The 137,503-nt window shown below is 52.7% G+C and overlaps 5 protein-coding genes across 39 annotated transcripts in view; 3 read left to right on the top strand and 2 right to left on the bottom strand.

The window, feature by feature from the left end:
- Positions 1–15,500: 15,500 nt before the first annotated feature.
- Positions 15,501–23,529, bottom strand: LOC113450919 (very long-chain acyl-CoA dehydrogenase, mitochondrial). The gene is made up of 17 exons (XM_087933801.1): positions 23,423–23,529; positions 23,015–23,117; positions 22,771–22,905; positions 21,491–21,635; positions 21,024–21,153; positions 20,788–20,913; positions 20,383–20,581; positions 20,184–20,288; positions 19,900–19,986; positions 19,542–19,604; positions 19,255–19,428; positions 18,772–18,869; positions 18,487–18,591; positions 17,963–18,384; positions 17,575–17,647; positions 17,426–17,501; positions 15,501–16,356 (listed from the first exon to the last, which is right to left on the bottom strand). The coding sequence occupies exons 1-17, from the start codon at positions 23,527–23,529 to the stop codon at positions 16,219–16,221; spliced, it is 2,286 nt and encodes a 761-aa protein (XP_087789927.1). The 3' UTR covers positions 15,501–16,218.
- Positions 23,530–28,783: 5,254 nt separating this feature from the next.
- LOC113450921 (D-beta-hydroxybutyrate dehydrogenase, mitochondrial-like) lies at positions 28,784–34,097 on the bottom strand. Of its 10 annotated transcripts, none has more exons than XM_087933773.1 (6): positions 34,009–34,097; positions 31,103–31,213; positions 30,786–30,927; positions 30,602–30,647; positions 30,320–30,472; positions 28,784–29,705 (listed from the first exon to the last, which is right to left on the bottom strand). In XM_087933773.1, the coding sequence occupies exons 2-6, from the start codon at positions 31,162–31,164 to the stop codon at positions 29,236–29,238; spliced, it is 873 nt and encodes a 290-aa protein (XP_087789899.1). In that variant the 5' UTR covers positions 31,165–31,213; positions 34,009–34,097; the 3' UTR covers positions 28,784–29,235. The 10 variants fall into 10 exon arrangements, with proteins under 10 accessions (XP_087789899.1, XP_087789898.1, XP_087789897.1 ...); XM_087933772.1 differs by lacking the exon at positions 34,009–34,097 and adding an exon at positions 32,983–33,100; XM_087933771.1 differs by lacking the exon at positions 34,009–34,097 and adding an exon at positions 32,987–33,094.
- On the top strand, positions 31,626–42,156 carry BDH1 (3-hydroxybutyrate dehydrogenase 1). 6 transcript variants are annotated; one of them, XM_087933759.1, is made up of 8 exons: positions 31,626–32,326; positions 34,039–34,100; positions 34,221–34,366; positions 35,966–36,038; positions 36,505–36,615; positions 37,617–37,761; positions 40,216–40,368; positions 40,592–42,156. In XM_087933759.1, exons 1-8 carry the CDS (start codon positions 32,227–32,229, stop codon positions 41,059–41,061), a joined length of 1,260 nt encoding a protein of 419 aa, XP_087789885.1. In that variant the 5' UTR covers positions 31,626–32,226; the 3' UTR covers positions 41,062–42,156. The 6 variants fall into 6 exon arrangements, with proteins under 6 accessions (XP_087789885.1, XP_087789884.1, XP_087789888.1 ...); XM_087933758.1 differs by having other exon boundaries at positions 32,145–32,326; positions 34,230–34,366; XM_087933762.1 differs by lacking the exon at positions 31,626–32,326 and adding an exon at positions 33,108–33,151.
- A 9,118-nt stretch (positions 42,157–51,274) lies between these two features.
- On the top strand, positions 51,275–115,265 carry DLG1 (discs large MAGUK scaffold protein 1). Of its 20 annotated transcripts, none has more exons than XM_026722250.2 (25): positions 51,275–51,445; positions 51,569–51,700; positions 52,048–52,214; positions 61,086–61,256; positions 74,384–74,497; positions 78,547–78,600; positions 83,292–83,342; positions 84,040–84,164; positions 86,821–86,990; positions 87,222–87,361; positions 90,949–91,093; positions 93,890–94,016; positions 94,740–94,896; positions 95,145–95,247; positions 97,235–97,349; positions 98,735–98,911; positions 102,161–102,230; positions 107,327–107,426; positions 110,139–110,180; positions 111,144–111,194; positions 112,241–112,342; positions 112,831–113,003; positions 113,111–113,220; positions 113,613–113,704; positions 114,288–115,265. In XM_026722250.2, exons 1-25 carry the CDS (start codon positions 51,427–51,429, stop codon positions 114,392–114,394), a joined length of 2,814 nt encoding a protein of 937 aa, XP_026578035.1. In that variant the 5' UTR covers positions 51,275–51,426; the 3' UTR covers positions 114,395–115,265. The 20 variants fall into 20 exon arrangements, with proteins under 20 accessions (XP_026578035.1, XP_026578037.1, XP_026578041.1 ...); XM_026722252.2 differs by having other exon boundaries at positions 107,330–107,426; XM_026722256.2 differs by lacking the exon at positions 107,327–107,426 and adding an exon at positions 107,762–107,795.
- Positions 115,266–121,120: 5,855 nt separating this feature from the next.
- The window catches only part of MELTF (melanotransferrin), a 17,162-nt gene continuing 779 nt past the window's right edge, over positions 121,121–137,503 (top strand). Inside the window, exons 1-15 of one of the 2 annotated variants that reach the window (XM_026722261.2) lie at positions 121,121–121,417; positions 123,250–123,404; positions 124,354–124,453; positions 125,237–125,419; positions 125,534–125,690; positions 125,866–125,933; positions 126,214–126,389; positions 128,084–128,264; positions 129,032–129,183; positions 130,470–130,566; positions 133,026–133,220; positions 135,120–135,276; positions 135,715–135,782; positions 135,860–136,047; positions 136,853–137,051. In XM_026722261.2, the coding sequence (XP_026578046.1) occupies positions 121,375–121,417; positions 123,250–123,404; positions 124,354–124,453; positions 125,237–125,419; positions 125,534–125,690; positions 125,866–125,933; positions 126,214–126,389; positions 128,084–128,264; positions 129,032–129,183; positions 130,470–130,566; positions 133,026–133,220; positions 135,120–135,276; positions 135,715–135,782; positions 135,860–136,047; positions 136,853–137,051 (2,119 nt within the window). In that variant the 5' untranslated portion in view covers positions 121,121–121,374. The remainder of the gene's footprint in view (positions 121,418–123,249; positions 123,405–124,353; positions 124,454–125,236; positions 125,420–125,533; positions 125,691–125,865; positions 125,934–126,213; positions 126,390–128,083; positions 128,265–129,031; positions 129,184–130,469; positions 130,567–133,025; positions 133,221–135,119; positions 135,277–135,714; positions 135,783–135,859; positions 136,048–136,852; positions 137,052–137,503) is intronic. The other variant, XM_087933789.1, reaches the window with a different exon arrangement.

Genomic DNA, 137,503 nt, shown 5'->3' on the forward strand with positions numbered 1-137,503 from the left:
CCTCCCCCCCCCCCCGCCCCGGAGCTGCGTGACTGGGGCACCCAGGAGCCAATTCTCGGCCTGGGACAGGAGCTGCAGGCGCTGCCACCCCACGGCTAAAGGGATGCCAGGCCCGACTGGATAATCTCCCTGTCTCCTGGGGGGAGGGGAGGGCAGGAGGCAGCCCATCAACGCAGCTTCCCCCTCCCCCTATCCCATGGCTGATTCTAGCAAAGCCCCTTCCTAATGTGTGTGAGGGCGGAGGGGTGAGGAGGGGTGAGATTTGCACCATCCCACCAAAAAGAAGCAAGGTGTCCCGTCCCCCGCCCCGCCCGCCCCTAGATTTGGCTTCACTTAAAAGGGGGCAACCATTTCAGCCAAGCTTCAACAGCATGTTCTGCTTGCTTTTGCAATCCACCACATGCGTGGGCCCAGTATGTACCGGCTTCTCTGTGTTTCTAAATCCGGGAACTGAAAAGGCCACAGGTCACAGTGCCAAAGTTTTATTTCTCTCAGCAGCTGAATTAGTCCTCCATCCCAAAGAAGCAGAGACGGGGGTGGGGTGGGGGGAGAGGCCTTCCTGGCTGGACCTCTTCATGATTAGCAGGTGGGGGCCATGCTCAGGGAGGCAACTCATCTGTCCTGTTGCCCAGGTCGTTGGCAAAGGTGTTGAGTAATGCTGATCGCAAGGCAAAGCCCTCGGCTGCCAGGCTCCAACCTGAGACAGAGCCACCAACGCTGGCTGAGTGGGTTCTGCGCCTTCCTGAGCACACTTTAATGCTGAAATCTGTCCATTTCTGTGGCACCTCAACCGAAATTTGTTCCGTAAAGCAGTCACTTTGTTAAAGGAGATTTAAATCTCCCTTGCATGACCAATTTTTGGCAAAAAAAAAAAATAGCAATCACGGTATCTTTAACATGCTTATTACCTTTTAACTCAGCTCTCCTTTAATGCAGGTCTGTGGGCAGAAATACATGTTACACCAACATAAAAGAGTGGCTGCAAACACAACCTGGGAGCGTGTGTGTGTCTTGGTACTTGCAAGGCCTCCTTCGAAGGTTCTCACCAGACAGGCCTCTCCCCTTGTGGGAGGGCTACACTACACTCAACAGACCTGCAGGAGATGAAAAGTCCAAGGTGCCAAAACCTGTGACGTGCACTGAACCCAACCGGCTGGACTGGGCTGAATTCAACCTGCAGGCAGTTAAGGGCCCCTGCCTCTAGCCCTCTTTCAGCTTGGCCAAAGGTCTTCAAACTTGGCAAGTTTAAGTCTTGTGGACTTCAACTCCCAGAATTCCTCTTCCAGTCATGTTAACTCAGGAGTTGAAGTCCACAAGTCTTAAAGCTGTCAAGTTTGAAGACCCTGGTTTTTTTCCTGATCCTGCCTTTCTATCACCAAACAGGCAGTTAGGCTGCTTCCCCCACCCCCCCATTCCTGATCCTGCCTTTCTGCCACCAAGATGGCGGCACGTTCACATGCAACTGCTCCGAGCTCCCGGTGCTAGTGTGTGGTATGGATGTGTGTGCACAGTGTAGAGCAAGGAGCAAAATTTGCCTACACACGCATAGAGCGAGCTGCTAAACATCGGGCTCGCAAGTCAGTCCGGGGTTACCAGCGATTTTCAGCTGTCCAACAACATACCGAAATGCATAGCGAGGTTTCCAGGATTTCCATGGATTGTCGTTGGGTCGGGAGCTGCTGGCGAAAGCAAAAGCGAAAGAAACAAAGCACCGCTGTAGAGCTGGTCTGTTGGCTCAGCTCCAAAAGCAGGCCCGTAGACTAGCGCTGCCAAGTGTCTTTTTGAGCAACACCAGATTCCCTCCTCTACAAAATTGATGAATTAGAGCTGCAGATGACAGCAAGCAGGCTTCTGTGCGAAAGCTGCGTGATGATTGTAACAGGCCTGGTTACACCCAGCTGTACCGATGTGACAGTGGAGTTGACAAGCCGAGTCATTTATCGCTCTGATAGAAATAGTGACTGGTAAGAGCAAGCCTGTTTAAAGACAGTTCTCCCTAAGTTTGTGCAGTACATGCAATTTTCCACCAGAGGGAAGAACTGGAGTGTCTGAAATGACCGTGTGTAATCTGAAACAGGCATATAGAGTAATTCCCCCTCCCCCACCTGGGTACATCTGACCAGCTTTCACTTCTATCGTGCCCTAAGTATGTCCCTCTCGGGAAAAGAGCTCAAGCCAGTCATGAAAATGGTTAAAATCTGGCCAGAGGGCGCTCTCAGTCAGCTGCAGGACTGTTTTAAAACCACTGAATGGAGAGTATGTGAACATCAAGTCCTGGAGGCGGGGCTGGCGTCATGGCGGTACGACATGTGATCTTGAACTCCAAGATCACCGTCGATATCTTCGTTGCTGGACGGTCGTTTTGGACCTAAACCGTCCTGAAGAGATGGTGACGGTAAAGAGTGCATCCTGTCGATCCCAGGGACACCGCCAAGTCCCTGGTAGATCCAGCAGAAGCTCTTTTTGCCGGCAGCAAAAAGGCAGCCATTAAAGCTGCTGAAGCTGGCAGCAAAAAGGCAGCCATTAAAGCTGCTGAAGCTGGGACAGCTCCAAACAGAAGAGAACAGAAAGAGAAAGTGCGTCAGTTTGGTGAGATGATTTTTTTTTAACTTTATGATTTGAGAGAACACCCTAAGAAAAAGAAATAAATTGTAAAATTGAAGACAGAAGAGGCTAAGCAGCGATTTTAAACAGGAAGTCAAAATTAGTGGGTTTTTTTTTCTATTGCTGGATTGTTTATGCTTTTTTACTCTGACGACTGGTTTTTTTATCTTTGTTTTCTTTTCCTCTTTCTTTTTTGCTCTCATATTACTTTATGTTAGAGATTCCTTTTTAATTTTTCTCTTAAGAAAAATTTAAATTAATTTTTAAATTAATTTTTCGCTCTTTAAAATACTTTTAATTCTGTTGTTTTGGTAAAGGAGGGGGGAAGTGAAAGCAGAGGAAAATATGTAACACTGCCACCCAGAGGCTTGGAAACATTGTTTTTCTTTCACTTTCTGAGACCAGACAAAGCTGAGAAAGAACTGAGGCCTTTCTTCAAGGACTTTGAGCCTGTTTGACAGGGGGAAGAGTATGGAAGAGTGTTATTACAGGTGCTCTTCTGGGTTTCTCTCTAGAGAAGAGAGTTATAAAAATGGTTTGGAACTTAGCAAAAAGCCTTAGAGGTGCAGTGTGTTTTTCTCTTTTCTCTTATTGATAGAAAGTTTTTTTTTTTACTTTGAGCTTATCCTCTACTTACCCCCCTCCTTATTAGCTATTTATTCTTGGTGGACATTTGGGATTTGGGCCTTTTGAAATTTACTTTTGTCTCCTTTTTTAAAGTTTATTTTTATAAAAATATTTTTTGTTCTACCTTATTGTTATTAGTATTATTTTTCTTTTTCTTTCCAAGTTAATAGTTCTATTTTTCCTTTTCTCTTCCATTTTTTATTTTATTTTTTATATTGGATGTATTTGTGGCTCCATTTCTGGGTTGTTGTTGTTTTTTGTATCTAGACTCTTTATGGAATTTTTGGGCCTATTTTATTTTGACTAATTGGATTAAGGTATTGAAGAACCTGAAGAAATTTATTTTTTCTTCCACTTTTTATATTGATTGACCTGACAATTTTCCTTTTCCTTTTTTGTTTTTTTTTTTGGTGTTTTTTTTTCAACAATTAATCAATTGATTGGATTAAGGTGCACAAGAACCTGAAGAAATGTTTCGTTTACTTTGTTTTCCTTTTTCCTTTGCTATTTTTACTTGGAATTATAATTGTTCAATATACGAGTGGATTAAGGTCTAGAAGAACCTGAAGATTTTGAATTGTTTGTAACCTTTTGATTTTTTGTGAAATGAGCAGGAAACTAACAGCGGCTGGATCTTCAATCCCTACTTCTTCCTCTTCACCATCTGGAGGACAACAATCAATGCAGACGACGTTACAAGAAAAAGAACAGGAAAAGGTGACACTGCAGATGATTATGCAAGGAATTCAAAACATACAAGCAAGAACAGAGAATATTGAAAAGAGAACAGAGAACATTGAACAAAGAACAGAGAACATTGAACAAAGAACAGGAAAAATAGGTGAAAAGGTGGAGAACATTCAACAAATGATGATGAAGTATGAGGATAGACTCCAAAAATTGAAGAAGATAAACAAAGAGATAAGAAGATTGGAGATATTGATGGCAGATTAAGCATGGTCGAGCAAGACGAGTGGGATGCTGGCCAGGACATCTGGTTTGCAGTGCTTTGGGGCAGGCAGGAATCCGCGATCGTGCGCAGTTTCTGCCTGCGCTCGCCGGTGGAGTGCCCTGAGCCATCCGGCTTCAGGGCTAGCCACCTCCGTAGAAGGTGGTGAAGACGGGGGATCTGGCAGGGTCGAGAGGTATCGCACCTCTCTTCCCTAGCTGGCTAAACTCCCTTTTCCGAAGGCAGTAGAGCGGTGGTCAGAAATGGCCGCCACAAAGAAGCGCTCAGACGGAAAAGGAAGTGTAGGAGGAGTTAAGAAGAAGTGAAAGGTTTTTTGCTGACCGGGACAAGCAACAACGAAGGTAGCCTGGAACTTAAAACTTGCAAAAGATACATCGTTCCCAGAGATTTACAAGCGGCGAATGGAAGTTAAAAGGGAAAGTTCTATTTTTTTCACTCTCCTTCCTAACGTTGACAGCGAACAGAAAAAAAAAAATCTCTTTTGTTGTAAGTGGGAAGGGAGAGGAAAAGAACTGGAGCAGGATTTGGAAGCAAGGAGGAGATTGCCTAGCATTTTAAAGAATCATTAAATACTAACAAGACTTCTAAAAGATACATTTTAACTGGAATATTGCAACTAAACAGTAACCCCAGAAAGAGAAAGTGAAGAAAGAAGAAAGTGCTAAAAGAAACAGCTTATTTGGACTGTTTGGTGACTTTGGGACTTTTGGAAATTATTTTTGAAGGACTAAAAACACTTGGGTGGTTGTTTTGAAAAAAAAATTTCTCTCTACAATGGCATCACTTGTGGATGAATTGAAAATTGAATTCAAAAAATACAAAGAAGAGGAACAAGAAGGGAAGGACTCTCTTGGCTCTTTCAATCCTTAGAAATGGCGATTTGCACCTATGAGAAACTGCGCAGCAAGATGATTTGGACAAAGAAGAAGCCATCTTTGATGAACAAGTAACTTTATTTGGGGAAGAAAGAGAGAAAGAGGAAAAGAAAAAGGAGACTTTAAGGCTTAAAAAAACAACCAAAAAAGAGAAAAATAAGGTGAAAAGTGGATATAATGTTAGAAAACAACAGAAAGGGGGAATACAGAAGAGGAAAAGGGAGGTGGAGAGATAAGGGGGTAAAAAGGGCAGGGAGAAGAAGAAGCAAGGGAGGGAGGGAGGGATGAGAAGCTTCAATGGTGTGGAGCAAGATGTAAAGAAACAAGATTCATTTAGAGATAATGGGTAAAAATTTAATTCAAAAAGGGATTCTGCAAAGGTACATAAGATTGTATTGTTATATTTGTACTTAGAAATAATGTTAGAAAATTGGAAACAACATGTGATCAAAAATGGGATAAAATATTCAGTGTGATTTAGTGAAATTTTTGTGAATAAAAGGAAGGCAATGAAATAAATGAGAGAATTGAACTAGGAAGAAATGGGAACATTTTAATGATACAATGATTTAAAATACAAGTGATGTGAAGTGGGGGGGAAATAACTATGGAAAGCTTATAAGTGTTCCCATAAAAGTATGATATTCAATCGAAAAGTAATGTGTAAAATGTTTAAGATTCAAATGAATATTAATATTAATGATAGATTTGAATTGGTATGGATTGTTGTTTTAATTATATTACATATTTACAATTTTTTCTTTATTTAAAATATAATGTGTAACTTTAGAATGTAGGGGAAAGAGATAAAGGCATCATATTCCAATTAGTGTACAGGAGAAATTTTGTTTAAAGAGAAAAGATAAATAGATAGCTGGAAACAGAACAGACAAAGAATAATAAGCATAATGATCTGAACTGAGATGAGATAAATAAAACAAAACTAAGAAAGTTCAAAAGAGGGGAGAAGCTACATAGAAAATGTAAAATGGTAATAAGATATGGAATGGTATATAAAATGAACATGAATTTAAATTTGTGTCTGTATGAAGAGATGTAACCCGGGATCAAGCAGCTTTCAGAAAAGATGTTTTATGTTTTTATGTGTGTGTGTGTGTGTGTGTGTATTGTCTTTGAAAATTAATAAAATTTGTTTTTAAAAAAAGAGTGGGATGCTGGGATGGGAGATCGACAGATCAGAATTCTATCTTAGATTCCAAAATATAGAGGAAGAAAAGGGACAAAATTTGGCAGAAATAATGATAGAAATTCTGGCTGAGGCATTGGAAATAACCAAAGGGAAGATGATGGATGGAATAGAAGAGGTCTTTCGAGTTTTTACAAGATATGCAATGAGAAATAAATTGCCAAGAGTTCACATTAGATTTATGAAGAAAGCTATTAAAAGGCAAATATTACAGGTGGCAAGAAAGAAAACATTGAAATATAAAGATAAGGAGATTGTAGTCCTGAAACAAGTAGCCAGAAGAGTGAGAGAGATGAGTATCGATTCTTGACTAAAACATTACGTAAAAAAGAGGTGAATTACAGATGGCTGATGCCAGAAGGCTTAATGTTTATATGGCAGGAACAAAGACACAGAATTGATTCAATTGAGAAAGCAGAATTATTTTATGCAGAATACTTCAGAGGGAGAGAGGGAGAGACAGAAAGACAAGTGTCACTAATTGAATTCCAAGAGGACTGTCAAGCAGTGAATGAAAAAGAAGAAGGCGCAGTAGGCAGAAAGGTGGAAGTTAGAGAACAACAAGAACCAAGATCTACTAGGCTGCAAAACCTACTTATAAAGTATAACGATGGAAGAGAAAAAAACTGATTACAATTAATATAAATGGACTTAATTCAGCTATTAAAAGAAGGAAAACTTTCCATAAATTAGATAAATTAAAATTTGATATAATCTGTCAACAAGAAGTACATGTTAAAAAGCAACATGAACAAATATTGACACAGCCAAAGCTAGGGAAAATATTTATTGCGTTGACACGATGTAAGAAAAGAGGAGTGATCTTATATATTAAAGATACTATTCCAGTGGAATTGATTTGTACAGATGATGGAAGAATTTTAATGGTGGAAATAATGGACAATAACATGAAAACACTCCTGAAAGCAATTTACGGTCCAAATGATAATCAAGAAGAATTCTTTAGAAAACTACATATGAAAATAATTGATTTGGACTCTGTTAATATTTGCATGATGGGAGATTTCAATGAAATAGTAAATGATAAACTGGACTATACAACACAGAAAACAACAAAACAAAATAGAAAGACTCTCCCTAAATCCTTTTTGAAAATGACAGATGAAATAAATCTAAAAGATGCATGAAGAGAAAGAAATGCTAAAACTAAACAATACACTTTCTATTCAAACAGACACTCATCATGGTCTAGAACAGATACGATATGGATGTCAACGGAATTGATTTCTAATATACAAGAAATTGACATAGAAACAAGTACCTGGGCAGATCATAATCCAGTGACAATTAAATGGAAAGGACAAAGAAGATCCAGATGGACTTTAAATAATACCATACTAAAAGAGAACATCAAGTCCTGCATGAATACACTGATGCCATACTCTCTTACATCAAAGTATGCACTGACAATGTAACAATGAACAAGTGCATCAGAGTCTATCGGAATTGTAAACCCTGGATGACTGCTGAGGTACAGACACTTCTGAGACCCCGGGATTCTGCCTTTAAGGCAAACCTTAGAAAAGGCATTAAGATGGCAAAACAACAATACAAATATAAGGTGGAGAACCACCTAGCAGATAACAACCTGAAGCAAGTGTGGCAGACTCTAGCACCTAACCATAAGGGCAACACAAGGAACACCGTCAACGCTGATGCCTCATTGGTGGAGGAGTTGAACATTTTTGCCCGCTATGAGGTGAAAAGGCCAGACTCCATAGTCTTTGCCTGCCAGCCTTCTGATTCCCAGCCACTGCAGCGGAACAGGCATCAGGCAGAGGTGCTGACTCAGCAGGGCTCAGCTCAGAGGAGGATGTGGCACAGGCCATCGCCTTGCCTCCCTGTCCATGGATGGGTGGGCGCTATCACTGCCTTGGGCAGCCTCTTCCGATGGCCCCTTTGGGTTTGCGCTGGAGGGACTTGGGAAGGAATCCAAGCTCAGGTCGGCCGAGCTCTTTTGCTTGGCAGGTGGGCGCGCACCCGCAGCTTGCTTTCCCAGCTCTGCCCATCCCGCACAGCTCTGGCACAGCCCTGGCGGGATGAGTGGAGGGTCCAGCAGGGATGTGCTCATTGCCTTGGCGAGAGCTCTGCCACTGGGCGGGAGGGCCCGCCTGTCAGCTGCGCTGGGCACCCCAGGCAAAGCTCTTCATGCTCTGCCCGGCGCCAGGCAGGGATGGCGGCTGGGTGCTTCTCCCGGGGTGGGCCGATCCTGCGCTGCGGCCCCAGGAGATTCGCCTCCCCACATGGGGTTGGGCTGCCCTCTTGGGCAGGGGAGGCTTTGTCGTACCAGTAGTAGGGTGTCATTTTTAAAAGAATTGGCTTTGCCTTTGAAGGCAAAGGGAAGGTGGTGATAAGAGCGTCGGAAGCTGAGTGTCTCCGCTGGGCTCCGGTTGCAGGGAAGAGCCCTGTCTGGCTGTGTGTGGCTGCGCCAAATGCCACGGCGTTGCTCTAAATGCCGCGGCAGCAAGGGAGAAGGGAAAGCAATGGTGGAGGAAGGTCTCCTGATACGAAGTGCCCCACCAATGCCAAAGTCAACCCAGGCAGCACCATATCTGGGTATGCAACAAAACTCCTTCCTAATGGCAAGCCCCCATGCCATTCCCTCCCATTACGCATGTTTAATATAGGCCTTAATTTGGGGGAGGGGCTTAATTTGATTTTATGCCAATAAAACATGCTGGGCCTTCCTATTGGTGGAGGCCGTATTGTTGGAGAAACATGGTTTTTTTTTACCAAGGAGTTATTTAAGAGAGGAATTAATTACAGAAGGTCTCATGTTTACCTCATGTTTACCTGGCAGGAACAAAGACACAGAATTGATACAGTTGAAAAAGCAGAGTTATTCTATCTGGAATATTTTAGAGGAAGGGAAGAAAATACAAGAAAAGAAGAGTTGTTAATTGAATTTCAAGAGGAATGTACAGCAGTAATTGAAAAAGAGAAAGGAGACGTAGGTGGTGTACCCAGAGAATTAGAACCATGATCTACTAGAGCAACAAATCCTTCTTGCAAAGTCTAAAATGGATGAGAAAAAATATATTATAATTAATATAAATGGGCTTAATTCGGCTATTAAAAGAAGAAAAGTATTTCATAAGTTAGAGAAATTAAAATTTGATATAGTCTGCCTACAAGAAGTACATATTAAAAAACAACATGGTTATATATTGAAACAACAAAAATTAGGAAAATTATTTACAGTGTTAACACATTGTAAAAAGAGAGGAGTGGTGTTATACATTAGAGATACAATTCCTGTGGAACAAATATATACAGATGATGATGGAAAGATTTTGATGGTGGAGATAATGGACAATAATCTAAAGGCACTTTTAATAGCAATTTATGCTCCAAATGATTTTACAGGAAATTACATAAGAAAATAATTGAACTGGACTATGCTAATATCTGTCTGATGGGAGATTTTAATGGAATAATAAATAACAAATTGGATTATAAAACACAAAAAACAGCAAAGAAAACTAGAAAGACATTGCCAAAATCCTTTCGAATGGTAGATGAGATAAACTTAAAAGATGCATGAAGAGAGAGAAATGCGGAAAATAAACAATATACCTTTTATTCAAATAGACATGCATCATGGTCTAGAATAGATATGATATGGATGTCAACAGAATTGCTTTCTAACATACAACACATTGAAATAGAAGCAAATACTTGGGCAGATCACAATCCAATAACACTTGTATGGAAAGGACAAAAAAGGAGATCTAGATGGACTAAATAATATGATATTAAAGGAAAAAGACTTTAAACAGAAAATTGAGAGAGAATTGATTTTTTTCTTTAAAGAAAATACAAAAGAGGATAGATCATTACAGAACCACTGGGACACGATGAAGGCTTATACAAGAGGTTTGATAATGGACTATACAAGGAAAAGAAATATAAAACAGAAAAAAATCTTTAAAATATTGGAAGATGACTACAAGAAGTTGGAAAAAGAACTACAGAAATTTCCACAAAAAAAGGACATTAAAATTAAAATGGACATAACTAAGTGTTGTGGCTCAGAGGTTTGAGCCTGCTTTGTTAGAGAACAAAGACTTGGACAATGAGGAAGAGGAGGATTTGGAGTTGCCTTCCTCCCCAGGACTTTACTCTTCGGCAAGGCCTTCCTTCCTGATTGTGCCTCAGGTGTCGGCAGATAACCAGGAGGGCGTATCAGAGTCTCTGACTGAGGATCAAGCTGAGGAATGCTGGCTTGATGTGAGGCAATGGCGCAGGCAAAAGTGTGAGTTGCAACACAGAAAGAAAGGATGAATCAGAGACTGAGATGAGGGACTGACACGCCCCACAAGGAATAAAAGGGTGTGTTCGCTCTGGGAACTTGTGATGTTACTTAGTGTGAATTATTCAGAGAAGCTTTGGTGTGTATTCTGTGGCAGCTTGTGATTGATATTCCTCTTATCTGGTCGGACTTGGCAAACAGCGTGTGTGAGACTGCCAAGAACATTATTGGCTCAAAAGAGTTAACTCCATAATTGCTGGATTTGTTTGCCTGTTTGTATTCAGTTGGAAATTTGGACTTCTCACCTCGTTGGTACGGGTGAGAAATAACAACTAAGCATAAAATGGGGCTAATGGAAAAAGAAGAAATAGCACAAAAAATTAGAAATGCTAAGCAGAACTATTTTGAAGATGCAAATAAACCAGGCACATGGCTAGCATATAAATTGAGAAAGGAAAGAGACTCGTGAATAATAAATCAATTGATAAACGAAGAAAGACATGTATGCTATGGAAATACAGAGAAGAAAAAAAATATTCAAGATTACTATGGAAAACTGTACCATCAAGAGAATGTTCAGGAAGAAAGAATTCAACAATACTTACAGGAAGCAAATTTGCCCCAGATACCCAAAGATATTGAAACAATGTTAGAAAGTAACATAACAATGATGGAATTAACAGAAGCTTTAAAAAAGCAAAACATTGGGAAAGCACCAGGTCCAGACGGTTTGCAGGTGGAATTTTATAAGACATTCCAGGAAACATTGAAACTTCACTTATTAGAAATTATGAATGAAGTTACGACAAAGAAGAGAATACCTAAAACATGGTCAGAAGCATATATAACACTTGTACCGAAGGAGGACACAGACCCACAGCAAGTTAAAAATTACAAACCTATATCCCTATTAAATTCAGATTATAAAATGTTTGCTTCAATTCTGACAGAAAGACTGAAAAGATATTTAAACAATTGTATTCATCCTGATCAAAATGGATTTCTGCCAAAGAGACAGATTAAAGATAATATGAGAATAATTTTAGATACACTGGAATACTGTGAGGCACATCCTGAAAAACAAATGGCTCTGATGTTTATAGATGCACAAAAAGCCTTTGATAATGTGACTTGGTGTTTTATGCTGTTACAATTAGACCAAATGGGCTTTAGTAAAAAATTTACTCAAGCCATCAAAACAATATATCATAAACAAACTGCAAAGGTTACGATAAATGGAGAGTTAACAGACTTTATAGATATAAGGGACCAGACAAGGCTGTCCACTGTTGCCTCTGTTGTTTGTGTTCTGGAAGTGCTGAATAGGAACATCAGAGAAGTAAAAGAAATAAAAGGAATGAAAATTTAAAAAGAAGAGTATAAATTACAAGCTTTTGCAGATGACCTGGTATTTATATTAGAGGATCCATTGGAGTCTGCACCTAAACTGATAGAAAAGATAGAAGAGTATGGGAAAGTAGCAGGCTTGAAAATAAATAAAGATAAAACAAAGATTTTAGCAAAGAACATGTTAGTAAGACAAAAGAATGAATTGGAGGAAGTTTTGGGGATCCAGGTCACAAACAAGGTTAAGTATTTAGAGATACATATAACACCAAGATGTAGCACACTTAAGGAGGACAATTATCTCAAACTTAAACAACAGGTTGCGACAGATTTGATAAAATGGGAAAATTTACAATTATCACTGATTGGGAGAATATCTACAATTAAGATGAATGTATTGCCCAGAATCTTATACTTATTCCAGACAATTCCAATCAGATTAGGGAAAGAATTTTTTTTGAAGATTTAAACAAAATAGCGCTAAAATACACTTGGCAGGGGAAGAAAGCAAGAATAAAACTTAAATTGTTACAAGATGCAAGAATAAGAGGAGGATTTGCTTTGCCCAATTGGGAATTATACTACCAAGTGACAAGTCTGATGTGGGTAAAGGAGTGGATAACATTAAGGAATACTAGACTTTTGAATTTAGAAGGACATGACTTGCTGTTAGGGTGGCATGCCTTCCTCTGGTATAAGGGAACTAAAACGCAGGGGTATTTTAGAAGACATTATATTCGAGAAGCATTGTTTCTAAACTGGGAGAAGATAAAAAAGCAATATTATTTAAAAATTGCACTATGGTTATCTACTATTGAAGCTTTTTCCTATCCAATAATATATAAAAAGGAACAAACAGTTAGATATGGGGAGATATTGAATGAAAAGGGTGAACTTAAATCTATGCAAGCGTTGGAAGAACAAGGTGTAAAAATGAATTGGTTTTCATATTTGCAAATACAATCTAGATTTGATAAAGATATTAAAACAAAGTATCTGACAAGTTGACTGATTTAGATAAAATTTTGACAGGTACTGATGAAAAAGTAATAAAAAAACTTTATGGACACTTGCTAGAGTTTAAATTAGAGGAAGAACAAGTAAAAGAAACAATTATTGCATGGGGGAAAAATTTCAGATATGGGATTAACTTAGATAAATGGCAAAAATTGTGGTCTCAAAAATATAAAATGACAGGGTCAACTGCATATAAAGAAAATTTGTATAAGATATTTTGCAGGTGGCACTTACCCTCACAAGAATTGCCAGGATGTTCAAGGATAAATTGGATAAATGTTGGAAATGTCATCAGATACCTGGTTTATATTACCACATGTGGTGGACACGCTCGGATGCAAGAAGATATTGGACTATAATCCACACATGGTTGATAAAAATGACAAAACAACACATAGACTTTAAACCTGAGATATTTTTATTGGGAATTATACCGGAAATATATTGTAAAGAATTGAAATATTTGATTGTAAATGTTTTAACAGTGGCTAGAATTGTATTTGCTAAGAACTGGAAAAATGAAAAAAAGCCTATGCAGGAGGAAATTATTAAGAAAATCATAGACTGTGCCGAAATGAGTAAATTGACATTTGAAATTGGAGAACAAGAGGATAAACAATTTTATATGATAGGGGATTTATTTTATCAATGGTTAGATAAAAAGACATGGTAAAGAAATAGACTAGTAAGCCTTACAATAAAAGTTAATAGATAGATATAGAATACAATATAAAATATATAACCATTGGATGAATGTATAAGATTAAATCATAATGAAAATTAGAATATCTCATATAAAATGATGGAAAAATAGTCAAATGAATGTTTAATAATTGATATTATATAAGCACAAGCTAGATCGATAAGGTGAGAATTTATATGGTTTTATGTTTTTATGTTTATATGTTTGTTGTAAAAAATAAAAACTTTGTTTTAGAAAAAAGAAAGCGTCCTCACATATTGCATGACGGAGGGGTATGCTGGCTTGACAGCCACAGATAGAAAGACATTACAGAGGTGGTGAGCACAGCACAAAACCTCGTGGGCTGTTCTATGATACCACTAGATGACATCGCTAGGGCCCATAAGCCTTAGGAGACTGAGGAAAATCCTCAGGGACGACCCACACCCTGGTCAGCCCTTCTTCACTCTCCTGTTATCGGGTAGGAGATAGAGAAGCAGAGCCAGCCGCACCAACAGGCTGAAGAACAGTTTCTACCCGTGGGCTGTCCGATTCCTGAATGGAAAATAATTTTATGTCAACATAGTAGGATAGGGCCAGCGCGTTGTGCAACAAGGTCACTTGGTGTAATGAGATTGGGACTGGGTTAGGGACTTCTGTCCTCACTGTGAGTTGTGTTGGGGGTGCACCAAGGGAGTCTCAGCCAACCTCATTGTACACATTTTGTACTCTGACAATAAAGGTAATAATAACAAAGACCCCTGAGCTTGGCAGTCAGCCTCTTCTTGTTTCAGGGAATGGCCAGCGGCTGTTAAACTGGAGGAACCACTCCTCTTCTACCCTGATTCCAGTACACTCAGTTAATTCCTGGAATTAGAGGGTTGGAAGAGACCATAGAGATCATAGCTCTGGCTAAGGAGAACTCGCTCCAAACAGAAAACGTATTTATTTGTATCACACTTTATTATGTTTACAAAGAACTCAAGGTGGTGAACATAACCTCCTTCCTCTTTTCTCCACAACAGCCAACTGTGAGGGTGACTGTCCCAAAGTCACCCAACTGTCTGTCATGGCTAAAGTGGGAATGTATAGTGTAAATATTAAAAACTACTTTTTAATACAGCCCACTACAGCTCTTGTTATTTTATCCCCGCTGACAGAACAGCATGGGACCCTGGGTGGGCTCAAAGGGCTGGTCCCAAGAAGTTCCTGGAGCCAGAGGGAGGCCGTGGGCGAGTGGGAGAGAGAAGAGGCACCATGCGGCCTCTTGCCACAGGCCAAGAGGCGCTGGAGGACCTTTGCGAGGGGACGTGGCCATGCCTGGTCAGAGCCCCGGGGGACTCTCGGGAAGCCAAGCTGGAAGGAGGAGGGGGAGCAGGGGCACTCGAGGGTCTTGGAGAAGACTCCCGAGAATGCTGTGGAATAACCACAGGAAACATTTCCAAATGTTTGGGAAACCTTTATGCAAAGGCCCAGGTGTAACGCTGGGATGGTTGGAAGGAAAGAGAACAGCCAGCCTCAAGATGGGGGACTCTTAGGCTGGGGCTGGATGCGCTATTGGAAAACCGGGAGGACCAGATTAAGGACTGATTTTGGTGGTGGACAGAGTTTGCTCTCTGGCTTCCGCGTTTCATCACCACGCTAGGTAACATCATCAGCAGAAGGTCTGTGGAGATTCTCAGTCTTCCAGGTCATGGATGTACCAAAGGTGCTTTTTCGGGAGGCAACTGGACTCTATTTTTTTCTTTTGAAGAAGTTTTGCTTCTCACCAAAAGAAGCTTCCTCAGTTCTGACTGGACGGTGGGGAAGGGAAGGATTTATACTCCTTGAGGGCAGCTGGTCACTTGCATCCTTTTAGGGGGTCGTTGAGGCCACTTGGAGGTCTTGCCTGTGTCTCTGGGTCACCTGAGTGGTGCAAGTGCCTGTAGAGCCTTCTTGGCTGCAGGATGTTTTCTGCCCTGTTTCTACCACTCGGCTGGTCCTGAGGACAGCAGAGCTTCTGTTAAAGCATCTTCATTCAGTTCCTCTCTGCTTTTATGTGTGGTTACAGGATCAATGGGTCAGGAGGCGCAGAGATTGCCTAGGGAAGGTCACATGAGGCCGTGTGATTGAAGTCATGGCATGCAGAGGTCACCTGGGGGAGAGGTGACCCTAGTTGGGGGGGCGGGTGTCATGTGAGGCGGCTGTCTGTCTTTGGTGACGTGGTCGGTGCGGTCGCTGGTGGTTGCTCAATTGATCTGAGTCCTTACGGGCTCCTAGGCTGGTTCTGATTTGATACGTTTGTAGATTGATACCCGTTCATTGAATGGACTGATAGTCCTGGAGAAGATCTACCCATGTGGTCGCCCACTTGATAGCACATAATCCAAAAAAATGTCCAGCAGGAGCCATGGGCCTTCTGTGCTACTTGGCTAATTGAGGCAGGACTGGGGCTTCTTTGGGGGTCAAGCAAGGGAATCGGTTTCATGCACCTTGAATGCCAGTCAGTCAGTTCTCCAGATGTGAAGAGCTGCCCATACACAACGGCAACAGACACCAGCAAATCATGGGAAGACCGCTGGAGTAGAAGGATAATATAACGTTTATTTGGTTCCATGCTAAACGAAATCCCTAGTTTTAAAAGCCCAGGGGATGGGAAGCCACGGTGCTTCTGTGCTGCACCAAGGCGTCTGAGATCAGCTTCATGCGGGTGAAGACCTCTTCCCAGCTGGCGGATTTGACTTCCTGCAGAGATTCCCGCACTCGTGGAAAGGCCTACACAAAGAGAGACGCCTGGATCAGTCCACCTAGGCAGGGGAGAAAGCCTCCCCCAAAGTGAAGGCAAGTCGTAGCGTTTTTGTAGGATCTCACCGTGTTCCTTTCTGGAAACAGGGTGGAAGGCGTGCTTTTATCTCCGTGAATAAGTTGGAAGGAGCCTCGTCCAACCCTCTACTCAAGCAAGAGGCCTTGTGCCATTGCAAATCGCCATCCAGGTTTTCCTTAAAAACCTCCATTATTGGAGCAGACACATTATTCTGGCGTCAAGGTGCTGCACTGACTCACTATTCTGACTACCAGGAAATTTCTCCAGAGCTCTAGATTGCGTCTCTCCTTGATTAGTTTCCACCCTCAGGGAGATCCTTATTCATCCAGGTCATGGTTGTCCTAGAGGTGCTTTTTCCAAGAGACAACTGGATTGTCTGGTTTTTCTTTGAAGACGTTTGAAGAGTTGAAGAAGCTTCTTGGATGAGAAGCGAAACATCTTCAAAGAAAAACCAGAAAGTTCAGTTGTCCCTTGAAAAAATGCATTTCTGGGGCTTCAGCTGCTTTGGAGAATAGCTGCCCCCCCTCTTCTTCTTTGGGGCAGCCCCTCCAATATTGGAGGACCGCTATCATGTCACCCTCAGTCCTCCTTTTGCAGATGCACTGCTCAGTGGTGCTGAATCAGGCGGGACGGTGCGGATACCCTGGCAGAGAAGCCGTGCTCTGAGGGGAGGGGGCTGCTCCTTCACAGCTAGCCCAAGGCAAAGGCCCCTGATGTGGCTTCTGCACTGGTCTGGCTGGGGTCAGAGCCACACACCTTGCGGGAGGCTGTGGCTACTGCCAAGCGTCTTGCTGAAGCCTAATTCCCACCCCCCACCCTCCCATTCCCACTGACGGGGTAGGAAGCTCCATCTGGCCTCATGCCCCATAGCTGTGGAGGAGGGAGCCAGCAGGCTGCGGGTGCGGGGGAGGCAGAGGGTGAAAGCCAGCAGGGCTCTGGCAGGGGGTCTCCAAACTAGGACCCTACCAGGCAAGATCCCAAGAGCCAGCAGAGCCCGGGAGCTGCACCTGTCTGTCTTACCTGCTGGCACCAAGCCTGGCACAAAAGCTTCTCATGCTGAGCAGTGGGCTGGCCCAGGGAGAGGGCGCGGCTGGCCCTGGAAGGGGGCACGGGTAAGGCTGGCTTTGCAGACACCTGCTTCCCATCCCACCCCACCTCCTTCCTCCTACCTGGATAAAGCCACGGCCATGGCATAGGTGTCTATGGCAGCGTCTGCCACGCGCCTCAGGTGGAACTGCTTGTCTGGGGAGAATCCGGGAAGGGCAGGTCAGGCTCCCGGGTAGCCCTCACCCACCACCTCCTACAGCTTCCTCTGCAGCAACTCTTGGGGCTGCTGCGGGTCCCGCAGAACGTCCGTCCCCCATTTCCACTGTGGAAACACCTGTCTCTTTGGCTCGGCTGGGGCAATTCCATGTCCCCCGAGAGAATCGGGCTGGCCCAGGTCTCCCTGCAGCTCTGGCCCTGAGCTCCCTTAGAGGCCCCTGGGTGCCATAAAGGAGTGGGTGCCACAATGGGTACCCAGGATGCCTGGCAGACCGCTCGCCTCAGAGCCTGTACCCGTCACTGCTGCGCCATACTTCAAGAGCAGGCTCTCGATGGTCTCTCCAAACAGCTCCACAGCTCTGGTGACCTTGCGGGGGAGGAGACAAATGGGGGGGGGATGGGGGGACTTCAGCTGAATGTGGCCCCATGGATCATAAAGGGAGGGACCCCTCCCCCCTTTCTTGCTCAGCTCTACTTCTTGCGTCAGCTGCTGAGCCTCAGGCCCAGGGGGGCGGCTGTGGGGAGGGGACGGGCATCGCCGGCTTCCCCCAGGGGAAGAGGAGGGGCGTAGGAAGGCCATCTTGGCTGCTTTCCTGGGGACAGCCAGGAGCCACCCCAGGAGGAGGACAGCTTCTCTTCTAACTGGGGTTCTTGGGAAGGGGGTCCACTGGGAACAGGGTTGGAGGAGACTCCGTCCAGAAGGGCCCGGGGTATCCCTGGACGAGGCCCCTCAGCCTCTGGCCAGAAGGCTTCTTGGGCGCCTGGAGCAGGGAAGTCTACTTGGCTGCCAACGGGCAAGTATGCCCCGAGGAAGCTGCCCGCCCTGTTGGGCCTCGGCCGGGTCTCTCACCAGAGCAGCACAGTCTTCCAGTTCCGGGTGGACGAGGCCCTGCAGCGTCTGCCCAGTGGGGACCCCGACTTTGCTGCAGGAGAGGAAGACAGTGGGGCACCTGCTGAATAGGGGCGTGGCACCAGCGGGGAGGGGGTCAGCAGCAGGCCTTGGAAGTCCTGGGGGGAAGGGGAGGATCTTGAGGGTGGCTGTTGGGGAATGGAGGCGCCTCCTCAGACCCCACTTTCCTCCAGAGGGTGGGGGGCAGCCTCACCGTTTCGCTCGCATCACCACTTCCTTGTAGATGGATCCCAGGTGCAGCAGGGGGTCGGAGAGGTCCTTGCGCAGGCCGCTCAGGGTGCGCCCGGCATACTGAGAGCAGACAGCAGGTTCTGTCCTGGGGCAGTTTCCCCAATCTCCCCACCCCCCACCCCACATGCACACACACTTCAGGGCATGGGGTGGCCGTGTTCCAAGGAGATGGATGCCGTAGCCCAGCAAGCGGGCAGGGACGAGAGCGTGCTTTCCCAGGCACCCAGGCAACGGGGGAGGGGGCCTCTCTGCCAGGGCTGGTAAAGGGGAGGCTGCTGCTCGAGGGCCTCTGATGGGGGAGTAGTTGGCTGTGCAAACAGCAAAGGAGCAGAAAGGCTTTTGCTAGCTCAGCCTTGGGGAGGGCAAAGAGACAGGATGGCTCTGAAGGGGCTCTCTCTCCGTTACAGCCCCTCCCCCCTCCAGAGCCACACAGAAGCGCTTCTCATGGAGGGCGCTGCTTGTCCTGGGTGGGCTGCCCACGAGGACCACGCTGGCCTCCAAAGATGGCCTGACTTGCCTCCATGCCCGACAGAGCCACGAACAAGCGGAGAATCTCGTTGGTGCCCTCGAAAATGCGGAAGATCCTCAGGTCGCGCAGGACTTTCTCCAGGCCGCTCTCCTGCCCAGGGAAAGCAGCAGCCTGCAGGGGGTCCTGCTGGGCCCCAAGCCGGCCTGGGCGGAGCCAGTCGTGTCCTGACCCAGGAGACCCCACCCAGCCCAGAGGGGACTTACCTTCATGTACCCCATCCCACCCAGGATCTGGATGCCTTCGTCGGCCACAGTCCAGGCTGCCTCCTGGGGACACCAACAGCAAGGCTGACTGCCCCCCCAAGGCTCCCCCGCAGGGTCCCCAACCATGGCTGCAAGAGGCTCTGCGGCTGCAGCTGAAGTCCGGCAGACCAGCCACGGAGATCTGGCCGGAGCCAGCTGGGGCCTCTTGGCCCAGAGGGTGCTCCACTTAGGCAGCGGGGTGCCAATGGCCAGCCGCCTTGCCCCACTTCCCTCCACCCGCTGGGACCAGGGCAAGGTCTGCACAGGCACTACTCAACCCCCCCCGGAAAGTAGGGCTGCCCCCACCGGACCCACTTACGGAGGCAAAGATCTTGCTGATGGCCGCCTCCAGCTTGTAGTCGGGCAACTTCATGTCCATGTTAGCACTCAGCATGTAGGCCATGGCCTGCAAGGGGCAGGGCAGGGCTGGGTAGCTTCACACCTGGGCCCTGCCCTCTGAGGGGGATGCGCCACCCCTGGGGATGCCTGTGACGGCCACCTGAAGCCCACCTTGCAGGCGGCTTTATATCGACCGAGGAGCATGGGGATGGAGCTCAGGATTGATGGGGAGCTCTCTAGAGGAGGCTGGCCAGCCGCACTCACTTCGGTCACGTAGAGCAACATGGCCATGTGTGCCAGTTTCTCCTGAATGGCCCCAAAGCGGCCGATGGATTTGCCAAACTGCTGCCGGTCTGCCGCGTGATCCACCTGTGCAGACCCAGAGTAAGGAGTAGGGATGGAGCCCCCTCGGCCCAGGGGAGGGCCCCCCACCGCAGGCACCACGGCCTCCATGCCCGCATACCGCCTTGAGGAGGACTCCGCGCATGGTGCCAGCCATTGCCGCAGCCATGCCGAAGCGGCCGTTGTTCAGGATGTGCATGGCCACCTGGAAGCCTTTGCCGAGCCCCCCCAGCAGGTTCTCTGCGGGCACCTTCACGTCCTCAAAGTGCACCTCGGCCGTGTTGGAGCACTGGATGCCCATCTTCTGCTCCGGAGGGCCACTGCAGGGCATGGGCACAGAGGGAACAGGGCAGATCGCAGCTGCCCGTCAGAGCCGGATCCGCTGGGCGGCCCTCCCTCTCCTTCAGTTGGAGCCCCCTCCCACGCCGGAGGGGACGGTGATGAGCTTCAGAAGGGATGAGGGAGGGGAAGGATGGCCGCTGGTGGCATTGACGGCCCTCGCTCTCACAAGGCCCCCTTGATTCACCTGCTCACCCCCCCAAAGGCTCGCTCCACGATGAAGGCCGACATCTTGTCTGTTTCTTCCCCTGTGGTGATGTTCTTGATGCGAGTCTTTGCGAACACCGTGAACACCTCGGCCGTGCCCCCATTGCTGGAAGGGAAGTGAGGTGGACCAGGCTAGTGGCCGGCCACCAGCCGTGGAGCCCAGCACTACAGCTTGGGAACCACCCGTGCCATGGAGGCCCCTGCCCAACTTCTCACCTGATCCAGATCTTGCTCCCGTTGAGCGTGTAGAAGCCCCCGCAGGGGCTGAGCTCAGCCACTGTCTGGATGGAGGCTGCGTCTGAGCCGCTGGAGGGTTCGGTCAGGCAAAAGGCTGCATAGGCCTCACCTGGGATGAGAGAGGGGAGCCCAGACTTCCTTGGAGACAGCGGCAGCCTTGCCAGGGGCCGTCACTTCCTACACCCCAAAAGCAGCCCTCCCCACCCTCCTTCCACCTGGACCTCTCCAGCCTTCAGGAGGCTAGTTCTCGCGTCCATCCAGGGGAACAAGAGCCCAGACCCGGAAGATGTTCCAGGCACGTACAGGCATCTCGTGTGTTGAGATCTGGGGCCACTCCTGCCCCTCCCTGCTCAGCTCATGCCAGGCCCAGCTGTCCCTCCGCCTGGCCCCTTTGCTAGGGGAGCCCCTCGCTCAGCCACTGGGTTCGAGGGCGGCACTCGGCCTACCAGATGCTAGCCTGGGGAGGTATTTTTCCTTTTGGCTCTTGTTTCCAAAGAGGAGGATGCCCTTGAAGCCAATGGACTGGTGGGCACCAAGGGCGATGGCCACGCCGAGATCATGCATCCCAACCACTTCCACCATGCGAGCGTACTAGAGGAGGAAAGGCGCCGCCATCAGGAGGAGGCTGCAGGTGGCCACATCAGGGCCCCCCCACCCTCCCTTCCCCTCCCTCCACCAGTGACCTTGCGGGCTCTCTGAGCTTGGCTGCCTCTGACTAAGGAAGGCCTTGGGTGCTGAAACAGGGAGAGGCCTTTGCTCTCTGCCCGGGTGGGTGGGGTGCGGCTGTTTCCTCCTGGGGGGCGTTCCTTGAACCGCCTGGAAAAAAGCCCCTTCCACAGAGGCAGTCAGGGCCCCCACCCCCGGCTGAACCCCCTGCCACAGGCCCCGCGGATGGAGCTCCAGGCGGATGGACAGGCCGTGAGAGGTGCCTCAGCCTAGGTGGGAACTGCCCAGGCTGACCTGACAAGCCCTCAGGTAGGCCTCGACTGATGGCCGTTCTTCTTAGTGACCGTTCAGAGTTACAGCAGCACTGAAAAACACTGACTTACGACCACTCTTCGCTCTTACAACTGTGGCAGCATCCCCATGGGGTCACGGGATCAGGATCCAGAGGCTTGGCCTGTATTTATGATGGTCGCGGTGACCCCCCCCTTTTTTTTGCCTCCTCACAAGCAAGGTCAACTGGGAAGCCAGATCCACTTAATGACATTTACTTACCACTGCAGCTATTCACTTAAAATTCGTGGCAAGAAAGGTCATCCTTAACCACCATCTTGCTTAGCAACGATTGAGCTGAATTGTGGTCTTAAGTCAAGGCCCACCTGTATTCTTGACTGTGAGCAGAGAGCCAAGCTGGCTCCCTCCCAGCGCAAGGAAGCGGCCGAGCCCAGAGAGTGCCAAGGAGGCCCCACTGCCCCCTCCGCCCCTAGAACAGCCCTGAGCTGCCCAGAAGTTTTTCTCTTGGTCCCACACACACACACACACACCCAGCAGCCATAGGGGGAGGGCCCCCACCAGCCTTTCCACCCTCGGCCGCTGGCCCAGGAACCCAGGAGCCATGATGAGGGACCCTCCCTCTGGGGCAGCAGAACCACCTTTGCCACTCTGGCATGGGAGGCGGACGATGCCCCCAACCCTCTGCGGTGGCTCTGGCCCCGTGTCTGGGGGGCGGGGAGGGACAAGGAGGACCCCCTGCTTCCCTCCAGGAGCCTCCCGAGAGCCTTACCTGGGTGTTGGTCAGACCAATGCCCCCCAGCTCCTCCGGCACCTGCAGCCCAAAGCAGCCCATCGCCTTCAGGCCCTCCACGGTCTCCTCTTCGATGCTGCCCAGCTCTTCGTTGGCAGCCGCGTCATTGACTTCCTGCCAGTGTTCAGATACAGAAATGGAGCCAGCACAACCCTCCTACCAGGACTTTCTCTCTTGGGGGGCGGGGGCCCCTCCGGAGGAGAGGAACCTCCGTTGGCCTTACCTCAAAGAAGCGGGTGCAGGGATCCACCATGGCTTGCAAGAGCTGGGCCTGCTCCGGCGAAAGAGCTGAGGGCAATGGAGAGGCTGCCAGGACAGGAGGTTCACTGCCAACCCCGAGCACCCAGGGGCTGGTCAGCGGTCCTGCCTGGCAACAGCCTTCGGACCCTCCTCTGTACCCTGACCCTACCTACCTGCGGGGAAAGGAAGGAGGCTTTTAGGCTCCAGCTGTCCGTTGAATAGGTTTTCCACAAACGACGTTGATTCCTAGGGGCAAACGCTCCTGTTTGGCCCGGCCTGCAGGCGGCTGACCCTGCGCTCCCTGCCACCCACGCATTGAAGTTCAGGAGCCTGACCTAATGGGGAGCACAGAGCACGCCCCCCTCCCCCTCTGGTAGCTGCCGCCCTGGACCATTCGGCCCCCTGGGGGCTGCCTGAATCCTCCCCTCGGTTGGGCTCACTGGGCAGCTGCTTCCGTGCTGGGAAGGAAGCTGGCAGGTGCAGACCGAGTCTTCCCATGCGGCTCTGCCTCTACCAGGGCCCTGAAGCCTTCCCAGCCCCCCCACCTGAGAGGGCGCCAGAGGCTGGTTGCCCCGGTCTCCCTTCAGATGGGGCTTCCGTGTCCAGGTGGGCAAAGCCACTTCTAGAGGAGATACTGTTGGCAGGTCTTCCTTACCGTCTTGATGTTTCTAGAGTACCTTACTTTCTGGTCAGTCACAAAATAAGAAGGAGACAGCGCCCTGTGAAAGGTGGCGCCATCAGTCACGGAAGGTGGGGATGGGCCTCTGCCACCCCCTTGAATTTCTCAGAGCTTAGGGTGTCGATCTGGCAGGGTTGGCACAAGGCCACCTATGGAGCCCAGGGAGCCCAGCAGTGCCTGGAGAGTGGTTCCCCCAGAGACCCGGATCACCCCCAAAGGGCCCCAAAGCGGGGGCTCTCCACTGGGCCCTTTCTTCCTCCATGGTCCCCTAGGGGCATCTTTGTGGAGATTCACTTTGGCTCCCATCTTCCTTGGTTTTATTCACATGAAGCCCCGATAAGCCAGGCCCAGATGTTGTGTGTACCCGGGCTCCCATTTGTTTTGCAGGGTGTGCCCTTGGAACAAATTTCAGGGCAGAAATTACTGAGCCATGGCTGCTTCTGTAGGCCGGACTCTGCCTCCCCTCCAGGGCTGATGAAGGGGGCTATTCCACCAGCCATGGCCTTCCCACGACCCCTCCTGCCAAGCCTGGCCAGCCTTGCAGTGTGGTCCTTTTCCCTGGCAGCGCTCCCATTCCTTTGTTGGCAGGGCCTAGGGGGTCTTTCTTAAGGGCAGGGGCACATGCTCCCAATCCGCTCTGGCTGCACGCCTGAACACAAAAGTTGGCCCATCGAAGGTCTCCAGGCCACGGGGCTGCCTCCTGGTCTCCTTTGCTGGCTCACATCCCGCTCTGCCCCTACCAAACAAAGCCCCAGCCAGAGGAGAGCCCTGTCGTCCTGTGGGGCAGAGGGTCAGCAGTCCTGTAGCATCTTCCTGACCAAGAGGTGTGCTAAAGGCACCTGGTGATCAGGGATTGGGCTGCTCCATGGCGGCCGAGCTGTAGTACCTGAGCCTGGACTTGGCCATCGACTTGCTCCACAGCTGCCTCCACCTGTCCAAGGTTGCTCTGCTCTGCATCAGCCGCATCATCCTCCCTGCTCTGCTGCAAGAAGCCCAGGTAGGTTGCTGCCGGGGAGGAAGAAGCCCCAGGCCAGTGGGCCTCTCTGCAGAGTTTCCCCCTCCAACTGCCCCCTTCCCGGGTTACCCTCTGCAGCCCTGAAGGGGGCAGCTGACCCCCCCCTCTCCCCCACGGCAGCAGCGGCAGCAACCTCTGTGAGGCCGCCGACTGTCCGCCCTTCAAGGCAGAGCAGATCAGGAAGGGGACTCCTCAGACCGGACAATGGAAAGACACCTTATGGGGAGGGTCTGCCCACAGTGGTTCTCTTCTCCTTATGGGGGTGCTTCACCCATAAACAGATCCCAGGCCCCTTCTCTGAGGTCCTCACAGCAACGCGGCCTGAACTCGCTCAGGAGGAAAAGCAGCAGCCCTCGTGGGCTCCAACCTGCCTGTGGAGCAGGCTACCTTCCGCAGTGTGACATCACTGGGCCCTGTGGGATGGAGTTCTGTGACGTCATGCGGAACTGGGCCCAGAACCTCCCTGGCCGGACGAGGCCTTTCATGGAAAGGGAAACGTGGGCTGTGCTCCCCTGTGCTGAGAAGCTGTTACTGGGGGTCCCGAAGGAGAAAGGAGGCGAGGTAGGGGGGAGCGGGGGCTCCCAGGAGGAGGCCAGGCAGTGGTGGGAAGGCATCCTGAACCAAGGTCGGGGCTCCCCTCCCCACCTCTCCAGAGCACCCAGAAGCTCTTGCCTCTTACGGAGGCCTTTAAAACCCTCCCCCACTGCAGCCTTTTCTGCCTGGGGCTCTGCTCAATCTCCCCCACTGGGAAGGAGACCAGAGAGACAAGCGACCTGCAGTTTGATCGTCAGGTTCCTTCCGAATGATCCTCGGCTCAAAAATTTGCCTTTTTCACAAAAACGGCATCCGGGATCCGCATTTCAGAGCGGAGCAGCAACCCCCAAGGGGGCAGGAGGGTGCGAGTGTCTAGTCGAGGAAAAAGGCACAACCACTATGTTGAGTTTGCCTTCTTCTTTGGGAGGTGGTCCTCCAAGCAAGGACAGCTCGGCCCCCGTTTGGCCCCTGCCCAGCACAGCTGCGGGGAAGCCTGGCAAGAGCACCAGGCCTGGGGTGACGAGATCGCCAGAGCCGTGAGGAATGGGGAATCTGGTTCCCCCGCCCCAAACCCCACCTGCGATCCCCAAGTGGCGGTGGGTGTCAGGCCAGGCCACGGGAGCCGCCCGCCCTCCTGAATGGAAAAAGCAGGGCGCAGAAGGGCGTCCTCCAGGCTCTCAGGTTGCCCTTTGCCATTTGGTGCCCTGCCAGGCACCTGCCTCATGCCCCCCCCATTGGAGCGGAGAGAGGTTGGCGGGCTGGGGCCAGCCTGACCCACGGCCAGAGGAAAGACGGCAGGGCCGGCTCATCCCAAGTTATAGTTGTATCCTGCCTTCTATGTACTTCCTTCCATTTTCGGCAAGCAGAAGCTTCAACTCAGCAGCTTCAACCCTCTTGGCCTGGCAGGCGTGGGCACCCTCCATTTCTCCACTGATTGACCCAACTCGGCTGCCAGGAAGAGCCAGCAGGGCCTCACTGTACTCGAACTGTTGTTGGTGCATTACAGGAGGAAGATGGGTCTTCTTGGATCCCAGGGCAGTCACCTCGGCTACTAAACGCTCCAGATGGGTCCCATTTCTTTGCAGAAGCCCCTGGTAGAGCAACTGCAGGCCAGTAATCTTAAACCAATGTCCACCCTGCTGGGCTGACATCCAGGCAGCCTGAATCTCCTCCCTGGGAGCCTCCAGCAGTCTCTCCCCCTCCCTCCCTCCCTCTCTCCCTCCCTCCCCTCTTTGCAGAGCATTCCTCATCCATCGGCTGCCTTTTCCTGGCCTCCGTAAAATAACTTGGCCTTTCTGGCACTGCTCCTGCCATCCCTCCCCCAAACTGGTGTAGAGGCCAGAGCGGAGCAGGCTGATGGGTGCTGGGAACACAGAGAAGGGGCAGACCTCAGGGAGAGCCGGGAGTGTGGGCCATCTCCTTTAGGCAGAAAGGAATAAAACCAAAGTGAGCTGGACTTATGGACAGATGGATGTACCTACCACCTCGAGGAGGGGGGTGACTCTTGGGAGGAGGGTGAGCAGCAAAGCCAGGGACCCACCTGCCCTTCACCCGCCCTGTGCTGTCCAGCCAGTGTATGGGAATTGGATAGTTAGTTAGCAATTGGGAGCTGTCCCCTTAAGGGAATGCATCATGGTAAATGTAGTTAAGGCATCCTGGGAAATGTAGTCCATGTCACGAGACCACATCTGTAATTCTCATTGGTCACTAAATTGACCCTCGATGGGTTGGGGGAGGTTTCCTCACTCTTGGCTGAACTCATGGACTCGTGGTAACTGCTCTACTTCTACCGCTACAAGATGGGAAAAAAGGGATACGGAGATAACCATCTTTTTACCTACAAGACAGATATGCAGAGGATTGTTCATTAAAAAACTTTGTCACAAATGTGAGTTATGAGGATACCCAATGAACCAATAATAAAGACTTTGTACGAAGGTTCTGTTGAGTTTATCTACCTGCATCTATACAGAAGACAAAATCTACCACTGTACAGAATACAGAATACGCCCTGCCTGGCAGAGGAGGGAGGGGTACGTGGCAGCAAAGGCTTTGCCAGGGTAGATCAAGGCCTGAGGAGGGCGCTGTAACCTGGGTGCAAAATGAAATGGGCTGGGAAGTGCCCTGAGCCCCCAGCAAAGTCTTCGGGCAAAATGGCAGCTGCAGAGATCAAGATGGGGGGGGGCAGTGAGAAGCCCCCCCCCCATGAAATATTCCCACCCCCATAAAGGAAGTGGGTCTGAAATGCTGTCCCCACCCCAGAGAGGCGGCCAGCAAGGGTCTTTGGCCAGCTCCTCCCTCCCAGCTGTGGGAAGGCAGCGGCGGGGCAGCGGGGAAGGCTAGGCCCAAAACTTCCACCAAGGACACTGCGGGGGGGTGTCCGGAAAGTCATGGGGGTCCAGCCTTGACCAGACCCTTTGGAGATGGCGTCAGGGGACAGCCCTGGGTCCCCTCAGGCAACGTGGCGGGAGGCCCTGAAGGTCTTTTAGGGCCTGAGCAGGACCAGCAGGGACCCTCTCCCTCCCCAGGGAAGATGGGGGGGTGCCATTGCTGCCGCTGCCTGAGGGAAACACTTTGGCCTTGGGGGTTTATGGCCTTTCCTTGGCAGTAAGCTGGCTGGGGTCTCCTAGCAACAGCACAGCCAGCAGCACCCTGGGGAGGTGCAGACCCCAGGGTGGCCGCTATGGAAGGGAGGGGCTTCCTCTGCCCCCCCTTCCCCCATCCCGAGCTGGTGAGGGGAGGCCCAGTTTGGGCCAACTCAGAGGAGGATGAGGAAGGATGTGAGAAGAGTTATGCTTGCCTTCCCGCAGGACGATGCCAACCAGGGAGCAAGACTGGGCCATGAGGCGCCATTCGTACAGCTGGATTCACCCTACGGAAGTAACCCTCCGCTGACTCCGCGGGGGCTGCCGGAGTAACTCAGCTGGTCGCATTATGCCAACAGAGCCCCCAGCTAGGTCAGGTTATGACCCCCCCCTCGGGTGCCAAGAGAGCAAAGACACCCCTGTTGAAGCTGAGCCCCCAGCGAGGCGCAAGAGGAGTCTGGGCTCCCCAGTGGCCCTGCTGGCTCTGGTGCCACCTGCCCTGGGCGGTTGGCTGCCTGAAAAGGGCTCCCAAGAGCGCCCCCTGGTGGAAAAAGGAAGCCAAGTTTCACCCTAGAGCAGGTTTGGGCCTTTCCTGGAGCTCGTCTTTGCCCAGCAGGCCTGGCCAGGTCAGAACACCAGGCTCAGGTAGTGCCAATCCTGGCCAGTTCGTGGTTCATCGTTCTGTGTGAACTAAGAGACTGTGTTACATTCAACGCTTTGAAGGATGCAATCGAGAGTGTGGAGAACACAACTGCTCCACCTACAAGAGAGAATTTCTGACCAGTGACGTATCTCTCCAACGTAAGGGAACTTTAAAAGGGCACGGTTGGCATCACAGCATGGGCAGAGTGCTCCCCGATCCAAGAAAACCGTTGAAATAGGTGCTGCGCTGAGGGTCCAGCAAGGAGGGGGGAAGGGCAAACATTAAGCCAAGTGTAATTGAATCTAAAAATTGAGTTTAATTAAAATCAGTTGAAATTACATATACAGCTTGGACCACCTACGCAAGGCGCACTGTCTGCAGGCGACCTGGTCCCACCACAGCTTCCCCCCACGATGTTTCCAGCCATGGGGACTCCCTTCTTCAAGCAAGGCCGGATGGTGTTCGGGGTTCAAGGGTGAACCAGGGAAATGAGGGTTTGCAACATCTTCTAGAAGGTCCCTGCCAACTCTACTATTCTGTTAAAGTGTGTGTCTCCCCCCTTCCCCTCCCCTGGCCTCTCAGTACCTGCCTCTGTCTTACGACCCTTTCAGCCACACTGATTAAGAGAGATTGTCTCAATGGATTTAGGATTTTTTCCCCTTCACCTGGCTAACTCGGCTACCAGGATTGCTTTTAATTCACCTGGACGTGATTCTGCCGACGGCTTCTCCGCTTGACCCGGGGCTGCCTAGCTGACAAAAAGCCAGTCGGCCAGGGCAGTGGGCAGGTGGGTTGCGGCCTGCAGGCGGAGCCACCAGGAGGCCTCCATGGGCATGTAGCGGCTGCAGGGGTGACGCGCAGCAAGGGCTTCCGTCAGGGCGTCCAGGACTGGGGAGACGTCCCGCAGGCCGCTGTGCGCAAAGCCCTTCATTCGAGAGAGCTTCTCCTGGAAGTCGGCCTCTCCGTAATCTGCCCGGATGGCCTCGCTGGCCCCACGCCACATGCGCTCGGCCTCGGCCTCGATGCCTTCGGGGGTCAGGATCCCTGTGGCTGCGATGAAGTTGCTCGGCTCAATGGCCACCACCGAGACGCCCCAGCGGTACATCTCCTGCCGCAGGCAGTTGCTGAAGGCCTCCAGTCCAAACTTGGAGATGCAGTAGGAGGAGCGCATCGGCCTGGCCATCCGGCCCAGCATGCTGCTCATGTTGACAATCCGCCCTGCAGGAGAGCAGAGACCAGAACTGCTCTGGGGATATGTGTGTGTGTGTGAGAGAGAGAGAGACATCAGTGGGAGAGAGCAGGAGGGAGGGAGGGGAGCAGGGAACCACTCAGGCCACCCAGCTCAGGGTCTGGCCTTGGTCACAACTCTCCAGAGGCTCCACCAGTGTTGCTCTCTGAAGACCTCCTTTCCCACTGGGACACAGTCATGCCGCTTCCAGAGGAGGCTGCTTGCTCAGTGTCTCACTCACTTTTTGGATCTGGTGGACTGGCGGGCCTCCTGCTTTCCCCTCCCGCTTCCTCCTCTCTCCGTGCCTGCAGGTCTTTCCTCTGGCCGCCTCCCTCCCCACTTCTTGCACAAGGCATTGCTAGTATGCCAGTGTTACGCAGGAGAGCCAAACTCTTGCACACGTGCTCTGCGTAACTGCTGACCCCTCTGCGTTGGCAGTCTGAATGCGCATGAGAACAGAGCCAGCCAGGACATTGGGTGAGCCTTGCTGGACACCCGGCTGGTGCAGGGGGAACTCTGCTGCCCGTCCACTGTGCCCACTCCTGGGCAAGATGCTTTGCCCACAGGCCGGTGGCCCCCAACCCCTCTGGACCCTCTTCCCTACCTCTGGCCCTGCGGATCAGGGGCAGAAAAGCCTTTGTCACCCGCAGGGTCCCCCATAAGTTGACGTCCGCCACTCTCTGGTACTTCTCCATGCTGGTGAATTCCACGTCTCCAAAGGAGGCAATTCCAGCGTTGTTCACCAAGCCCCACAGACCTGCCCCGCAAGAGAGGAGACTCTTTCTGAGGGATCGCGAGTGCAGCGCAGGCAGCCTCCTCCCCTTCCCGAGGAAGCCCATCTCTCCAGCCACAGGAACCGACCTGTCCAGAAAGGCGAGAGACTCACCTTCGGTGGCACCAGTGGCCAAAGAGCTGGGCGCAGCCAAACGGGCCTAGGGAAACGCAAGTGACCCATGCATGGAGCCCAGTTCGGCCCCTGCCGCTGCCCGCGGGGGAGCATGGTAAGATGCCCTCGTCTGCCGGGAGCAGCCGCCCCTTGGGGAGATGGGAGGAAGGGCCTGGGTGATTACCTTGGGCAGGGTCCTCCAGCTGCGCCTCCACGTATCGGAGGGCTCGGGCCACCTGCTGTTCGCAGCACACATCCAGCTGGAGGACGTGCATCCGCCCAGAGCCCAGGCGGCACAGTTCTTGGGCACCATCTCCTCCTTGGTCCTGCCCGCCAGACAGGGAGAGAAGCCATTAAGGTGGGGAGGGGCTCCCGAGGGCAAGCATGGCCCTGTTGGGGCTGATGGGACTTGCCGGCCTCCCTCTCCCTCTCCGGCTCCCAGAGGAAACCCGAAAGCCTCCCGCGGGCGATGCCAGCTCAGGGAAGGGACCGGTTCCTCACCAGGAGCAAACAGCCCGCAAAGACGGTGAAGCCTTTTGCATGGAGATGACTGGCCAAGGCATGGCCGAAGCCCTTGTCGCAGCCTGTGATCAGCACCGCCTTCCCCTCGGCCTGCAGGAGGAGGGCAAGAGGAGGGAGCAGCCTCAGAGGCGCCCAGGGCTGCCCAGCAATGAAGCATCCGAGGGCCAGGGGAAGAAGTTCCGGCGGAAGCTCAGGCCAGAGATCATCCGGGAAGGAGACCAGCGCCATCTCGGTCCCGTATCCGGGCCTGCAGCCCGACTGAAAGGGGTCCAGACAGCCTGTTCCCCACAGGATTCCTTAGAAAGGGGGTGGGGCTAGGCATGGAGGTGACCCGAGGGCACGGCAGGGACCTGTCCCCTCCGCGAGGCGTCTGCACCGACGCTCCCACCCTGGCCAGCTTGCTCTTCCAGCAGACATGGGGAGGCGGGTCCGGCCTCAACTGGCATCCAGGCTGAAAAGCAGGTTCTGCGAGAGCTCAGCGGGCACGTGGCACCTCAAGGTCAGGCAGAGGGAGTGCCAAGAGCAAGGGAGGCCGGAGAGGGAAAGAGTGAGTCAGCGGGGAAAGTCCTCTGGGACAGCCCCCTCACCCCCGGCTCCCAGTGTCCGTCCTCCAGATCCAGCCAGGCCAGGGGGGGTGTCTCCCCTTCTTAGGACCCCAGAAGGGTCCTTGGGGAGGAGAGTCCTCGCTCCCTGTCCTCTCCTGCCCTTGGCAAACAGGCCAGCTTGGCAGAGGAAGGGGCACGGCTGGGTGTCCACCTGGCTCTTGGTCATCCCCTCCCTAGGATGAAAAGCTGCCTCAGCTGACCCAGGCCCTGCCCAGGACAGGAGCTCCTTGGGCAGGGAGGGACGTGACCTTGGCCTGACTAGGCTCCACAAGGACTTTGGCCCCGCTCCTGGAAACCATTGGAGTCTGGGTGGGGAGAACGTGGCAGAGACCCAGAGCGTGGCGAGAACTCGCCAACCGTAACTGTCAAATGACACCCGTGCTTCCCAAGCTGCCCTGAGTGCCAAACGGCTCCTCCCAGGCTCTGGAGACCTTCAACCGCCCACTGGCTACAAAGAGAATCCGCCCAACCAGAGGGGGAGGGGGGGCCCTGCAGGCCATGCATCCTCCTCTTCCTCCCCTGACAAAGCCCACAGGGATCCCCTCTTGTATAATGAGCCCCCCACCCGGAACAGAAGAACCACACCCTGGGGACTCAGGTGAGAATGGAGACCCACCTGAGCAGGGAGGAGGAAGACACCAGTGATTTTTACAGCTGCATTGTGATTTCTGTTGATATATTGAGTGACTTTGGTCACTGCTAATCCTCTTAAATCCTACAACCCTACCTGAAGTCCATCCCATTCAGAATAACAGATTAACGGGTGGGAAGGGACCTCGGAGGTCTTCTAGTCCAATCCCTGCTCAGACAGGAAGCGGCTGTCCGGTCTCTTCTTGTAAATCTCCAGCGATGCAAGCCGTTCCGCTGGTCAGTTGCCGAAAGGCGCTCTCCACAGGCACCCCTCCCCCCGGCCAAGCTGCCTTATCATGGCCGGCAGGCAGCAGACCGCAGCCCCCCCCCCCCCCCCCGGGCGTACAGCACCATCGGGGGGGGGGGGCAGGCTTGAGGCGCCCCGAGCCCCTCTGCCAGAAAAGAAGGGGACGCCTCTGCCGCGCATGATGGTTTCTCCGATCCTCTCCAGCAGCAATTCTCGGGCGAGGCGTCGGGGCTCCCTCTCGCTCGGCGGCCCCAGGGCGCCTTTGATTCCGGGGGACCCAGCGCCGCCCCCTCCCCTCCCCTCCCCTCCCTCGGGCCGTTCCTCCTCGCGGGGAGGCGGGGACTCCAAAGCAGGCCGGGGAGCCCCTCCCCCGGGACTCACCGGCAGGTGCGGAGGAGGCGGCGGCGGCGGAGCAGGAGGAGCAGGAGGAGCAGGAAGAGGAGGCCGGCGGGGAGCGTCCACATGGCGCGCGAGGGGCGGGGCGGGGGCGTCGCCGGGACGATGGTGACGTCACTTCCTCGGCCGGCGCGGAGGGGACGCGGGACGGTCAGTCGGAGGGGCGGGAGGAGCGCGCGGTAAGCGGCCTCGAGCGGCGCCCTCTTCCCCCGCCCCGCCCCCGGCCGCTGTCTCCGCCGGGAGGAGTGGGCCCGCGGGGCCAGGAGGAGGCGGCTGCCTGGGCTCGGCTCGGCTCGGCGGGCGCGCGGGGGCGTCGAGGAGGCGGAGGAGGGCGCGGGGTCCCTGGGCAGGTGGGCTGCGGGGCCGCGCTCCGTCCGCTTCTGGCTCTGCGGGGCGGAGGAGGCTGAGTGGGGCTGGGGGCCTCCGCTTGGCTTGGCCGGGAGAGCCGCCTCCGGGCTCCGTCGGGGCCCAGAAGTCCCCGGGTGCCTCCGGGCTTCTCGGTGTACCTGCCCTCCGCGGGATCAGAGCCTCTGCCGCCCTCCCGCCCCAACCCGCCCGCAGTCCCGGCCTCCTCCCGAATTCTTCCGAAGGGGTCCGGGAAGAAGAAGCCCCGAGGCTTCCCTGGCCGGGAGAGCCCTTTTCCCTGGCGGCTCCTCTCTTCCTCCCCACCCCGGAAAAGGGTGGGGGGGAGCGCTGGTGTGAAAAGCGCTAGGGCCTCCCAGCTGGTCCAACCTCTTCCTCCCCCCCCCTCAGGACGGGGTGACCTCCGGGCCCCAGGATGCGGTGGTTCCCGGAGAGGCCTCCCCTTCGCCCCTCCCTGGGAGGAAGCTCTGGCTGGCCACAGGCTTTTAGGGCAGGCTGACAATGGGCTCCAGCCCCAGGTGGGCGGCTGGTGACCCTCCTTTAAATGACCATGGAGGCAGACTGTGCCAAGCCCGAGCAGGCCCTAACGCCCGATTGGCTGGGCTCACCCCCCCACCCCCGGCCCATGAAGGGTGAAGCCTCACCAGCTTGCTTGATCCCTTTCCTGAATTCAGACACCACCATCTCTTGGGGAGGCCTGCCGAGGTCACCAAGGCAGCCAGAGATCCAAATTGAGGTAAGTGTGGCTGATGTGTGGGCAGGGACTTGGTGGGGGGAGCCTCCCTGGACCCGCCCTCAGCAAGGCCATAAAGGCTGGGGCAGATAACGCAGAGCGCCCCCCCCCTCCCCTTGGCAGAGTCCGGAGGCGGCGGCAGCAGCAGCAGCAGCAGCAGAGACACCCTTCATGGCAATCCTCTTGGCCGCCACCCGCATCGCCCAGCCTCTTGCCCGGCTGGCCCTGAACACTCCGCACTGCAAGGATGGCGCTGCCACCGGCCTGCGGTAAGTACAGAGAGCCGGCCCACTTCTGTGTTCTCCAAAGTCCTTGGCTTACCACGAACCGTTGAGTGGCCGTTTGAGGCTTCGGTGGCCCTGAAACAAACGGACCGGTCCTTGTGGTTACAGTTAGTGCCACGTCCTCATGGATCAAAATCCTCATGGGTCGGTGTGTGTTTGTGATGGGTGCTGCATCCCGCCCGGGGTCAAGGGATCACCACTCCCCGGGGGCTTCTGACGAGCAGAGTCGGTGAGGGAAGCTGGGTTCGCATAGCGACAGGATGATTCACTTAATAATATTTACTTAGTATTTGCTTGAAAACCATGACAAGGATGTCGTAAAATCGGGCACGACTCACTTAACAACTGTCTTGCTTAGCAACCAAAATTCTGGTCCTGATAATGCTTGTACGTCAAGTGCTACCTTTTCGCTCAGAGGCCTTCAATGCTTCACCCGGTTTCATGAAGGACTGGCTTGTAAGGGAGAAATTGCTGCTGTGGCAACCGGGGAGGGGGTGGCTGGGGGTCCAGGCAGGCAGAACCGGCCTCCTTGTGAACCTCTTGTGCAGCTTGGCCTCCGACAGGGCTGCAGGCCGGAGTCCGAAAGGATCTCTTCGTTCCAAAGTCCCTCCAGATAGCGCCAGAGGGGGCTCTGCTCACCTGAGCCCCCCCCATCCCTGGGGTGGGGGGGGAACACGGCTGAATTCCCCAGACAGGAAGGCCATGGGTGCAAAGGTGAAACCTTCGCCCCTCCTGGGGAGGGGCTGGAGTGTTTGGGTAGATCCAAGTCAGAGCTGAAGAAGCTTCTTGGGTGAGAAGCGAAACATCTCAGAAGAAAACCCCCAGAAAGTCCAGTTGCCTCTTGGGGGAAAAAGCACTTCTGGGACAACCCTGACCTGCAGGATGGAGAATCTCCATGGACATCCATGCGTGGAGAGGGAGGGTCCTGCCCAGCATGGGTGGGGCAGGGGCTGAATGCTCTCATGGCTGCTGCTTAAGAGCCCCCTGGCCTTTTGGGGGGGAGGGGCTGCCTGGGGCAGCTGCCCTCTGAGCATCAGCATCCCGACCGTCGGACAGCCACGTGGCCATGTGACCTCAAGAGGCCCGGCCTCAGCGTGGCTGTTCAGTGTGGCTCAGTGTGCAAGTGGAGGGTTAGCCCAGAAGTCAACATGGCGGCCCTCGTGGCTGCGCTTCTTGAGGCCGGGGGTGAGCAGGGCCGGGGGGCTTCGGCCCTCGCAGCACCAGCAACCCGACGGCTGGGGTGAATTGTGGGGGCAGCGGGCCGGATGTGTTTCAGTCGCATGGAGGGAAGCCGCCTGCGGACGGGCTGCAGCCTCCTGGCAGCCTGGCATGTCCGGTCGGTACTTCTTGCCCGAGCATCCTCTGGGGTGGGGGTGGGCGGCCCCCTTTTGAACTTGGAGGTCCTGGAGGTGATGGCCCTGTTGCCTTAGCGGACATCCACGGTGGGAGAGAGTCGGGTCAGGAAGAGCCCAGAGAGCGGGTCCCTTTCAGCCAGAGCAAGCGGGCCCGGCCAGTCTCTTCTGCTCTGGGCTTCGGTTCCCAAAGGCCTCCCGGGTGGCAACTGTGTCCTCCTCTCTCTTGCAGTTTGCTTCCCAAGGTTCAGGCCGCGGCCTCTGCCTGGAGGAGCCAGCGCTGCTACGCCACAGAGGTGGACAAGGTGAGAGGGGTGGGCTCAGCCGCTGGGGCGGAGGAGAGGACAGCCCCACGGGGGAGGCCACGTGCCTATGGCAGGCCCCCTCCGTCTGTCCGGGGCTCCTGTGTTGGGGCCCCAGCCAAAGATCAGGCCCAGGGCCCCCCTCCGGAAGACGGAGGGGTCCTGTGATGTTCCTCCCTTGCCTGCCTCTCCTTGAGGGCCACGTTGAGGCCTTGGGACCCCCCAACCACAGGGGCGTCCTTCAGTTCGCCAAGCGCCCGCGGCCGGTGTCCGTGCGATGGCCCAGGGAGAAGGGCCCGGGGAGCCCAGCCAAGGCAGCGGGGGAGCCAGAAGCCTCGGGGTGAGGAGGCCTCCCTGAGAGGAACTGCAGGAAAGACTCTGGCCCGGCTGACCCCCATGAGCTGCAGGCAGGAGGCGCCAGTGGCTCTTTGGGTGGCCTTCAGCACCGGCTCTTGTGCGCCCCCTGCAGATCAATGAGCGACCTGTCCTCATTACCGGCTGCGACTCGGGTTTTGGCTTCTCCTTGGCCAAATTCCTCCACGAGAAAGGCTTGATCATCTACGCTGGGTGCCTGCTAAAGGTGAGGCCGGGCGAGTGGCTGCAGGCGCAGTTCAATGCCACCGGTCTCCCCGTCCCGTCCCCCCAATTCTTCTCAGGCCGGGCCCTGGAACAGGGTTGGAAGGAACCAGGGGCAGCTCGGAGTGGGTGGGCCTTCCCTAGAGAAAAGGCAGCAGGGCAGGGGAAGCGGCTCCCTCTGGAAAGGGTGTCTCGGCCTATTTGCCCTTGTTCCAGGGAGCGGGACACGGACTCCGGTTGCACACAACCATGAGCGGCGGCAGCAGCGGCGGCCCCCTTGGGTGGAGGTGGGCCCCCATCCTCCCGGCTCCTCCTGCCCTGAGCCCGGACGGGGCTACTGAGCCCTGGGGGGAGGCCGGGTGTTTCTCTCCAGCAAGAGGGGAGGGGAGGGGAAGGGCGGGCATGTCTGCCCCTCCCTGGGGGACTTGCAGGCTCCACCTTCTTTTTCCGCTGCCTCTGGAGGCTGCTGGGAGCAGGAAACGTCAGCTGCTTGGCAAAGGGCTTCTTTGCTCCCCAATCCCAGGCCCTGCGCGGCCCCTGCTGGCGGGAAGTGCAGTAGCCGCCCAGGGCTTTTCTGAATGTTCGTGGCTGGGGTGGTACGCTTTGGCAGGGGCCTGTCCTCCGAGCTTGTCCTTTGTCTGTAACTTCATTTGATGGTTACCCAGCCCTGGATTCATCCGATGGGCCTTGGGAGAAGCACCACGGGAGGCCCTGAGGGTGGCAGATTCTCCAAGCCGCACATTCGCTCTGGCAAGACGCACACCTCCTGGTCGTGGGGAGCCGTCTAGGAGCCGCCCCTTTGCCCAAAGCAGGTGGAAGAAGGGCTGGGACCAGCAGGGTGGCTGGGGGCGACCCACTGGACCTGCTGACGGGGGGTGGGCGGGGTGGGAGGCAAAGCGCCCAGAGAGACAACGCGTGGTTGCGTGACACCCTCCCACCCGGTGGGTGGGTGGATGTGGCCGTCTCCCGTTGCCCACCCTGCTGCTCCTGTTGCTTTTCTGTCAGGAACAAGGCCGGGGGGGCTCAAAGGACCTGGACAACATGAAGAGTGACCGAATGAGGACCGTCCAGCTCAACGTCTGTGACAGCGAGGAGGTGGCGCGTGCGGTGGACTACGTGACCAGCACCCTGAAGGATCCGGAGAATGGAGGTGAAGGAGGAAGGCTGCGGAGCGTGGGAATCGCAGGAGGGAGGGAGGGAGGGAGGGGGGGAAAGCCGGGGGGCCAGTCCTCTCCCCCGTCAGCCGGGCTCAGTCCCCACGGAAGGCCAGTGGTTGCCCCGGGTCCCAGCCTGAGCACAGCTCCCCTTGGCTTCCTCCATTCCTGCACACACCTAATTCAGTCTAGGTCAGGAATTGGGGAGCTGCCAGAGGTCATATTGTGGCTCCTTGATCCCAGGATGATTTTCCAGTATGGAAGAGCCTGCAAAGTCCCCAGTTCGGAAGGCCAGAAAGAAACCAGGAAGCTGAAGGATGCGGAAGCTTTGGTGCTCTATGCTCCCCCAGAGCATCTTGTCTCCTATTTCATGGTCCAAAATGTTGGTTTTCCTCCCGTCTGGTCAGAGCCCTCAGAAGACCCTTCGGGAAGGGGGTCTCCCTGTTCCTGAGTAGCCTCTGGAGGCCTGGGCCGGCTTTTGCTCCTTTGGGCTCCTTCGGCCATCCTATGTCCTCACCCCCCCCCCCCCCCACACACACACACTTCCCCGGTGTCTTTGCGCAGGATTGTTTAAGTGCAGCCCGACGTGCTCGGGGGCAGAGCAAGAAGCGTGGCCGGTGCAGCGGCTGCTCCTGACTCACAACCCTTGTGTGGAAAAGGAGCAGCAAATAGGCTTTTCTTCGAGTGAAGAGGTGCACCAAATAGAAAATACGGGTGGCTCTGAGCCCCAGACAAGCCTTCGTGACCCAGAGGTTTTCCATCAGGAACCCAGAAAGTTTTCCTGTTGTGGCAGCTTTGGCCAACATCCCCTCCTGGAGCGAGCAGTGGAGGATTCTGGGGGGGTCCTCGGGGTTATGACAGGAGGAGGCAGTCTCTGTCGCTCAGGGTGGCCCTGGGGAGTCCCCGGTGGGTCAGGGCGGGTGGGGGCCTGGCCAGAAAACTATCCTAATCGAGGACCATCCTAGCCAGGATACACATACCCAAACCCCAACACAGAACTCAGGGGAGGGTGTTCCAGGTAGCAGAATGGCTTCCGGCTCCTGCCTCCCTCTCCTCTTTTTTGTTTTTAATAAAAAGTTTTTTGTTTTTTATTTTACACATCTCTTCAAGCGAGCAGCACGATTACGGGTTATAGCATTCATACATAGTCATAGTTACAATTCCAACTTTCTTATCTAATTTCGTATCAAATCATTTCTATTCCACTGATCTTTAAATAAGTTCACACTTCATATTTTCAATCCGTTAATCCAATATCAAAAGCATTTCATCCTCACATATATTTTCCACTCTTTATCCCCTATTACATTCATTTCCAGCTTGCCACCTGTTTTATTTTACACTATTTTCTTTAACTTTCTCAAAGCCGATGTATCATAAACAAACAAAAATATAAAAATAAAATAGAATTAATACATTCAGGGTCCACGTGGTATTTTCCCCCCTCACCTCTGAGGCCAGGATAACTTTGGGGTCTCCCCTGGGACCAAATCTATGGAAGAGGCCATTCTCTCGGGGGGGGGGGGGAGTCTGTCCGGAAGTGTCCTTATAGGACCAGAAACCTTTTGCAAACCGTAAGTGCCGTGGGTGTAAGGTGTCATCCTGCTGAGCCAGTTTGGCCTTCCCAATCGGCATGCAAGCAGCTGTGTTTTGTGCCCATTGCAGGTTCTGCTAGTCCGGGAGGTTGTCTGAGTATTGCCAGAGCCTAACTTTGCTCTGGAGGGGCTCGTGGAGTGAGCCCCGGAAGAGGAGCTGCTGCTGCTGCTGCTGCTGCTGCGGAGGGACCAGCAGCCTGATGCTTCCTCAGATCTCTTGCTGGATCTCTGGACCAATGGATCACTATCAGCCCCTTGTCCCCACACAGGAAAGGGGGGATTTGAGGGCACGGTCTCCCGTGGTTTCTAGCTCTGGAGGACGCCACTGTGGCGGCTGCTTTGCCCTCCAAACGGCCCAGTGGGCTTTATAGAGAAGCGAATTCACACCATGGGGCAGAAGCTGTTCGGCAGGGTTGTTGCTGACGGGATCCGTCTCTCTCCCCTCCCCCACCCTCCCAGCTTCTCTGAGGGGGCCAGGCGGAGCCCAGTGTGGCAGAGAGGCTCCTGGGCCAAGAGAGCCGGCAAATTTTGGACAATGTCTGCCGCCGCCTCTTCATCCAACACAGGAGCCTCTGGATCTGAACCCCACCCCGAGGGGACCCAGATAATCCACCTCACTCCAGGCTCCAACAAGGAGGATCCTTCCCTAAAAATGAAAGATTGAAGACCAGGAAAGAGTTTCTGCTTTTCAGAGAGAGGGAGGGAGGGAGAGAGAGAGAGAGCAAAGGTCATTTGAGCTTCCCGCTAAAGATAGGGTTACTGACCTTTGGCCTTCCTAGAGGCAGGAATTCTCTTCCCAGAGAGAAATGCCAGCAGAGATGGCTAAGGGGACCGCTTCTTTGGCTTCCTCTCCAGGGCTCTGGGGACTGGTCAACAATGCCGGCATTTCCACCTTTGGAGAGGTGGAATTCACCAGCATGGACACCTACAAAGAAGTGGCCGAAGTGAACCTCTGGGGCACCATCCGCACCACCAAGGCCTTCCTGCCTTTGATACGGAGAGCCAAAGGTAAGCGGGGTCCAGTTGCCCCCCCTCCCTGGGACGGGTGGACGCAGAGCCCTATCACAGCCGGAGGAGGTTGGGGGTGACGGTCGCAGAAAAAGAGGTGGCGGGGAGGCCTCCTGTTTCACCCCAGCAGGGCCAGAATGGGCAGCCGCATCCAGAGGCGCCCCAGAGTTGTGAGGTCCCTGTGGGGGCAACTGCTCCCTTCACGGCGCCTTCACCCCGGCAGGCCGCGTGGTCAACATCAGCAGCATGATGGGCCGGATGGCCAACCCCGCCCGCTCCCCTTACTGCATCACCAAGTTCGGGGTGGAGGCCTTCTCCGACTGCCTGCGCTACGAGATGCGTCCGCATGACGTGAAGGTCTGCATTGTGGAGCCAGGCAACTTCATCGCCGGCACCAGCCTCTACAGCCCCGAGCGCATCCAGTCCATTGCCGACAAGATGTGGGACGAGCTGCCGGAGATCGTGCGCCGCGACTACGGGCGGAAGTACTTCGACGAGCAGATCGCCAAAATGGAGTCGTACTGCAGCAGCGGCTCCTCAGATACCTCCCCGGTGGTGGAGAGCATCGGCCACGCCCTCACCTCCACCACGCCCTACACTCGCTACCACCCCATGGACTATTACTGGTGGCTGCGCATGCAGGTCATGACCCACATGCCCGCGGCCATCTCCGACCGCCTCTACATCTACTGAGGGGGTGGGTGGGGTGTTGGGGTCCCGCTGGAGCCGAACCGGCCAGGGACGGTTACGCTAAAGGTTACGCTGTCCAGTTCTCCAGCAGCCGCTTGGTTAGGTGGTTTTTAAACTCTGTATTTTAGGCCTGTGATTAATTTAAACATTGAGACATAATTTAACCCCTTGCATGGTGTGTCAGATAGGCAGGTCCAGCTCGTGTCTTTCAGGGGGACTCCGATGACGGTATTATGTCAAGTGGTCCCTTCTTGGCCAGGCTTGCATTGGCCTTAGGGGAGGCTGGTCATCTTCCTTCCTTCGGAGCTGGCCATCCCCTCCTGGAGAAAGGCTGCCTACCCAGTCCTGGGCAACCTGGGGCTTGACCTTGCATGGGTGCAGCCTGGGGCCTGGAATCCTTTGTTGTGGCCACAGGGGAGTGGGGGGGTGGAGGGAGGGATCGCAGCAGCCAGGGGCCACATTGTCTTTGCACACTCCTTTTCAAGGGCACCATGGACCAAGTGCCGCCAAGCCCCTCTCCCTACTGGAGGAGCTTTGACCGTGCGCTCAACCCTTTGGGGGCCCTGCCCTTGCACAGAGTCCCTTCTGCAAGGGAGGGGGCAGCTTGGCCTTAAGTCAGGGGCTCCAGTCCTTTGCACTAGGCCCCAGGCCGATGGGTGGGCGGGGGGAATCGCAGGGCAGGAGGGAGGCGGCCCCAGCACCATAAGCCCACCCACAGCTCGGGAGCCACCGTGGATCACTCCAATTTGACCGTGAAGGTCATGTTCCTCTAGGCCCTTGGAAGCTAACCCTCACGCAGGGCAGTCTGAGCAGGGGGCCTGATCCAGGACGTCTCTGCCTGACGGAATGGCTTGTGGCTGTCAGTTCCTGACCGCCGCGGCTGTTGCGTCTCCAAGACGGCCTTGCCAGGAAGACCTGGCAGAGATTTGGCACACCGGTCGGTCTGTCGCCAGGGGCGGGGGTGCCTCCTGGGGGCACGGGCCTGTGGCTGCCAGCAGAGGGAGACAAGGGAGCATCACCCCCCAACCAGCAAGCGGGAGGGATGGTGACCGGATGTCCTCTCCTTTGGTGAACAACATTAAACCATGTGATATTAAACCCTCCTGAATCATTGGCCTCTTTCCTTGACCAGAGACCTGATGCCCCAGCCGCTGTGCCTGAGGCGGAGGTGGGGGCAAGGGGCGCCCTCCTGCTTGTCCCGGGGCCAGCCCTGCGCCCCTCTCCAGGGGCTCCCTTGGAGGCTAAGCAGGAAGGTGGCTGGGCAGCAGGACCCAGTGGCACCATCTCGGGCAGCTCGGGGCTTTGAGTTGGTCTGAGGTCTTTCTTCCACCCCAAGACACGCGAGGCGGGCTTTGCTCTCCCCACAGCAGCACTTTCTGGGGTTAACCTCTCCCCCCCCCCCGCACATCCAAGAAAGGGCATAGGAGGTTTTCCTTAGCTTTCTGGCTGTGCCCCTCCTCCTCCCTCTGTGGAAGACTGCCCCCTCCCCCCAGAAAGAGACTGTGCAGCCTTAGAAGCTGATGGAAGCATCTTATTCATTTGGCCTCTGATTACGTGATCCTGTTTATACGTTATGGAGACTTTAATACTGCATTGCTCCACGGCCTGCGAGGAGGGGGTAGATGAGCCTGGGGGGGCATGGAATCCTCCCTCCCTCCCTCCCTCCATGCTCGCCTGTGTTGCTTCTGCAGCTGCCCAGGCCCTTTCTGGAATAAAACACTCCAAGTCTGAAGCCCTTTGGCATAATTAAGAGCCTCTCCCTGAAATTAAACAAGGTGCAGCTGGAGAACTTGCTGGTCTCTCTCAGCAGGGTAGGAGGGATTCATCCCCCTCCCAGCAGACACCTCTTGGCTCGCAACTGGCTGGGCATTGTCCACAAGCAACTGTCCTGCCCTTCCTCGGTGGGCTTGAAGGGGGCCGTGGCCACTGTTGGGTCCCCATCCTTGTCCCCTTCCTCCCAGTAGGCCTGCGGCCACGTGCCATGCAGGCCCCCTGGGAGGATTGAGCTGATCTGTGGGGCAGGCGCCTTTTCCGGCAGGAGGCAAGGGAAGAGGGGGCAGGAGAAAGCCAGGCGGGGGGCCAGCTCTGTCTGTAACCCCCTCCTCTTGTTGCCTTCTGATCCAGGCAGGGGCGGCAGCAGCAGTTGTGGTGCCCTCCCGTGCCAACAGACCCCCTGCCAAAACGCCTGCGGGAGCTGGGGGGGTCCGGGTGATGTGGCTGAAGGTTGAGACCGGGAGTGGCCTTTCGGGGTCCAGGCTTGTGCCCAGGGAATGGCTGCTCTCTCCCCAGCTGCGTGGAGAGCGAAAGCGCCCGACAGCAGGTGCGAGCGATTCCAGCTGCTTTGAGAAAGCCTGTCACCTCCTAGGCAGGCCCCATCCCTGGGCTGCATGTCAAGGGGCCCCAGTCTTGGGTTTTTTTTTTTCCCCCTCCCGTTCTTTGGTGTAACAAGCTTCTTGCCAATATCTGGCAATATTGCACTGGCTGAGTTCACACATGACACCTAAGCAGGAAAAGACCCGGCAGCTGCACGCAGTGGACAAGCTAAGACTTCTCTAGGGTTAATCTCCCTAGATTGGATTCACTCAGTAAATTGCACAAATCCTAGCTTTTCCTTTGCACTGGATTGTGAAACCCCAGAAAATGGGTTAATTGAGAGAATGCGACTTCTAATGTGGGCATTTCCAGGATTGCAAATTGAGGCTGGACTCGAGGGGGAGGTGGGGCTGACCCCATGCCCGGATCCCCTCCGAACTCTGATTCTCGCTCTAGGCAGAGCTAAGAGGACAAAGTGGCATTTAGAATAAGAAGTAAATTTAAAATTGTACATTAACTGCTGTAAAGAAGATGGAAAGCCATTTCTTTGTATCTTTTTTCTATTTTTCTTTTACTTTCTCCCCCTTTTCTTGCACATTTAGTATTCTGATTTTTATTTTCTCATATTAGTTTTTATTAGTTTTTAATCTTCCTTCTTAAACATTTAATAAAATTATGAAAGTTTGTGCACCAGCTGAGGCCTTTCCTGGATCAGGACTCGCTGCACTCATTACCCGAGCCCTTGTACTCTCTCATCTGGACTACTGCAATGCGCTCTACCTGGGGCTGCCCTTGAAATCCATTCGGAAGCTTCAGCTGGTGCAAAATGGGGCCTGGGGGCCCTCTGCTCTGCAAACTTCACTGGTTACCTTCGGCCGGCTTCCAAGGGCTGTGCAAGATGTTGGGTCTGACCTTAAAGCCCTCCATGGGTCCAGGCTACTTCAGGAACCGCCTCGTCCTGCTAGGACAAGCCCGTCCTACTCGTGCCAGAAGAGAGGGCCTACTACGGATCCCATCAACCAGAGATCTCTGGATCCAGGAGAGCCTTTTCTGCCGCAGCACCCGCCCTTTGGAACCTCCCACCCTCTGGGCTAAGATCAGCCAGTTTATGGCTGGCCTGGGGACCCCAAGGGGGAATTTTGCACCCTGGAGGGGGCTGCTGGATTGATGGCTGACTCTACCTCCCCACCCCGCTTGCTGTCTGCTCTCCACCTGTCCATCTTTTTGTTACCATATTGATGCATTCCTGTTTTCTTTTTCATTGTCTATTGTATTATTTTACTTCTGCTTTGTTTACCCTCTCTTCTTTCCTTCCTTTTTATTATTGCAAGTCGTCTAGAGCAGACCCACCGCGACATAGGCAGCAAATAAATTTAACAATAAATACAGAAAATGAAGCCAAGAGTTAGCTGAATCAGCCAGCCCTCCTAACACTCTGGACGCCTCCGTGTCATCATCTTGGTGACCACATGGAAGCAGCTGGCCAGAGTTTCTCCAGGGAAGGTTCCCCCCCCCCCATATGTCCTCCGTGGTCTAGATCTCTTGGACCTTGTCATTGGTGGGGCAGAAAGTTGGGGGCTCTTGGTGGTGGTCTGGGTGAAACCAGGCTCAATAGCAGTAACTGTGAGAGGGATCTTGGAGTCTTTGTGGACAACCAGCTAAATATAAGCCAGCCGTGTGCAGCAGCAGCCCAAAAAGCCAATGCAATCCTAAATTGCATTAACAGAGGGATACAATGGAAATCAAGTAAGGTACTAATACTACTCCATAAAGCCTTAGTAAGACCACACCTAGAGTACTGCATCCAATTTAGATCACCACATTATAAAAAAGATGTTGAGATTCTAGAAAAAGCAGAAGAGCAACTAGAATGATTAGGGGATTGGAGACTAAGGCATATGGAGAACGGTTACAGGAACTGGGCCTGGCTAATCTAGTGAAGAGAACGCCCAGGGGAGACAGGATAGCAGTCTTCCAATATTTGAGGGGTTGCCATAGAGACAAAGGGGTCAAGCTATTTCCCAAAGCACCCAAAGGCCAGACAAGGAATAATGGATGGAAACTGAACAAGGAGAGGTTTAACCTGGAAATAAGGAGAAACTTTTTAATAGAACAGTCAACCAATGGAACAGAAATTGCCCTCAGAAGTTGTGGGAGTGCCATCACTTGAGACCTTCAAGAAGAGATTGGACTGCCATTTGCCAGAAATGGTGTAGGGTCTCCCACTTGGGCGGGGGGTTGGACTAAATCAGTGGTCACCAACCAGTGGGCCAGGGACCACTGGTGGTCCATGAGAAAATTTTGGTGGTCCACAGAGAAATGTCACCCCCAAAGGACCCCCCAAAGCAATTAATCCAGGCTGCGCAGGAACACAAGGCTTGCGTCGCTTGCATTGCAAACAATATGAGGTAGTGAGGGGAGGGGGGAAAGGGCGGAGGCGGGGAACTTGCCCCACTCATACCACGCGCCTGGCCTGGCCATCGGGCTGCTTCTTTCCGCTTCTTTCTTCTGCTTCAGGCTCCATGCAAGGAAAGCAGCAAAAGTCTTTCTTTTTCTCCCCCAAACTCGGCCAGAAGTGAGTCTTTGGGACCCTACAAGGCATCTGCTCCAAGAGGCTGCTCCAGCAAAGACTCATTTGTGGCAGAATTTGGGGGAGAGAAAGACTGCTGCTGCTGCTGCTTTCCTTGCATGAAGCTAAAAGTCTCTCCCCCCGCCCCCGAATGGAACTGGAGACTGTATCCTGTGATCCCAAATAAAGAATGATGGATTGGTAGGAAAACGGGGTGGGGAATTTTCCTGCAGACTTTTTGGGGGATTTTCCCAGAGTCTCTGGTCCGTGGGATTTAAAATAATGAGTTTGGTGGTCCCTGAGGTCCAAAAGGTTGGTGATCCCTGGACTAAATGACCTATAAACAGAGACCTTCCAGCTCTTTTTATCTGTTTATCTGCCTCTGGCCATGGAAGTGGGAAGCTGTGGGAGGTCGCAGGCCACACTCTTTGCCTCCGAGATCCCTTGGGTGGGATCCTGGTAGGGAGGCCCCGGAGAGATCCCTTGCTGCTTCAGAGAAGGCTTATGACTCTGACGGCAAAAGGATCGAGCAGAAGGGTCTCTTCTAAGTATCTCGGGATCTGGGCTGGTTCCAGGCAATGCTTGGCCATTTCCTGAGTGATCCATTGAGTGCCCAGCAAACCTCTGGCCATAGGTGGTGGCTCAGGCTCCTGATTTGGTTGCCCCTAGCCCTCCCTGTTAAGGGATCCAGGGGGTCACCTTAGTTCGCCCAAGTGCTTCTGAAATGAATCTGGTGGAGCCCAGCAAGAGCTCCCATCTCCCTCTTGCCACCCTTTCCTCTGCCTCACCCGCCCGGAGATGTTGCAGGCTGGGAAACTGGGTGTCATGATCAGGAGCTTCATTACGGGGGGAGAGGGGGGGCTCCTGGATGTTTATGGGAGAAAGATGTGGAGTGTGGCGGGGGGGAGGCTCCTTAGAGAGAGTGGAGGGGGGCTCCTGCCTCCCCCACCCCGCAAGGCAGCCAGGCTTTCCCCAACATGAGCCAACCACACCAGGAGGAGGATGTCTTGCGTTCAGCTTTCTCCCCAGGCAGCAAAGAGGCTCCAGAGCCTTGAGGACTGCAGCTGCCTTGGCCCGGTGTGCCTTCAGGGATGGAAGGGGCCGGATTGCTACACTCTGGGGATTCGGGAGGGCTCCTTGGCTGCAGCTGGGAGGAGCCAACCTCGGCAACCAGCTGCTGCTAGGCTATACAAAGGACCTGCCACCACGACAGGGCAAAGTTGGGCAGAGCATCTCCACGCCCAGGCAGACCGGGGGGCGGGGGGAACGGACTGTACAAAAGCTGCTTGTTTCTGGCGCTGTTGGGGCCCACACGGCAGAGCTAGGGGCCTCCATGCCGTGCAGACACTGCCAGATGAATTGGGCTTTTGTGAGAAGCCAGCAGACCCATCGCAGCAGGGAGCTGCTGTCTCCAGAGCCCCCTGGGAGCTGGCCAGGAGGCCCTCCCTGCCCGCCATTCCCTAGAGCCAGAGGGACAGGGGCAGGAGCTGCTCTGTTCCCCCCCTCTCCCTCCCCGCCTCCTCCTTCACTCCCCACTCTGCTGCTGCTGCTGCTGATCGAAGCAGCATCTCCCTCATTCATTCACAGCCCCAAAGGCCCAGATCTTTGGGGGTGGCGATTCCCAAGCAAACTGGAAGCCACAGAAAAATGCAAGGTGATCCGAGAGGAGGAACGTGGTTGAATGCAAGCAAGGCCAGCCTGCCAGCCCCCAACGAAGCAGCAGCTTCTGCGTGCCACTGCCTAGGGGGAATTCTCCTTCGAGGCAACAAGGGGCAGCACATTTGGGGTTTAAGGAAAGGGACTAGGAGCTTGAGATTTGCTCTGTTTGCAAATCTTTGCCCAGCGGCCCCCCCCGCTCCCCAGGCAGTCCTTCAGGAGGTGCTATGCTCCCTCATGTCCCCGGTGCATTTCTGTAGCTTGCAGTGCTCCTCCGACCCCCTTCATGGGCCCCCTTCAGCTCCCTCCTCTTTCTCCTTGCCCAGCATTGAGTTCTGGCTTCATCTTCTCTGGTCCTCAACAGTTGGTTCCCCTGGAATGGCAAGGCACTTCTCTATCACCAGCAGCTGGCCACAGAGTCTGTCTTTACCCAGTCCGTCCCGCCTGGGTCTTGGCAGGAAGGCCTCCAGGAGTTGGCCTAGGCCTAGGCATTTAGGCCAGGGGTGTGACTGGAAGTAAAGCTCTTTCATGTGATATAGAAAATTAAACTTTATTATTAAAAAGATAAAATCATAAAAAAAACATTGGCTGGTTGTCTCTGAAAAACACAGTACAGCACCGTGAGAAATCTCAGTGGCAGCAATGCTACCTCCAGAGGCCGGGCTCTGCCTCATGGCCCAAGGTTGGTGGGACTGGAACAGGTTATCCTTGGGGTTTCCTCAAAAGGAGCCACCAGCAGCTGCTGCCGCCGCCACGTTTCTTTGCAAATTTAGAAGAGACACATTTGTCCACAAGTGCAACTCAGGAATCCGGTAGCAGCTTTTCCAACTGGCAAATTTCATTAAAAGCCATAAGCTTTTCTGAACGGCAGATACATGAAAAATTATCCTTGTGAAATATATTAGTTGGAAAAGCTGCTCCCAGATTCCTTCCGTGCACCTAGTCTCCCTCCAGTCCCAGTGAAGCCCACTTCTTCTGCAGGGCGAAGAGCTGCCCAGTGGTAACAGGGAAGGCCCTCGGCCCTGCCAGCCTGTGATTTATAGCCTGCTGGGTAGAGACCAGCCGGTCTTGCATTGTCTGACCGATCAGGTGGAAAAGGCCACCAGATGGCGCATGGATTACATGCTGGGGGGGACATGGAAATCTGCCCCCTCCAGAGCCCCCACTCCCTGGGGCTGCAGCTTCCTTTGCTTTCTATCCAGGCAAATGCGGCGGGGGCCGGGAGGCAGGGAGGGGTCTTCACGGGGTGCGACATCAAAGCGCGCCACTGAGCAAACACAGCCACATGGGGGGGCTGCAGAGGAAACTCCATCGAAACTGCCAGACCACATGGTGAGTCTCGGCCTGGATAGCGACATAGACATAGAATTCTTCATTGGCCAAGTCTGGTTGGACACACAAGGACTCTGTCTTGGTGCAAATACCCACAGTGCACATAAAAGGCAAGAGACCTTCGTCAGCCAGAGCTTTTCCTGTCCGCCAGTCGTGGTTTATTTATTTATTTTGTCAAGCGATTATAAGATAATAGGTATAAGTATAAACATAGTTATGAATACATGAAATGAATACGAATAAGAAAAATAAAAAGAAACAATAGGACAGGGACAGTAGGCACGTTGGTGCACTTATGCACGCCCCCTACAGACCTCTTAGGAAGAGGGGAGGTCAATAGTAGACAGTCTAAGGTTAAAGTTTTTGGGGTCTGGGGAAGAAACCACAGAGTCAGGTAGAGGATTCCAGACACTGACCACTCTGTGGCTGAAGTCGTATTTCCTGCAATCAAGTTTGGTGCGGTTTACCTTGAGTTTGTATCTATTGTGTGCTCTCGTATTGTTATGGTTGAAGCTGAAGTATTCATTGACTGGTAGGACATCGCAATATATAATTTTATGTATTATACTTAAGATTGGACTGAAGCGGCGTAGTTCTAGATTTTCTAGTTCTAGAATTTCAAGTCTGGTGGCATAAGGTATTCTGCAACATGTAGAGGAATGGAGAACTCTTCTTGTGAAATATCTCTGGACTTTCTCAACTGTGTTAATATCAGATACGTAATGTGGGTTCCAGACTGATGAGCTGTATTCGAGTATTGGTCTCGCAAATGTTTTGTATGCTCTAGTTATTAGTGTAATATTACCAGAGGAAAAGCTACGCAGGATTAGGTTAACAACTCTTAATGCCTTTTTGGCTATGTAGTTACAGTGGGCTCTAGCATTTAGGTCATTTGAGATGAGTCCTTCAAGATCCTTGACAGAGTTTGGATTATCAACAAGCTCTTGACTATTCAGCTTGTATTTTATTTTCTGATTATTATTTTTTGCCAATATGTAAGACAGAGCATTTATTTCTTGAGATTTGAAGTTGCCATTTGTTTGACCATTCTGATACATAGTCGAGGTCTTTTTGAAGGGTAGCAGTATTGTCTGTGGTGTTGAATAGCTTTACATCATCAGCGAAGAGAACGCAGTTGCTCTTGATATGATCACAGAGGTCATTTATGTAGAGTATGAAGAGAGTTGGTCCTAGAACACTGCCTTGGGGGACACCACCGTTGACAGGTACAGAATTTGACTGGACTCTCCCAATTTTGACCATTTGTTGTCTGTTTGACAGGAATGCTTCTATGCAGTTATGCAGGTGTCCAGAGATACCATAAGATTTTAGTTTTAGGAGTAGTTTGTCCTGTATCACTGAATCAAAGGCTTCACAGAAGTCTATGTAGATTGCATCTATTGCTTTGCCCTGATCGAGTTGTGTAGTCCATAGGTTTTTGCAGTGTAAGAGTTGCAGATTGCAGGATAGTTTTTTTCTGAAACCAAATTGTTTATTGGAGAGTAGGTTGTTGGGGGGGGGGGGTGGCTCTCTCCGGGCTACCCCCCTTCCAGGCCGCGCTGGGGTTGCGTGCGCTTTTCCCGACAGGCTCAAAGAGCTCCCAGAGGCGACACGCGAAGCGGGGCTAGAAACCGCGATGCCCACGACACTCAAAGGCAGGCAGAGGCGGCGCGGAAAGTACGCCAGGGCCGAGGGCTCCGTCTGCTCCCCCACCCCATCCTCTTTAGCGGCTGGGGCGCGAGACCCTCCCCGGTCCACGCGAGAAGGGCCCCCTGCGGGGATGCGAGGGGGAGGGAATGACCTCCCCGTCACAGCACGGACGCTGCTCCCCCCGTTTGGCTCCCGAAGCGCCCGCAAGAAAAGCCCCGGGCTCAGCAGCTCCTCGAGCGGGAGACTCGGGCGCCGCGTCCCGCGGAAGGGCCCCACGCTCGCCAAGGGCGCCGGGCTGCTTCCGGGGGGTCGGGGCGGACCCGGGGCAGCCAAGGGCAGGAGAGGGTCGAGCTCCGCGGGGGCGGGTGCCCGACGGGCACGGGAGGCAGGGAAAGGCGCTTCGTCCGCGCCTTTCGTCAGACGGGCCCTTCTGCGGGCCGCCTCCGCGAAGGGAGTCGGGAAATCGGAGCCCCGACCGGCAGACGGGACGGGCGCCCTCCGCGCGAGATCGCGATCGGCGGCGCTGGGACCGGGCGGGGGCGGGGGGGCGAGTCGGGGGCGGCCCGCGGGCGGCAGCATACCAATCAGCGGCTCCGCGCGCGGGCTCTGGCCGAAACTTTCTGGGCGGGGCCGAGGCCTGGCGCTCACCTGGCCCGCCCCACCGGGGTAGGGGCGGGCCGGCGGGCGCGGATTGGTGGGCGGCCGGGAGGCGTGGCCAGCGACGCCTGTGCCGCCATCTTGTCTGAAAACTTTTGGGCTCCCGGCGCCGCCCGTCCACCCGCCCGGAGGGAGCCAGGAGGGTCGCGCGGGGGTGGGGGGCAGGAAGGGAGGCCGCCGCGGCGGTCGCCATGCCCGTCAGGAGGCAAGGTGGGCCGCGGGACGGGGAGACGGGGGGGGGCACCGCCGTGCCTCTGGGCGCGTGCAGAGGGCGGTGGGGGGAGGGCTCCGGCTGGGCTCTGACGGCTCCCTCTCCGCCTCCCCCGCCCGCAGACACGCAGCGCGCCCTGAGGCTCCTGGAGGACTACCGCGCCAAGCTGAGCCCGCGGGAGGACCGGCAGCTGAGCAGCTCGGTGGAACGGGTGATCGGCATCTTCCGGAGCAGCCTCTTCCAGGCCCTGCTCGGTAGGCGGCCCCCGGCAGCCCTCTTCCTAGGCGGCGGCCGCCGCAGGGTCCCGGGGGCGCGAGTCGGCCTCCCCTTCGTGGCTGCGGAGCCCTTGCCAGGCGTCCCGGGGGTGGCGTGGTCGGCGGGCGAAAGTTGCGGCGGCTCCCGTCCCGAGAGGGGAGTTTTCCCCTCGGCCGGTGCTCCGCCTGCCCCGTGGGGCTCGGGCTCTCTGCCGCCGCCCCTCCTCCTCGCTGGAAGGGCTGTCCCGGGGCTGGACACGGGAGAAGGGGGGGCCTGCTGGAAGCCTTCTCTCCGGGCGGCGGCGGCGGAGGATTCCTTCTGAGGAGCCGCCAATTAACCTCCGCAGATATTCAAGAGTTCTACGAGGTGACTCTGCTTGAAAACCCCAAAAGCGCCGATGAACCGAAGCCTGCTCAACCCGTCCAGCCCGGGGGCACCTGGGACTTGCCCAGTCCGCCAAGCACCGGCCTGACTTCGGAGACCTTGCCCAGCAGCCAGACTGCCGACACCCAGGTAGATGAAACCGGAGCCCCTCCACCGTCCCAGCGCCGCCCCCCCCCTTCTGGGGATGGCAAGGGGCCCTGCCCGCTTTGGGAAGAAGAGTTTATTTTGCTTTTTCGCCTCTCTGCAGGGGCCCCTGAACTTCTGAGAAGGTTCCCTTTTGCTGTGCAACACTTGCAGCCGAGTGTTAGAGTAACAATGGATTAAAATGTACTAACGCGGGAAGCCTTTGAATCAGAGTTAGTTTCTGACTTGAATGAGGTGGAAATTATGTTTAGCATCTACTCCAGAATTGACTTGTTGGCAAATTGTGCTCACATTATAGTTTCCCCAGTGGTAGAAAAAAAAGATGCCCAAGGACGTATCCCATTGGAAGCTTTGGGGTGGACCCCATACCGCCCCTCCCCCAAAGAAGTGGTGTTCATGAGGGGCTGCTGGATCCCCTTTCAGAAGGGTGGCTTGAGTTCTGCCAGAAATGCTCCCTTTTTGCTTTAGGTTACTCTGCCTTAGTGGGCAGGGGGGGGGGCTGTGTGCTCTGGGGAGGGGGACATGCTTGATGGGGGTGGTGGGAGGGGCCTTTTCTATGGAGTCCTTGCATTGGTTGGAGCAGGAGGGGGAGGCAGGAGATGCCAAGGGTCCAGAGGAAATCAACCCCCCCCCCCAATAGATGGCTAGCCAGTGGTTATCACTTCTGAGGCAAAGGGCAGGGAGGACATAGCAGCGGAGAGGCTGTGCCCCCCCCTCCAAAGAAACCCACCCTTGGTTGGCAACGTGAGAGGAGGGCCCAGGGTCCCTCCAGAGGACCTGGTGGGATGTTCACTTAGCCTCTTCGTCCTGCCTTTGGATGCTGCCTTCTGCCTCCCAGTCCCACCACCTTGGACAGGCAGTGGCCTGCGGGTGGACGGGATCAGTGCACGCATGGAGATTTCCCACTGGAAAAGCAGTGGGGAGGCCAGAGGTGCCTCTGCGTGGTTTAAATGAGCTTTTGAACTGTTTCCTTGTTTCTAGGTGGGTGTGTTGGCACTAGATGTTGGTTAGTGATAGGAAGGCATTTTCCTCACGCCCAAGCTGAATTCTACAAATTTAATTTACTTTAATTGTTATGGACAGAGAGGACGGGGGAAATGCAGATACTCACAGCAGAATAATGGAAATGTATTGTTCTTTTTGGCAAAGTTGGTGGTTTTTGCCTCAGCCCTTGAGCTGGGATGCAAGGATCTTATTGTCACTTCAAGCTCGGAAAGAAGGACGGGGGTGGGGTGGGGTGGGGCCCTTAGTGCTCTGCTAAGGAACCCTTAGAACTGGAAGCTGTTTCAAACTGGCAGGAGGGAAGTTGAAAGGTCATGTTAGAAAGTAAGACTTTGCGGAAAGAGTCCTGGAAACTTAGAGCCAACTTCCTGTGGAGGTAGCGGGTCAGGGATCAGTAGCTAAGTTTCAGTCTGCTTGGGATAAACAACATTGTCATCCGACAATTAAAAAAAAAACCTTAAACACAGACGATGGACTACTAGTTGCTATCAGTTGTCTATGTTTCTATGTTTCCAATGTTCTGGCAGAAATAGGCTGCCCTTGGGGCTGAATCCTCTGGAATACCATGAAATGCTTCTGGTAGGGATTAACTTCTGGGAAATTGCCAGGCCACCCCAAAGTTGACAATGTTCCCCACAATTAAGGCAATTTCTCATATGCCTACCAAAACTATATTTTTCTAATTTCTCTGATCCCAGCATAATTCTCTTACTGTTCACATCTAATCTTAACACTAAGATTCAAGGCATTTCCCTGTTCTGTTTATGCGGATATGTGTGTATAAAGTTGTACAATCAAAGCAGTGGTGGGATTCAAAATTTTTTACTACTGGTTTTGTGGGCGTGGCCTATTTTGTGGGTGTGGCCTAAGGGGTCATGTGACTGTGTGGCTTATTTTGTGGGTGTGGCTTGGCAGTCATGTGACTGGCTGGGCGGAATATTTCCCCTAAAAAGAAAAGTAAAAACTCAAGAAAGGCAGAAATTAACCCCCCCCAAAACCTTTGCTAATGGGCCATTACTCTGGCCTAGACCAATCTATTTTACCTAACAAAGATCTACTCCAGGTAGAGCTTTATTAGGAATTGCCCAAAGCCCTTTCATTACATCATCCAGCAAGGTTCAACCAGGGACTCAGTACAGAGTTGCCCCTGCATGGCCCCTGCATGGGAGTCTGACAACTGATCAGAATACAAGCTCAAATTCAAATCCCAACAGAGGGCATTCTGGATTTAAAACCAGAAATATTTTGTTGGATTCATTTAATTTTACACATACAACAGCTATTAGAATTGTGTTTGCACAATAATGGGAAAAAAAGATATGAAAATGAATTAAAATATTAGAATGTGCAGAAATGAGTAAATTAACAATTACAAATTTACAATCAAGGAGAAGACTTAGAATACTTTTTAACATGGGATTTCTTTTATCAGTGGCTAACTAACAGAAACAGAAGTTAAAAATGTAAAAGTATAAAAGAAAACACCAATTATATAAGGAAAGTTCAGTGAAAAGGATAAGGAAATATTAGCATTTGATCATTGTTAGTGAGTAGATAACTTTGAAAGCGTACACCACCACCACCACCACCACCCCCAAAAAAATACTGCAGATAAAAAGCAGTTTTTTTACTTAATCCCCAGAAAAAGCCACTGCAATAAAAACCATGGATTGTTCCCCCAAGGACCCAAAACCTCACACCAGAAATCTCAGCCCTTCTGCCTTTAAGAAACCCCCAGGCAAACAAGCAAGACAACAGAAAGCACCACTAAAGTACAGCCATTATTAAGGTAAATCACCTGGGGGTTCCCTTTTCCTGAGAACTGGCAGAATGAACCACCATGATAGGAAAGACTAAAGACCCCGGCAAGAATAGAAGCCGGACAATCATGAGCACTCGAAACCCATCAAGCAGGCTCAGCTCCAGACATCTCAACGTGTTAAAACCAGCTTGAATAAGGGTGCAAGTGTTATACCCCAAAACTAATTTTCTCAGAAACCATAAAGCAGCTGGACTTCACGTAAAATGTCACCTGCCTGCATGCTGCAAGCATCAACATCAAAAAATGCTAGGATATGTAACATGACTGGATTGGCAGCAGACCCACAAAACTACACAACTGAAAACACACTCCTTACACAACTGAAAACTACACCCACGCACACAAAGCAGATACAGCTGGAAAAATCCAAAAACATAGCTTTAATTTATAGGCACATAACATTTCACACAATTTAAAAGAACTTCCATACACACACAATGACAACCTCACAAAGCAGCTGCTTTCTAAAAATAGAAAAGCAGCTAAAAATTTCCAAATTTTATATGACTATTTTTTTAGGAAAAAAAATATCACACTTACTGTTTTTTTAAATCAGGAGTCTTCAAACTTGACAGCTTTAAGACTTGTGGATTTCAACTCCCAGAAGCCCTCCTCCAGCCATGGTAGCTCAAGAATTCTGAGAGTTGAAGTCCACAAGTCTTAAAATGTGCCAAGTTTGAAGGCCCCTGCCCTGGTTTAAATAAGAAAAAAAAGCGCCACTTACCCAATTGAAGAAAGCAGGCAGGCAGATTCAGTTGCTCACCTAGGGGCTGGAAGCGAGGCAGGAGACAAGTTTACAGCAGCAGTTTGGGAATCGGGAGAAGGCGTCTGAAGGAGGTAGAGTAGAATAGAAATAGAATAGAAATAGAAATAGAAATAGAAATAGAATAGAATAGAATAGAATAGAATAGAATAGAATAGAATAGAATAGAATAGAATAGCTTTATTGGCCAAGTGTGATTGGACACACAAGGAATTGGTCTTGGTGTAAATACTCTCAGTATACATAAAGAAAAGGTACATTCATTAAGAATCCATCATAACATACAACACCTAATGATAGTCATAGAGTATGATCAACAATCAAATCATACTAGGAAACCGTCAAGTGGGAGGGGATGGGTGATACGGAGTGGTGAGAAGATTAACAGTAATAGTAGTGTACACTTTGTAAATAGTTGAACAGTGTTGAGGGAATTATTTAGCAAAGTGATGGCTTTCGGGGAAAAAACTCCCCTTGTGTCTAGTTGTTCTGGTGTGCAGGGCTCTATAGCGTCGTTTTGAGGGAAGGAGTTTAAACAGTTTATGTCTGGGATGTGAGGGGTCTGTAAATATTTTCACAGCCCTCTTTTTGACTCTGTGCAGTATATAGGTCCTCAATTGAAGGCAGGTGGGTAGTAATTGCTTCTTCTGCAGTCCTAATTATCCTCTGAAGTCTGTGTCTGTCCTGCTGGGTTGCAGAGCCAAACCAGACAGTTACAGAGGCGCAGATGACAGACTCAATCATTCCTCTGTAGAACTGGATCAGCAGCTCCTTTTGGGAAGTTTGAGCTTTCTGAGTTGGCGCAGAAAGAACCTTCTTTGTTGTGCTTTTTTGATGATGTTTTTGATGTTAGGTGTCCATTTTAGGTCATGTGATATAGTAGAACCTAGAAATTTGAAGGTCTCTACTATTGATATTGTGTTGTCTAGTATTGTAAGAGGTGATAGTATAGGAGGGTTTCTTCTAAAGTCTACCACCATTTCTACGGTTTTGAGTGTGTTCAATTCCAGATTGTTCCGGTTACACTATGAGGCAAGTTGTATAACCTGTCTATATGCAGATTCATCGTTGTCTCAAATGAGACCAGTCACTGTTGTGTCATTAGCAAACATGAGTATTTTAACAGATGGATCGTTTGAGATGCAGAGAAGAGAAGTGGAGATAGCACACAGCCTTGGGGAGGCCCTGTGCTGATTGTACAGGTATCGTGCTTGCTGGAGGTGGGAGGTGGGAGGGAAGTGGGTTCTTTTAACAAGGCTGGCTAAGCTGGAGCCTATGGACTCTAGCCTAGCCAGCAAGGACCTCCGAGGGCTTTTAGTTTAGTTTAGTTTAGTTTATTGTCATTGCACCTTGTACAACAAAATCTGACACCATCTTCAGTGCACATCATGACCAGGACCATGAAAACAAACACTAACACACATCCTTCACCCTTCACACATTGAACCGGAAACCCCCAATACCACAGCAACACTGCACTATACAGCAGGATTCAAAAGAGCTACTGTCCTGGGATAGAAGCTGTTTTTCAGCCTATTTGTCCTTTTTATTATTATTCTGTACCATCTACCAGATGGTAATAGTTCAAAAAAAGAGTTCCCAGGATGATGTTTTGAACTTTCTTAAGGCAGCGGGAGCTATAAAGCTCTTTCAAAGAGGGGAGCGGGCAACCAATAATCTTCTGGGCAATGACCTTAGCCCTCTGGAGTGCTTTCCTATCTGCCACTGTGCAATTGGCAAACCATACAGAGGTGCAGTATGTTAAAATGCTCTGTATGGTGCAGTGGTAGAAGGTCACCAGCAGTTCCTCATTCAGTTGTTGTTTTCTGAGAAGCCTCAGGTAGTAGAATCTGCTGGGCCCTTTTGACCAGAGCTGCAGTGTGGGCACCCCAGGTCAGGTCCTCTTTTAGGGTAACACCCAGAAACTTAAAACCGGCCACTTGCTCCACTCGGTCTCCCTTGATAAGCAAGGGCTGGATGTCTGATCTGTTCCTTCTATAATCCACTATAAGCTCCTTGGTCTTATTGGTGTTGAGGGCCAAGTTGTTGTCTCCACACCACGAAAGCAACTGGTCCACCTCATCTCGGTAGGCAGACTCATCCCCCCACCTCCCCGGAGATAAGTCCCACCACTGTTGTATCATCTGCAAATTTGGCAGTAGTATTACTAGCATGAGTGGGAATGCAGTCATGCATATAAAGAGTATAGAGTAAAGGACTCAACACGCAACCCCTGTGGTGTACCAGTGTTAAGAATAAGGGCTGAAGAGGTATGGTTACCTAATCTGACCCTCTCTGAGCGGCCAGACAGGAAATCCATAATCCAGAGGCAGATTGAATTAGAAAGCCCGAGGTCCAGAAGTTTAGACACTAGTCTATGTGGAAGAATTGTGAAACGCAGAACTAAAATCCACAAAAAGCATCCTCACATAGCCCTCCCGCTCTTCTAGATGAATCAGAGTAGTGTGAAGAGCGATGGCTATAGTGTCCTCCATAGATCTATTATTTTTGTATGCAAGCTGGCGTTTATCAAATGTATGCGGAAGACCAGAAATGATGTGCTGGCAGACCAATTTCTCAAAGCACTTCATGATGAGTGCCACTGGTCTATAATCGTTGAGGTTATTGATAGGGAACTTCTTTGGCAGCGGAACAATGGTGAAAGCCTTCAAACAAGATGGAATAGTGGACTGGGATAAAGACCGATTGAAGATCCTGGTAAAGACTCCAGCCAACTGATCAGCACAGTCTTTAAGCACTCGGCCAGAGATACCGCCAGGACCGGCAATCTTTCTAGGGTCCACAGCCCTCAGAATGCTCCTCACCTCCTGTTCCTCCACAGTGAGGTGGGGGCTACAATTGGCTGGTGGTTGTGTTTTATCTGCCTCTGATGTCTCCACTTCAAAGCGAGCAAAGAAATGATTCAGTTCCTCTGCCAATGAAGCATCCCCCCCCCTCAACAGGGATGACATTGGTCGGTTGATGGTTTGTAATTTGTTAAATTCCTCACCACACCTGCCTCATGTTATTGCTATAAAAATTATCCTCAATCTTCCTCTTATAATCAATACCTTTCTTCAGATTAGCTCTGGCAACACTATATCTTGCCCCATCACCGGACCTAAAGGCCTTGGTCCTGTCATGCAAGAGGCGCTGGACTTCCTTGGTCATCCAGGGTTTCTGATTGGGATAGATCCTAATATGTTTATCCACAGAGACAGTATCTGTGCAGTGTTTGATATAGCACAGAACAGTTGCAGTGTGCACTTCCAGGTCAGGGTGGTAAAAGATGTCCCAATTTGTGTTCTCAAAACAATCCTGAAGTTGTTGGGAAGCATCTTCTGGCCAAGATTTCACTGTCTTTATTATAGGCAGAGCCCATCTCCTAAGAGGGATGTACGCTGGTGCTAAAAGCAGCGACATATGGTCCGATTGTCCCAAATGTGGTAGTTGTATAACCTTATAGCAATGTTTTATGTTGGTATATACTTTTAGAGGCCCTTGGGTGGGTGGGTGGGTGGGTGGGTGGCAGCCGTAATGGGCAGCAGCAGTGGGAAAGTGCGGGAGGGGGCTCGGCAGTGTGGTGCAAGCCATCACCGCAGCTTGGCCGGCTGCACGAGGCCCGGGCTTTATGCCACGGCCACGGGAGGCTCCAGAAAGGCCTGGATGAAGCCGGGAGGTGGGAAAGTGCAGTGGGGGCCTCAGCCATCACAGTGGCTTGGCCGGCTACGCAAGGCCCTGAGCTGGAGTCCACGGCCTCCAGAGGGCCCCGGAAGCACAGGGCGAGGCTGGGTGGCAGGAAGAAGCGCCGGGGGCATTTGGCAGCTGGAGGGTGGGCGGCTGCAAGGGTAGTGGCTGGACCACAAGGGACCCGCGGCGGCTTGGGGAGCTACGCCAGGCTGCGGATTGAGGCCGCGGGGGGGCGGGGGGGGCAAGGCACTAATTTTACAGATCTTTTTCTCTTTTTAAATTGCTATCTCAGATGAAAGAAGTCTTGGAGGGAACAGTTTTAAAACTCTTAAGACAAAAAGCTGTTCATAAAGTCAATGGTACAGGTAGCCTTTGACTTACAACAGTTCATTTAGTGACCATTCAGAGTTAAACACATGAAAGTTAAGCACATGAAAAAAGTTGATTTATGACCGTGTTTCACAGTTACAACCTTTGCAGCATCCCCACAATGAAAATTCAGACGCTTGGCAACTGGTTCGTATTTATGACGCTTCTTCACCGGGACTTCCTGGTTGCTTCCCACAGATGTGAGATGGACGGCTATATAAACTGAATGAATGAATGAATGAATGAATGAATGAATGAAAGGCAAATGAAAACTGCATTCATGATTGGTCTCTGAAAGTAAAAGAAATGTCCTTCGGTATGTTGTTGTTAGTTGCAAAGTCGTGTCCGACCCATCGTGACCCCATGGATGACGCTCCTCCAGGCTTCCTGTCCTCTACCCTCTTCTGGAGTCCATTGAAGCTCAGGCCAACTGCTTCTGTGCCTCCATCCAGCCCCCTCCTTCTCTGCCACCCTCTTCGTCTTCTTCTTTTGCCCTCCATCCTTCCCAGCATTCGGCACTTCTCCAGTGAGTCCTTCCTTCCTTCCTTCCTTCCTCATGAGGCGGCCCCGAGTCTTTGAGCTTCATCTTCAGGATCCGGCCTTCTAAAGAGCAGCCAGGGTTGGTCTCCTCTAGGACCTCAGTGTATCCAGTGTTAAAATATTTTGTTTCACTCTGTGCTAGTAAGTAGAGTTTGAGTCTTCTCCTTTAATTGCAACCCTTATTCCTTCTAGTTCCTATAGTATATTCCCTTCTTACTTGGTGTCTTTGACTTCTGTGGTTTACCGGGCAGGGGGACACACACACACACCCCACTCCTTTTGAGTATTTTATAGAACTTTGGTTATCCCCGATAGGCAGTAACTAAGTTTTGGGCATTCTGGATAGGGATAACCAGGTTTGGGACATAATACTTGAGATGCCATAGCAGGCAATGCATAAAGACCTGAAGAACATTTCTGAATGAATGTGGGCTTGAATGTGGGCTGGCAAAAAAGCCTGGCCTGAGTGACGCAAGGAAGCGAAAAGCTTTGGTCAGGGATGGCTGTGGCCAGGAAGGCCCACGAAAAGGACCCTGACGTGCCCCATGGGAGGCTTTGGAGGCAATGCATTTGCCTTCCCTGCACGAAGCTTTAGCAGCACCTGGCAAGACGCACAGGGTTGTGGAGTTCGGTCTGGTTGTAAAGAATCACCTCTCTGTGCCCATTGCAGAAATTCGGCTCCCAAGATGAAGACTCCTTTCCCTCGGAGCCCAGCAGCTTTCCTCAGGCTCCGGGCGCAGGGATGCCAGCTCCAGAACTGGTGCACGTGTCCGAGAAGAACCTCTCACAGCTGGAAAGCGTCCGCGGCTTTGTTGGCCACTCCCACATTTCGCCAGCCAAGGTAAGAGCAGAGGCTGGTCTTGTGGGACAGCTGCGGGAACCAGTTGGAGCCTCAAGGGAGGCCGGCCTGTTTGGCCTGGCCCAAAGTCGTTTGCAGTGGATGAAAGGTGGGCGACTCTCGGCCGCAACGGCAGCCACCGGGACCCTGGCTGGTGGGAAGCAGTACCTGGAGGTCCCTGGTCTCCTAGCTCTCTGATCTTTGCTTCATCGTCACAGTCTGAAGTCTTAAAACTAATTGCCCATTTCCTAGTAGAGGCAGCCGTCAACCTATAGCCATAAACTGACCCTGTAATTTCAGTTGTAAGTCACTGTGGTCATTATGTCAGATATCATGTGACTGCTTTGCTCAAGAACTGCAATATTGGCACTGCAAAGCTGGGCAGGTTGGCGCAGGGAGGCTTGAACGCAGGGAGGCTGCGGGAAGAAGCCCCAGTGGCCCCAGCTGCACCCTGAGAAGCCCCAAGGGCCCCAAAAGGTGCAAGGGCAAAACAGCCACTTGGGATTCCTCCATCGGCCCAGCCCAGCCCAGCCCAGCCCAGCCTCGCTCCAGGGTGGAAAGGCAGGAAGCAAGCAGGCCACAGCCCTGGGGAGGCCTTTAAAGCTGCCCCCCTCCTGGCGTTTCCCACAACTGAACTGCCTCTGCTGGGGCTTCCCCCACCAGAATTGGGTTTAGCGCCCCCCCGCATCACACATGGGTGCAGGTGGGAGGGGGAGAGCATCTAGGACTTTTAAAGGAGGGGGGAGGCTTACTGCCTTTGGGTATGCATGTACACACGCATGCATACGCACGCACCCTCAAACGTGGGGAGAAGGGAGGGAGGGGGCTGGTGTTCCAAAGAGTTTGGACGTTTTCAAGGGGAACCCAGACTCCTCCTCCTCCTCCTCCTCCACCCTGTGACAAAGGAGAGGAGGAGGAGGAGGAGGGTGAATCCCCTCCCAGACCCTCCTCCTCCTCCTCCTGCAGGAGAGGTTCCTTCAAGGTCCTTGTAGGGGAGGGCCCCTTCCTCAACAGCCAGGCTGCACCGCTTCCTCCCCTCCCCTGTAGGGATTCCAGTGGGCCTTTTGAACTGGGTGGGTGGGAGGGGACAGGCCAAGGTGGGTGGGGGGCTGGCACTGATTCCTGAATGGGAGGGAAGCCACAGGGGGAAAGGCTGGACTTGGGAGAGACCTCCCTGTTCTGGCCCTCCACCCCCCCTCAGGCTGGCTGGGAGGGAGGGGGGGGAGGGGAGGGCATGTGCCATGTGCTCTGCCAGAAATGCCCCAGAGCTCCCTTAAGTGATGCCCATAACTTTAGGCACAGGTCTTAAATTCCTTTGTCAAGAGTTTTGAATGGTCTCTGCGTGAACTGTCATAAATCAAGGACTCAAGGAATCCACTGAATCTGCAGGGGTTCATGGTGTAAAAGACGGGGCCTTAGGATGCTTTAATGAAATATGCCTAACAATATGCAAATTCTGGGCTTGCTTCCGGCCTCCATATGACAAGTCGGATATTATTCCCTCTTCCTTGGAATCTGGTGATTATCATGGAGCCTGAAATAATAAAAACATTCCTTTTCTCCGCCACGTTTAGAGGGCATTTATTTACATGAGGGATACAGGGTGGAACTTAACTGAGGGGAAAAGCCTGTCAGGGTGAAGGGGGGGGGGCGAACTCCTCCTCCTCCTTCTGAGGTGGCCTCCTTAACCTGACTCAGAGTGATGGGCTTGTTTGTCAGCTGGACCAGTTGGTGGCAACATTTAAGGGATTTTATTGCAAACATTTTAACTGAAGTCGTCTTTGTGTTTTAAAACGCGGAGTGTTTCTGATTCCTAGAACCCCCATTTTGTTTCTCCGATGCTCGCTTTCCTGTTTTTGGCCCCCCCCTCCTTTATTTTTTGATTCTCTCTCTCTCTCTCTCTCCTTCCCAGAGTTTTGGGCTCGTGTTCCTCTCCTGCCTTTGTGCCCACGATTCCTTTGAGCCTCTGCTGCTGGGTAGGGAGTCCCGCTGGCTCCACCTGGCCTCTTTCGGGGGGCTGCAGCTCTTGGGGCCCCCCAAAGACTTGGCAGCTTCTCCGGTCTGCTTCAGCGTCACCCATGTTTGGGCCACTTTGTGCTGCCACGACCTGAAGGGGGCAGTGCTCCAGGTTGCCCGAAATGTTTGCCCTGGATAAGGCTGCTGCCTGGTTATGCCAGCACCTGTGGCTGCCAGGTGGCCGCAGTCCCCCGCCTTCCGAGTGATCCCCTGCAGCTGCTTCCTTTGCTGGTTGCTGAAGGCTGCTCCTGGGGGCCCCCCGGTGCTCGGTCAGCCCACTGCTGCGCATCCCCTCCCCTTTTTCTGTGCGTCGGTCTCTCTCTTCCTTTGTTCTTCCAGTCTTCTGTTGGTGTCTCAACTTCTCTTCTCTCCCTGCTTCTGCCGCCACCACCGGTGAGCTCCCCTCCTGTTTGGCTGTTCCTAAACAGCCGCAGAAGCAAGACCTTCCTGGGAGGGAAAGACGTTGGTTTGCCTTTGTCGTTGCAGTGGACATCCAGGGGGAGGGAGGGAGGGAGGGCCCCGGAAGCCCAGGGAAACACGTGGGCCAAGGCTGGATTGGGAGCAGCCTCCTTGCTTTCGACCAGAGCAGCCGCTGTGCTGCTCTGAACTGGCGCCTGTTGACACCTGGCCTGGTAGGGAGAGCACGGTGCTCCATAAAGACGGCGGGAGGTTTTCTCCGGAGAGTCCTGTCGATGTGTCTAGTGTGTAGAGGCGAGGGGGGCGGAAATTTGCGAGCACTGCTTCCCTGCCTCTCCAAAATCCCCCTTCAGAGGGCGGCAGGAGCCCCAGGCAAAGTGGAAGGCAGCGGCCAGTCTGAAGTTGGGCCGTGGTTTAGCAGCCCCAAGACCCTCGAGGGCAGCAAAGGGGACTTGAAATAACAGAAGGAGGTTATTTCATGGCCTTAAATGTCTTTGGAGGCTCTCTTGCTGTGTCAGAAATGTTCCAATTCACATTTCTCCATTTCAGAATATTGAGTTACTAATAAAAAAAAGCTCTTGAATAAATTACAGATAGGCAAAGTAGCCTCCTAATAGTATTCAGATACCGCCACTAGATGGCAGTGGTGTTGCCAAAGGAGAGGAGCCGGAATAATAATATCCTGAATTAATTAATGTTGCCCTTTCCCTGGTAGGTGGAGCAGCCAGGCTTGGATGGGGTACGGACCGTAAGGAAACGGGTGGCGGAGGGTGAGATGAAGGAAGTGGGGTTCACCCTCCTTCCTGCATGGAAGAGGCTGTGCTGGGAGTTGCTTGGGGGGGGCTGAGGCTCCCCCTCCCCCTCGAATGGTGGCGAGAGAACACGGCGGTTCTGGGTGGAAAAAAAAAACAAGGCTCCTGACCAGCCTGGCATTGATGGGGGGAGAGAGAGAGAGACAGGGAAAGCCACCCATGAGCCCCATAAAGGACAGGATAATAGGAGCCATCAGGAAGGAAGTCCTGCTAGGAAGGCTAACCTCAGCTTATTCCTGGGAGGGATTGTGGCGCTGCTGACTGGTCTGCTGGCCTTCAGAAGCCCTTTTCCTACCCCTCAACCCCTGGGTTAAAAGTCTGACTTCTGCCCTTCCCGTCTCTCTGGTGCCTGTGCTCGTAAATAGCTCCTCCGTGGAGGGTGGCTGGGCCAGTCGTGGCAGCCTTGGTCCTTCCGGGGAGTCCCTGGAGGCTCCAGGTGGGCCCTCAAGGTGAAGGGGAGCCAGAGACCAAGGCACCGTGGGGCAGCTGGCAAGGAGTTAACCTGCAGGTTGAGGGAGGAGCCCTTCCGCTGACGGGGGGGGGCAGGGGGGGGGCAGAAGCAGGGCAGAAGAGCCCTGGCACCTCCTGGGTTCGGGTCACTGGGTATCCCGAAGGAGCTGCCAGGGTGGGAAGGGTCATGCTGGATTTGCTTCCCGCTTGTGGAAGGGCTGCGTCTTTTGGACCCTCCTGCTCTTCTTCGCTGCTGCTGAGACCCAGAAATCTGCCCCACCCCGGGAACCTTTGAGGTGACAGGAGGGGGTCCTGTCTGCAGTTCATGTAGGATGAAGCCAGAGAGCCCAGGCCAGTTCAAGCGGATGGCTCCAGCTGTGGGACTCAGCAGAATAGGTCCCAGCGTTTGGGAAAGCGGCTGGCCAGCCGGAGCAGTTTAAGGCTGCGGGACTAGCAGCCCCGAGAGTCCTTAGAGCGCCCCCCCTCCCTCCCCCCAATCTCTCTGGGGCCTGTGGATGTTTTGTCTGCTTTGCTTTCCGCTCCTTCAGCCCTTGTGCAGCTCCGGCTCTTAATGGAGAGGCTGCACTAGTAGGAAATGAATTGCAGAGCTGGTCTCTGGCCAAGGCTGCCCTGGCTGGGCTTTGTCCCCTGCCTTGCCGGCACCCACCGCGGACTTTCCCCAGCCAGGCTGGGAGCAAAGGCCACGGGGTGCTTTGTGCGGTCCTGGTCCCTTTAGAAAACACTTGGGGCCCCCTGGGTCTCCCTGCAGGAATCTCTGCTCCGTCTTCTTTCTGAAAGCGTGGCAGAGTTGGGGCGTTCAGGGTGGGCTCTTCTTGGGTTCTTATTAGAAAATTCCCTTCAGGACAGTGGGAGTAGCTGTAACTTCCTAAATAACAGCAGTTCCACCCACTGCAGATCTGCCATCTGTCTCACCAAGGACTTGAGGCGGCTTTTTCCGGCTTCCAGAGTGCTTCTCGGACGCTGTTCTGAATATTCTGCCAAGGGCTAATGGACTTTGCGGGGCGCTTTGATTTTAAGATTCCACATGGTTTGCTTTACTTAGAAGCATGACAAGCCACCTCTTCCCCCAAGCATTTGAATTGCAGTTTTCCCCGCTTTCCCTTTGGGAAGCGTTCTGGGACTTTCTAACTTGAGGGACCCAGGAGGAAGTTGCTGCCAATCCACACCGACCCTGTGGGTTTTATGGCTGCCGAGGAAGAGGATTCAGAACCATTCTGGAAGCCGGCTGGGTGGCTTTGGGCCGGTCCCTCTCTCTCAGCCCAAGGGGGAATTAGGAGGAGGAAGGAGGGTTAGGTATGTTCGCCACCTTGTGTGGTTTATAAAAGTAATAAAGGCAGGGAAGAAAGAATTAAAATGCCAGAAGCCACTTTGGATTTGTCAGGGTTTTAGTTTTGCCACATTAGCCTTTTTTTTCTTCTTTTCTTCTTCTTTTCTTTTTTTTGGGGGGGGCGGAGGGGATCTGGAAGCTTCCTTTGTAGATTGTGAGAATTCTGAAGATTCGGCATCTTCATTTTAGCAACGCTTTAGACGTCTTTTATGTCGTTCTGGCCAAGCAACTGAGCCAAACTGTGGGGGACCTAGCCAGGCGCTTGTCAGCTGGCCCGGGAATATTCGGAGGATTGGACAGGTCTGGCACTGGGCCTTGCACAGCATCCTTCCGTACCGTTGACTGAGGATGCAGTGAGCGGGTAGAGGGAACGCACCCACAAGGGATAAAAAATACCTTGGTGTTGATCGGGGCTGCCCCGCACCCCAGTGTGAAGTCTTCAGGGCAGCGGTTCAGGGAGGGAGGGGGACTTTGCAATACAGGCAGTCCTCACTTACTGACAACAATCGAGACCAGCAACTCTGTAACTAAGTATGAGCAAAAAAAAATAATCACATGACCACAGTGGACTTAAGCAACGCCACTTCCACTTCTGTTAAGCTTCTGCAGTCATTAAGCGAGATATCACACAGCCATAACTTCTAATGTTATTTCCCCATTAACTCCGCACGCGGGAGGTAATTGTGAAGATCACGAAGGGCAATCACATGATAGTCACTAAACAAGGCAGTCGGTAAGCGAGGACTACCTGCACCTGTAGCCTCTGTAATATTTGAAATCAGGGTTGTTGGGGATTCCCCCAGCGGGTGGGCCTCATCCGTCGGTTCTCGGGGGTGTTGCTGCCTCCATCGGGATTGGGGCCCCTTGCCCCTGGTGGTGCATGGCCAGAATCGGCTGCTGGCTGCCTGATGTTGCCTGGCTCTGTTGACCTGTTGCCGGCCACTGATTGGAGGGCCTCTAGGAGGCCTCTGGTTCTCCTGACTGACCGCTCCTGCCGGTCAGTCTGTATGGAGAGTTCCTGGCTCTTTATTGCAATGCTGCGCCCTTCGGTGCTCCAGTAAGGCTACCGTCCTCTGTGGGGGGGTTGCTGGATGCTGGTCCTCCTTGCAGTTAACTTTGGTTTCCCCAGATTTTGTGAGGGTTGTGAGCCACCCTTGACACCTGGTGGCTGATGTAACCTGGTGGTGAATTCACATGTATTTTTTATGTTTGGGAATGTTATTTACCCATTGGGTCCTGGGTATTTTTCTGTTGTTTTGTTTCTGGTGCCTTTCTGAATGACTTTGGGGGGGAGGGGGTGGGTGTTCCTCTTGAATATACTTTGGACGTCCTGTGGCTGACTTTTGCTTTTGGACTTTTGTGGCTGATTGGATATGAATTGGCCTCATTTTGCAGGGCTGCTCTTATAGGTGGCCGTTGGGCTTCGTGTCTTGGAGGGTGGCAGGGGCACCGAGCGGAGCTCTTAAAGGGCCAAAAGCATTTAAACCTCCCGAGAACAGATCAAAACGCAGAACCGTCGGAGATGAAAGAAAGCCGTTTCCTGTCAGCCCATTTCACTTCTAGTGCTTTGCATACAGAAGACAGAAGCAAAATCTGTAGAGGTTTTGAACACGGACGCACCCTAAACAGAACTGTGTGTTTAACACCCGTCCGTCCCTGGAACTCCTCCAGAAGGCTGGCTGGCTGCCAGTGGATCAGAAATTTTTGTACTCCTGTTGCATTTTGATCCGACCTTTTGGGACAGAAACAATACCTTATTTTTCCACAGAGTATTTATTTCTTCAAAGCGTTTTGATTCCCTGGTTTCTAAAAGTCGCATTGGTGATTTTAATTACCTGCCCAGAGAAAATGGCAGCCTTGCCTGCTGGCTACCCCGAAGTGTTGGTCGTAGCAGGGAGTGGCCCGCAGGCCGCAGGAGCAGGGAGCCTTCCTTCTCTCATGGAATAAATGTACGGGAGGCTTTGGCTAAAGCCGCTTCCAAGCATTGGTGCGACCAGGTCTTCGGGTGTCCAAGAACTCTCTTCACTGAGGAAGGTGGCTGGAAAGAGAAGGGGCCTCGGGGGGTGGGGGAGGGGGAGGAGACTGGCTGGCAGCAGGCCCTCCCTGGGATGGCAGTCCCCTGCGTCCCAGCATCCCCAGAGGGACTTTGGGGGGGGGGGCGGTGCTGAGAAGGGGCAGCTCTCTGGGCACTGCAAGTAGACTGCCTTCCCTCCATGGCTCTCCTGGTTCGTGCTTGCAGAAGCAGCAGCAGCAGGAGGAGGAAGAGATCCCCCTTGGGGGCTTGGAGTGGCCAGGCAGCCCTCAGGCTCCCCCCGGGGCCGGAGCTCCTCAGCTGAGTCCTCCCGGGGGCTGCGGGAGTTGGATGCAGGCTGCCCGGGAAGGAGCCGCCAGGACCAATGAGCTGGCTGCCTTCCTGTGCTCAGTGATGCAGCCGTCACTCTGCCTGTGCTCGGCAGCTGGGCTCTCCTCATAGCCACCTACAGCACCACAGGGATGAACTACATCTTTGGAAACAGCTCTCTGCTTTACTCGCGAGCCAGCCGGAGCGGCACCCCTGGGCCCAGCCAAGGCTCAGCAGGGTCCAAGCCGAGGTTCTGGCCCAGGAAGGGCTCTGTGGAGGAGGATCTGCCTGCAGACCAGGAGCCCACACGCTGGCTGGCCCTCCTGGCATCCTTGGCTTGCCTGCAGCCCTTCCTGGACTGCCTGGCGGTTGCCCCCGGCCCCTCCAGCCAGGTAACGCCAACCTGTCGAGCTTTGCCGCTTCTGGAGAGCAGGACTGGGGGGACGTGTGGGGGTCCAGGGGAAGCTTTTCCAGGCTCAGCTGGATGAGATGCTTGCGAGTGGCAAGGGTGGGGCCAGACTCTCTGTGGAGGGGCCTCAAGGAGCTTGTTTATACCCAACTGCAACCCAAGAGCAACTGGACCTTAAGGCCAGAGGCTGGGTTCCTATTGCACGGGCCCTATCCTGCTTCGGGGGTTGGGAGGGAAGGGTGCTGGACTACGGCATAGGAGTGAGGCAGTGGAGCTGGCTGGTCTCAGGCTGATTGGAAGTGCCAGCCGGCCAGGATGAGCTTTCTGGGCGGGTCCTGCCCGAGTGCAGACTCCTGGCCCCCTCAGAAGCCTGTGGAGATAAGGATCAGGCCTCCCTCTGAATGGAAGCTGGTCCGAGAAAAGAGTCCGGGGGCAGCACCCTCGGTATCTGGAATGTGCCTGGGGGCAGCTTGGGGGCTGCCGTGGAGACTGACCGAAAGGGCTTTTGTTCGCTTGCTGCTGCTTCCCTGCAATTGTCACTCTCACGTCTGTTTTCCGTGAAGAACATGGAAGTGGCACATTGCTCACTCCCTCACAGTGAGGTTCCCATCTTTCGTTACGATCTGCTGTTTAGGCCGCAGCCGCGTGCCAGCCCAGTTCTAAAAGCAGCTCCCCAGGTGAGGCGGCTGTTTTGCAGAGGCTGGGGGTGAGCTCACCCACCCACCCCCGTCACCATGCTTGAGCCCGGCCAGAGTGTTTCAGTCAGTCTCGCCAGCGGCCTTTGGGCGTTTCTCCTCCACCATTTGGCTGCCCCTCTGTGGTCTTCCTGCGTGGCCATGCAGTAGCCGTGGCTTCAGCCGTCTGCCCAGCAGCTTGGAGGATGTTGAATTTTGGGGTTGGTTGGACCCAGGTTCCCCTTGGAGTCTCACCTGGGCCTGACTCCTTGGGGGACGCTTGGTCCAACCTTGGGGTGCAATGGGCTGTGGTGCCTTCTGGCTAGAGGCCCCAGGGCCCCCAAAAGGCATGTTCTTCTGTACCGCTATATTTCTGGCGTGACTTCTGGCATAAGAAACAACCTATAATCTCCCATGGTAAATCGAGGTTTAGCCGCCAATTCAAACTGCGCCCTGCTGTATTAATAACAGATCAGAGCATCGGTGCCTCCTGCCCTAGGGAGAGGCAGCCTCGACCAGCCGGGGGAGCATCGTCCTCACCAGGCCAGAGCGAGACGTGACTCGGGCAAAGTGGTTTCCAGGGGGACCCTCAGTGCAGTGGGGCCACAGCCAAGAAGATCTCCTGGCCTTGGCCCGCCAACCCCACCCGAGGATGGAGGCGCCAAAAGTTTCCCCTGTAATGAATGTGGGTTGAGTCCAGCTGCAGCTTTCTAGAATTGGAAATCGGGGCCTCTCTGAATGGCACTAAAATCCTTCTGGCAGGAGTGCAGGGTGCGCAACAATGAACGTTCTTGGCAACTAGTGCTAGCTGAGCAAAGGAGGACGGCAGTCCATCCCGGTTGTGGTTCCCTGTGGTCTTCTAGGGCCGTGGCCCCCAACCTTTTTTGTGCCACGGCCCGGTACCGGCATCACAAAATGATCCGTGGCCCGGTACCGGCATCAGCATGCATGACAAGGCAAGGCGAACTGAGCGACCGGACAGCCAGCCGTCCCTCGCTTCTCCCTGCCACCTTCAACTCCTCCTTTGTACCTTTGTCGATGGGCTTTGGGACGACCTTGGGACGGTCGCTCGGCTCGCCTTGCCTTGGGTGCTGAAAGAATCCTCGTGCCTTAGTTTCGTTCGAAGCCGCCCCCCCCCCGCCCCTCCCCCCCGATGAAACTAAGGCACGAGGATTCCTTCAGGACCCAAACGCCGCTTTCCAACCGGAAAAGCTCACCCGGAAGCACTTTCTCATCGAAACAAGATGGCGGCACCCAGCAAACCAGCGGCCCGGTTGAAAATGTTCCACGGACTGGTACCGGTCTGGGGCCCGGTGGTTGGGGACCCCTGTTCTAGGGGACTTGGCATGGAGTCCAAGTGAACCTGAGGGGATCAGTTGCGGTTGTGAGATGCTATGGTCCCTGGCAGGGCTGCAGGTGGGGTACCAGCCACAGGGCAGCCCCAAAGGCTATTTTGGCCATGGGCAAATGCAGACCATCCAGAAGCAGCTGTGAGTTCAAGGGGGCCACCCCATCACTGCGCCCCGTTAATCTCGTTGGGTAGTGAAAGCTCTGCAGGCCAAGGGGGCACCGAGGACTCCCATATGTAAGAGCCCTGCCCGGAGGGTGACAGGGTTGGAGTTACGGCCTCTGTATTTGGGGAGAGAGACCGTTCTGCCACGATGGAGAAGCCACATTTCCTGAGCCCATCAGGTAGCGAGGGGACCAGAGGAACCTTCTCACCCCTCTCTTGCATTAGCCCCGTTGGGCAGGGAACCTTCTCAGGGACAGAAGGTGGACTGGCAGGTCCAGGGAGAGGCCTTCGCTGCCTTTGCCTTTCTCTTCCTCCGGCCTTCCCCAGGGTTGGGGGGACCTAGCTCTGCCAACGGGCATGGGGCTCACTGAGCAGCGGGCCTCCCTGAGGGGTGAAAGATATTGGGGGGACATGCTTGTACACTTGAATATCTTGCCAGTGCCACAGGATGAGTTCATGACGCCAGGACAGGAAGCGGAACCGGCCAATTAGGATTCGTTGGGGTGAACCCCTAACATGGACGTGAAAACTTCCTGCTTTCGCCCATTCCTTCGCTCATCGAATGGAGATGAAGTGCACATGAGGTGTCTCAGGGTGGGGAAGGCCATGGAGGGGGGCTCCCGAGTGACGAAAAGGGCACCTGCTTAAGACCACCCAGGGCCTCATGCTCCCCACGATGGCTTCCCCCTGCCCCCCATCCTGCCGCACCGGGTCACTTCCTTTGCCAAGATCCAGGGAGCGTCTTTCGCTCCAGCCTCTCTGCCGGGCAAGATCACAGCCTTCAGAAGCTCCCCGTCCCGGTGAGTGTGGGCCATGATCTCACACAACGCCAGGCACCTGTTCCCTGCCAAAGCAGAGGGGTGCCCGAAGTCCTGCAAGATTGTGGCCTCCGGAAGCTTCCAGTTTTGGCGCGCAAAACATTTGCATGCTCAAGGGAGGCTTTGGGGCAGTGAAATCTGCTTGCAAACACTTGGGCAAAGCCTATGCCGGCATGGACAGAGCCCGGGAGGGATGCGCTGGCAGAGGCTCTTTGGAAAGACGACCGGAGCCTGTAGGGACACAATCTCCGTGCAGGCTTCGGCTAGGAAACCGCAAGCGGAGGGAAGGCCTGAAGCACTGAAGCCTTCCCTCCATTTGCAAAGCCTTTTGCCACGCATCTGGTCCAGGCCTCAGTTCGCAGGGAACAGAGGCCTAAAGTGCCGTGAGATCACTAGCATGGGATCTCACACTGCTGATCCCGTGTGATCTCACGGTACTTTAGGCCTCCCTTCCCTGCCAATGCACTGAAGGCCTGAAGCAACGAAGCAGGCAGGAGGCAGCTTGCTAGATCTTCCCACGGTCAGTGAATCTCCACAGGGCGAGTGCTGGCCGGGGGGTGGGGGGCAGAGCGGAGGGGATGGGCCAGGCGAATGTTGCAGTGCCTCTGTGGTCATTCGTAAGGGTGAACGACTGGCGTGGCGCTGCAACATTTGTAACCTCTGGATCATGTCGTAAGTACTGCTATGTCACAATTTCAAATGGTCATTAAGTGAGCTGTTGTAACTCGAGAATTACCTGTATTGTTTACGTACCAAAAGGAGAATAAAACATCTAGAGAAAATCCTTAACGAACGTTAAGGGGCTGTACGATTGCAAGAGACCTTGTGCTGGAACCGTGTCAAGGTTTTAAGGCTGCTGAGCTGGGATCTAACTTCCATGGCACGGCACGGCGTCCACTTGTTTCTCTGGGAGGCCCGTTGAGTGCCAGGCCAGAGCTGGCAGATTCCCGTTCTTCCATTGGGAGGGGATGCCCAGAGGAACCTCATCTCACCGTTTTGTAATTTTCTTTATAGTTCCGAGTTGCAGATTGTGGCAGGAGGAATTAATGATGATTTAAATAATACGGTTCTTCTGAATGAGCAGTGACCAAGTTGATTACCTAGCTGTGCTTCCCTTCTTCAGGAAATAAAGCCCTGTTCAGCCTATGGAAACGGGTCCGGTCGGTCACGGAGGCTGCCGTGGCAGTGCTGGTGGGGCCATGGGAAGAGGGGCTCCTGAGTTCCGGGGGGGGGCTGGCCCGGGCCCCACATTGCCGCCTTATGAACGGCATGGATCAGCAGTCCCCAACCTTCCTGGCTCGGCAGACCGGCAGAGGCGAGGGGAGGGGGGCGGGGGAGGGGATGATTTTGCCCAGCGTACTCACCACGTCCACAAATGCAGCTCCGCACGTGGTGCTCGCCCACCATTTCCGTGGCCCAGTTCCAGCCGGGTTGCCACCGGGCCCACGGGTTGGGGGCACCTGGCCTAGATTACCAGTAACACAAAACCAGGGAAATGTGGGCGGAGTTTAACATTTGCCCTAAGTGAACAAGACGGGCAGGCAGCGCTATAGTCGCTTGTATCGGAAGGGGGGGAAAGGAGGCGGAAACCTGGTTTGGCGGGGGTTCCTGTGAATGGGTGTCCACAAACCACACGAGGTCTCAGTGTGTGAAGATGCGCCTGCTGACAGGCCTGGGATCCATTCACAAGGGCACAGGATCCCCTCGCCTGTCCAGCTCAGACCTTGTCTGGAAGGCCGGGTCTGGTCCTGGACGCTGGTGCATCTTTCTGAGGAGGCCGGGTGGAGGACCCTGGACCAAGCAGGCTTGTGGGGGTGGTGAGAGTGCGGTCTTCAGAGACCCCAAAGCTGAGAGCACGGGGGGGGGGGGGGGTTCTCTGTCGCCCTGAGGGCTTAGGGCCTAAGGCCAGTTGGGTGAAGTGGCAAGTCAGCCTCTAGGAAGAATTTCTTTTTGCTAGGAACTGCCAACAGGGTTGCTTCTGGGGTAGCAGGTCTCCATTTATGTGTCCCCCGCTCCCCAACATTGACTGGTCTTGCCTGGGGCAGGAGTGTGTGTGTGTGTGGGGGGGGGCATTCCAACCCTGTCACTCAAAGGGGCTGCTGCAATTTTCTGGAGCAAAAACCAGAAAGGCCCCTTTGTGGCTGAGCTGGGGTGCCCTGGGGGCTGTGTCCATTTTGGGGCGGTAATTTTATCCGTTTCATGGGCAGGGAGAGCCGGGCCTCTTTTGGGCAAAGGAGGGGCCTGGAAGGGGGCAACCGCCCACTCCGGGAGTTGGCATTTGGGGCGCATGCCTTGGGTCTCACCCTTGACTCGTTTTCATTGCTGCTTTTAGACACCAGAAGCTGCTCTTCCTCCTCCTCCTCTTCCTCCTCCTCCTCCTGTTGTTGTTGTCTCTGCTCTGCCAGTTCCTGCCGAGGCTTCACTCATCCCATCTTCCATCTCACAGGTTTTTATTCATTTAATGCCATTTGCCTGCTAATTGGTGGCGGGGGCTTCGTTTCTGTGGCTGCCTTGTAGGCTGCGCTCCTCAGCCTGGATGTTGCCGCGTTTCCGTGCTGTGCTAAAGGAGGAGCTGCGGAGAGGTGGGGGTTTGGGGTGGGCTCTTGTGCACCCGAAGCATCTAGCGCATAGGTGGTCCTTGACTTACGATCCCAATTGAGACCAGAATTTCTGTGGTTGAGCAAGTGGGTCACCGTTCTGCCATGGTTGTTAAGCGAATCACTGCAGCTGTTTAAGTGAACCACACGTGGCTGTTAAGGAATGTGGCTCCCCCCGTGGACTTTGCTGGCCGGAAGCTGGGATGCGGCAACTGTGGCAAATACATGCAGCTGTAATGCAAGCTACAGCCGTAAGCCCCCTTTTTTTCAGCGCCTTTGTAACTTTGAACAATCATTAAATGAATGGTTGTAAGTCGAGGACTGCCTGTATTCCGACTTCTAATGGGGGGGGGTAGAGAAAAGGTTCAAGGATGGACTGGAGCTCAGTGGCCCTTCCTGGGTTGCATTAACAGCTGGGTTCCCCCCCCCACACACACACACACCCCGACCTGAGCCCAGCTGGAGTCCTCTGGGTGGAGCCGTGGTTAGAGGGTGGGGGTGGTCAGACTCTGCTTGGGGCGGCAGCTTCCTGCTTTGCACCTGCGCATCCCTGGGGGCGTGCTAGCACCTCCAGCCTTTGGAGGCCGCTTCTACTCCAGTCCGGCCCTCCTGCCCCGCCACCTTCCCTCCCGCTCAGCCTCCCAGGGGCTGCATCGGCTCCTCGCGTGGGCCTGAGTGCTTTTCGTGCGCTTTTCCATGGTCCACGTTAAAAACAATGGCTTCTGAAATAGGGCTTGCAATGGTTGCTTGATTGACGTATATATTTTGTTATGTTTTCTAAGCACAACCGGGTGTGGGGTTGATAAAGGCTGTGAACCATCTAAAATAAATGTGGGTTGCTTTTAGGCAGAGATCAGTGGGCAGGAGGCTCATCTTGGGTTTGTCACCAGGGCTCGGCCTTCCTGGCCAGGTGGGAATTGGGGCAGCGGGCAGGTAGACCCTCCTCAAGGTAGGCTTCTCTTGCACCCATGTGCCAGAAAGGTGCCCCAACGCAGCCTTGTGTTAATGTGGGTCCCGCCTGGAGGGACAGAGACGGATGGGTGGCCCCCCTGCTCAGAGGGTTTTCAGGCCTCGGCCCCCAGAGCGGCAGGTGATGCAGCGTTGGCCGAGGCAGCCGGTGCCTTGCAAGAAAGGGAGGCGGCTCAAGCAGCTTCCCACGGGGTAGGGTGGGGCAGGAGTCCTGAAGGCACATTTTAAGGTGCGTCATTTCAAGAAAGTCCAGTTGCCTCCTGAAAAAGTACCATGACCTGGAAGGCTGAGAATCCCCATAGACTTCTTGCTTTGATTCCTTCTTCGACATCAGCCACCGACTTGCTTCTTGGCCTCTGGTACACACACGTTCCTCCTGTGTATGCGCTCTGCTTGCTGCCTCTGTGACCTGTTTCACACATCCCTCTGTTGATTGGGCATGACAGGGCCACTGTAGTACTTGCACTGGTTTGACAGTGAGCTGCTATATTTCCGCTGTAGTCAGTTTGCACACCAAAGGTGGCCCGTGTACACCTGCAGACCAGTCAGTCAGCTGCAGCAGAGTGGGTGCTGGCATTGATTAAAGGCATTTTTCTTGCACATAGAGAAAAATCTCCCGGCGCATCCTTGTCTGCACGCCTCAACAATCTTTTGCACACCGGCTCTCCTCTCCTGAATGTCACTTGAACCCAAGACTGTCTGGATTATCATTTCACTGAAAGCGTACCACGCTGAGCGCTGAATGGCTGGCAAAACAACAGTTACTTCAGCCTTCTTTTGCAGTCTGGCTTTCTTCAGCTGGAACAATACATACTGCAGGCTTTCAATCCAGGGATGTTTAACGTTGATGTAGATGCATTCTATTTCACCCTTCTTACAGAGCTCATCAAATTCTTGATCTAGGGACTCCATAATTTTTTCCTGGGCTCTCTTGACTTTATTGTGGTCAACTTCAAGTCTCTTGTCTTCTTTGGTCATCAAGCCAGCATCTACGAAGGCGGCTGTGGTAATGGCAACAGTGGCACGTAGACCAACACTGTACCTTATGCTCTGCATAGCGGCATTTGTTATTTCTAATCTATGGTATTCTGTCTTTTCTTTTGAAGTAGAGGGCCCGTGGGTTTGGTCTAAAGCTTCCTCATAACTTCCATCACATTCCTCTCCATCTTCATCATCCATCGTCTGTCCTTCATTTTCATCCTAAGAGATTATTACTTCATTTGTCAGTATCGAAATGTCTGGAATGCTTCTCTGCTTATATTTCTTTAGCGAACCTTTGTCTCTCATTGTCTTGCCGCTTCTGCCTTTTGAATAATCATTTCTGCTCAGGCACATCTGGCAAACTGATCTGGTGTGATCCAAAAGAACCCATCCTGTCTCTCTGACCTTTCACAAAAGCAATGGTACCTTCGTCTCTTTAGGACTTAAGGTGAGCTTCCTTTTTGCAGCCAGCAGGGCAGCCCGATTCAGCACGCAGAACCATTTGACACTTGCAGTTGAGGATGTCAAACAGGTTGTCAAATTTCACAGCGAAAGTCTCTTTTGCATCTAGCTTTCTTCTACCAAGAGATCTGTTTTTGGCTTGATCCCAGCTCTCTTGGATCTTTTTCATGATTGTCACTGGTGAATTTACAACTGGGGTCACAAAGAACTGTTTCTTGTTCCCACTTTTCAGGCACTTTTGGATATATGCCTCTTGCAAGACTGGCTGCTGGGTAGTTTCTAGCGTCATCACTTCTTTGTTCTCTTAACAGTAGGCCATGCCTGAGAAGGTCTCGCAGTGTTAGAAGTTCAGAAGGCAAGAAATCTCTGCCAGACCCAGTTAGGTTGCAGATACGAGTGAATGTTCCCAGTCTTTTTCTTTTTTAAGATGCCATTACATATCAGTTATCACACTCACAGGAAACGAGGCCAGCAGTATTAACACTGTCAGACAGAATAACGTTTAACAAAAAGAGAAAGACAGCTGAACCTATGGAATGAAACAAACAAAATGTTACAAAATTATGATATTTATGTAGTTATTTACCAAGCACATCTAAATTATATTAAAGTAACAGAAATATCTTTACAATCCCCAAGGTGTGTCACAACTTTTGAGCATCCCTAACGTTTGGAAACGGAAAGTTGAAAAACTTGACACGCACTAGAAGCCACCCTGTACCTCTACACGCAGAGCCGGCTTAGAGAAAGGCTGGGGCGTCTCTGCAGGGCTTGGGATGCTGTAGTCCATGGGGGAACTGGCGGGTTAGGGAAAGGGGTCGAAGGTAACACGGCCCCAATCCGTCCTGCTTTAGTCATGCCCCGCCTAAGGACTCTGTGTGGTTTTGCCCTTGAAGAGAGGCAGAAGAACCTCCTGGGTGTGCCGTAGCCCTCTTCACCCCAAAAGCCTGCCTGGTTGGGGAGGCTCCTGCAGGGGGTCTCCTTCCGAGCAAATGGCTCGGAGCCATGGGCCCAGGCCGGACCCAGGCAGAGTTGGAGCCTTCGGCAGGGGGGCGGATGAGGGGCTCGCCTCTCCTCCAAGGAGCCTTCCTCCATGAGGATTCTGTGAAGAGGCCCAGCCGAGGGTCTTGTGGGGGGGGGGGGGGAGGCATAGTTAGCCATGCCTGCTGGGACTTGGGGGGCAAGTTGGGTATGACCTGAACTTGGTGGTGCTTTCTGACTTTCAGCACCCTAAATAAAATGTTACAAAGTTGCTCTGAAATCCTTTTTTATTTTACTTTGGGCAGAGATTCCTGTGCCGGGGTTGGGGTGGGGGTGAGGAGGGCAGTGGGGTGGGGCTGCATGGCTGACCAGCGCAGGAGCTTCAGACGGAAGAACCGCAGCAGCAGCAGCAGCGAGAGGGCCCAGGAACTGAGCGGGATACAATTGGGGAGGGCGTGAAGGGCCAGACTTTTTTTCATCTGACTTTTGCATTTTTAATTTCAAGGCAAACCCCCCACCAGTCGTGGTAAACACGGAAACTCCGGAGACACCGACATACGTAAGTTTCTCTCCCTGCCTGAACGCTGGAATCCTTCTGAGCTCTCTGGGTCTGGTGTCACCGCAGTTAAAGAGGGTAGAGATAAGCCAGGATAATGGCGGCACCAGAGAGGGAAGGGGCGCTTGGCCTTTGCCCTGGTCTGTAGGTCTCCCATGAAGACTTGGGGAAGCGAGGTTGGTGGGCGTGGAAGGTTAGGGTCAAACTTCCGCAGGGCGTCCTTGTTCAGCGTCAACAGGAAACCTCTGGCTAACATCACCCATGAGATCAGCGTTTGGCATCATCAGGGTGCTGAGAGGAGTCGGATATGAAGCTCAATGTGCTGGGTTGCGCAGTTGAAGCTGGCAGCGTCCGGTCGTAGACTCTGGAGGCGATTCGGGTCTAGATGGGGCGGTTCCGCTCAGTCCCTGCAGCGTCCGGGACGTTTTCAGCTTTGGTCTTGGATGGAGGGTCTTAATGCGCAGTTTGGGGGAGCCATCCTGGACTCCCGGCTTCTGCCTGAAGGGCAGGTGGCGTCTGTGGCCAGAAGGGCCTTCCCTCTGGTGCACCAGTTGTGCTCTTCCCTCCACCCAGAAGCCCTTCACTGCCACCCGAGTACTTCACCGTTGCCTGGCTGTCCTTGGGGGTCACCCAGAGGCTGATGTGAGGGCAGGGATCCCAAGAAGGAGCCGGGAGGGCGAGACAAGAGCCAGCCCAGCCCAGAGTTGGATAGGAGGCCGAGGGTCAGGTGGCCTCTGCCTAGAAACTCCCAGGTGCCTCTGTTCAGGTGAGGGGCGTCAGGCTTTGGCCTGGCCGGATCCTGTCGGTTGGGTGTGAGCAGATAAAGAACTGACCGGATTGGGCTGGGCCTCTCAACTCAGCTGGTTCAAAATGGAGGCTATAGTGGGCAGGCGCCCCCCCTTCCCTTCCATTAAATGCTGCTGCCCGCTTGTAGGACTGAGCTTCCTTCTCTGCTGCAGCGCCCACCCTCCTTGCGTGGCCCCCGAGTTTCAGCCTTTCATTCAGCATCCCCTCAGGAAAGGGGTTGGCGGTGATGCCCGGAGCTACGGCAACTGCCACGCCCCAGGCGTCCCATGACCAGCGTTGCAGCTCCCACCCCCACCCACCCACTCCACCCCATCACTGCCACTGCTGGCTATACTGACCCCCAGAAGGGTGATGTTCTGACCCAGCCTTAGCAAGTAATGACAAGCCGCTTACTCACGAGTAAAAACAAACCCCCTTTCAACAGGGTAGGGACAGTCTTTTATTCGTGTGGATAAACAAAAAGCAAATGTAAGTAGTCCCAACAGACCTGGCCAAGAACTAGACCTTGCTTGCTGTATCCTAAAAGTGACCCACCAGCCTCTCCCAACCCCCTCCTATTTATTTCCCAGCCAGGGAGGGGCCGGCTGGCATCCATAGCTGCTCTTCCTTGAGAGCCAGGCGTATTGCCTCTCCCCTCCCCTCCTCTCCATGCACCCACTCATCTAGCACGGGGCCCCATCTGTTCCTCCCCCTCACTCCCTCAGCTCAAGCCCTGAAGGCAGCTGCCTCTCCACCTGGGGGAGGGTGGAAGGACGACTGGCTCTGCCTCTGATGCTGTTTCCTTAGCTGAGCCTCCGAAAGGCTCTGAAGCCGGCCCAGGCTCCCCCTCAGCCGCCGCCTCGCCTGACTCTGCTGCTAGCTCTGCTGGCAGCTGAGGGGCCATAACAGGTGAAGGCCGGCCAGAGCAGCAGAGGGTCAGGTGGCTGGCATGGCAGGGGAGCTGAAGAGGAAGCAGCCCCCACCTTCCCAAGGTTCCCTCGAGGCTGGGTGGGACCAGGCCGTAGTCGGACCTCTTGTCTAACAGTCGGTGGGATTCAGTTAACAAAGGCATCCCCATCGCCAAGGGATGTGCTCATCTGACTGAAGTCCTTTAAAAGGGCATCGCTTAGCGATGGGAATTCTGGTCCCAGCTCGAGGACTGCCTGCAGAACAGCCTCCCCCAGAGCCATCTGGCCCCAAAATCCGGGAATATCGAGCCCATCCGCCATGAAGCCATCCTGTGTCTCCTTCTGGGTAAAAGCTCGGGGATGTCATGTCCTTGAGGTGGATGCCCCCGGGGTTTATTGGCCCGTAGCCTGTCCCCGCACCCCATCTCCGGCGATCCCCGTTTGTGCTAGTTAGAGGCACCTTTGAGGTGAAGAGTTATTCTCTCCATCCGCAGCTCGGCTGCTGCTTCCGGGCCTTCACGCTGCCTAGGACTACAGGCCCTCCCTTGCACTCGGAGCCTGCCTTCTGACCACTCCTCGTGGCTCCTCTTCCTTTCTTCCTCAGGTGCCGGTCCGGTTTCTTTTCCCCTTTTGGCTGTGGGGAAAAGTCTGGGCCCACTTCCCCACTCTCGGCCCTCTTCCCGTGCCCTCCCTCTGAGGTCTCCCGGGGAGGGCCTGTGATGGAACATGCAGATCAAAGCCCCTCCTGCAAGGAAGGGGGAGCTTTTCAAGGGGTCCTGGATTTTGCCTCCCGGGACCACCGGCCCCTGTTTCTGCAGGAGGAATTGGGCCTGTGGGCTGCTTCGTTAGTCGCCTTTCTTTTCCAAGTAAAATCAATAAAGCTAAAGAACCCGACAAAATAAGAACAGGCCTCCTGGATCAGACCGAAGGCGGTTCTAGTTCAGCCTTCGATTTCTCCCGGTGAGCGACCGGAGGCCTCTGGGAACAATAGAAGTTGGAGGGCACTCAGGGGTCTTCCAGCTCAACCCCCTCCCTAGGATAGGAATCCTCAGGCCATCCCAAAGAGCTGTCCATTTCTTGGCTTGAAACCCTTCAGTCTGGAGACCCCCCCCCCCAACCTGCCTCACCCATGAGGCAAGCAGTTCCCCTGGTTCCCAGCTCAAACTCTGGGAAGAGCTCCTCTTCAGCTTGGGCGTCTGTGAAGAAGCTTCCCCTGTCGGGCTCTGCCTTCCTCTTGGGTGCTCCATGCCTTCACCTAGAGTCTCTCTCTCTCTCTCTCTCTCTCTTTTTCCCTGGGGGGCGGGGGGAGCGGGGCTTTTCTCTCCCAGCCCTTCCAGTCCCCTCTTCCTGGCACTATTCTGGGGCTGGGGTGCCCGGGGGCTTGTGGCAGTGGGGCCTGCAGTTCCCTCTGAGACCCTTGGCACCCCCCCCCTTCTCCATCAGCTTTTGTGGGATTTTCCCAAGTACCAGTGTCAATGCCCCCTTTTTAAAGTATGGGAACAGATTCCCTGCCCCCCCCCCCCCCAGCTCTCAGTAGTTCCCACCAGTTATGGCCAGTGATTTAGAGGTCACACCCACCAATTTCTTTTGCCCTCCGGGAGGTAAACCTGGGCAGCTTGGAGCAGAAGTGTCTTCACTCCCCTCTGTCGCCAGTGCAGCGGCTGTGTTCTTGTCCCCCTCGCCTGACGGTGCACTGGGAAAATCCAAATTCTTTGGAAATAATGTTTAAATCTTTTTGGGGTGGGGGTGGGGGTGTCAATCTCAGCAACTGTTTTGGGAAGTCCTAAAAGGTCTTTGTTCAAGCCGTAATACGCTTCCACCTACTTGTGTTGTAAACAGTGGGGTTTAACAGGGAACACCCAGAATCCTGTTCTGTTACAAAAAGCAGGGTCCCCCGAGCTCCCCCCGATTACCATCTCATTGATTGTTCGAAGCCAGGAGCTTCTCCAGCCTCTGCGTAATAAATGCCCACTCTCGAATGGGGTTTCTTGGCCCGATCATTTCCAGGACCGAGAATGGGGATCCCATTTGTTTTCTATTTCCTGTGGCAAATCTGGGGCCACCCCAAGGCTGGGTGCTGTGCACTGGGGCGTGGAAGGTACTCCTAGGGGCAGCTGGTCAGAGTATTGCAGCATAAATTCAGCGCCAGAAAAGTAAACACAGGTGGCTGAGGCTTCATTTAATTTGTTTGTAAACACATAAATTTTACAATACCAGTTGTAGATTTCTCCAACATGGAACAAACTCAAACAGAAGCAGACATTGCAGGTTCAGAGCAGAGCTCTAGTTCCCAGCAAGTAAGCAAGCAAGTTAGTTTCTCTTTCAATAGACAGACTCAGAGCTCAACATAGCTTCAGAGCTGCAGAGATTAATGTATAGAGCCACGCCTAGGCTACTTCTAGTCAGTTTCCAAACAGTCCTCATTGGCTGACTTAGTTGCTGTGCCTATTCATTGGCTGATCTTACCACCGTGTCTATTCCACTTCATGAATATACTCTGAGAGTAGGGAGAGCCTACTACAGACCGGGGTCAGTCCTCTAGGCACAACACTGGGGAGGGGCTGCTCTGCCTCTAAATCAGGGGGGGGTCAAACTCGATTTCATTGAGGGCCGCATCAGGGCTCTGTTTGGCCGGGGGGGGCAGGGGGCATGGCCAGCTCAACACCGCTCGTCTCAGGGATGCCTGTGGGGGCCCAAGGCCTCTGCCAGGGAAAGCGGGCTGCCAAGCTCTGTTTCGGGCTGCGATGGCCTCTTGCAAACCTCTGCCAGCAAAAACGGAGGTAGGGAGGGCCGTAAGCAGCCCCCTCCCCCCAGCTCCGATTTTGCCGGCAGAGGTACTGCGGGCTGGTCCTTTGCTGTTTCCAGGGCAGCCCCGCGGGCCAGATGGAAGCACCCCATGGGGCCCCCAGGCCTCGCGTTTGACTCCCCTTCTCTAACTCCTTGGCCGGAGGGGATGTTGTCGGCAACCTCCCCATTTGCATGTTTTGTGCGTTCGTTTAGGTCAACGGCACCGATGCGGAGTATGAATATGAAGAAATCACGCTGGAAAGGGTGAGTACCTGCTCTTCAATCCACCGAGTGAGTGAATTCATTCTGCTGTCAGTTAGAACTCCGCAGCCTCCACGGACGGGGAAGAAGCCGCATTCTTTCCCCCGTTTCTCCTCCTCAGTGGCTCCTGCCAGTCTTCCCTGCTCAGTGGCACCCGTGGCTCCATTCCACGGGTTCCAGGCTCAGGGTCTCTGACTTTCTTCACCTGGTTAATCTGGCCATGCCGAAGCCAGGGTGGGATCTTGGCCTAGGCTGGCAGGCTGTCGAGCAGCTCCTCTTGAATGGTGGTCGGTTCAAACCAGCCTGCGGGATTTAATGCCAAGGGAAGCTGTGCTCCCCATTTCCTGGCCAGCAAGTCCAATTCCCCGCCCCCTTTTTTTTAAGCAACCACCCCCAGGGTTTTATCAACCCTGGTTGTCACTTTTCCAGCCGCACTTCCACCGATTCAGCCTACCCAGCCAGGGCTTGTGAGTTCCTGGGGGAGGCTCTTTAGGCCTCCTCTCTTGATGAGGAAGCAGGCAGCTGCAGGGGGCAGAGCCGGCATGGCAGGGGGGGCCGGTTCTCTTGCCAGCCGAGGGGGGGCTCCCGAGGTGCGTGGTTTCTCCCCTCCCACCGGGACAGGGCCTTCCTTCCCCCCTTCAGGATAGGCCCCTCGGCCACCCTGGCGCTCCAGGCTGGTAACCGTGGGCTGCTTTTCCAGGGCAATTCGGGCCTGGGCTTCAGCATCGCAGGAGGCACGGACAACCCTCACGTGGAGGACGACTCTGGCGTGTTCATCACAAAGATCATCCCAGGAGGGGCGGCTGCCCAAGACGGGAGGCTGCGGTAGGTCTCTCTCTCCCCCCCCCCGGGGGGGCCTTCCTATCAGGTGTGCAGAACCTGCAAAGAACAGCTGGGTGGCTGTGGGGATGTGGCCTGCCTCAGTGGCACCTTGATTGCCCTTCCTCTCTCTCTCTGACGGGTTGTATTCATACAACGCATTAAGCCTGGTTATTGAATTAGCCCATTTTTCTGGATTTGCCCAGTAACTACTCTGTAATTACGCTGTAGAGGGTATCAGTTGGACCATAGACCCCAGAATCTGCTAGAGCAGTGGGTTCCCAAGCGTTTCTATACTCCACACCCCCAGAACGCTTCTGATATATTCTCACACCCCTTGAAAAAATAAATAATGATGTGCATATAATTATACACATATACTATAGTTTTATCAATCGGAGGCCAAGTTTTTGCCCCCCCAGCTGGGAACTCCTGCGCTAGAGCAACTCGAGGGGCTGGGCTGGGGCTGAGGGCTGGTTCTGGAAGCTTTCCGCAGTTGTTCTAGCCAGGCCGTCTCACGGCTCCATGGCTGTTATTGTCAGGAAGTTCTAAGTTGTTTGAGACCTTTTTTAGAAATTAAATCCGTTGGTCTTTGAGCTGCTGCTGTCGGTTTCAGGGCAACAGTTCCCCCCCCTCTCTCCCCCCTCCCTCCCTCTCCCTCTCTCTCCCCCTCCCTCCCTCTCTCTCCCCCTCCCCCCTCTCTCTCTCTCTCTCCTTTGTGAGAAGCTCACCTGCACAGAGACCCATGGGGGCTTCCGTTGTTGTGCGTAAGGAGTCTGGGAACCCTCCCAGCCGCCCTCCTCTGAGCCTGCTCTGCTTTCCTTGTCCTTCCGGGCAGGCAGCCCAGAACCCCAGCCCCCGTCTGGAAGCCTGGATGCAGTTCTCCTATTAAGGCAGCCCATGGCCAGTTAAACGCCTGCCTTGAATTGACCCCAGGGTGACTGTCCTCGAGCCAGTTCTCCTGGCCAGCTGCTGGTCATTGACAGGCCTGGGAAGCAGCAGCCCCTCCGTCCCTTTTCTGGCAATGTTGGGTAGCCCTGGGCTGAAGAGCGAGCCCGTGCTGTGGCCCCTGGGAGAGTGCAGAAGAACTGACGGCCTTTGGTCAGTCACTTGCAAAAAGAAAGCAGTTACTAGTCCCTGTGCACCTGTCTTTGGGGGGCAGCAGCTAAGTTTTCCAGCTCAAGAAGCCAGAAATCTTCCCATTGGAAATACAAAATTCTTTCTTTACAAGAATCTTTTTCCACTACCCATCAGTGGATTGGGGGGGTGTTCAGAACGAATACAGAAACCACCTGATAAAGAGGGAACTCAGTGGGTCAACTTGTTTTTGTAAATCATTTTTCCCCCGTGCAATATTGTTGTCAATGGATTAAACCTGCCTGGCTTTTCTCATTTTATTTTGTTTATTTCGGAATAGGGAAGCTTGGGAGCTTGGCTCCCTTTGAAAGGCTGTCTCGGTGGCTCTTTGACACCGACATTAAGTTTTTCAGTTATCTTGGTTGTTGGGGAAAAAAGACACGGAGGTCAGGCTGAGAGCGGTGGACGAAGGCTCTAAGAAAAGAGGTTGAAGCTTCTCCCCTTCGACAGCTGCAGGAGTTTCCTTTGCTGGGCCTTCCGTTGAGCAGTGGGTTGGACTAGAGAACCTCTGAGGTCCTTCCCAACTCTGATTCTTTCGGAAAGGGACACCAAACCCTGACGGCCCTTCAGAGACTCTTGCAGCGCTTGGCAGTCGTTTCTGTAGGGCGGGCTTATCCCTTGACTGGGTTGGGTTGGCTCAAGCGCATCTATGCAAGCAGAGGCCCCGTAGCTTCGTTGTGTGCTGGGGAAGATGCGATTGGCACGGGGCCCCCTTTCCTCTGCAGCAGGGCATGGAGGAGCAGTTGGGTGCCACCTCTGTCAAGCCCCTGGGGAACCGACCAGCAAACAAATGCATTGTCAGTGCAGGATAACAAGCTTATTGTGCATTTTGTGATTTAGAGAAGCACTACGATGAAGCCACAGGTGGGATGGAAGCAGGGCCGTTTTCCATGAGAGTCGAACTGGGTGGTCAGGGGTCCTTCTCGGCTCATGACTCCTGGCCGGGGGCTGCCAGGGCCTTTGCACAGCTTCATGTGGTGCGGTCTAAAGCAATTCAACCGCTGCGTTGATCTTTTCACCCAGTTACAGTTCTTACTGGTGCTCTATATTCCAAGAAATGTCTCACTGTGAAACGAGGCAACATTCACACCTGGAGCAGATCTTAAAAGTTGTTTAGTCTATGCTGATGTCTACAGGAAGTGCCCTGTCGTGGCCATTAGGCTTGGTTCATAAATTTTCTTTTGTTCCTTGTCTTCCCTCTTCCCCACGGACTGGGAGCGGGAGCCCCAAAAGGGGAGACAGCGGTGGAAGGAAGCGGGCAGCTTTAGCTGAGCATGGGGGGGCAGTCCTGGGAGGACGCAGGCAGGGGTCACCCCAGCTGGACCAGGGAGGCAGTCTGGCTGCACACAGGGCAAGCAGCCTTCCTCCAGAGAGGGAGGGGGAAGGCAAGGGGGGGCTGCTTTGCTCCGTGTTCGATCGGCCCCCAGTCAGAGCATTCGGATCTGCGCCTGGGAGACCTGTGCTCCCCTCCTTCCCCCACCCCCACTAGTGCTGAATCTTGGAAGGCTCCCCTCTCCCCGTGCAGGGTGAATGACTGCATTTTGCGTGTGAACGAGGTGGACGTCCACGATGTGACCCACGGCAAAGCTGTGGAAGCCTTGAAGGAGGCGGGCTCCATGGTCCGCCTGTCTGTCAAGAGGAGGAGGCAAACCACGGAAAGGATGGTGGACATAAAGCTGGTGAAAGGGCCCAAAGGTTTGTCATCCGCTCCGGGTGATTTCCCCCCACCCCACCCCAGCAAAGAGGGTCTCCCCTTCCCCACCCTGCAGAGAGCGCCCTTTCCTGGGGGCGGGGGTCCCAGTGGGCCCCTGGCCAAGTCCCTGCTTGAGCATGAACGAGGCAGGGCTGTTGGGGGTCCCAGGGAGGGTCCTGAGTCACTGCCCCATTGTTTGTGTGGGGAGGCTGACGACCTTCGCTCCCCTGAAGCAGGTCTCGGGTTCAGCATCGCTGGGGGGGTCGGCAACCAGCACATCCCCGGAGACAACAGCATCTACGTCACCAAGATCATCGAAGGCGGAGCTGCACATAAGGACGGGCGGCTACAGATCGGAGACAAGCTGATGGCTGTGAGTTTAGATCTGTTCTGGCTTTTTCCACCCTTCCTTTGGGAGGTTCTCTTTTAGCCTTGCTAGGACACTCGGGGGCTCCGAGGAGGAGGAGGCTGGGGTGAAGGCTGGCAGGTTAGTTGCCTGTTAGGAATGAATAGTCACCTAACAGTTGGATTGGCAATATATAAACCAGGATAGTCATTTAATACTGTTGCATCTTTAAGAGAATGTTGTAATTGTGATTGGCTGAGGTTCCTCCAACGGCCATAAGATGGAGCCAGAAACCTGGTTTGTTTGGGGGTTTTTGCATTTCCTTTTGCCTATTCTGCTTGAATTGCTGTGAGTCTTGCAACTGTTAGCAAACTCCGTTTACTGAACTTTGTTTATGATACTGGTAAAGAAAAGGACTTCATTTTTGGATTATCTCTGGACTGATTATTTTGAATACTAACTGCTTTAACCGTGTATGATTTGGACTGTTTGTTGGACTTTGTTTCCCCGTTTACAGGAAGTAAACCTTACATTTTACTATTCAGTGTATCTGTGTGCTGGTTGTGTGAAGGGTCTTACCACGTGACCTCCCTGACACTTGGAGAGAGGCATTCCTGATAACATTTATCTAGGCTGTTGCAAAAGGCTGTGTTTTTTATGGCTGATTTTAAGTGGGTGCAGCTGTCGCATCCATGAGAAGGCCAGTTGGAATACCAAGTAGAGCAGGTCAAAAGCGCCCTCAGCCAGTAACCAAGGCCTCCCCAGTTAATGCCCAATCCAGAACTCCCGGATTCCATGTTTCACCATTCCAGGCGTGCACTCCTTCCCCCGAGAGGCTGTTCTCCTCCCCCCGCGTTCTGTCTTTGGCCTTGCCTCCTTCCTCTGTTCCTGAATCACCCCTCCCACTTGCATTTGAAGACTTGGAAGCCCCCCCCACACACACACACACAAGCACAAGCCATTCTAGGTGAGGGGCAGAGCTGAGAGTCACCAGCCTCTTGATGCTCTTTCAGTTCCATTGCGTCTATCGTTTTCTGGGGTGGTTTCATAGGATTTTAGGGTTAGAGGGGATTATTTAGGCCCTTGTGCTCGTACACAAATGCATAGCTGGTCGCCTGTCCTGCCCTTCTCATCGCTGCTTCCAGTTTGATGTCAGGCCCTGTGCTTGAGACGAACGCAATCAAGACAAAACCAAGTGGAATAATTAGTTTCTATAGTTTGGAAATCGCGCCTCTGTTGTTGCATTCTAAAGCTGCGTTTGCCTTTTCCGCAATTTCACGACACGGCTGACTCACTCTCAGTTCTCAGGAGGCTGCCGTGTACCAAGGTTTTTTTCACTGCTTCCTATATTTATGGATTTGATTTTGTTTGCTGGGAAACGTTGGGTTGGTCTTTTACACCGACTTCTCTGAGCAGGGACAGGTCAGCGCCCATCTTAGCCCAGATGACGTTGGTCTTCCAGCCGGGAGCCAGAGACGTACCCCTCCCCCACCTTTCTTCCGCAAGGGGAGTCCGGAGGCCCCCAGCTCCCAGTCTGGGGGTAACAGTGAACCCTCAAAATCATGGAGCCTTTGGAGTCCCCTTTTCAAGCCACCCAAGTTAGTCTTTATCGCTGTGTCTTTTGCATTGCATTTAAAGGTAGTCCTTGCTTATTGACCCCTTGATCAAGGACCAGAGTTACAGTAGTGCTGAAAAAAATGCCTTTACGGCCAACTTGCATCCATTTGCGACATCTAAGCCTCCCTCTGTCACACGGTCACTGTTACAGTCGGTCTGCATTGTCTTGTGCCCGACCTGTGGTGTTTTCATTCTGCCCCCATTGCAAACCAGGCAGATCGGAGAGGAAGAGAGTTAAGAGCCACGTAATTACACTGGCAGCCTGGGGGTAGATACTGTGGGCACAGGATGCACACACAGCTTACCTTGCTATCTTGAAATCTCCCCCGTCCCACCTTTGCTCTGTAAGTTGGGAAAAAGTAAAAAAAAAAAAAAAGCAAGCAATTTCTGTAGGCAGTTTCTCCTTTGCCTGATCCTTTGCCTACTGCCAGCATGACCAACTTGCTTTTTATGGGCAGACTCTTGAAACGCCTTCCTCTCTAATCCTGCTCGGCTGGGGCCGGGGGAGGGAGAAGAGTCTAGGACTACTCGCCAGGGCCAACTCGCCGCAGGACAAGAGTTGCACTAATATTGAAGAAATGGTAGAATAGAATCATTAAAGAAAGGATGCCAAATGAGGGGCAAATGAAATGCGAATGACAAAAATTAAAACCATTTTTTATTTATTTTAAATAATTAAATTGAATTGTTGAATTGTCTCATGGTGAGTTATCCTGCGGGCAGCTGGCTGTGGCGAGCTGCAGAGGGAGGGAGAAGGCGGGTCAGGCGAAGCAGAAATTGCCTACGGAGGTTGCTTGCTTCGCCCTCCCCATCCGCAGAGTAGAGAGATTGAAGGGATTTCAAGGGAATAAAGCTGTTTGCGTAGTGCCCACACGCCGCCTCTGCCGGTGCACCCAATTCCAAAGGGTGGAGGAGTATTTAGAAGGCAAACAAAAGTTGAATGTGTGAAACTGAAGGGCCTTGTGTCTCCAAATTTGGCTGTGCGTAAATATTTTTGTAAAGAATTTTGATTGTAATAGTAAAATATAATACAAACTGAATTTAAAATAGAATAGAGACAAGGAGTAAAAGGAGCAAGAAAGAATAAAAAGGAAAGAATATATATAAAAAATTTCATAAAGAATTGACTTCGTTGCAAGAAGTATAAATACATTTAGTAACTCTTCATATTTAAATTTACAAATATTCATTTCTCCATCCCATATCCCATTTCTTATCTATAAGCCAATCCATGAAACATTTTTTCAGTCTTGGTTTCAACAGAAAGTCTGTAAAGGTAGCAAGAGATAATAACATATGTTGTTTTAACTTTGATGAAATAAACCAATTTTGTATTAGTTCATTTTATTGCTTTCCTTCAAACATTGTCAGGATTTGATTTCACTTCGTGGTCTCCTTACACACACTTTTTCAAGACTTTAATAAGCGTCTCTTATAAATCCAATAGGGAAAAAAATGATCTGGGTCGCTCTCCTGTTTTGGCTGAGTGGCTGTGAGTTTGACGCTAGGTAGTGGCAGATAGGGCAGATTATTAAAAAACCCTTTCTTGGTTTGTCATTTGTTTTTCTCTTTCAAATTTTAAAGCATCAGCCAGTTTCTTCTGTAGACCCATTGAAATATCCTTTTCTAAATCATTCTCTTGGTCTCTCAATCATCAATCCCCTTTTGATACCGTTCCTATCTTGTCAGATAAAATTGTTGTACTGTTGACATTACGTCAGTAACATCTTTTGGCCAGTCTATTCAAAGAAGCAGACACCATTATTGACCTTGTGTCTGTGGCTGATTCCATTCTTCAAAAGTCTCCCCCTGTATCCTTATTGTCCTAATGCTTTGCATCGGTCATAGCAGCAATCTGGAGACTTGCTGGGCCAGAGTCCAACGTCTGCCGGCGCCAGTGGGGTTCTCTGTCTTGTGACACAGAGCAGCGCCAGTGATCCTTGGGGAAGACCTGTTTTCTTCCAGGGATAAGCTGGTTTGCATTCTCCCTCTTCCAGGTGAACAACGTTTGTTTAGAAGAAGTGACCCACGAAGAAGCCGTGGCTGCTTTAAAGAACACGTCCGATTTTGTCTATCTGAAACTTGCAAAGCCCAGCAGCATGTTCATAAACGATGCTTATGCACCTCCTGAGATCACTGGCTGTAAGTTTGGATTTGGGGTGGCTGTTTTGTATTAGAAAAGAATTAACTAAAAGAATCCTTTCTCTCCTTGTTCTCTGTGGACATTTTGTTATTTTCTGTTTTGAACATTTTATTAGATTATAGAATAAAATGCAAAAATACAAAAGCAAGTAGGAAGACCCCGTGGGGGGGGGAGGTGAGGGGGGAAAGAGGAAACGGGGGGAGATGCTCCCTCTGTTGCAGTAGACTGAAGCATTAACATCAAACCCCTCAACGTTTTATTTTTCCACAATAATATAAACTAGCCGTTTCTATAACTGTGTGCCAACAATTTTCATGTAAGAATAAATAGCATTTTCACTTCTGTTGCCCCAGTGTCTTGCAAAACCATACATAATGTTGCTAAGATACAGTAACCGAAGAGAAAAGGGAAAAAAGATCTTTGCATGGGTTCTTGAGCGAAAGGATGACAAGCAGACAGAAAATGATTCTGGCCACTTTTGCAAACCTCTGGGAAAATCTGCAGGCGCAGGATGGGAAGCTTGGCTGGATAGAAGGGCATCTCTACGAAGGGTGGAAGATGTCCAACGCTTTACTCTCAAAATGGCATAATTATGACTTTTAACCCAGAAATTTTCTGAGAATTAAATAATTTGTTTGTTTAACATAACTCGAAGCCTTTCCCATTCCTGGGGGGTCTGAGCAAGGATAAAATTACATAACAAAAATTAGTGCAGAGGCCTCATCCAGCGCATGGGAACAAGAGCTTTGACTTGCCTGCAGAAGGCATCTGGGATGGAGGGGGGGTGCACAAAGGACATGGACGCCCCCCCCCACCCCCCCACTTCTGACGGGATCTTCCCGCTGGGCCTCTGTGCTGCTGCATGAGGTCTTCCAGGTCACAATCAGGACTATGAATTGCGCCTGGATTCCTGTTGGTAACCACTACAGTGTGGGCAGTCCTCGCTTACTGACTGCTCATTCAGTAACCGTTTGAATTTATAACAGTGCTAAATAAGCAGATTTATGCCAGCGCTTGATGCTGTGGCTGTTGCAGCCTCCCTGCACTATAGAGATCCAGGCGCTTGGCCACCAGCGCCCCTTCCCAACAGTCACCATCCCGCCTCCCCCCTGTGATTGCCGCTTGTGGCCTTCAAGCCACCTTCCCACAAGCAAAGTCAAGGAAGAGCCAGGCAGGAAGTTGTGAGTCGCAGTCATGGGGCATTGTGCTTGATGACCACGAGTGGTTCATTTAAGGACTGCAGCTGTAACTGGCGTCATACGTTGGGCGCTCTTGCATGGATTTTTTTCATTTACAACCACCTTGCTTCAAGGGAGTTGCCAGTTCCCTTTAGCAGTTGGAAAATGAGGACTACCTGGAACTTTAAAGTTGGTGTAGTTTCCTACGGGTGAGTTTGCGCCAGCTGTAATTCTGGGATCATTCTCAATGGCGGCCCCAAGTAAAGCTCATACCACTGACCGAGTGGCGGTCGAGAGGTGGATTAACATTGCCAGGGCATCGTGGGTTGACCTACCAGGGGTACCCCTGGCAGACCAGCCAAAGCAGAAGCCAAGAACCCAGCAGACCTGAACTCGCAACCCATCTCCTCCCTTTGCGGGAGGGTGGGGAGAGTGGCTGCTACTGGAACCGAAGGAGCCTCAGGGAGCCTCGTTGCTCTGCTGCGCTCTGCTCTCCACCTCCCCAGCCTGAGCGCTGGGAGGGAGCAGCTCGTCCTCCGGCTGCTGCGATCCGCTTCAGGGCTCCCCCAAGGCCGACATTCCACGGGTTCAGCTTCAGCAGCTCCTCTGAACAACCCAGAGCCGCCTTCACTTTATCCGGGGTCTCCCTATCCTCCCTCGGCCAGAGTTTCATTCCTCGGGCCATCTGGCAATCCAGTCGTTTCCCATTGGTGTGTTTTCGTTCTTCCCCTTCCGCCTCTCGACCGCTGCATGGCCACCCAGGAGCTCCTTGCACCTCTGAGGCCTGGTCCTCAGAGCATTTCCTGAGACGGTTTTATCCTCTGGATGCTGCCTGGCCCTTGTCTCCTTTCTCCCGTGGGCCTGTTTAGAAAGGGCTCTGCCCCCGTTTGGAGATTCTCCACCAGGACCTGCAGGTTCAGCTTCTCTTCCAAAGTTTCCCACAGCCAAACAAACGAAGATTTCACGGCTGGGGGCTGGGGGGGCGCTTGTGCTGGCAAATACACTGTATGTGGAATGAATCCTTTCTTGCCGAGCGGTGCGGTGCTCTTAACATTCAGTGGCCAGCACCGGGGTCTGTGGCCCTACCTGGCACCAAGTGGGGGAGTGGGGCGGGACTGCAGAGTCTGTGTTTGGCACTCTGAGGTTAGACAACCCAGGTCCCTGTATGGGCATCCGGCAGCCAATGCCGGCCGGGCTGCCTCCACGGCTGCCTAAATGCGGATGCCAGGAGGGCAGCAGAGTGTGGCTGGGAGGGGGGAACGGCACTCTCCTCTTTCCCCCCACCCTCCCCCCGTACGTCTGGCAGGAGCAGGTGGGCCTGGTGGCAGGCCCTGGCATTAAGGGGGACCGGGGCAGACCGTCAGAACTTAGCTGTCCAGGCGCTTAGCAGTGGCTCCTCGTTGGGTTGGGGATGGAGATCCTCCAAGGTTCGTTTTGGGCTTCCCCCCACAAGTCATCTGGCCTGGAGGTGGAAGTGGAGCTGAGAAGGTCACTCTTTGCCTTCAGCATCCATAGCGCAGAGGTGCTGGGCAGGTGAAGAGGCAGCTTCTGCCAACTGGGGCCCCGGGCAGCAGAGGGCATCTTCGTCTGACTGACCTTCCCCCTCCCCCTCCCCAGCTTACTCCCCGCCTGCGGAGAACCATGTCAGCCCATCAAGTTACCTGGGCCAGCCCTTGCCGCCAGCCTCGCCGGGGAGATACTCACCTGTTCCTAAGGCAATGCTGGGAGAAGACAAGATCACCAGGTAGGAAGAGTCCCTGCCTTTTCAACCATCTCTGCAATAGGTCACCGGGTGTGGCTGAGCCCTGGGGGCGGGGGGAGAAGATAGCTGGCAGAGCAGGGCACCCCAAAGGGAAGGAGGCGCCTGGTTGAGAGTGGGGGGGGGGGCATTCACTGCACGGAAGGGAAGGAAGGAAGGAAGGGAAGGGAAGGAAGGCTCTCGTCAGGCCGACTGAGGCTTTGCAGCATAGCTCACACCTCTCCAGAAGGAATATTCCATCAATGGATGACAGGCTTTCCTTGACTCACGACCATCAGTGCCTGGAAGAAGGGGAGCTTCACAGCCAGTACAGCACTTCTAGCTACATCGCAGAATGTGTATACCGCGTATATACATACAATGACAATAAAGTATTATTATTACTATTATTATTATTATTATTATTATTATTATTATTATTAACATATACTGCTGGAGAGTGAGCTAATTTTTATGTAAGTATACATGTTTCATTTGGAAAAGAGGTGATTACTAATAATTTGATTTTGAGATGATGATGAACTATATAGGTTATAATCTTCTATTGTTAATCTTTTACATAGATGATTATAAAGAAATATGGATTGAAATAGGTTTATATAAATTTTATAGATGCATATATCTGTGTATATGTCTGTCCTGAGTTTGTGCACCTTTGGCGGCTGTTATGCCGAGGCTGCAGTGGCTGTAACTTGTTTGTCCTTTTAGGGAGCTACGGAAGCTGGTGCTGCATCGGGGCTCCACCGGACTTGGCTTCAACATTGTGGGGGGAGAGGACGGGGAGGGGATTTTTGTCTCCTTCATCCTTGCTGGTGGGCCTGCAGACCTCAGTGGGGAGCTCAGGAAAGGAGACCGCATCATTTCGGTAAGAGCCTGCACTGGAGGACGCCGGTTGGGCCTCCTTGGGCTGCAGGGGGAGGGGGCGTCTTCTTGGCAAGGGCCCCCAGACTGTAGGGGGCTCTGCCTGGCAAGGAGGGCGTGGGGGGGAGGCCTCCGTGACCCACCAGGAGGCAGCTTGGCTGTCTGCAAGAGGCTGGGTTGGGTTCCAAGCTGGTTGATTTGGGGACATCCACGTCCTGATGCGAGTGACGTCTCCTTTGCGTTGCTATTCAGGTAAATGGCGTGGACCTCAAAGCTGCAACCCACGAAGAGGCAGCCGCTGCCTTGAAAAACGCCGGTCAGTCCGTCACTATCGTGGCTCAGTATCGTCCCGAAGGCAAGTGAAGGATCCAATGAAACCCTCTTTCTCTTGGGAACCCCCTGCTAATGGGGGAGAGGCTGCAAGGCTACGAATGTCTGGGTGACGTGAGTTGTAGGTTTGCTTCTCAGGTGCCTTTGGAAACTGACCCGAGAGGCTAGGGCCGGTCACAGGCAGGGGAGGGGGGCCCTCGGAAGCAGCGCCCTCTGGTGGGACCTGGGAGAGGCACTCGCCTGCCACCCCTCCCGTGTCCCGATGACTCTGGCCCTCTTAGTGCTGGGCAGGCCTGGCTCACCCCACCCACCCCGACACACACACACACCTGTGGGTCTAGATGCGCCTCTTCGTTATCCCCAGCCTCAAATGCCCTTCCCTTGTGTGTCGCCTTTTGCTTTCTTGTTTTTCTTTTCTTCCTTTTTATAAGTTGTAGTCCCCCACCCAGAGTCGCCAACTTTTGAAACATTTTAGAAATAAAACACCTAATAACATATTATGGCTTCATTCTTCAGAATGGGAATCTCGCCCTGTGGGAAATGTCTCTGCATTCCCTAGTCTAGTCCTCAGTTAGTGACAGTGAGTGGATCCCGAATTGATGTCAATGAGCACCGTGGTTGTAAGACCTGATGTCATTTGACCACATTTTTTAACGATGGCAATCCGTTGTTAAGTGAGAATCACAGGTCATTAAGTGAGTTCCTGGTGGCTTCCAGGCAGGCAGATAGGGCCCAAGGTGTGGCATGAGCGCGGTGGGTTGGGGAGGGTACAAGGGACTGACCAGAGCAACTGGCCACCTTCCCTGACAGCTTCCCTTTGGACTCTGCTTGCGGGAAGCCGGCGGGAGAAGTTGCAAAGGGCCGTCAGGTGACCCTGGGAAACACTTTGAAGGCTGAACTGTTAAACAAGAACCTTGGTCAGAATCCCCTGGCCAGTGGGGTCGGCAGCTCGGCCTTTCTGATGGAGGAGCACAGGGGACAGTCCCACGGGGGCGCAGGCGCTTCCTCTCTCATGCAGGGCCTCCAAGGCTATAACCCACACCTTGGGCTGGACCTGGGATTGGCTCCGTGTTCCTTGTGTCAGCTTTGGAAGCCAAAGTGAGATTTGCCACAAACCTGAGGAAGTGGGGGGGGTTTCAAATTGAGTATCTCTAAGTAGACAAAATAAAATTCTTTTGTTAGTTCAATGTCCTTGAGTATGGCGCAGAATGAAACAAGAATCTTACTTTAGGTTGGATCGTGATTGGGCCATGTGGGGATGGGATGACGGCCAAGCGGGGATGGATTTGTAGTTTTGAATATTGCAAGGGAGCTTGAAAACTTTCAGATGCGGGATTCCACCAATGTGCCAGTTCCTGTCTTAATAAAGCAATCTTTGACAAGATGTTTGTCTTGGAGTTATTGCTGGAGAGGAGGGTTGCTGGAACGCAGATGCCTTGGGCCATTTTAGGGCCGCTTTCTGTGCCAGCCTTTCTGTGGCTTCCGAAAAGCCTTCAAGTGCATTGCAGTAGTCCAAACGCAAGATGACCGAATGCCAGGGAGGCCCAGCGCTGATGCTCTCTCTCAGCCACGGACAAGATAGATCGTTTTGGCACTGGCTTTATTGCTAATCGAATTGGTTAATCTGCTGTTTCATTGCTTTTAACAATGTATGATTTTGTTTTCCAATTTTCTTAACTGAATGCTCACCAGAGCAGGAGTAGAAAGATCAGACAGATAGACAGATAATCCTTTTTTTATTCTGTCAAATTTCTGGAGTAAATTTGTATAGCCTTGCCGTGTCTTTTGTGTGTGTGTGTGTGTGTGTGTGTGTGTGTGTGTGTTTGTGTGTGTCTGTATGAGCAAGAGAGAGCAAATACGAGAGGAAGAATACGCGTTTTAAAGGAACACCAGATTAATGGTGGAGTTATTCCAAAAATCTAAGTGGGCGTAAGATTTGGGTTGCTCAAAACCCGGATGATTCCTCAGCAGTAGCATTTGTGGGACTGACCTGGCATTTCCCTTTTCCTCAGAATACGGCCGTTTTGAAGCAAAAATCCATGACTTGCGAGAGCAGATGATGAGCAGCAGCATGAGCTCAGGGTCTGGCTCTCTGCGGACCAGCCAGAAGCGGTCCCTCTACGTCAGGTGAGGCTTTGGCGGGGCTGCTGAGGGGCCTGGCTTGGTTGTTGGCGTACCACATGGAGCTACACAACGTTCGCCCCAACCCCCCTGTGGACCCTGCATCCCAAGCCAGTCCTGTGGAGGGGAGCGCCACGTTATGTACGACTCAGGTGGCGGCTGTAGAGTCCCATGGCTGGCAGGCCCAGCAGGCTCCCCATCCAGACCCAAACAGCCCTTGGCTGGACCTGGATGCTGTTGCTTGCTGGCCTTGGAGTCCAGAGGAACGTGGGCGTGGCCGGGGGCCAGGTGACATTTGACCCTATGTTGGCTTGAACTGCTCCTTGAGGAAGGAGGACAATCACAGTCCCCCCACCCCCCTGGCCCAGTTGCCCAGCTGGGATATTTCACCAACTAGGAAGAGAAAGCCCTAAGCTTCGCCCTCCAATGTGGTTGCCCATGGGATGCAATTTCCCTTTCTGCAGGGTCTTGAAACCCACCCTGACGTGCTCCCCTTCGCGCTCTCTCCCCTCTGGCTTTACCTCTCCAGCCAGGGCCAGGCCTAGAGAGGCGGCCCCACTGCCTGTTCTCCAAGTCTCTTGGACGATGAAACGTATCTGCTGCCCGAGAGCTGAGCAGGCCTTGGAGCCCGGCAGCCCTAACTAACTTGGTTGGGCAGCAGAGGCCTGGATATTTGGCTATGACTGAATGTCACGAAATCTGATCCATGAAGAGTCTATCCAGCCAGTCTGCTTGTCTTGGCCACCTGCAGCGCCCCCAACACCCCCCAACACCAATATCAGCAACAAAAAAAACAACCCTTTGCTTTTGTTCTTCTCCAGATTCTTTCATCTGCCCCCCTCCTCCTCCTCTCCTTGGGTCTCAAGACACGAGGGTCCTTCCTTCACCCAGCACTCCCCCCACCCACCCCCGGCTGCTCCGCCTCAGGATCAACTCTTCAGCCTCTGCGTTTCCCGCAAGAGTTTCATCCACCCCGTCTCAGTAACACCCATGAAGCCGCATTTGCTGCCCTACATTAAGGTGCCTTCCTGTAGGTTCCCCATGGCCTTTGCCTTGGCATGGCAGTGCTAAAAGTCTTGGGTCATGCAAGCTGAGCTGGTACAACTGTAGAAGCAAAGCAGAATATGCTCAGACCACAGGTAGCCCGTGAGACTCTGGTCGTTTTTCCGCCCCTTAATGCAGCAGCCTCTCCCGCAGCTGATGGCGCACCACCCAGCCTTGCGGTGCATCTGCATTGCCCGGCCCTTGTACTTGTTTCGGGAAACCCGGAGCAGTTGACCTGGTTTTCTCCTGGGGACGCGAAGCTCTTCCTCGGACCTGGTTCTGGCTTTCCCCTTCGGTTCTGTCCCCCGGTCACCTGTTTCCCCCTTTCTGCCCTTCGCCTTCTGCAGAGCCCTCTTTGACTACGACAAGACCAAAGACAGTGGCCTCCCCAGCCAGGGGCTGGACTTCCGTTTCGGCAACATCCTCCACGTCATCAATGCCTCGGACGATGAGTGGTGGCAGGCGCGGCTGGTGATGCCAGGCGGGGAGAGTGACCAGGTTGGCGTCATTCCCAGCAAGCGCAGGTATATCGGCTGTCTACTCGCCGGGCGGCTTGAGGCCTGGGCCAGCCAGGGCAGGGGGTGTGGGAGAGACTGGCTGCTCCCCTGCCTCCTTTCCTCCCCTGCGGTGAGGTCCGCCTTTTCCTGGGAGATTCTCTCCCAAACCTGATGGGAAGGAAAAGCAGGCAGGCTGAGGCCAAACGTCTCCCTTAGCATTAAAAAGGGTGAGAGGATTTCTGTTGCTCAGTGCAGGAAATAAAGAGGGAACAAGTTGAGATGGATTTCGGGATAAATAAGGCTTGCCTTTCACACGTTGCAACTTGCTGGAGCCCAGGCCTTCTCTCTTTTAGGCAGGAGAGGAGGGTCCGAGAGAGTCCTTGCGCTTCAAGCTGTTTGCCGTTGGCCTAGCTCGCCATGTAGCCATGTTCACGCCTTCTAATCTGCCCTGTTGGAGGCTCCAGGGTGAAGAAGTGATATGTCCCAAGCACATGTAACCCCCCCCCCCACAAGATGGGTTTAATATCAAAGTAGTTGCGGGGGGGGGGGGGAGGCAGGCAGGCAGGGCAACGCTGGAGCAGCATCCAGGGGCACATGAGGCAGGTGGCACCTAAGGCTGCTGAGAAAATGCCTGAGACAGCAGCAGACGTGGGAGGAAGGTCGAGGAAAGGAGGGGCCATGGCAACACAAGGCGCTGCCTGGGGTGCACCACTGACCGAGAGCTGAGGGGGCGGGCTCTGGGACATCCCACCAATGGCTGCAGTGGGCTGGGCTGAAAGTCGGCCCCGAGGCCGCGAGCATAGCAGCCCAAGGACGGGTCCTGAGCGCCAGGTCCAGAGAAGGAGGGCCTGGGCCATCCAGAGGGGCCTCGGAGGCAGGGAACAGGGTGCAGGCAGCAGTTGCGTATGCTGAGTGGCACAGCCAACTAGCCAGCGGGGTGTACAGGACATGCCGGCCCCAGTCCAGGTGGGAGACCCCACAGAAGGTCATGGCAATAAGAGGGCAGGGGTCCCGTGGAGCCCCCAGGTGCAGACGGTCAGGCAGCTGCTAGCCCACCGGCCAGACAGGCTGGCAGCAGAGAAAGACCAGAAGGCAGCTGGTGGTGGCAGCAGATGCGGTGCTGCCAAAGGACAGCAGCATCAGGAGGAAGGAGGAGGAGGAGGAGGAGGAGGAGCGAGGGAGAATTGGTTGTTGTTGTTGTTGTTATTGCGGCCCTTCTCCCCTGCGAAGGGACTCTGAGCCCCGATGCAACTGGAGGCTCCTGTGGTGCCCAGGAGATGGATCGTTCCAGGGCACAGAGCCCCCGCAGCCCTTGTGGCGGTTCCCTTCGCTGAGCCTCATGCCGTTCCCTAGGAAGCTTGGAGGGAGAGAAGCCACCGGTTTCCCTGGTCTGTTTAGTTTGGAGGAGCCGAGAAATAGCAGGATCCTCCCCCCCCTGCCCCCCCCCCCCAAAGGCCTTAACTGAAGCTACAGCGAGGGCTGGAATCTGCAGGTGGGGGTGGGTGGGGGCTCCTTTTCCACCTGCCGACCATCTGCTTGTTCTCTGAGGACTTTGGGTGGCTAACAACACAACAGCAAACAGCTCAGAAGTGCGCCAAGGACCGCATGCCAGAGCCGCCCACTCAAAACCTGTCTCCGGCCTGGCTGATCTAATGTCCCTGCCCCAGCGCCTGGGGAAGAGTCCTGGCTTTTAGGGCTTCCTAGAGGCATGACCAGGGTTGGCGGCCCTCAGGGCAAGTCCCTTTCCGGAGGGCAGCACCAGGAGGGGGCACCCAGGAGCACCTTCACTCGGCTGAGTCTGCCAGGATAAGCAAGCACAGTGGAGCCTTGGGCGATGCTGGAGTTTCAGCCCCTGAAATGCACCGTGGAGCCTCCTGGGAGCCCGGGCACAGAGCCAGGGGGCTGCATGGCTCTCCTTAGCCACCAATTGGGGGCGGGGGGCGGGCTGCAGCTCCAGGACGCCTGCCAAGGACAGCTGTGGGAGACTCTGAGCTCTCTCAGCCTAAGAACGTGGGCAGATGGATTTGTGCCAAGGTCCTCTTAACCACAGGGGCCACCTGCTCTTCGAGCAGAGCTGTGGGTTCAAAATGACCCCCAAATTGCACCTCAGTTCCACCTCCAGGTTCAGGGAGGCCCAACAGGCACAAAAGCACTGACAAAAGGACTGGGTTGAAAGGAAGATGGCCGCCCCTCATCCGGAGGCATCACTCGATTGGCCCAGGCTGGAAATGTAGAATGTGAGTCTTGTCGGCATCTGAGGGTGCTGCCCCCCCGGCCAATGTTGGCAGATGGTCTTTCCCAGGGGTTTCATATACAGATGTGGAATGTGGTGGGGAGAGCAGAGCCTCAAGGGGGGTCTAGTACTGGACCTCCCCCCCAATACAAATTTGAGTCAGTCAGGGAGAACCATCACAGGATTTGGGGGAGGTCTCTTCCCCCACCCCCAACCCCCAAGTCTGTCTAAAAGTCAATGGTATCAATAGTTGCTGAGAGGTCAAGGAGGGCCAGGAGGACATGCCACCTAATTCTGGACCTGCTAAAGGTCATCAGGGTGACCGCTGTTGCCCCATAATCTCTTTCCTCCGGGATTCGAGGGAGCTGAAGACGGACGTCCTAAAAAGGGAAGTTTGGAGCTGAATGCAAGATGTACGGTTGTGATGGATCCGGCAGTGGTTTCTTGCAGACTCTTTCCCTCAAAGACACACGGAGGGATTCAGCCCTGGGTGACCCATGAGGGGCTCTGACCAGGCAGGAGGGACCCTGGAGGCGAACAGAGTCAACTCTCCTCCGCCATCCAAGCAAAGCTTCGTTTCCATGGGATGTCGTGCTAAGGGCCCACTCCCCTCCTGGCTGGGCTCTGGAAGCCCTCCCTGGAGTTGATCTGGGGTGGGGACTGAGCCCCTTTCTGGCAGGTTTCCCGTTTGCCTCGCCACCTGCTGTGTGTGGTGCTTCTCCTGCTCTTTGGAGTGCGGCCCAGAGTCGAGCAAACGAATGCCTGTGTTTGGCCAATTTTGTTGCACAAGGTGGTGCTTCTGTCAGGTGCATTTGTGAACTGCAAATTATTCAATTATTTTTTGGCCCATTAGGCAAGTACGGAGCGTGGGGAGGATTCTCCCTTCCGTGGGGAAAGCTCTGCCCAGCGCCAGTGGCTTTTGCGGATCCTCCTCCTCCTAGCAGCCGGCCTCGTGGCCAGAGAGGCGCGTGGGGGTTCTGCCCCACGAAGGGAAGTTCAGAGCCAGTGAGCCTCATGGGTTATCTCCTGCATTTCCCTTGCAGAGTGGAGAAGAAGGAACGAGCTCGGTTAAAGACGGTGAAGTTTAATTCTAAAGCAAGAGGCGACAAAGGGGTGAGTTTGGATTAATGACTGCCATTTCAGAGAGAGAGAGAGAGAATATACCTAAATATTTGTTCTTGTTAAATTCTGATGGGGACAATTGGGGGGAGGGGGTGCTTCAGGTGTGAAGCTGCTTAAAATCCAAGTCTCCCCCCAGAGGTGATGGTCCAACCTCCTTCTCCTCCTCCTCTTCGCCCACCCTCTCTCGGGCCCACGGAGTCCCCTTTTGGGAAGCTTTTCCTAACGCCCCCTCAGAACCTGCCTTCCTGAGGCCCCCTCGATGCTTTGGGGAGCCGAAGGTAGGGCCGGCCAGCTTGACACCCGGTTGCCAGAAGGTTGCCACGCTCCCTCAAAGCCAGGGAGCTAGGCCGGCTGCCTCTGTTCAGTGGGCAAGGCCGGTGCTCCTGACCACGGCGGAGCCTTCTGCCCAGGTGGTGCGTTTGCGAGTCTCCTGAGTATTCAGCCGAGTGAGCTCGCTTGAATTGCTTCCCTTCGGCTCTGCCGATGAGGCAGGGCCCGTCTGGGCCTCGTCTGGGCCCGGCTGCCACAGTCCCATCCCCAGAGACCCCAGAGCTCTTCCACAGGACACCTCGTGGCAGACCCGAGGGGGGGGGGCATTTTGGGGAGTCCCACCCCCGAGACCCTAGCCCTAAGGCCAATCCATTAGCCTTCTCGCCGTAGCATAAAGGGGAGGTTTCCGTTCGGAGGTTTCGACACGAGCACCGGATGCTAGAAGCTCAAGAGCTGACGAAGACTCCCAGGGCAGGTCCTGATTCTTTGTAGGCCAGGATTAGGGTCAGCTTTAGCTCTGAAGAAGAGCTTCTGGGGTGAGAAACGTCTTCCAAGGAAAACCAGGAAGTCCAGCTGCCGCTTGAAAAAAAAAAGGCACCTTTGGGGACAACCCTGACCTGGAGGGCTGAGGGCCTCCCTAGACCTTCTACTGCCAGTACATGACCCCACCCTTCAGATACTTAGACGCATCGGGCTGGAAGGGGCTGTGGAGGTCTTCTGTCCAACCCCCTGCTCAAGTCAGGGGACCTTAAATTCCATTCCGGACAAATAGATACCCGGCCTCTTCTCTAAAGACCTCCGTGACGGAGCCCCCACGACTCCAGGAGGTCCAGCTGTCCTCACCGGCAGGAGAATTTCTGCTTAGTTCCAGGTTGGAGCTCCCCCTAATGAGCTTCCTGTCTTTCCTTCAGGGGCTCTGGAGAGTAGGTCAACCCCACCCCACCCCCTTGCCTGGGACAGCCCCTCAAGTACTGAAAGGCGGCTGTCACCCACCCCAACCCTCCTGGGCTTCCTCAGGCTGGACACACCTAGTTGCCTCAGCCGTTCATTATATCGTTTAGTCTCCAGACCCTTTATCCCCCCCAGTTGCGCTTCTCTATAGTCTTTCTTGGGGCCCGGCCTCTTTTTTTCTAAGACATCAGAGCTGGACGCTGCGTCATCCCAGGGGCGTCCTTACTGCTGCCGTCTGAAGCGGCGCTATCGCTTCGGTTGCTGGTGACGCTGTCCCTCTCTGGAGGCTGCCTAGGATTGCGCTGGCTTTTGGGGCAGCTGCAGCAGACGGCCGGCTGGTACCGAGGTGCCGGGGGTCCACCTGGTTCTCCCTCACGGTTGCTGCCTGACGGAACTGCCTTTTGTTGAATAAGTCCCTCAAGATCCGTCTGCCTGTTGAGTCCCCCTTCTATCCCCTCATTTACAGAAAGGTTGAGCCCTAAGGCACCCCACTCCCTCCGTGCAGGGCCTTCTCTCTCCCCTGGACTCTGATCTCTTGTGGGCACCTTCCACTTTGTCCTTCTAAAATGGGGCATCCAAAATCGGGCACAATGTCCTCAGTTTGGCCTAGTTTGGGGACAGTAATTGTCTCAATAAATTCTCTCCAAATAAAGGGAAGGGAGGAAAGGGCACTTCCAGAGCTGCCAGATTCTGTCATTGCAACCTTGCAATAAAGATGGTGTCAATGCTTACGGCTGGGGCTTTTGGTCTGACTAAGGGCCGACACCGGCCTTGCAAGACCGGAGGCTCTTCCCCTCCCCTCCCTCGCTTTTGCTTTCCAGAGAGGCTCCCTTCTCACAGGCCTCCTCCGAGTCTGCTTTCCCCTGGGAGGAGAAGCCCACAGGATTCCTGCTGGGGGGAGGCAGGTGCTCGGCTGCTGGCCGGGCCCATTATCTCCCACCCGCCCCGGGCTAGCCGAGTCACGATCCGTCTGGGTTGCCCCGATGAGGCACGGAAGACCAAATAAACCTTTTATGGCACCTTGGCGACCGTCCGTATCCTGTTTCTGTACAGCCTAGGAATCCAGGCCTCTGTCCCTGGGCCTGTAGGTCAGCCTCCAGGGTTCAACTCCCCTCCTTCTCCCTTTCTCGCCCTCTGGGGCCCAACCCTTTTCCACCCCGGGAGGCAGCCGGTGCGGGCTCTGTGTTTCTGTCCTGATGTTCTCTGTGTGTGTGCATTTTGGGGTCAAGTGATTCGTGGTCAGGATTTGATTTCCTTTGGGAAATTGGGGATCAGGAAGGCAAAGGGAATGGGTAGCTGACTCAACCCGGCGGCCTCTGCTCAGGCTGAGCTGCAGGGATCGCTGAGCCGTTGGGGCCTGGCCTGGTTCGTCCTCTTGGGAAGAAGGAAAGGGCTGGCCTGGCCCTCCTGGCCTCCCCCAGTGGGGGACGTGACTTGGCTGACCTGTGACAGGGCAGCCAGAGGGATGACGAAGAGCAACAAGAGGCTACCCATAACTCTTCGCTCTCTGAGTTCCCCGGCGGTCGTTCTCTCCTCTTTCCCATTTGGTGAACCTCCCTCCCTGCTCTCTGAACTGAAGACTCGGAGTGAAAAAAACGGGCACCGGGTGAGGGGAGTGTGAGGGGCCTGAGGAGGACCGCGGGAGGAGCTGTGTGCGGTGGGTGCAGCTGCAGGCCCTTTAAGAGGCCAGCAGCCCTGGGCATTGGGGTGCGAGCAGAGCTGTCTGGCTTGCTTGCTTGCCCCCCAGCCCCAGCCCAAGGTTTGCCACACCCGGCAATCCCTTGCGCAAGCAGCCACACCTGGGGAAATCCTCGGGGCTTGGTCAGGCAGTGGTCAAAGAGGGCGGGGGGGATATTGGCAGGACTGTTTATATTTACGGATTGATTGATTTGATTTCTGTAGCTGCTCACGGAGGGCGGGGGTGCATCAGTTATGCTGCACTAATCTCCCCCTTTCCCTCCGCCCCGCCCCCGCAACGTCTTGCCCTTCTGCGTGGCTAGAAGGAGCAGAACATCCTCCCTCCGTTTGGCAAACCGGTTGTTTACGGAACCCCTTGGAGCCCGGAGCTAACCTTTCTTTTAGGGAAGCATGCCCTGCAGCCGAGCTGCCCGTGGCTCTTGTACCTTAACCCTGCACCAGACCCCCATGCATGAGGACCGGAGGAGACCCTCAAGTACGCTTGCCATTGAGAGACAACCGCCCTCCCGCCTGCCTGCATGCCCGCCTTCCGCCCCTCGCCTTGCTGTGGCTTTCCCGCGGGGAGCAGGGCTGCCTCTCCCCCTCCTCTAGCATCCTGCTGGAAGCGCTGAGCATGCTTGCCGGGGCCAATGGCCGCTTACTGCCCTTGCCCGCTTTGACCAGGAGTGCATGATGGACGGATCTCGGGCAAAACTAACCGGGCACAGCAGACAGAGGGAAACCTGGTGCAAAATTGATTGGTTCCTTGATGGCAACGGGGAGTTCCCTCTTCTGCCGCATGTGGGGCCCACCCCGGCCACGGCTGGGTGCTCGACAGGCTTGCTCCTTTGCTTGGCTAGGGTTCACTTCTGCTAAGTGACATGCTGGCCAGCCCCGGCCTTTCCTCCCCATGGCCTTTCCTGCCCCGTCCCGCCAGAGCTTTAACCCGCCTGCCCAAGACCAGCGAGCTCTCTTGCCCAAGGAAGGGGTGGCGGGCAGCCTGGAAGCCTCGTGGGTGACGGCTTTCACGCGTCCCGAGGCAAAGACTTCCAGGCTTGTTTTATTTCATTTTATTTTTGCTTTCGGAGCCGACTTCTAATCGTTCTCCATGCAGCAAAGGAGGTTTCCTTCAAGTGGGGGAGGCAGGACAGCAGCGGGAGTTTTTATTCCACTCCATCCCTTATTCTATCTGGTGGGGGGGGGGATCATGAAAAGTTGCCCAAATTGCTTTTGGGGGGTTGTGTGGTTCATTTGCACAAACCCTCCTGGACCTGGAAGGGCAGTGCCCCCCTCCCTCCTGGCTTTATGAGGGGCGCAGGCTCCCCCTGGACACCAAATTCGCCCGGTTATGGATTTGCGAGCTTCATTAACCCCTTTAGAGCTAATCCCCACCCCCCACCCCAAATGGAAGATTAAGGTTAGCCAGCTGAGCATATTTTAACTGACCAGGTCCAGCATGCTGGTGAAGGTAGTCAGTTACTTGTCCCCTGATTTCCTGGGGCCCAGGAAGCTTTCAGCAGCCTTCCTGCTTAGTGTTTCCAGTCCTGTCCCGTCCCCCGTCCCCCAACCCATAGCCGATGACTGTGGGCCCAAGGGAAGGGTCCAGTACACCTGGCTGGCATATTCCACTTGCTTGCCCCCCTCCACCTCGGTGCCCATGCCGAATGTTGGGGGTCTAACAGGGACTTTCAGTCGCTGGGAGCCCCCAAGAGTTGCAGCCAAGACCGGCGGCTCTCCCTGGGCTCCTGCATGTCAGCAGCCTTGCCCAGCCCCCTTGCCCGAGGGCCCTGTGACCCAAGTCCGCTAGGCAGGGTCTCCGGAAACCCACAAGCTCCTCAGACTGAAAAGCAGGGCTGGTTTCCTCCCCCTGTGGGGGCAGATAGCCTCATTTCTTCCGAAATCCATGCTGCCCCTCCAGCAGAAGGTGCCAGGGCACCATCCAGCCTCTTGCTCTTAGGAGGGAGGACCCTGTAGGCCACAGCTTTATTTCTGGGCACAGAGCAGAGTGCCCCTCTCCCCGCCCAATCCCCTCTCTCCCGCCTTGGGCAGAAGCAGGGGACCTGCATGCTGGAGGGTAGAAGTCGGCCTCCCCCTGGAGCAGTGGTGGCTGCTGGCTGGCCCTGGGCCTTCCTGACCTGCTGGACGTCCGACACCCACCCTCTGTTTGCCCCTTTCCTTCTCTTCTTCAGCAGTCATTCAATGACAAGCGTAAAAAGAACCTCTTTTCCCGAAAATTCCCCTTCTACAAGAACAAGGACCTGAGTGAGGCAGAGGCCAGTGATGTCGACCGTAAGTATGGCGGGGAGACACCGTCTGTGCCGTGCGGTGTGGCCTGGAAAAGGGCCCCAAGAGCACCTGTGGGGAGCCAAGCCCTGGGTTGCCGGCAGGGAAGGGGGGGGGTCCTCATTCACCTCACTTTGAGAAGGGGCTTCAGGGAAGTCCATTCTGCTGCTAGCAGGGCAGTGGCGCTCTTGAACCGGGGGGCGGGGGGGGGGGCTAGGGGGCTGGCTCCCCACGGGTGCTGCTGGGACCATCCTGGAGCAGCCTCCGGAGGATGTGCTACTGATGAATGTTTTCTCTGTGATTGTCTCCTCCTTGCTTTCCCTCGGGGAACTACTCCACAGCAGATCCCTGGAGACATGGGATCAAAAGGCCTGAGTAAGTGACCCCCCCCCACTCCCTCCCCTTCCTCAGCCCTAGCTGTGTCCCCACCCCCACTTCCCCCCTGCAGGCTGACGTGTTGGGGAGTTTTCCAGCCTCTTCTTCCTTTGGTTCGGGGCTGAGAGGACGTGACGGTTTTGGGAGCCTTTGCACATTTCGGTTGCCATCGGTGGCTCAGAAATGGGGCCGCTTCTGCCCTGGCAAACGTCAGTGTAACACTCTGCAGGGTTGGATAAAGGCTGCCAGGCCAAGCCTCTTGACCGCTGCCACCAGGACTCTCTCAAGGTCTCCCTGGGTACAGGCCATCCTGAGAAGCCCCTCCCTTCTCATGGGGAGCTTAGCTCTAGGTTAAATCGGCTCCATCGATCCCTTTGATTTGCTCTATGACAGGAGTCCCCAACCACCGGGCCGCGGACCAGTACCGGTCCGTGGAACATTTCCTACCAGGCCGCCGGTTTGCTGGGCGCCGCCATCTTGTTTGACAAGAAAGTGCTTCCGGGTGAGCTTTTCCGGTTGGAAAGCGGCGTTTGGGTCCTGAAGGAATCCTCGCGCCTTAGTTTCATCGAAACGGGGGTCTTCGAACGAAACTAAGGCGCGAGGATTCTTTCAGCAGCCAAGGCAAGGCGAGCCGAGTGACCGTCCCGAAGCCGTCCCGAAGCGAAGCCCATCGACAGAGGTACAAAGGAGGAGTTGAAGGTGGCAGGGAGAAGCAGGGGACGGCTGGCTGGCCGGTCGCTCGGTTCGCCTTGCCTTGTCATGCATGCTGATGCCGGTACCGGGCCGCGGATCATTTTGTGATGCCAGTACCGGGCCATGGCAGAAAAAAGGTTGGGGACCACTGCTCTATGAAACACAGCCACCAGGGTCCTCTTTCCTCAACTGCGAGGTCAACCTCCCCCACCACGTGGCTACCCCCGCCACATTCCCCACTCAGAGCAGCCCCTCTCCTGAGGGGCCCCGAGGCTGCTTGCCCGCAGAGCTTTGGCCCTTGGCAGGGGGCCATGGTTGAAGGCAGCCAAGCCAGCCACTCTGACATGCCTGCCTTTCCTCCAGAGTCGTTCCTTGGGCAGGTAAAATCCCCAGAATGATGGGGGGGAGGGTCTGCCTGCAGCGGCCCCTGCTCCTGCTGCACCCGGACGAGTGCGGTCGGCCTGGCTCTCTGCTCCCTTGTCCGGCTCGGCCAGCGGCAGGCCTCCTGTTGCTGTCAGAGGCCTTAAGCTCCGTTTGGCCAGGCCGTTTAAGGCCTCGTCTCTAAGCCAGGGTGGCCGCTGGGCCAAAAGGCTCCTCTTCCCTCCCACCCTTGATTGGAGAGGGGATACAGAATGGGCCTCCGGGGCTCTTCCTGAGGAGCGGCCTGGATCTGTCTCCTCAAGCACGTAGGCCCCGGTGCTGAGGCGCCCTGGAACCAGGCCCAGTCCCTCTTCCCCCACCCCCCCCGAAGATGACTCCAGAGGGCTCCGTCTGGGCTGTTGGACAAAGCGGACCTTTTCCTTGTCAGCCAACTCTGGGTGGCTCCCAGTCAAAATTTAAAAGACACGCGAGATCTTTTTAAAACGATAAAACAACTAGTTAAAACAGTAAAACAACAAAAGCCTCTGGTGCCAATTCCTATTAGTATGCCCTCAGCTCGTTCTCTCCCAGCGCTTGGAGGAAAGAAAACCGGCCTGAAAAGACGCTTTTGCAGCCAGAGTGACCTGGGGTGCCGTCTTCTGGGGATCCCCACCCTCCTCCCTGCCTTTTCCTCCTCCTCCTCCTCCTCTTCCTCCTCCTGGGTGACGGTTGTACCCCCCCGAGGAATCTCATGAAGGGAACCTCATGGCTCAGGCTCATCCTGCCCTTCCAGAAAGCGGATGTGAAGGCACGGGTGGCTCTCCAGCTGTAGGCCAGGCTCCCCTTGTTCCAGGCGGAGACAGCCAGCCCCCTTGGGGCCCTACAACTGCTGTTTCTGGGGTGGGCGGCTGCTCCCCTTCATACCCAGGTTCTGGTGAGGGCCTCCTCTGAGCTGGCCCCCTCCAGGTTATGCCCACCGCCATGTGGTGGGAATGGATTTCGGAGGTCAGCGGTGGGCTGAATGGGGTTCCTGGTCCCGATCCCTGGAAGGAGGCAGAGAGCCGCCTGGGTGTAACCACCTTTCTTTGGAAGCGTGTTGGGAATTGAGGGTTTCTCTTTCGGCTTTAGGAATGTGGTCCATGGAGCGGGAGAACGGTGAAGTGGGTCAAGAGGCCCGCTTGACAGATACTTTCCTTGTCCCGAGTAACCCATGGAGGTGTACTTCCCGCCTCCGATGGGCCTTGGGGTTCCTTGGCATTGCTCCTGATTTCTGCTTTGTACTATTTTCAGAGCACGTGACTTCCAATGCCAGTGACAGTGAAAGTAGTTACCGTAAGTGTGTGCAACTGTGCTCCTTCTTGCTGTTTTTTCTGGGAACTTTCAGAAATTCAGGCTTACTTTTAAGAGCAGCTGGATACTGGAGGGGCCCTTAAAGCTTCAGCTGGTGCAAAAGACAGTGGCTGCCAGCTGGTTCCTGGGGGCAATTCAAGGCGCTGCTAAAGCCGCCCCCACCCCATGGCCAAGGGCTTTGTTACCCGAGGGCTGGCCAGTCTCCCCAGCTGCATCCGCCCACCCCGTCAGGCCTGGCAGGAGGGGCGTGTATGGGCCCCATTGACCGAGGGAGGTCATCTGACGGGACCCAGCAGGACGAGAGCCTTTTGGGCCCCAGGGGCTGTCCTGTGGCCCCTCTGGAGCCTGCCTTGCCTTGCCTTCCCAAAGGCTCCAAAGTTGTGGCTGGGTCAAGGGGCTGGTGGGGCTGGCCGGGGTTCGGAGGCTGCTGGGTGGCTGCACTGGTTGACCCATTACTTGCCCTTGCCTGCGTTTCATGCTTGCTGGTCTTAGTTTTGCTTTTTCATAGAGTATTAAATTGGTTTCTATTTTGCTTATCCTGGGCCTTTGAAGAAGGGCCCCAAAGGAGCTTCTGCAACAATCTTGTTGCAGAGTTCATTTCAGCAAACTGAAAAATAAAACCCTTTCACTGACCTTGTTAAAGATTCTGTAAGCAACAGAGGCAAAAAAGGGAGAGAGAGAATAAAAGCTTCATTATGAAACTTCAAGAAGTGCGCCAAAGGTAGTTAAAGAGAGCAGCCTCCTCCGCTTCCTAGTGTCTCCCTTGTCCTCCAGCATTAATCTGCAACTCTCTTCCCTTGCGGGGGGCTGACGCCACCTGGGGGCTTTGGGGTCACTGGTAGGAGGCCTGGCCGGGCAGGAGGGGCTGAGGGGAAGGGGCTGCGCATCCTATAAAAGCGCATGTTGAAGTCACAGTCTCTGATGGCCTCTCTCTTGACTCTCCAGGTGGCCAGGAAGAATGTGTCTTGTCTTATGAACCGGTCACCCAGCAAGAAGGTTGGTACCGTGAACGGCCTGTGAACGGCTGGGGAGTGGGTGCTGCCCCTTGGCTTGGCAGATATAGGTGTCCCTCTTTAGCACCGCAAAGAGCAAAGCTGCCAGATTTCGCCTTCCCTGCGCTGTGGCCGGATCAGTCAGAGCCAGCTCATGATTTTGAAGTGCATGGAAGAGAGGAACAAGTGGACGGCTGCTCAAGAAAACATTGGTTTCATGACAGCTGTTAAGGGGGCTGGCCAGCTGCTGTTCCTGGTGGCTCTTGTTGGAAGACCAGGGGCGGCGCTGACTGCCTGCCTGCCTGGGAAGCTCTCCTGGGCTCTCCCAGCCCTTTTCATGATGCTTTTTACTGGCTTCTGGCAGGAGGGGAAAAAATGCTCCTTCCAATGAATGGATTTGTACTTACGACTGCCGCGTTCACTTAAGGACTTACTTGCTTTACATGGCAAATCTACTTTCGATGAGCATTTAAAGCAGGAGCCCTCCCAGCTTTTCCTCAGGTGGGCTTCCCGTTCAGTCTCTGCCTCAGAGGGTCTTCCTCTCCATCCGCCCTCATCCCCAGGGCTCTAGCCCCGACACCTAGTCCTCACTTAGTAACCACAGCTGAGCCCAGAATTTTGCTCGTAAGTTGTTGTGGTCATTAACTGGGTCATCACATGACTTGATTCGGTTTTAAATAGTCCTTAAGCAGATCCATGCCCCCAAATGGAGGCTCTTGGCTGGAAACTGACAAAAAAAATGCCAGAAACCAGCAACAAGGCCTTGCCAGTTGCGGTCACTTGACGCTGCCACCGGTTGTAAGTGTGAGCGGTCGCACCCTTCGTGGCCGCAGGGAGGGAGCATGCCGTCTCCGTGCTGCTGGTGCTCAGGGTGGGGTTGCTGAAGGACCCCTTTGGGGAAATGGCTGAGGCTGGAGGGCCAGTGGCCCTGCGCCCTTCCCCCACTTTCTTAGGCCATCTTCCAGAATAGAGGAGACGTGGCCCTTCTCTCCCCTCTCTCTGCCCAAATTCCCTAACCGGAGGCGGACGGCCCTGTTTCTTCTTTTCCAGTCAGCTACACGCGTCCCGTGATTATCCTGGGCCCCATGAAGGACCGCATCAACGATGACCTCATCTCGGAATTCCCTGACAAGTTTGGCTCTTGCGTCCCACGTACGTGTGCCACCTGGGGGGAAGGCGCTGGGGGGGTGCTGTGGCATAACAATTGGCCCCCGGGCCCACCACGGCCTTCTCCAGGGGTGGAGATGACAAAGCAGGCAAGCACCCGAGAGCAGGCCCAGAATCAACTCACTGGGGCATTTGCCCTGATCAAATCCGTCCAAAAAGAGATTGCAGGTGCTCCTCTGGCCTCCTAAGATGGCTCTGCCAGAAAGTTCTGGTGTCCTTTCTGAAGGGCCTCTGGCTCTCCCGCCAGAGCCAGGGTGGCCATAAAGGGTCATCCTACACACACACACACACACACACCATTCTGCCAGCCTTTCTTCTGGGCATTGATGTCTGTCTTGGCCACACATCTCTCCTCGTTGGGTCTTGTGTCCAGCTCTTTGCATCATTTGCAGAAGAACTTGGTGCCAGTGTGGACATTCGCTGATGTCCACTCAACCTCTGCTCTCTCTCGCTCTCTTTCTCTCTCGGTGAAGATACAACCCGACCAAAACGAGATTACGAGATGGATGGACGAGATTACCACTTTGTGATGTCGCGAGAACAAATGGAGAAAGACATCCAGGATCACCGGTTCATTGAAGCCGGCCAGTACAACAACCACCTCTATGGGACGAGTGTCCAGTCTGTGAGGGAGGTGGCCGAGAAGGTAAAGGTGCTGCTTACACACACACGCACGCACACACCCCTTTGTATCGAGGCCCCATGGCCACTGGTGCTGAGCAGCTCCTCAGGCAGCCTCTCCTTCCCTGCCAGGGTAAGCACTGCATCCTTGATGTATCTGGGAATGCCATCAAGAGGCTCCAGAGTGCCCAGCTGCACCCGGTCTCCGTCTTCATTAAGCCCAAGTCCGTGGAGAACATCATGTGAGTGCTTGCCCCTTACTGCCCCTCTGGCTCCTTGGACACCTTCGGGACAACCCCAAGGAGCCTTCCAAGATAGTGGAGTCAGGGCCGCCCAGCTGGCAGACTGGCTACGGTCCGTGAGATCCAGGCCCTGATTTCTCCTCCAGAACTGAAAAGGCGACTCCCTCTGTCTTCCCTGATGTTCAGCATGCCTGGGAAGTGGTGAGGGGCAGCAACCTGGGGAGGTTGAAATTGGAGGAACCTCCCGCCCGCCCCATTTCCCGTCCCCAACAAAAGGAAGCCCTGCCTAGCCTCCCTCACCCTCCCCCAGACCTTCCTGTGCATGTTTAACAAAACCTGCTAAATCTGCTTTGTTGATAACGCTAATGAGTTTGAAATATCTGCAAACCCAGGGAAATGAATAAGCGATTAACGGATGAACAAGCTCGGAAAACCTTTGAACGAGCCATGAAGCTGGAGCAAGAATTTACAGAACATTTTACAGGTTGGAGCTGCCTCTGTTCCACGTTTGGTGCTCATTTCTTTTTGCTGTCGAGGGCTGTCCTAGAATGTCCCGGGAGCAGCCGGAACCTTCCCTCTCTTAGACTATGGCAGGAATCAGTGGCTTATGTGGGCCCGGTGCCAGCCTCTGCGGTGCCTGGCCTTTAGAGTCTGCACCAGGTGGTTCTCCTCTGGTTCCGGTTGCCTTCCAGAGTGTGAGAGACGCTCCCGGGCTCAGCTTTGTCCATGGAGGGCCCAGTTAGGCAGGTTGGGGGCTGGCTGCTCCTCAGTTGCAGTGTGTGGTTTTTTACCCGCCATCTTGGGGGGATTCTGCTCAGAAAGTCTCCCCTACAATCATCTGGGGATCTAGAAGGTGAAGGCTCTGAATAGCCCCCCCCCCCCCACGCACCCCTTTTCTGAGCATCTTTAGGGGAAGCAATTGAGCCACAGGGAATCAAAGGAGACCAAGCCTCACAATAGAGTGGGAGGCACCAGAATTGGGGGTTGGGGGGTTGCAAGAACTCTGTAAAAACGAAGGAAAGAGCAGAATGGGGTCCTCAGGAGCTGTCTTGTTTGCGTCCCTACAGCCATTGTGCAAGGCGACACATTGGAAGAGATTTACAATCATGTCAAGCAAGTCATTGAGGAGCACTCCAGCCCTGTCATTTGGGTGCCAGCCAAGGAGAAGCTCTGAGGGTCCTCTGAGTCCAGGGGTCGGCCCCGCCAGCCTGCCTGCCTGCCTGCCTGCCTGCTTGCCAGCGCTGCCTCCTCGGGGCTCCCGTGGGACGTACAGAGCCCCTCTATGGTCTCAACGTTTCGGAAGCTGCTGGCCGAGGGCTCTTTTCTCAAGAATCAGGGGACTCTTTCCACTCCTGTGGATAGAAATGGAGAATAATGTGGTTATAATTCCTTAATGTTTAAGGGAAAGTATCCTTCAGAGACTCTGAGAAAACAAAGCTTTTTATGCAGCCTTTTAACAATTTTATAATAAGATGAAAGAAAAGTGGTCTTAATGTAAATTGTGAGCAGTTTTGCACGTTTGAATTTGCTAGCATGGTTTCCTTTGGGTTCAAATTCTAGTTTCGAAGTTTCTGCCACAAATATATTTTTTCTCTCAGTTTAATAAAAACTTTTTTTCAAAATCAAAGCTTATGTATTCTTAAATGGCATTATTTGAAAAGGAAAAACTAATTTTCATAATCTCATAAGAAAATCTTTATAGCCTTATTATTTTTGTTGTTGCTCTTACAGGGTGAAATGTCCTGTTTTTAAACTAGATCCTACAAAATTACTTGGAATGTCTTACCGATCTTAATGGATAACTGCATTTTCAAATTTTAGGTGTTTAAAAACCTTGAACTTCACTTAAGAATTATGGATTTTGAAAATATTTTAAAGGCAATTATAATAATTATAAGTTCTCAATATCTAAAAATATAAATACATTCTTAGCCAGATTTTAATGACTATTTTACTCATAACAATTGCTTATTTTGTTATAATGAAACTATATATATATATATACACACATATATGCATATATATTAAACTTTCCTTAATTAAAATCTAAGCGTGAGAACTGTTTTCTTAAAAACTCCACAAAATACATAATTTTCACACCTAATTTTGAGAACAGAAAAGATTGATTATAAGCAAGTTAATTTTTGCTGCTTTGTTTTTGACATGTTCCTGTCCCCTGTGGGCTTCTGAACCCCAAAGCATGCACCCCACTGTTCCCCCCCCCCCCCGGGAAACGACGGAAACAGACTCCAGTTGTTTCCATTCAGAGTTCAAATACTTCTGAAGCCAAGTTGGTGCAGCTTCCCATGGGGGGCTGCCGCCCCTGTGCTTCTGTGTCCAGCTCAAGGTGTTGGGGATCACCTGTGAAGACCTGCATGGCGATCTGAGAAACTGGCTCGGTCCGATGGATTGGTCTTTGTTTATTGATGTAATGTTTCATTTTGCATTTTATTCAGGGTCTGTAAGCCGCCTAGAGCAATCTTTGGCACCCTGGGCAGGATAGGAATTTGATAGATAAATAAAACTATAAACAGCCCTTATCAGTTCTTCAGAAAAAGAGCTAGGTACTGAACAGCTTGTAGACTTGCAGAGTCCTCACACTATTGCGTTGCATGACAGAGAAAAGGTTAAGAATTGGGTTTTCAGGCAGAACTCTGGAATAAAAATGGAACTTGCCAGCAGCAGCTGGTAATGTTTTTCCTGGTATAAAAGAGGTTGCTGTGGGTAGTTTCATGTCAGATGCCTGTTTCTAATTTGCCATCACTGCCTCTGCTGATAAAGCTACCAGGAGAGGTAGCCTGGTGGTGTTTTCTTCATCCAATGTGGATTTTATTCCTTGGAAGATAGTGGTGGTGGTTTCCCGCGTTTTGTATAGTTGGCCTTTTTTTAATATGACAAAGGTGTTATCTGCTTACCAGATCCATACTTTGAGTTATCTGGTGGGGGGGTGCTATGGATTCCAGGTGCTGTATGATAGCTTGTGTTACAAGTCTTGAAAGCGCGATCCCAAAGGTGTTCCTTTTATTTTCCTGTGGTATATTGATCCATCAAACTGAAAGTAGGTGGGCAGGCAAAGGTTACTAAGGTCCGTGATTCTGGGTATTTCAATATGTCCAATATGCTTGGATATAATAGTCATGGATTCTTTTGCTGATTCTGTTCGGTGGATGTAAAGTCTTATACTTAGGCAAGAAAAACCAAAAGGACACATATAGACTGGGAGAAACCAGGCTCAATAGCAGGAACTGTGAGGGGGATCTTGCAATCTGAGTGGACAATCAGCTAAATAGGAGCCAGCAGTGTGCAGCAGCAGCCAAAAAAGCCAATGCAATCCTAAATTGCATTAGCAGTGGGATACAATCAAGATCAAAGGAAGTACTAATACCACTCTGTAAAGCCTTAGTAAGACCACACCTCGAGTACTGCACCCAGTTTTGGTCACCACGCTGTAAAAAAGATGTTGAGACTCTAGAAAGAGTGTAGAGAACAGCAACCAGGGTGATTAGGGGACTGGAGGCTAAACATGATGAACGGTTACAGGAACTGGGCCTGGCTAGTCTAGGGAAGAGAAGGACCAGAGGAGACAGAATAGCAGTCTTCCAATATTTGAGGGGCTGCCACAGAGAGGAGGAAGGAGTCAAGCTGTTTTCCAAGGCACCTGAAGGCCAGACCCAGGAATAATGGATGGAAACTGATAAGAGTTTCAACATAGAAATAAGGAGAATTTTTTTGACAGTGAGAACAATCAACCCATGGAACAGAAATTGCCTTCAGAAGTTGTGGGAGCTTCATCACTGGAGATTTTTAAGAAGAGACTGGTCTGCCATCTGTCAGAAATGGTATAGGATCTCCTGTTGTGGGGGGGTGTTGGACGATGACCTACAAGGTCCCTTCCAACTATGTTAATCTGTTAGCTGTAAGTGATCACGGCAGTTGACTTTCTTGTAGCTCCTGTGTGTCCTTTTGCAACAGGGAAGGCAATATTTTTGAACCAGTGGCTCAGTGGGAGCCTTGCAAGATCATCATTACTACTGTTACAAAATAGTATGTGACAAGATTTCTACAGCCTGAAAAATTAGACTTTCTGAACCTCCCATTACTATCTGGCCACAGCATTATAATGTTCAGGAGAAACTATTCTGAAGATGCCCAGCCACCCAGGACTGGATTCCCTTGACTGATTGTTTTTGGATTTTTTTAAGTGAAGACAAACCATGTGAAGTGCCCTCTCTGCCCTGGGAAACCCCCTGCAGCACCCAAAGCCACCCTCCGAGGGTCTAATGAAACAGGCCAATGAATCCAAAATTGGAAAAGGAAAAAAATAGCATCTGGAAGGGTAGAGAAGAAATAATTCCATTTGGTTGCCTCTGCTAATGGATTAAAATGCCGCATCTTACCCTGTCAACAAATTAAAAGGGGAACCAACTTTACCAACAAAATGGTGTAAAAATTTATACTACCACAGCAAAGGTTTTTTTCTCCATCAACTACAGGTGAAACTCAAAAAATTAGAATATCGTGCAAAAGTCAATTTATTTCAGTAATGCAACTTAAAAGGTGAAACTAATATATGAGATAGACCCATTACATGCAAAGAAGATAGTTCAAGCCATGATGTGTCATAATTGTGATGATTATGGCTTACAGCTCATGAAAACCCCAAATCCACAATCTCAGAAAATTAGAATATTACATGCAATCAATAAAACAAGGATTGTACATAGAACAATATCGGAACTCTGAAAAGTATAAGCATGCATATGTACTCAGTACTTGGTTTGGGCCCCTTTTGCAGCAATTACTGCCTCAATGCGGCTTGGCATGGAAGCTATCAGCCTATGGCACTGCTGAGGTGTTATGGAAGACCAGGATGCTTCAATAGCGGCCTTCAGCTCTTCTGCATTGTTCGGTCTCATGTCTCTCATCTTTCTCTTGGCAATGCCCCAAAGATTCTCTATGGGGTTCAGGTCAGGCGAGTTTGCTGGCCAATCAAGCACAGTAATCCCACGGTCATTGAACCAGGTTTTGGTGCTTTTGGCAGTGTGGGCAGGTGCCAAGTCCTGCGGGAAAATGAAGTCAGCGTCCCCATAAAGCTCGTCTGAGGAAGGAAGCATGAAGTGCTCCAAAATCTCCTGGCAGACGGCTGCATTGACCCCGGACTCAATGAAGCACAGTGAACCAACACCAACAGATGACATGGCTCCCCAAATCAACACAGACTGTGGAAACTTCACACTGGACTTCAAGCATCTTGCAGTATGTGCCTCTCCATTCTTCCTCCAGACTCTGGGTCCTTGGTTTCCAAATGAGATGCAAAAGTTGCTCTCATCAGGAAAGAGGACTTTGGACCACTGAGCAACAGACCAGTTCTGTTTTTCTTTAGCCCAGGTAAGACGCTTCTGATGTTGTTCAGGAATGGCTTGACAAGAGGAATACGACATTTGAAGCCCATGTACAGGATCCATCTGTGTGTGGTGGCTCTTGATGCACTGACTCCAGCCTCAGTCCATTCCTTGTGAAAGTCCCCAACACTTTTGAATGGGCTTTTCCTGACAATCCTCTCATGGCTGCCGTCATTCCTGCTGCTTGTGCACCTTTTTCTTCCACACTTTTCCCTTCCACATAACTTTCTACTAATGTGCTTTGATACAGCACTTTGGGAACATCCAACTTCTTTTGCAATTACCTTTTGAGGCTTTCCCTCCTTATGGAGGGTATCAGTGATGGTTTTCTGCACAACTGTCAGGTCAGCAGTCTTTCCCATGATTGTGATTCCTACTGAACCAGACTGAGAGACCATTTAAAGGCCAAGGAACCCTTTGCAGGTGTTATGGCTTAATTAGCTGATTAGAGTGGAACACTTTGAGCCTAGAATATTGAACCTTTTCACAATATTCTTATTTTCTGAGATTGTGGATTTGGGGTTTTCATGAGCTGTAAGCCATAATCATCTCAATTATGACACATCATGGCTTGAATTATCTTCTTTGCATGTAATGGGTCTATCTCATATATTAGGTTCACCTTTTAAGTTGCATTACTGAAATAAATGGACTTTTGCACAATATTCTAATTTTTTGAGTTTCACCTGTAAATGTCAGGTTGTAAATCAGGTATGAACACTGCTAATTTATCAGATTCAGATCATTACATATTTCCCTAGAAATCTTTAATTAAAAGAACATTACTTTGCAAGCGTTGTTTTAATATGAAAGCCAACAATTTACCAAACTACATTTTCCCCAATAGTTCCCCGTACCATTGGTTTAGCATTATTCAATAGTTACTTAATATCAAATGCATAAAATATGAATACCCCCCCCCTTTTTTTAGCAGACATAAAATCATTGAAAAGTTTTGGTAACATTTGTCTTGTATAATTATTCAAAATATTAATACAATTTGTCCAATTTACCTAGCTCATAAACTCTGCTTTAAGAAATAAGGTTGTGCTACTTGCCATGAGTGAGGACTCGAGTTGCCATCAAGCTGTTATCAAGTGGAGGAGGATCCAAGCCTGATTAAAGGCCCAGGGAGCTGCCTGCCCAGCCCAGCCGAGCGCCTGGCTCAGGGCTGCCTACAACAGGGCCCGAGGGGGCCAAATGGCTGGGGACAATCGCAGGGTGAGGTATGTCCTGGTCCATGGTCTACACCTCACTTAGCAAGGGACTCCTGAGCAGCGTACAACCTTAAAACAGTCAATACCTAAAACAGTCATTATTCAAAAACATTAAAAGTATTAAAAACAAAGCTAAGGCAGAGAAGTAGTGAGTGAAGAGATGCTGGTCATAACGGAGCCCACCTCATGAACTCCCCAGTCCCCCCGAGGTGCCCAGGTTTGATGGCACAAGCCACTCTTGAGGGACCTTTGGAAGGCCAGTCGGGATGGAACCAGCTTCAGCTTGGCTGGCAGGAGGGTGTCCCACAAGGGAGGCACCACAGCAGGGATGGCCCCCACCAAGAGCCTGCCAGGTGTTACCCGGCACCCACAGCTCCTCCTGCCCTCTGGTGGGATGGGCGGATGCGCAGGGAGCGGCGCTGCCTCAGATAACCAGCTCCCTGCTAGGTGGGGCTTTGAATTGGGCCCAGAAATGGACTGGCAGCCAGGGCAGCTCAGGAAGCAGAGGGGCAACGGGCTCTGTCCGAAACGGACATTGCTGCTTATCTGTTGCTGCGTTTTATACCAGCTGAAAATTTTGAACAGTTGTCAAGGGCAACCCCACTCCTGTTGCTAAGCAAGACATCTGTTAAGTGAACTTTACAGCTTTTCTTGCCCCAGTTGTTAAGTGAATCACTGCAGTGAGTAACATGGTTGTTAAGTGAATCTGGCTTCCCCATTGACTCTTCCTGTCAGAAAGTCGCCCAAGGGGATCCCCTGATCCAGGGATCCTGTGACTGCCATGCACGAGTCACTTGGCAAGCGCCTGAATTTTGATCACATGACCACAGTCATAAGTGTGAAGAATGGTCATAACTCCAGTGCTGTAACTTTGAACGGTCACTAAATGAACGGTTGTATGTCAAGGACTACCCGTATCTTGTGTTGTTGGCTTTGTTCCCGTTATAGTTCCTTTTTCATTTTGGGGGGAGTTGATTCATTGGTTCTTAATGTTAACTGCCCAAGTAGTGAGAACAACCCAGGTGGTGGCCAAATACAGTCATTTATTTCCTAAAAACAGAGGCCTGGACCTGAAGCCAGCTGCCGCCTAACGCTTGCTCAGGTGATGCTGCCCAGAGGACGGCCTGACCTCCGCTTCCGTCCCGTTTCCCCCGCCCCCACCCCCCCCCACCCCGAGAACTGGTTCCTCTCCCTTGGTTCCCACCCCCCCTTGTGAAAACCAAGCGGGCTTGTGCCTTCTTCCCTGGCTTGCTGCTTCGGTCCTCCTGTGTGAGAGCTGTGATTCCCTCCAGCCAGGAGGTGGTACTGCCGGGCAGGCCAAACTTCTCCTTTCCTGGCTGGAGGACACGTTTATTTGGACCTTGGCAGGTATTACCTTCTCCAGGCAGCTCCTCGCTCCCCACCCCAAGGGCCCAGCCTGTGACCGAAGGGGGAGGGACCAGGAGGAGAAGCAGGGCTGCGGGAGGGGCCAGGTCCCCCTCCCTTTGCTGGCAGGGCTGGAGAGAGAGAGAGAGAGGAGACACGGGGCTTCCACCATGAGGCAACCAGCTTTCGCCCTTCTGCTGTGCTTCCCCACAGGTAGGGGGATGTTTTCCTTGGTCACAGTGGACTCAGGAGGTGCTTCTGCTTCAACCTCTAGAGGAATCTCATCTGTCTAACTTTCATCATGTGCAGAAAGGTTCCCTGCTTGCAATAGCACTAATGACTCTTATATGTATCGGTGGGATTTATTTATTTATTTATTTATTTAACTTTATTTGTTTGTCAAACTTGTACAAGATAACAAGTGTAGGTATGAACATAAACAAGAACAAAGGAAGTAAATACAGATAAATGGGGACAGTAAGACAGGGATGATAGGCACACTGGTATGCTTATGCACGGCCCCTTTAAGGACCTCTTAGGAAGGGGGTGAGGTCCACGGTAGACAGTCTGAGGTTGAAGCTGTTTTTGTGGGCTCTTGCACTGTTATTGACTGCTAACCATTATTATAATTTGAAGAAGAGAGGGGAAATATTTGTAAAATTATATTCTGACAGGTTCAGGCCTACAAACTTCTTTGCTTTGCTTTCTGGACAATACACAAATGCAGATCAAGACAATGTTGCGGGCTTGTTTAATAAGAACAGCTTTGCTGCCTCTTGTTGCCTTCCGGATCATTGTGAGCACTCGTGGGAAACTCTCTTCTCCCACCACCAGGGCTGCTCTGAAAATGAACTGGACTTGCTCCTTACAGCGTGGCTGAAACTACATAAAGATGGGAGGAGAGGGAGGCAACAGCCTGTCCAAAGAGCAAAAGCTCTGGCAAAGGTGTGGATTGCAATCGGTGCCTTTTCTTGGGCACCATGACCAGAATGACAGGCCTGCAGAGAAGGTCGGGTCTCATACACACACACACACACACACACACACACTGCTCTGGCAGCCAAAGCTACTGGCACTGGCACTGGAATCTGCCTTTGGTGGGAAAATAGGCCACTCAGAGTAAAGGAGCTGGCAAGGGTTTGCCTGCTTTTGTCTTCTTAGTCTGGTCGCTAATTGTAGCCAAGGGGTTTCTTGTTTACTGCGATGGTTAGCACCACAAATGTCGCTCTCCCTTCTTCCTCTGCTCAGACAGGTCTTCCAGCGATTATGGGAGCCAGAAAAGTTTTAACTGAATCTCAGATAACTAAACCAAAACAACTTGCCTAGTCTGAGCTCATTAATAGGAGGCTTATGTTTCTGCTGCCTTCCCGGACTGAGTTTGGCCACTCAGAGACAGTTTTGATCCGGGCAGTGCCCAAATCAGAATAAAATCAATAAATAGAAGAAGTCAGCTAATGGGAAAGGCTAACATGTGATCTAGAGGCATGATTATGATGCCTTTCAGTAGGTATTTTCAGCACAGATGTGTTACCTATAGTGACTATTTAGTTACCTCCGGATAAGTTATTTTTCAATTCATGTATCCACTGTATATGGCCAGCCATCTCAACAAGTGATTCAGAGCAAACAAAATCGCAGGGTTATGAAAGCCATTATACACACTACAAAAGTTAAACTGCACAGTGGCTGAGCAGCACCAGCATAACTAAGAAGAGGATCCTTGTGTAACCCTGGGGCCCCAAGTCCAGGCCAAAATCAGGTCTGCAGGGCCCTGGGGAAGACCAGCAGGGACAGGCCAGCCTGATCTCCAGAAGCAGAATCTTCTAGAAGTTCCTCGAGGCCCTTCCAATTGCCATTTTGGGGCCACTGGGACCCTTCCTTCCTGACTGGATCGGATGGATAGAAGCAACTGGAGAAAGATGGTCCCACAAATTTGCAAACCCAGTTTACAAACGCACTTGATTCTGGGCTGCCTGCTATTTGCACCAGAGATTCTTAACCGCTCTTTGCACATGTGCGTTTGTCTGCGCACGTGTTCTTTTCAGCTGCCACGTTGAGCCTGCTGCGCTGGTGCACAGTCTCTGACCAAGAGTTGGCCAAGTGTAGTGACATGAGCAAGGCCTTCTCCAGGGCAAACCTCTTCCCTGAAATGGCCTGCGTCAATGGTGGCTCCGTAATCAACTGCACCTCTATGATTACTGTAAGTATGAAATATTTGCTTCCAGATCTGCAAGGGGAAGGGAGGACAGTACGAATTGGTGGACACAGAGGAGGCTACAGCCTAAAAAGTGCTTCTTGTTCTGGTGGACATTTATTTATTTATTTGAACAAATCAGCCACACAACTCCAATGTGAGACCGTGGATGCTAGACGTAGTCCATTTGTCCATTTCCCAGGCTTTGGTTTTTTAATTTAGAATTAGCTCATTGTAACTGTGCTGCAACCTTATACTAAACTAGGCTATATGCAAATTAATTAAGCTGAAATCAATTCATCTGACCCAACTAAAAATAAACAAATAGCATTGCATTTCAAACTATATTAAGTGCTACCCAAGCTTCCCTATCTGCTTTTTTGAGATTGCAAAGGAAGAGTCCCATCAAAAATGATAGGGCAAGCCACTTGCATATAAACAGAGACCAAACTACACTCCCTTCTAGCACTGATGATGTTACCTCGTTAGGTAATGAAATGTCTGCAAGAAAATAACCAGGCTCAGAAAGCACCAAGTATCCCACAAAAACATATTACTTGCATCTGTTGCAAACCAAAATAAGGAGGCCATAACGGGAGGTTTGTGTACCGCATGCCAGTTTCCAAGATGGTGCAGAGAAATTTTACAGGAAGTGCATGATGGGTTAGTGCCTTAAACCAAGGAGTTACACAGAGGAGCAGCTCCTGCGAGTAGAGGAGAGAAATCCATTGCTTATGGAAGGGGTGCAGCAGGACTCTTCTGGGCTCTTCTCCGACCTCGAGGGAGGGTCTTGGCAGTGTTCTAACCTTTACATTGAGCAGAGCAGAGCTTTTGGGAAATGGTCTGGCCATGCCACCTGTGGCCGCTCTACTCTCTCCGTGTCCTGAGAAATGCTTCTTGGGGCAGTTGCCAGGTGACCTCCATTCTTACCAGGAAGTTCTCTTTTTACACGCAGAGGAATTTGGCTGACGCAGCCACCGTGGACGGGGGCATCCTTTACCAGGCTGGGAAGGAACACGGTCTGAAACCAGTCGTGGCTGAGGCCTATGGTCAAGGTAAATGGGCGAGGGGAAGCAGCCGCCCGTTTCCAGGCAAGACTTAATAGCTGACTATTAAATAGCTGTCATAAAGCATCTCCATTGAACCAAAGAAGGGGCCACAACAAGACCCAAGTTCTGCCTCTCATGGGTTTCATAGAATTGCCGATGATCCTATTTTGCACTTGAGGAACCGGCGGTGAAAGGAAAAACGCTTTTCCAGATCAGCCCAGGAGAGGAAGCTAGGGTTGCCTGTGTTGAGGGCAAGACGCTCAACCAGGAGCGCAGTGTGCAAAGCGCTGATAAACACGTGTCTGTTTTCATTGTCTGCAAAGTACTTAACAAATGCCTTCTTGGTCTCTTGTTCGCCTTTGAAGTTCTCTTTTGATTGAGTAATGAAATGTGATGTAGTTGTTTGGATTTTAGAGCAATTGGACTCATTGTGGCATCACAATGCTCTTCTACAAATTTCTTTCTTTTTTCCCTTCTTCCTCCTCCTCCTCATCTTCCTCTTTTTATTTTTCTTTCTTTCTTTCTTTCTTTCTTTCTTTCTTTCTTTCTTTCTTTCTTTCTTTCTTTCTTTCCTCCCTCCCTCCCTCCTCCTCCTCCTTAAAAAAAAGGATACTTCTTTCTACTGTATCTGATAGAAGTATATTATTTCCGAGACCAAGGAGGACCAAGTGGTTTCTGCTATGAGCAGAATGCTATCACTGCGCTTTGGGGTTTGCCTTCACTTGGCATCCTCCTTGTGAATGCAGAAGAGAGAAGCCAGACTAAGTGGCCTCCCCTTGGCCTCTCTAGATGTTGGTACTTCCTACTACGCAGTGGCTGTGGTGAAGGCCAGTTCCAACCTGACCATCAACCAGCTGAGAGGGGCCAAGACTTGTCATACAGGGATCAACAGAACAGCTGGCTGGAACATCCCGGTGGGCCTCCTCCTTGATAGTGGCCGAATGCCCATGATGGGTTGCAGTGTCACCAAAGGTAAGGCCTGCTGGGTCCCCCAAATGGCTTGTGGTCCTTTTCCCTGGGGCAGGCAGGATGGAGGAGGATGTTGCAGCTGGAGAGGCAGACCCCCTCCTCCTCCTTCCCTTTCAGCCGTCAGTGACTATTTCAAGGCCAGCTGTGTCCCTGGAGCAACTGCCGTTGGGGACCCTGCATCCCTCTGCGAACTCTGCAAAGGAGACTCTGCCGGGCAGAGCAAGTGTGAGCTGAGCCCCAAGGAGGAATATTATGACTACCTGGGTGCCTTCAGGTAACTGGGTGGGGGGGTTTCCTTGGAAAAGCCACAGTGAGATCAGTAGCCCGGGGAAGGGGGGATGTCATACTGCTGCCACAGAGTCCTGCCGCAGGCCAAGAGGCCCCTTGGGGGTCCTCTGAGTGGGACTTGCAGAGGGTCTGTGGTCAACGCTTGCTGGTGCTCCCCACAGGTGCCTGGCGGATGGGTCAGGAGAGGTTGCCTTTGTCAAGCACACCACAGTGATCGAAGCCAAGGATGGTGAGATGTTCTGCATGGGCAGGAATTCCCTGATCTGAGTTGGGCTGCCCTCTTGTCCTGCTCTTCTTCCCCCCTCACTTTTGGTCCAGAAAAGACCAAATTGAGTGGCTCTGTTTTTCTTTGTTAACTGTTAGCATTTGCAGTATCTGCCTGGATACTTCATGGCTTCAGCAGCCCCTCCAAAATGCCCAGCCTGGCACTTGGCTCTGGGTTCCACAGGGGGAGGGGGGAGGCAAGGCCAATCCTTCATCCTTTGGTCCTGGGGATGCTCTCCTTTCAGGCCAAGCTCAGCCTTCCTGGACCTTGGAGGACTTCCAGCTGCTCTGCCGGGACGGGAGCCAGGCAGCAGTCAGCGCGTGGCGGACCTGTCACCTGGCACGGGTCCCCGCTCATGCCGTGATCACCCGGCAGGATGTGGAAGGCAGCCTCATCTTTGACATGCTAGATCAAGGACAGGTGAGAGTCTTCCCAGGCTCTGTAGATTCACACCTTGTCTTCTTTGCATGTTGCGCTTGCGAGCCCACTAGAGTTGAGTGACTGAAGTGACAGGCGTGTGCATTTCACGTTATTTTCCTACTGAGCTCCTGTCTCCTCAAAGCCAATTCAGCAGGTGATGGTCTCTGCAGTGAAGTGGTTCCTCTGCCACAGCTGTTCCTTTCACAGCTACCTAGCGGCCAGAAATCCACGGGCTGAGCAGGGGCCTCATGTCAGTGAAGTTGCAGTTGAGGGCTGGCAGAAGGGCGATGCTGCCAAATGGGCAGGACCCATTAATGGCACCACACAGGGCCATGGTCAGGGAGGCTTCCAGGGGAGGGGGGAATTTAAAGGAGAGTGGCCTTCTTTGCCTTTTTCAGTCTACTCAGATCACACTGTTGTGACCTTGAAGGAAAACTCCCAGGGCCCTTTGGAGGGTTTGCCCTCTCCCAGCAAGTGCTCCATGAGGGCGACCTCTCGGATTCAGGGCTCCTGCTGGAGCACCAGAGGGAGGCCATGGCCACCAGTGCTTTTGGTCAGCAGTGCTCTTACTCCTGCCCTGGCTGTCCTCTGGTTAAGTCTTCTGCGTGCGCTCCAGGTAGCCTGTCCCTAGAGGTGGCCCTGGAACTCCTGCTGGCCGTGGCACAGAAGGCAACGGCCTGGCTGCTCCTTGGTGGAAACCTCTTTAGCAGAGCCCGGCCTCTGCTGTGGGCCTGTCCTTGCTGCCAGTAGAGCACAACTGAGGGTCCTGGTGACTGCAAAGCCCTCTACGGCTTGGCTCCTGGTTCCCTTTTGGTCTGCTCACCACGGGCTAGCCAGGAGTGGAGGGTTCCTGCCCTGGGAGACGCAGAGCGTGGCCTCCCCGTAGAACAGATTGCTCTCCACTGGCTATTAATGATTTAGAAAGGTGGTAAACATTGGTGCTCAAGTAGACAGGCAGAGATTTAGGGATATCCTGATTTACAGTTGTTTAATGAGTTGTTGTTCTTATGAATAATGTTAAGCCATGCAAATTCATTTTCAAACGCTTGGAAATAAATAATAAATAACATGTCATGAAACATTCTGCTGCTAGAAATTCAACAATGCAATCGGGTGGGAGCTTGGAGGCTATAAGATGCCCGTCCTTTTAAAGTGATATAGGTCCCTCTGTGAGGGAGATGGGCAGTTTCTAAATGTGATAAACAAATAAAAAGTAAAAAATAAAGGACCTTCTATTAGACATTTCTGTGCTGGATTCTTATCCCACCTTTCCTCCAAGAGCTCAAGGGGGCTTCCATGGGAATTTTCCTCTATATCCCAACACAGACCAGCGTATCTGGTCCAAAGTTACCCAGGGAGTTTCAGGCTGAGTGTGGCCTGGACCCGGATCGCGATGGTCCCAGTCCAGCAGCTGCATCACTGAGGCCTCCCGGCTTTTCCTCCCGTTCTTTGGCTTACTCAGCCCCCAGAGGGAGAGAGGGGCGCCTCGCCCCTGTTTTAGTTCTTCAGCCGAGCGGTGAGGAAGGAGCCGCAAAGGGCAGCTGCTAGAACTGGCCACCGCAGGCAAAGCCTTTGCGTTTCAGCTGAGGTTCAATCAGGCCCTTTTCAACTTATCTGAGAATGGCAGCGCTGAAGCCCATGGTGGAATTCAGAGGTTTTCCCAAGGCAGATGGGCTTTTCTCTCCATGTTACAGCAAAGGTATAATGGTGGAAACTCCAGCTTCCAGATGTTTCACTCAACAGCCTATGGAGGGAAAAATCTTCTCTTTAAAGACTCTACTGCAAAGCTGATTCCCATTATGGAACAGACCTACCAGGCCTGGTTGGGAGATGAATATCTGCATGCCATGCGAGGCTTGGATTGCGATCCTAAAAGTATGTCTTGCAAGTTGTCTTTATAACAAAATATGTCTTCTTGGTTTTGCTGCCCTGAGGAGAGAACTGAGATGGAAGAGGCAATGAGGGTTGGCAGTTTGGGGTAACAGAAAATACGACTGCTGTACAGAATACAGAATAACAAAGTTGGAAAGGACCTTGGAGGTCTTCTAGTCCAACCCCTTGCTCAAGCAGGAGGCCTATACCGTTTCAGACAAATGGCTGTCCAGTCCCTTCTTGAAAACCTCCACTTCTGGAGGGAAGCCATAGAGGTCCCGAAAGGGAGATTTGTAAGAGAATATTCTAAGGTCTTTTCTAGGGAGTTTTCCATAATAGTCTCCGAGTTCCCTTTCCTGGATGCCCTGAGGCTGTTTTGACATCGTCAGCATCCTTGGGGATTTCGGATCTTTCTAAGTATCTCCCTGCTTGCCAGGGAAAGAAGAAATGGCCTGGCTTTCTTGGTTACTATGGGATCCTGGGGACTGACCTATAGGGCCTTAAGCTGTTGAAGTGTTTAATTCGTATTGTTTGTACAACTGGGGTTGTTTTGTTTTGTTTTTGGTCCTGCTTATGAATTAATTGGAAGCTGTCACAAATGTGAGATGGGTAGCTATATCTATTGAATAAATAAAATGCTAGGCCAGACTTGTCCAGGGATAGAACTCAGGGTTTCTCTCCATTGGCTTGGAAAACTGATGCAACCAGTTGTTTCTGCCTTGAAAGAAGCCCTCGTGGGGCTCCGGTGAGCTCTCCCTCTTCTGACATAGGGTTGCCAGAATTCCTACGCTGGTGCGTCTTGTCCACCGAGGAAATCTGGAAATGCAGCAAGATGGCCACCGCCTTTAAGAGCCAGAATCTGAAGCCAGAAATCCAGTGTGTTTCAGCCCAGAGTCCAGAGCAATGCATGGAACGCATTCAGGTGAGAGTTATTTTATTTATTGACCAAATTTATTGGCCACCCACCTTACCACACAGTAACTCTGGGGGGCTTACAATAATAAAAGTGTATAAATAGAACGCTGCAAAACCATAAAAATCCAAAATACGGTAGCTAAAAGATGGGATGGGAGGGAGGGAGTAGGATAAACGGGGGAGGGGGGTAGAAAGTGGGATCTGATATTATTCTATAAGCCACCTCCAACGTGAAGGCCCCCGTCCCCACTGCACCTCCAAGCCAACTGGCAGAGCAGAAAGTCTTTAGGCTCTTGCGGAAGGTGAGGGGGGGGGGATTGGGACCAGTTTCATGGGTGGGGGGAGGTTCCAGAGGGCAGTGTAACAGAGTGGAGGGTGGTGCAAGGACATCTGGGGGCCTGTGTGTGGGTGTGTGCGCACATGGGCTCACACTGAGCCTTGGGGGATGTGCCTTCTCAGTGCAAGAATGGGGCACTCAGCCATCCAAAAAGAAATGTGAGCCACTTCCATGAGAGGAAGTCCTGGGATTCAAAGGCATGTAGCCCTGGCCTTGAGAAGGGCTCAAAATAAATGAGTTTTTAGTGGGGGGGCTTTCAGAAAAGAGTGTTGTCCCGAGAAGGAGGGAAGCATGAGAAAGAAACGCAACCACCCCATCTTGATCTGGCTAGGGTTAAAAGGGACAAGCCAAACGTTCAAAAGGGTTATTCTTCCCCGCATCGGTAAACAGCCATTCTGAAAATATTATTACCCTGCCTTGATCTGACCTCCCTCCAAAGACCGGCATGGGGAGGATGGCTGTGGGGAGTGAAATTGTCAGGAAAGGATCAACGTTCGCTGCTGGGAGGGCTCTTTGCCATCTTCCACTCCCAAGAAAGCTTAATAATCCCTTCGGAGGGTGAGGCTGGCTGGGGAACTGGAGAAACTTGGCTGGGTAGGCCCTTCCCCTGGGCTTCCCTGGGCTTCTTTTCCTTGGGGCCAGAGAGGCTGCCAGCCCAGTCTCCTGCCTCCCCACTGGGAGGCTCAGTCTAGTCCCTTGGCACCTGCAGTGGCACGTGGGAGTGACCCTGGGAGGCAGGAGGAAGCCCCCAGGCCAGAGAACCGTCAGGACTCACAATTCATGCTTCTCGTCTAGACTACTTGGTGGGGCTAACAGCCAGCAACTTCTTTTCTGGCCCTCACTGGCAGGCAGGCCACAGTGGCTGGATTGAATAGGCTGCCTGGGGAGAGAAGGGGCCCTCAGGAGGCAGCCAAGCCTTGAAGGGGAGCTTTCAACCCCTTTTGACTCCCTTTCAGAAAAGGGACATTGATGCTGTGGTTCTGTCTGGAAAGGATGTTTACGTAGCCGGGAAGGCGTATGGCCTGGTGCCTGCTGCTGCAGAACACTATGCAGGTAAGAACACACTGGAGCTTTGTAACCTGGCCATTCTGTGGCTCTTTGTAGACTCAGCGCCCGCAAGGAAGTGGAAACCTTGCAGAAAGTCTTGGACAGAAGTGATTCTCTTAGGACCTTTCAGGCGCCTCCCAGGGAAGGCCCCATCAAGCAGACGCTGCCTGCCTCTTGCTTCCTTCCCTCCCACCGTCTTTCTTAGAGACCTTCCGGCGTTCTCTGGCTGAGGTCAGCTCCATTAATACTGTGTCCCCGTGTGCTGCCCCTTTGATCTCACAAAAGAAAAACGGCAGAAGGGAGATGGCTCACCGGCACGCTGTCATGCCAGTTCTTTTGCATGCTTCTTCTCCTCTTTCTTTTTTCTCTGTAATTAACCTGCTTTAACAAATCTCAGGAAAGGTGCAATTAACAAAAATTATTGGAATAAAGCAAATAATTTAGGCTTAATATTGAAAAATCATTTTGATTTGAGGGTAATTTTCCTTTCCAGTAGATGTAAGCAGATGAACAATTTGATTTTCACTTGGTATCCAAAGAGAGAAGCCATCTATAACTGGCTGTCCATCGCTGCTAGAGGAGATGCGCAAAGAATCCGTGGCCTCCAGCATAGACGTTCTGGACCAGTTAGACATTTGAGTACATGAGCAGGTGCATATTGAGTACAATATGCACCTGAGGTTACCGAGAACTTATAGATGACTTAACTACCCCCTTTCATTTGGTTGGCCTTTGAACGTTCAAAGGTTATGGATAATGACATGCGGATGTTACTCAAGTAGGGGACTGTAAGCTTAAGATACACATTTCGCCTTAATACTCCTACAAGTTCACAAAGGACCTAAGTTCCAGCTATTTCATTTTCAAGGCCACCTGTGGTTACTGTCCTGCTGGTTTAAAACCCATAAAATGCTTTCTAATTTATGTCCCCCAAAGCAGCTCTTACTTGCTGCAACTTATTCCAAGTAAGTCCTGAAATAGGGAAATACCAGCGCATTGGTCAGTGTGCATATGTGCATGTGCATGTTGTTCCGTGCAGCAGGATGTAACAGCTCATGTCAGTTCACTGGAGCTACGTAAGCATTTACTGAGAAAGATGAACTTGAACAACTCCAAAGGAAGGTATCTGCTGGCTGATCCAGGGGAAGCCCAGACCTCAACAGCACAAAAACTGAGCGCAGTTCCATCAGGGCAGCACAGCCCTTGTCTGGATGAGGGTCAGCTTAACAGCCTTCAGCTGGAATCGCAGCTGAACAACTGAGTTGGAAGGGACCTTGACCGGGTTCTAGTGCCCAGGGTAGGAATCCTCCTCAGGACATTCCAGACACACTCAACTTTGGCTGGAAAACCCTGTCTCCTGACACCAGAGGCTGTTCTGTGGCTTAGTAGCACTCGTCTCTATTTTGTGTTTCCATCTCTCTCTGACAGCTCCTGCTGGTTTCTTCTCAAAAGCTGCCGAGGATAAATCCTCCCTCTCTTCCCTGTGATAGCCCTTCAAATTGTTGCCTCTGAGGCGAACGTAGCCTAGTTTACTGTACCTCCCAGACCCCACCAAATTTGACCAAGACGACAAGGAGTGGGACAGTTCACCCCTCATCACATTTTCCCCATGCACAGGTGGTGGTGGTGGTACTGTATTATTTTACCGAGCTTGGCATCCTACTCACAGTCACTCATGCCCTAGTCACTTCTCGTCTTGACTACTGCAACATGCTCTACATGGGGCTGCCCTTGAAGAGCATCCAGAAGCTCCAGTTGGTGCAAAATGCAGCAGCCGCATGGTTTTGTGTAGACCCTGGTGTGCACATGTATCACCTCTCCTGCATTGGCTGCCAATTTGCCTGCGGTGTAATTCAAGGTGTGCTGGTTGTCACCTTTAAAGCCCTTCATGGCTTGGGACCAGGTGATCTGAGGGATTGTCTCTTGCTGGTTACATCTAACTGACCCATCAGAGCAGGGAGGCAGGGAATGTTGCAGGTCCCGTCCCCTAGGGAGATACACCTGGTGGGACCCAGAAGAAGGGCCTTCTCGATGGTGGCTCCCTCTCTCTGGAACATCATCCCCCCCCCCCCGAGATTAGAATGGCCCCCACTCTAGCGCTCTTCTGGAAGGCACTGAAGACCTGGTTCTGCCAGCGGGCCTGGGGATCCCAGACTGGGATGGGGCCCATTAAACGGCTTGTATGATCTGCTATTGCGGGGGGGTGGGGTGATTTTATTGTATTATTTTATTTGATTTTTTAAAATTAGTTTTATTGTTTTAAATGAGGTTTTATATTCTATAAGCTGCCTTGAGTTGCCATGTACGAATAGGCGGCAATATAAATTCAATAAATAAATACGTCTAGATGCAAAACATACCCAATGAGTGACATTAGGGCACCCCTATGAAGCATTGGAGGCAGAGTTGTAGAACGGGACACCTCAAGGTTTGCTTTACTCTCCCCTTCTCCTCCCTATGTGCAGACGGAGATACCGTGAGCACCTACTATGCGGTGGCAGTGGTGAAGCGAGCAACGTCTGATGTCTTCACCATCCATGATCTACAGCAGAAAAGGTCCTGCCACACCGGCTATGGGCGGATGGCCGGCTGGAACATACCCATCGGCCTGCTGCTGCGAAAGGGCTTCATTCAGCCCCAGGAATGCAACCTTCTCAAAGGTAAAGTATGTGTGTGTGTGTGTGTGTGTGCCCGGAGAGTGGTGCCTGTCACTGATAGGGCTCAAGCAAAAGCGCCCAAGAACTGAGACAAACCTGGCAAAATGTTGCCTTTCAGCTTGGGAACAACTGACCGAGGAACAATCCAAACTTAGAGGCAACAGACTTTGTGAACTGATAGTTGTGACGTCCAGGGATAACTTGGCTCTTGTTGCGATTACAGAGAGACGGTTCGGTGATTCCAGTGGTAGGGATATAAGTATAGCAGGTTATATACTATGCAGAAAAGGCAGAGTAGAAAAGGGAGTTGCCATTAACATGAAGAAGGGCATAAAAGAAAGACTAATTCAGAAAACACATGATCTATTTGAAACCATCTTGGAGGCAACTTGTCTCTGTGTCAGACACGTTAGTAAAAGCAAAAGAAAGCAAGCTCCGGTTCATAGCAGACACACGCACGATAGTAAAGGAGAAAAAAATCAGCATATAGCAGCAAGAAGGATAGCAGAAAAGTAGCTGGTAGAGAGGTCCACAAGAACCCACAGAAGGAAGCCAAAGATGTCATTAGTGCTGCTAAGTGCAGAAAGAGGACGGATTGGCTAAATCTATTTAAAAAGGGGGATAAAACCTTTTTTAGGTATATTAGTGTCAGAAGAGAAAAAACTATGATCACCAAAATAAAAAATGAAAATGGTTCTTATGTTAAGGGAGACCTGCCTGTAGCAAACCATCTAAACAAAAACTTCTGCTCAGCCTTCTCAGCAGCAGATCCCAGTAACAAACCCAGGAGGATCCCGGAGGATCCCGCCAGTCCTAGCAGTGCAGGCTCTTTTCCAGGGTTTTTAGAGGTGGAAGGAGCAGGCGAGCTAGCCCGTCTAAAGCTTGACAAAACCAAGGGGTCCGGGGGGACTCATCCCAGAGCTCCGAGGGAACTTCTAGGTGTGCTCACTGGACCATTAATTGATCTGTTGAACCGTATCTTCTAACAGTTGAAGCTCCCCAGGAATGCCGAACAGCTAATATTGTGTTGAAGAACGTGTTTAGGAAAGAAGAGGGCAACTATAGGCCAGTCAGCTTAATATCTGTAGTACGGGGTAGTTCTTCTTACCACTACAATCAAGCCCCAGATTTCCACTGCTAAGCAAGACAGTTTTTAAGTGAGTTTTGCCTCATTTTATGACCTTCCTTGCCAGAGATGTTAAGTTAGTAACCCGGTTGTTAAGGGAATCTGGCTTCCCTTGTCAGAAGGTCGCAAAATTGGGATCTCATGATCCTGGAACACTGCGACCATCATAAAGATGGGTCAATTGCTGGGCATCCAAATTTTAAACACGTGACCATGGGGATGCTCCATCAGTTGTAAGCATGAAAAATGGTCATTATATAGTAGCCATTATAATGGATAATGGATCCCCAGCAGGAAGAAGGAGGTCCAAGTCCCATTAAAAGGGGCTTCAGTCAGACCCCGCTTTGGAACCCAGTGCCCAGTTCTGGAGAACGCGGCTTGAAAGAAGATATTGATAAGACAGAGACGGGCAACAAAAATGGCACAAGGTCTGAGGGACGACACATACCAGGAGAGATGGGAGGAACTGAATACGTACAGCCTGGAGACCAGAAAGGGAAGAGGGGGGCATGATGGAAACATTTAAACATATTAAGGTTGTGAATAAGGTTCCGGAAGGCAGTCTTTTCAATACTGAGCAAAAATCAAGAGCATAGCCTCATACTGATGGGAGGGGAGTTCAAAAGTCACGTTAGGAAGGTTGACTTCAGGAAAAGTCGTGGAAGTTTGAGAACCAACGTCCGGTGGATATTGCGGGTTAGTTGTCAGTAGCTGAGCGGAGTTCCTCCTAGTGTTGCCCTCATGGACTCTCCCTGGCTCTGTTCTTCTTGCTTCAGCGGTGAGTGGCTTCTTCTCCGCCAGCTGCATTCCAACAGCCGAGCAGGAGTGCTACCCGGCCAACCTGTGTGAACTCTGCATTGGTGACAGCCAGGGGAATTTCAGGTGCAACGCCAGCAGCCAGGAGACCTATTATGGCTACACAGGAGCCTTCAGGTAATGAGACAGGTGGCTTCACTTCCAGTTTTAGGAAGGAGCAAGCTCCATGCCTTGCCTTCTCGAATTAAGCCACTCCTTTCTCTCTGACTGAGTGGTATTTCAACATGGCAAGTACCAAAATGGAAAAACGCTGAGTTTTATCTGCATTTGGGCGTCAAAAATATGGAGTAGACGTTGCCTATTTTTAATGCCCCTTATACTTTGGCTACCTTCTCTTCCTGCTTCCCCTCCCCCTCACAACTATCACCAGGTACCATGGCTGGGAGAGGAAAGAGGCAGCTTCACTCTTCCTTGTAATAAAGGGAAGCATCGTTTTGCACAGAGGAGAAGCAGGGTGCACAAGTTGCTCTTGAGGGCCCTGGTTGCTCGGGGGGGGGGGGGCTAGCTTGCACCCCTACGGCAGAGTGGCTAATAGGATTAATGATGTCGTTACAGATGCTTAGCAGAGGGTCATGGTGATGTGGCTTTTGTCAAGCATAGTTCGGTCTTTGAAAACACTGATGGTAGGTGAGCTCTTTCGTCATACGGCTGTGCTGACTGTCATGTCTGAAATGCTTCAGACTCTCTTTCCTTCTTTCAGGGCACAATACTGATACCTGGGCCTCAAAGCTTCGGTCTGGTGATTTCCAGCTCTTGTGCCCAAATGGTGCCCGTGCTGAAGTTGACCAGTTTTCTGGCTGTCATTGGGGCCAAGTGCCTCCTCGTGCCGTTATGGTCCACCCAGACACCAATGCCTTGGTTGTGTATGGACTTCTGGATAAGGCTCAGGTAGGCCTAGCCTGAGAAGTGGGAGGAAGCCTGCTGCCTTTGTTACTCATTGGCATGATGAGGTCATTTGGAACACCACCAGTGGGTTGGGATTATGGGGTTGGAAGACCCCGTTCAAGGGCACTCTGGGGCCAGCCTGGCCCTCTTGCAGATCAGCTTGTCCACCAAGATTACCGTTGTAGGAATAAAAGAAGATCCCTGTAAGCTGTTGCTTTGAGGTCCTGGAGAAATGGCACGATAGAAATGCGCATAGTAGTTCAATGCAATGTAGATAGAAATGCAATGTAGTTCAATTGTTCCAGAAGGCCAGCCACACCACTGAGTAGGCCTGGCTGCTAGTTCCAGGAAGGGCAACCCTGAAGTCTGGAAAGAACTAGTGGATAGACATGCTGCCTTTCCTCCTTACACCTCCAGAGGCTGTTCTTTAGCCAAGATGTTGGGTTTATCGTGGCTGAGTAGCCATCTTGTTAACAGAGATCTTTCCCCGCATATCATAGCAGCAGCAGAGACAAAAACCATGGGGTTTATTTGTATAGCCAGAGCATGTGATGTGGTTACTGCATCTTCTCAGCCCAGTTTAGGGTTTGGTATGCTTGGACGCTTGTGCTCCCCGAGGACTGAAGCTGCCTGGGATCTGCAGCATGGCAAGGCCTCTACTCTGGGCGAGCCTGGCTGCTCCCTTTACTCCAAAGGGCAGGGGGTCCCACAGGGTCTCCAGCAGCTCCTGGCAGAGCATGACCCTGGGCAGGGGGCTTCATAAGGGATCGCAAGTTGTCTGTTAGAAAAACACTTGCTTAACTTTCAGGATTTCTTTGGCGATGACAACAACCCGAATGGATTTAAAATGTTCAGTTCATCAGAATTCCAAAAGCAGGATTTAATCTTCAAGGATTCCACAGTTAAAATTGTGCCAGTGGGAGAGAGAAGAACATTTGAGTCCTGGCTGGGGCAGCCGTTCCTGGACTCTTTAGAAGGTCTGCAATCTCTCCAGTGCTCAGGAGCTGGTAAGCCCATTGTGCGGTGGGAGCTCCCCCCCAATTTTCTGGTTAACAAGGAAAAAGAAATTATTTTAGGAAGTCCCTTAAGTGTTGGGCCGGTAATGTAGAGGACTTCCATTCCATTTATGTAAAGCCAGTCTGGAGACAAAAAATTACCCATGAGCCTCCCTGAATGATTCAAGGAGTCTTTTGTTCCTTTCAGCTTATAAGGGTTAAATGTGTAAGGTATATAGGTAGTAAATAGTAGGGCTTACTTTTCACATGCAGCCAGTAGCCAATTATATTGCAAGCATCTGCATTTAACAGATGCGGCAGAAACAAAGCCATTTAGACACTCAACTGCTTTTAATGTGGAGACCCACTTAGCCAAATCAGAATGCACCATCCTGGGGTGGACTTCAGGCTGACCCTAAGTTCAGTCTAGAAAGATTGCTAATAATGCTCGTATGTCTTTATCT

This window comes from Pseudonaja textilis, chromosome 4, assembly GCF_049901715.1.
Source record: "Pseudonaja textilis isolate UNSWEBS1 chromosome 4, rPseTex1.2, whole genome shotgun sequence".
Classification (NCBI taxonomy): domain Eukaryota; kingdom Metazoa; phylum Chordata; class Lepidosauria; order Squamata; family Elapidae; genus Pseudonaja; species Pseudonaja textilis.

Bases quoted from the DNA above. Each gene is read 5' to 3' on its own strand.
- DLG1 (XM_026722250.2), top strand. The intron at 94,017-94,739 runs GTAGGAAGAGTC...TTGTCCTTTTAG, and splicing joins GGAGAAGACAAGATCACCAG to GGAGCTACGGAAGCTGGTGC. The intron at 97,350-98,734 runs GTGAGGCTTTGG...CGCCTTCTGCAG, and splicing joins AAGCGGTCCCTCTACGTCAG to AGCCCTCTTTGACTACGACA.
- LOC113450919 (XM_087933801.1), bottom strand. From the start codon at position 23,529: ATGGGAAGACTCGGTCTGCACCTGCCAGCTTCCTTCCCAGCACGGAAG. The intron at 20,914-21,023 runs GTGAGAAGTTGG...CTTCCCTTCCAG, and splicing joins GGGAGCAAGATCTGGATCAG to CAATGGGGGCACGGCCGAGG. The intron at 19,429-19,541 runs GTAAGTCCCCTC...TTCCCTGGGCAG, and splicing joins GTGGGATGGGGTACATGAAG to GAGAGCGGCCTGGAGAAAGT.
- BDH1 (XM_087933759.1), top strand. From the start codon at position 32,227: ATGCATCCTCCTCTTCCTCCCCTGACAAAGCCCACAGGGATCCCCTCT. The intron at 32,327-34,038 runs GTGAGAATGGAG...TCCTGAATTCAG, and splicing joins ACCACACCCTGGGGACTCAG to ACACCACCATCTCTTGGGGA. The intron at 36,616-37,616 runs GTGAGGCCGGGC...CTTTTCTGTCAG, and splicing joins ACGCTGGGTGCCTGCTAAAG to GAACAAGGCCGGGGGGGCTC.
- LOC113450921 (XM_087933764.1), bottom strand. From the start codon at position 32,471: ATGGGATGGACTTCAGGTAGGGTTGTAGGATTTAAGAGGATTAGCAGT. The intron at 31,214-32,344 runs GTGGGTCTCCAT...CTCCTCCTGCAG, and splicing joins TCTTCCTCCTCCCTGCTCAG to GCCGAGGGGAAGGCGGTGCT. The intron at 30,577-30,785 runs GTAATCACCCAG...CTTTCTGGACAG, and splicing joins GCTGGAGGACCCTGCCCAAG to GTCGGTTCCTGTGGCTGGAG.